The sequence below is a fragment of the Rhinolophus ferrumequinum genome, chromosome 8 (assembly GCF_004115265.2).
Source record: "Rhinolophus ferrumequinum isolate MPI-CBG mRhiFer1 chromosome 8, mRhiFer1_v1.p, whole genome shotgun sequence".
NCBI lineage: Eukaryota > Metazoa > Chordata > Mammalia > Chiroptera > Rhinolophidae > Rhinolophus > Rhinolophus ferrumequinum.
Window position 1 is genome coordinate 89,043,922 of NC_046291.1, and position 144,179 is coordinate 89,188,100.

The 144,179-nt window shown below is 43.9% G+C and overlaps 2 protein-coding genes across 2 annotated transcripts; one reads left to right on the plus strand and one right to left on the minus strand.

Annotated features, from left to right (window-relative positions):
* The first annotated feature begins 19,818 nt into the window (after positions 1-19,818).
* LOC117026009 (5-hydroxytryptamine receptor 5B) lies at positions 19,819-31,836 on the plus strand. Its single transcript, XM_033112410.1, has 2 exons — positions 19,819-20,943; positions 30,692-31,836. Exons 1-2 carry the CDS (start codon positions 20,161-20,163, stop codon positions 31,016-31,018), a joined length of 1,110 nt encoding a protein of 369 aa, XP_032968301.1. The 5' UTR covers positions 19,819-20,160; the 3' UTR covers positions 31,019-31,836.
* Positions 31,837-37,705: 5,869 nt separating this feature from the next.
* On the minus strand, positions 37,706-115,194 carry CCDC93 (coiled-coil domain containing 93). Its single transcript, XM_033112682.1, has 24 exons — positions 115,001-115,194; positions 110,777-110,890; positions 109,219-109,313; positions 102,306-102,417; positions 98,182-98,280; positions 97,336-97,392; positions 87,921-88,021; positions 83,891-83,927; positions 81,086-81,178; positions 80,311-80,361; positions 79,394-79,480; positions 67,051-67,167; positions 61,602-61,664; positions 57,682-57,755; positions 56,439-56,520; positions 55,450-55,521; positions 54,185-54,238; positions 52,537-52,599; positions 51,605-51,713; positions 48,129-48,211; positions 46,033-46,070; positions 44,533-44,617; positions 42,652-42,765; positions 37,706-38,116 (listed from the first exon to the last, which is right to left on the minus strand). Exons 1-24 carry the CDS (start codon positions 115,040-115,042, stop codon positions 38,063-38,065), a joined length of 1,896 nt encoding a protein of 631 aa, XP_032968573.1. The 5' UTR covers positions 115,043-115,194; the 3' UTR covers positions 37,706-38,062.
* Positions 115,195-144,179: the final 28,985 nt, after the last annotated feature.

Consider the following 144,179-nt stretch of genomic DNA (forward strand, 5'->3'; position numbering starts at 1 on the left):
AGTCTGGTAGGAAATTGAACTGGAATATGACATTTTCCTCTTGGTCCTCTTTCACACTCCAAATAACACTTAAGAAGCATTTGTTTCATAAAAGCGTCCCTGAGCATCATAGCATTCTAGTTACATTGGCACCAGAGTCTGGAAGGTTTTCACCTCCATAGGAACCCAGATGAAAAGACCAGGTTCTGGTTAGGACAGGCATACCCACAATATGTTGGGGTGTGCGGCAGGCAGAATAATGATCCCCCAATGATGTTCACATCCTAATCCCCAGAAGCTGAATATATTACCTTACATGACAAAAGGGACTTTGTAGATGTGATTTAGTTGATGATCTTGAGAGAGAGAGGAAAGAAGGTCAGAATCAGAGAGGATGATTCCATAACAGAAGCATAGAGCAGAGAGTCGGAGATTTGAAGATACCTCTCATCTGGCTTTGAAGATGGAAGACGGGGCCATGAGCTAAGGAATGTAGGCAGACTCCAAAAGCTGGAAAAAGCAAGGAAACACATTCTTCCCTTGAGCCTCCAAAAGGCTCTGTGGACACCTTGATTTTAGTTCAGGGAGGCATCAGTTTGGACTTCTGATTACTATAAGATAATAAATTTGTGTTGTTTTACACCACTAAGTTGGTGGTAATTTGTTACAGCAGCAATAGGAAGCTAACATAGCTCTTTCCCCCATTTCCAGTTGAAGGACTTCTTGTACATGTGCACGTTTCTCAGGATTCTTGACAACCATTTGGAAGAAAGAAGCTGTAAAAAGCTGGACTTCTACATTCAGCTTTGGGACATTGTTTCACAGCTATGGAAACTGGGGTTTACATATTAATGGAACCCCACAGGGATTGAAGAAACTTTAAAACAAGCCGTATTTTAACCCCAAATTAGACATTGGACAATCTCATTACAGACTATTTTGCAAATCCCAATGTGACAAAGAATTAAATTTACCACCATTCCCTGCTTTAGAGAATTGGCCTCTGAAAATTCCAGTTGGATTAAACCCTTTCTCATCTGTAATGGACAGCGAGAAGCAACATACCTACACGAGTTTATTTCCCTTTATTCTTTCAAGTGACTTGGGGGAAATACATGGTGACTGAAGGGCTGGAGTGCTCAGTTTTTTAGTCCACCTTCTTTTTCCTCAACTCCAAGTAACTGCTTTACCTGCCAGAATAGGTTACCATAGCAATGGTTTCTGAGCAATAGGTGAACTGAATTGCACTGTATAAGAAGCCCAGAAGAAAATATTAATAAGCACCTGAGAAAGTCCAGTCACTCTACAGAGCCACAAGGCTGTTAAAATGGGAAGAGATTAATTAATTCCTTGCATGACCAGAAAGTGCTGCCACCAGCTCATACGTGACACAGTTTGGGAAGCTACAGGTCAAACCCCTCCCCCAAGCACCCCCACTTCTTCACCTCCAAGTCACCTATCCAATGACAAAAGACACAGGTAAAACTGTGGGAAAATATTTGAAATTCATATTTAAAAGGGGGGCATTTTACAAAGCTCTTCTATAGGAATTCTGGGAAGATAGTGGCAGCAAGACCAGAATGCTTTTTGGATTTTTCTGAATCCCCACATAAAAGTAGAGCAACTAGAGAGCAAAAATGAAAAAGCAATAGACAATTACAACAAAAGCAGGTGACAAAGTATTCCCTTGGATCCCAAAATACAAGTGGGTGGGAAAAAGCACCGAAGAGCCTTGAGACCTGCTTTTTATGTAATGGCAATGAGCAGGAGGAAATAATGGGAAATAACTCAGCAGCTGATGGACCTAGAACAGAACAATCCCCAAAATAACCAAGAGGTTATTTCAGCTGAGAATAGCAGCTGAAACTGGAGGTTTTTCCCACTCTATAGTGAGTGAGGGCAAGGACCCGGCTATAAAATCTGAAGGGCTGGAACAACCTAGTCCTTTGAAGTCTTTTTCTGGTAGTTTTATTGAGATATATGTTACTATATAATTTATCTGTCATACAATTCCCCCATTTAAAGTGTTTTGCACATATTCACAGAGTTGTACAACCATCACCACAATTATTAGAACATTTCCACAGCCTCAAAAAAATCCTGTACCTATTGGCAGTCACTTCCCAATTCCCCCTGCCCCAGCCACTGGCAACTACTATCTACGTTCTATATTTTTAGATTAACCTATTCTGCAAATTTCAAATAAATGGAATCATAGAACATGAGGCCCTTTGTGTCTGGCTTCTTTCACTGAATGTGTTTTCAAGGTTCATTCGTGTTGTAACATGAATCAGTATTTCATTCCTTTCTATGGCCAAATAATAGTCCATTGTATGGATATACCACATTTTATTTACCCATTTGTTCCTTGATGGTCATTTGAATTGCTTCCATATTTTGGTGATTATAACAAATGCTGCTATGACCATTTGTGTACAAATTTGTGTGGACGTATGCTTTCATTACTCTTGGGAATATACCTAGGAGTAGAATTGCTGGGCCAAATACCGTGTTTACCTGAAAATAAGACCAGGTCTTATATTAATTTTTGCTCCAAAAGATGCATTAGGGCTTATGATTCAGGGGATTGTCATCCTGAAAAATCGTGCTAGGGCTTATTTTCCGGTTAGGTCTTATTTTCAGGGAAACATGATAGAAACTCTATGTTTAACTTTTGTGCAGAACTGCGACAGTTTTCCAAACTGGCTGCACCATCTACACTCCCACCATCAGCGTACGGAGGTTCTAATTTCTCCACGTCCTCAGCACTTGTTATCGACTGACTTTTTGATTATAGTCATCCTAGTAGGTGTGGATTGATATCTCACTGTAATTTTGATTTACGTTTCTCTGATGACAAATGATGTTGAGTATCTTTTCATGTCGTACTGGCCATTTTCACATAATATAATTACATATAGGAACTGACTCACCTGATTATGAATGCTGAGAAAGTCCTATGATATGCCATCTGCAAATTGGAAAACCAGAAAAGCCCGTGATGTAACTCAGTTCAATTCTGAAGCCTGAGAACCAGGATGGAGCTGGTAACATATGTCCCAGTCCAAATTCAAAGCCAGAGAACCAAGGGCATCAATGTTCTATGTTGCATCTCAAACAGAGAGAGGGCAGTTCACTCTTCCTCTGCCTTGTTGTTCTATTTGAGCCCTCACTGGATTAGATAATGACCATTCATCTTGGGGAGGAACATCTGCTTCACCAATTCAACTCAGTTCACCAATTCAAAGGCTAATCTCCTCTGGAAACACCCTCAGAGACACACCGGAAATAATGTTTTACCAGCTATCTGGTATCCCTTAGCCTAGGCAAGTTGACCATCACAACTACCAACACCAAGAAATACTGTAGTAAAATTACCAGACCGTGAAGAAAGTAAAATATCCTTTAGCCATCCAGGTAAAAAGAGCAAGTGACTTCATAAGGTAAAGAAAATTAGAGCACTATCAGACTTTGGTATCAATGCATCATGTCAGAATAAAATGGAGTAACATATTTAAGATCCAGTTGTTCCCCCTTACCTGCAGTTTTGCTTTCCTCGGTTTCAGTTTCACACGTCTTCAGTTACCTGTTGTCAACTGTGGTCTGAAAATATGAAAAGGCAAATTCCAGAAATAAACAATTCGTAAGTTTTAGATTGTACTGTGTTCTGAATATAAAGATAAAATCTTGTGCCACTCCTCTCTGTCCTGCCTGAGATGTGAATCATCCCTTTGTCCAGTGTATCCAACACTGTTAGGTGCCCGGCCCCTTAGTCATTTAGGAGCCCTCTTGGTCATCAGAACATGTATCGGAGAGAGAGACAGACCACATTCACATCACTCCTTACAGTATATTGTCATGATTGTTCTATTTTATCATTAGTTATTGTTAATCTCTTAATTTAAGTTTAATTTGTAAATTAAACTTTATCATAGGTATGTATGTATATGTAGGAAAAAACATTATGTATATATATCTATGGTTTGGTACCCTTCACAGTTTCAGGTATCCACTGGGGGTCTTGGAATGTAACACCTAGTGACAACATAGCCATGAAAACATCAGAGCACAATGCATTACTCGTGGGTTTGTGGTCATGCTGGTGCAAACAAGCCTACCGCACTGCCAGTTGGACACATGGATAGCACATGCAGTTACATACAGTACATAATACTTTACAGTGCTAATAAACTGCTGTTACTGGTTTACGGATTTACTAAACCGTACTTTTCATCATTATTTTAGAATGTATTCTTTCTACTTTTTTTTCAGTTTCCTGTAAAATAGTACGCCATGTTATGCCAACAGCCGCCTCACATATCTCATATATCCCGTGTATCTCGATTGCATCATTATTTCTTGTGCTTGATTTAATTCGTGTTTTTGAAATTATAGCTATCTAGTGTGTTTAAAATGATATCTCGTGACTTTGATTTGCATTTCCCTAGTGACTAATGTCATTTAGCATCTTTTCATGTGCTTGTCAGCCATTTATATATCTTCTTTGAAAAGATGTCTATTCAAACTGTTTATGGTTTTGAAAAGTGTGTTATTTTGTTGTTGTTTTGAGTTGAAAGGATCCTTTATTTTGGATACTAGACCTATATCAAATATATGACTTGCAAATATTTTCTTGCATTCTGTGGGCTGTCTTTGCACTCTCTTATTAGTGATTTTTGATGCACAAAAGTTTTAAATTTTGATCAAGTCTAGTTTACCTAGTTATATTTTTCTTTTGTTGCTTGTACTTTTGGTGTCCTGTTTAAGGAACCATTGTCAAAGCCAAAGTCATGAAGATTTTCCTCTATGTTGTTTTCTAAGAGTTTTATAGTTTCAGCTCTTACATTTTGGGCTTTGATCCATTTGAGTTAATTTTTGCATATGGTGTGAGTTAAGGATCCAATATTCTTTTACATGTGGATATCTAGTTATCCTAGCACCATTTGTTGAAGAGGATGTTCTTTTCCCAATTGAATAGTCCTGGCATTTTTGTCAAAAATCAATCGGCTATAGATATATGGGTTTATTTCTGGACTCTCTATTCCAGTGGTCCATTGTGCCTATCCTTATGCTGGTGCCACACTAATTTGATTGCTGTGACTTTATAGTAACTATTGAACTTGAATTTTTGAGTCCTCCACCTTCGTCCTTTTTTTTCAAACTTGTTTTGGCTGTCTGGGGTCCCTTCAGATTCTGTATGAATTTTAGGCACAGGTTTTCCATTTCGGCAACACCTCCTCCCCCCACAAAAAAAAAAAAAAAAAAAAGCTAATGTGATTTTGATATGGATTGCCTTGAAACAGTAGCTCATGTTAGGGAGTATGCTGTCTTAACAATATTGTCTTCCGATGCATGGACACAGGATGTCTTTCCATTTATTTAGGTCTCTTAAGATTTCTGTCAGTGACGTTTTATAGCTTTCATTTACAGGTCTCATACCTTTTTGGTTAACTTTATTTCTAAGTATTTTCTTCTTTTTGATGCTGTTATAAATGGAATTATTCTTTAATTTCCTTTTTTCGATTACTCATTGCTTGTGTATAGAAGTATAACTCAACTTGCATGTTGATCTTATAAGCTGCAACTTTGATGAATATTTTTATAAATTTTATTGGGGAATATTGGGGAACAGTGTGTTTTTCCAGGGCCCATCAGCTCCAAGTCGTTGTCCTTCAATCTAGTTGTGGAGGACGCAGCTCAGCTCCAAGTCCAGTTGCAGTCCTCAGTCTTTAGTTGCAGGGGTCGCAGCCCACCATCCCATGCGGGAATTGAACCGGCAACCTTATTGTTGAGAGCTCATGTTCTAACCAACTGAGCCATCCGGCTGCCCCTCTGGAAGCTCAACGGCAACTCGTTGTCTTCAATCTAGTTGTGGAGGGCGCAGCTCACTGGCCCATGTGGGAATCGAACCAGCAACTCTGTTATTCAGAGCTCGTGCTCTAACCAACTGAGCCATCCGGACACCCCATGGATTTTTTTAGCTCTAACAGTTTTTTGTGGATATTTCTAAATATAAGATCATGTCATCTGTGACATGTCTTAAGCTCTTTCCTTTCCAATTTTGCTGCCTTTTATTTCTTTTTTTTCTGAATTGATGTGACTATACCTGTGGTGAACAGAAGTGGTGAAAATGGGCATCTTTGTCTTGTTCTGATCTAGGGGAAAAGGTTTCAGGCTTTTACCATTGAACATGGTGTTAGCTAGCTGCTAGACGAGATTAGCAGCTCTTTTGACTAGATGAGTTCTACTGTCAAATTGTTGAGGAAACAGAAGAATCTCCACTGGACCGTACTGGCATAGCACAAGAGACTTAAGAGAGAAAAACAGAGAAAACAAGAAAATTTTCCATGACAAGATCATCTAAGAAGTGAAAAGCAATTTGAATGGGTTTTTCATTATGTGTGAGAGACTTTTATTGTGTTGAGGAAGTTCTCTTCTAATCCTAGTTTATTGAGTGCTTTATCTTGAAACGGTGTTAGATTTGTCAAATCTGTTTTTTCTTTTTTTTTTTTTACAGGCAGGCCTAATTTTTAAAAAATATTTAGAAACAACACCCAAAAGTCATCTTGTACTTTCCTCCCAATTTCATGTTTAAAACATGCAAGAAAGAGAAAGAAAAGAAAGAGTAATTTTTCCACTGTGATCAACTACCGTTAGCCTTCTTAAAATCATTAACAGAAATAATGGTGAGTATTTGACTGGGGAAGTTTTTAAAGGAAAACAGTCCAAGAATTTCCAGAATTTGTTATGGAGTCAGTCACGGCAGAGTAAGGGGTGGGCTGGTTGTAGTGACTTCCGCAGCCCTGTATCACTTCACCCTCAATTAAGAACACTATAATTCTGAGACTTCGAATCTTGCCAACAGAATATAAATGTTACTCAAAAAAGACGAGACTAGCAGCTTTTTTGACTAGATGAGTTCTACTGTCAAATTGTTGAGGAAACAGAAGAATCTCCGCTGGACCGTACTGGCATAACACAAGAGACTTAAAAGAGAAAAACAGAGAAAACAAGAAAATTTTCCATGACGAGATCATCTAAGAAGTGAAAAGCAATTTGAATGGAGAGCTCATAACACAAAATGTGAGCTTCTTTAAAGCAACTTAAATCTAGTTAAGTCTTTTTATTATTTTTTACTTTGTTCCTTTGTGCATAATTTAAATTTTATTTCCCCAAAGATTTACAATTAAAAAAAACCAATAAGACCATAAACAAAAGAAATAGGCTAGTTTATTAAAATTATTGCAAAGGAAGGGAAGAAAAATATGCAGAAATAATTTCTACAATTAAGAATTAAATATGAACCACAGTAATACATCACTGCACACCTATTAGGATGTCTACAGTTTTAAAAATGGAAAATAACAAGCATTGGTGAAAATGTAGAGAAAGTGTAACTCTCGTACATTGCTGATGGAATGTAAATGGTGCAGCTGCTGTGGAAAACAGTTTGGTTGCTCCATAATAAGTTAAACATAGAATTGCCCTGTGACCCAGCAATTCCACTCCTAGGTATATACCCAAAGGAATTGAAAACAGGGACTTCAACAGTCACTTACATGCCTGTGTTCATTGCAGCATATTCACAACAGCCAAAAGATGGAAACAACCCAAGGGTCCATCGAGAGATAAATGGCTAAACAAAATGTGGTGTATACATTTCAGCTGAATATTATTCAGCCATGAAAAGGAATGCGATTTTGATACACGCTACAGCCTTGTTCCCACCTGAGTACAAGCAGCCTTCGCTCCATATTTGCCTCAGTGGAGTTGTCCCCCAACCGGTGTCTTTCCTCCAAATTAGTCCCAATGCTAACCTATCATATAAACTGCTCATCAAATAATATTCTGAAACACACCAACCCAGGAGGGGGACAGGATGGTGGCACATGCCCTGGTTCTCTCTCTCAAGCTGTCATCTCAACGTGCCAACACCCCAGGAGGGAGAAAGTGTAACTCTAGTGGAACAGTCAAAACTTCATAAAACAGCTAGGTACATAGTAGAACTTCCGTCTTTGTTTTATTTTACAACAAAGGTAAAAATCGTGGATTTTTGTTAAAATAAGGAAAATCAGTAGTGATTTTTCAACTACTGACGTCAAGTATTATGAAATCTCTGCTCAACTGGCCCCAATGAATCGATGTCACCAATACTGATGTTCGCTTCATCGTGTCCCTCTTCTGCTCCAATACGCCTAATTGTCACTCACTGCTTGTGAGTATTAGATGTCTCAGCATGGCTGTCAAAGTTTTTCCAAATCTATCATCTAACCACAATCTAGCTCATTGAAACCATATAACCAGCTCCCTCCCAACCTCTAACAGTGTCGGCTTCGCCCACATCAAACTCCTGTTTTACAAACTAGGGATGTTCATTCTCAAATGTCTTGAGCAATTCCCTCTACCTAAAATGTCCCATGCTGTTTCTCCTCCTTTTCCGCAAGTCCCATCTCTTACCCAGACTCCTCCAGGAAGACTCCCCTCACTACTCCTGCCCTATGGATGTTTTCCTATGAATGTGTATTTGAATGGTAACTTGTGACTCTTCTTAAGTCATCATCTTGTATTGCTATCAACCTAGTTAATGTGCATTTCTTTTGTCCATCAATTTGTGTCTTCTTCATCCCACCTCCTCACGGCTGTTGCAGGTGGGGTTCCCTAGGACAGATGCTGGGATGGAGACTAGTGTGCAGGAAGTTTATTGAGGTATGATTTAGGGGGAAACATTACCTTCGGGCGTAAAGAAGGAAGGTTTAGGCTGAGTAAGAAGCTGAGTCATGATGTATTCTCAATAAAAGTGGCAGCTAAGCCTGTTGAGGGGTTCTGAAGCTGAGATGAGAGGTCTGAGTCTCAAGTTGGGAAAAGGGGGCCGAGACCGTACTCTGTGTTGATCATGGCTGAGCGTTGCTCCTAGAACAGACTGTGAGCAAGGGACTCTCTTCAATGGAGGCAGTTCCAGAAGGAGTTGGGAGTGGCAGACTCCCTGTGGCAGCCTCTCCAGCAGCCAGGGAACAAGTCCTTCAGTCTTAAAGGTGGATCTGGGTGTCAACTCTGATGGCTTAAAAAGGAAGTGAAGAAAGAAAGAGAAGAATGGAGGGAGAAGACAAAAATGGGGAAAGAGTCCATTATGTTCACTTGTCTGGTCCCATTTGGAGCAGAATGTATCTAGGTGGTTACTCCCTTATTAGGGAGGCCAGATGCAAAAAGGTAAGGACCACTGTGCAGAGCAACATAGCACCTGACTGAGGACACCCTGCGGCCACAGGCTGGCTGTCATCTGTACACAAGCTCCACAGCTGCCCTTTGTTCTCCACTCAGTTGGCAATCCAATTTGGGGTCATTGTTCAGGAAGGATCTGGAGATGCTGAAGGAAAAATAGGCGCCCAACAAAGACAGAGAAACTTGCATGGTCTCTGCTTTCTCTGTAACCCTTAGAGACCGGAGGAAAAATTTCATAGAAGGGAAATAATCCAGCACGCAAAGCATAATTTTAAATGGAAGAGTTAAGTTTGCCTAAAGTGAGAGTATCCAGAGGCCAAACATTCTGTAAGGGCCAGAAAAAGGCTCAGACTTTGCGAGATAAAAGAGTGTGCCTGGAATGCATTGGAATCAGAAATTATAAACATCAAGGAAAGTCTATGGAGGAGGCATAGTAATGGCGCTTTTACCCCCTGCAGGGAATGAAATTTCAGGGAAGAGAAAGATCAAAATGTTAGAGGCAGGAGGGAAAAGCAGGAGGCAGAGATGAGCCCAGTCTGGCACTTGAAACTATTATTTCTGGCTTCCAACTTCTTAAGTTCATTTAGTGGCCAGTTGTCACACCAAGGAAATAGAAACACCCAGGCTTGTCCTGAAGCTCAAGAATTTGAATTCATCTCAGGCTACCCCACACCCCAGGAATGGAAGTCTAGGGCTCTCAGAAATCATAATACCTTCTGCCCTCAAGGATCTTGGGCAGAATTAGGGTTTTCTTCCCAGAGCGTAAAGTAAGACAGTGAGCGAGGGATTTTTCTTAGAATTTATACTTAAATATTTTTCAAAGTATTTCATGTTTTTCTCTAAAATGTAACATCTAAAATTCACCAACAAGCAACAAATTGGTAGGATATTTCTTTATGGCTTTCTATATTCATCCTATAAATCTATACATTAAACTTAACAAGTGTCATCTTGCCTTGACCTATTTTTCTAACCTATACTTCTCTCAGTGAGGCATTTCCTAATTGATCTTTCCAAATTAAGAGCCTTGGAGCTCTCAGAGATTTTTGTTTTGTTTTTGTTTGTTTGTTAGCACTTTTCTCTTTTGCTCTTCTGGGGTTAGAAATTACAGTTCTTTGTCATTCTACGGCTGATGGTTTAGTCACAGGATCTGTGGCTAAAATCACCCAGTCTTTGCAGCTCAGAGCAGAGTGCAAGATACAAATCCCTGCAGGGGGAATATAGGTAAGTCTGGACCTCACGGCAGCCCTCATTCCCAATTTTGCCTTCCTATGACAGGTTTACAACTTAGAAAAAGTTACACAGAGACACACACTCTTCGATGTGCTCTCTTTCCCCTACATTATGCTTTTATCCCCTCCACCGATGGGGGACTGGACAAGTGGCAAGATGAGCTAGAGAGAATGACTGGGGTTGAAACAGGCCAATGAGCCTGGAGGAGAACTTTGAACTAGGAAGAGTGACCTGGGATGCGAACTGTTTGTGCAGCGTCCTGGCAGTGATTTCACGTTCCTGATTATCATCATTGATGGGAGAACTTTCAGCTCCAGACCAAGAGTCATTGCTAGAGGTCTTTGCTTTAGTGAGAAAGGGATTTTTAAGGGTTGAGGTTTGAATGCATGGGGAAAAAAACACAAAACAAGACTACCTTTGGTCATGTGAAGGAAAGCGGCTGGGGTGGCAGGGAAAAGGGAGCCCATCTGCTAATGAAAACTCCAAGAGTCGTAGGAGGAACAATTACTCTAAGGCACTCTCTCCTCCACATTCCTGCAAACAAATTAACTTCCACACCCACATGGGGGAGAACAAACGCCAATTATGCCTAGATGTTTCCTCCAACACGTTTTCTCTTCCCCGTCACCATCTGATCATTAACATTACTTTGGTAGTGGGTTGGAGATAAGCCCATTACTTATCTGGAGAAATTATTTCCACCCACTGTCACTCTAAAGCGAAGCCAAAGCAGTGGCGAGGCTGCAACCAACACGAAACCCAGATCAGTTTCCTCGTGTGAGCAGGTGGAGAAAGACCACCATCTTCAACCCCAGATAGAACTCACTCACTGGATGGCTGACCACCAGTAACAGTAGTTTGTGGCATAGGAAGGGAATATGCTCTGAATTGTGCAATTTCAATGTGAAACAATTGAAGAAATGTGGTTAAAATGGTTTTATAAACGGCCGATGACATTAGGGCATGTGTTAATGTATAGCGATGCATATCTGGATTTATCCCCAACTATAGGTATAACGGGGTGCCTGGCTGAGACTAGCCCACATGCTTTCTAAAACCTTGACAAAGGCAAGCAGTGTATAGGAGGAGGAGGGACAGCTGGTTTAGAGTTGTAGGCAGCTTTTTGTTTTCTCTGAAGGGGGAGGCCTGAATTTCACCTTTGGTGGCAGGCAGTTCCTGTGAGCGATTTGATGATGATGAGGCAAAGCAGCAATTCTCTCTGGAACAGAGAGGTTCAGGGACCACAAGGAGAGAAACTGGTCCCCGTGGTCCCATAAGAGTATTTTCACTGTGTGGGGACAGAGCCCCAAAAAGCAGTTTCCAGGCTCTCGGCCTCACATAGAAAGGTGCTGGCTCAGGTAGTAAATGGCCGTTGACTGTGATCAAATGGCCATCAGCTGTGGCTAGTTGGCCGTCAGCTGTAACCAGTGAGCCATTGGCCACTAATATAACTGCTGTGGCTAGGCTAGCAAAAAAAGGGGGCTAGCAAGAAGATGGGGGCTGAGCCTGCAAGCGGCGCAGTGAGGGTTGAGAATTGTGTGGCTCCTGGTTCCTGTGTCTCCAACCCAGCCGCCAGCGAGAGTATAGTGGTGTGACTCCCCTACCTATGGCTCCGTGGGTGTTCCTTTTTGGCCTCACTGTGTCCTGCGTTCTTGTGGGGGGAGCGGGACCAGAGACCCCGCCGGACGCCCCGCACGACACACTGTGTGTGGAATGATGCTCTGCTGATGGTGTTCCTATAGAGGGAAGAAAATCCTCTAAATGTGGGTTTAGGTTATACTGTCCTTAAAAATATTTTTTCACTTGTTCTTCAGGGGTGTGGCTGTGTACACGCACAAGCATTCTTGTTCAAAAATTTATCTGTGGTTAAGAGCAAAATGGAACTGGGACGGCAGCAGAAAGGATGCAATGACATGTCTTTATTTCATACTTGCTTTCTAAAGCTTCATACCAGGCATCATTGCAGACTGAATAGCTCTGACTTCAAGGAATATATGTACCTCTTTTGGGGTTTTGTTTAGGTGAGGGCAGGGACTAAGATAAGGCCTTATCAGGAACATTTGTTTCTGAAGGGAGTAGATATTATGAGGGCTAACCATCCCCACCCCGGAAATGGGCTGGGAGATGAGAAATCCCCAAGAAACAAACCCTCGAGGTGGTTAACCTTGCAGTATGGAATAGCCATATCCAGCACCCAGTGGTTTCCTCTGTGTGACTCCTTGTAAAGAATACTGGTTGTCACATGGGGAACTAAGCCAGGGGACCATGCTAATATTGAGGAACTTTCTCTGGGAAACTGCAGGAGGGGAATCTGGTAGAGCTAGGACTTCCTGAGGTCAAGCAGGACATTTGAGAGGGGGCATGGCAGCTAGAGAAATTACTTAGGTCAGCGGTTCTCAACCGCAGCGATTTTGTTCCCCAGGGGACATTTGACAATGTCTGGAGACATTTTTGGTTGTCATACCTGGAGGGTTGCTACTGGCATCTCATGAGTGGAGGTCAAAAACGCTACTAAACATCCTGTGATGCACAAAACAGCTCCCATGACAAAGAATTATGTAGTTCACGTCAGTAGTGCTTAAGTTGAGAAACTCTGACCTAGACGGCGCTAGTAAATACATTTAGATGTTCATATGCAAATATAAGAGCTGAATCTCTAAAACATTAATAATGGTGATTTTAAAAGAAAAGCCTGTCTGACAAATATCAACACAGCAAGATGTATTTATTGAGGGCGTAGTGTGTGTTAGGTTTTGTTCTTGGTTCTGGGGTCCCAGCAACCAATAGGACACATGTCTTGTCTTCGTGGAATTTATGTTCTGGTTGCAAGGGCAGACCCTTAAGAATCATGTATATTCATCCAGATCATAATTATGATCTTGTCGTGCGGGGCGGCCTGCAGGGTCTTAGCTCCCACTCCCCACATAAGAATGCAGGACATGGTGAGGCCAAAAAGGAACACCCACGGAGCCATACGTAGGGGAGCCACACCACTATACTCTCGCTGGCGGCTGGGTTGGAGACACAGGAAACAGGAGCCACACAATTCTCAACCCTCACTGCCCCGCTTGCGGGCTCAGCCACCATCTTCTTGCTAGCTCCCCCTTTTTTTGCTAGCCTAGCCACGGCAGTTATATTCATGGCTAATGGCTCACTGGTTATAGCTGACGGCCAACTAGCCACAGCTGCTGGCCATTTGATCACAGTCGATAGCCATTTACTACCTGAGCCAGCACCTTTCTATGTGAGGCCAAGAGCCTGGAAACTGCTTTTTGGGGTTCTGTCCCCACAGATCTGCATTCACTTCCCTTAATCCTCCCAGCAACTCTATGAGGTATGTGCTACTATACTCTCCACTTTATAAGACACTGAGGCACGTTGAGGTAAACAGCCTGACCAAGGTCCCACCGCTGACAGATCGAGTCTGACTGTCATTCTTTATAGTATTTAAAATCACTCTCATATGCTTTAGAGCTCACCTAACTATGTGATTTTAGCAGCATAATTTCATTTCTCTTGCTTCTTCCTTCATGTGTAGAATGGCAGTAATAAAAGTATCTCGTAAGTTTGTGAAACAAAATATGTTAATTTATATAAAGGGCTTAGAACAGTGCTTGGTATAGAGTGAGGGTTAATAAGTTACGTAAGAGAAATGGGAAGTGGATAGAGAATGTCTGGGAACCTACTTCAGACCAGTGGTTCTCAAAGTGTGGTCCCTGGGCCGGCAGCATCAGCATCACCTGGAGTCTGTTAGAAACGCAAACTCTTGGCCTTAGCTCCGACCTAACTCTGGGAACGAAGCCCAGCAATCTTTGTTTTACCAAGCTCTCCAGGTGATAATGGACGTTGAAGTTTGAGAATTCATGAATTAGATCATTCTGAGGAGGTGACATTTGGGCTGTGACACAGGAGATCTTCTAGTTCTTCTCAACACTGTCCTGACTTCCTCCCTGGCTACAAACATGGTTTTTTTTTTTCCTTTTTCAGTTTTTTGGAAACTCTTTATATTTTCTTCCCTTTTGCTGTTTCTTGATTTCTATTTGGTGTCACGCTTAACAGATCCTTCTACTCACCTTCTGTGATCAGATGTCTTCTCTTACATCCTTAAACACTCTCAACTGTTCTCCATCTTCAGCAAGTTGGTTCTTGGTTCTCTTCATAGCTTCATTAATTCATTCATTCATGCATGCAGTTTGACTGAGCCACACCAGGCACCGTGCTGATGCTGGGAGGGAGAGCAGGGGAGAAGCCCAGCCCTATCCTCAGGGACCTTGCCATCTAGTAGAGAGACAGAAATGTACCCGTGTCCCAGGACTGTTCTCAGGAGCCAGCCCGAGCAAGGGTACCAGCTGAGTCTGGGGGTGGGGCAGAGGTGGGAATCAGGACCAGCTTCTCAAAGGAGGTAACACTTGCTTTGAGACTTGAGGAACCAGTGAGAAAAGAGCCTGATAAAATGCTTTGAAAAACCATCTGTAAGAACACAAGGAAAATAATATCAAAGAATGAACACTTTTTAATAACAACAAAGATAATCATGGAAGATAGATGAAGCACTAAAGAGAAATAGAAGGATCAGCTGACTAAAAACGATAGACATGTTCTATGTATGTTTTCTTTAAAACGCAAAAACTGACACACCAGAAGTGAAGTGCCGATGTCCGGCAGTTCCTGGTCATTTTCTGCTGGTGTCTTTGTTTTCTTGTTCTGCTTTTGCCTCCAAGTGTTTGCTCACTCACTTCCTCCTGCCGGGTATGCCTCCCTCCTCCTCTTTCTCCACCTCTATTGGTAAAAATCCTCCCATCTTTTATTGTCCCCGTCAAAATCTGCTTCCCTTGAGAGGCCTTCTCTGCTCCTTCTCACTAGAGGTGATTTCTCTCCCCCAGCATGACCAGAAACCTTTGTTTATATAAGACTTCAGCTGTTGGCACATTTGCTGCATTCTGGTTATCCGACAGATAGATTTTGCCCTCTGATAGAGGAAAGGTCCTCTGGGATCAGGACGATGTCTTATCTGCCTTTATGCTGCCATGGCTGTTGCTCAGTAATCAGGGCTGGGCCTCACTGGACAGGACTACACATAGCACGGGGATGAGAGGTCCAGCCAGCACCTCCTGCGATGTCACACACCATGACTCCAGCAGAATCCGAGTTACAATATTAACTCTATTCATAAACTTTAAGAACAGAAATAAAGGGCATGAAGCAACTTATAATTACTACATAAATTGTGGACATTGGTGGGAACAAGATCAATGTATTCTAGGACATAAAACAATTTATTCAACAAAATGTAATAGAATAAATGCAAAAAGAGGACTGTCAGAGAAAAAGTATGTGACAACAATATTGATGAAAATCTTCTCTCCAATTATACTAAAATTGATCAATATTCATAACATCAGTACCAGATTCTTCTATAAAGTAGTTAAAAGGGGATGAAAAGCTTCTACACAAAGCTATATAGATAATAAATCACCATGTGGAAAAATGAAGCCTTTTTAGCTATTGAAAAAAATGCAAATTAAAACAATTAAAATACATCATTATACACCAATTAAACTTTTTTGTAAAAATAAAAAATTGATTTTGGCAAAGCTGTCAGTCTTATGTTTCTCCAAAGCCAGGGCCTAGAGAACAGTGAATCCATCAAATCTCTCTGAGGTACAATTTGGAAATATGTAAAAAGAACAATCACACTGTTCCTACATTTTAACTCAGTTATTGAGTTTGGGAGAATATGTATCAAGGAAATCATCCCAAAGGGGAAAAAGAATCCTGCTAATTTTAATGTTAAAAATCAGCAAACCAACTGCCTGTCAAATATCATGCAGGATCTGGGATTTTACCCTCTGTGCAAGCTAACAAGCTTCCCTGTTATGTTTCATAGATGCTGTCACAGGACATGAGACTCCGTCAGAGACAAAGGGCATTATTCCCCTGGGCAAAAGCTGCAGCCAGAGCTCCATATTTGTTTATGTTGGTTGGTTCCCCTCATTTCCCAAGTCCCATGGGGATGACAGCAAGGGCCCGTGATGGACGCCTGCACAGGCCGAGGGCTGTGTTACAGAACACTGCGCTGGGGAGATTCACCCCCTGTATAGTAAGTGCAAGCAAGCCTGCCCTTTGCCCGGGGAGGGGAGAGATTACCTCACCCTTTAAGGTCACTTGCTGCAAACACAACTTTGAGAAACTGCCTGGGTGTTGAGCAGTCAGGGCTTTGGGTTCTCGGCACGCCCTACATGAACGTGCAGGGGGTTCAGGGCCCATGCCTCACCTCTCCCGATAATGCCTCATTGATTCATTCAATAAATCCATTCAACTTTATTGAGTCACCTTCTATGTGCCTGGCACAGAACTAGTTATAAGGATATAGACACAAGTGAATAAATCTCCTGCCTAAGAAGAACTTACACTTGAGTGTGGAAGGTAGTAACAAAAAGGAATTAAATAACATAATATCACTTCTGTGAAGTGTTGTGAAGAAAAATACAGCAGAATGATGGGATAGAGAATGCCTTTAAATTGAGTAACCAACTGTAGATCCCATGTCCATTGGAAGGCCTGACTGAGACAGATGCCAGCATGAGGTAAGTGAAGGAGCCATGCCTCTCTGAGGGGAGGAGAAACTGCACACGCCAAAGCCCTGAGAATGGACTGCGGTTGTCCTGCTAAAGGAACTACAAGGCCCGGGTGGCTGGAGAGCTGTGTACTCGGGGACAGAGTTTGAATGAGTGTACAAGACTTACAGTTGGGAGGATATAGTTTTCTAAAGTGACACACATACTTTTTATGTAAAACAAGTTCTATAAAAGAGTTAAATGAAAATAATCCGACTGAACCCCCAGTCTAGTATGTGGAGGGCAGCTTGGTGTCATGAAGAAATAGGGGACAGGAGGCCAGAAAAGCTGAGTCCCAGCTCTCAGTCACAATGCGAGTCAACAAACCTCATTGTTTCTGCATCTGCAAATGGGAATGGTGCCTCAAAAGAGTGTGGGTGAGATCAAGTGAATAAAATGTGTGAAAGTGTTTTCTTGTTACAAATATTTTGGAGATTAAAACTGCAAATATATGATCTACATCAAAAAAAAGTCACATGAGAACTAAATCTAAGGTTTAAACCAGAAGTTCAAAATAGTAGCAATAGTCATTATTTATTCAACACTTACTCAACTCCGTGCGATCAGCTTTATCTGACTATAATTTTATAATAATCTCCTGCTAGGTATAATTATCCTCATTTTTTAAAATGAGGAAACTGAGTCTCAGAAAGCCTAAGTTGTTCAAAGTTTTTCACTTAATAAACAGTCCAGTATAAAAAGTGTACTATGATGAGAATATATAGCAACATGAAAAGTGTTGAGAAATCTGCAAAATAAAAAAAATTGATTTCAGGCATAAAAAATGTATATGGTTAGGAGCAAAAACAGGAGAATAAAAGCATGCCATGCATCTGATTGGTGTTAACGTGAATGCTTTTGCATTTTTTGATATTATTCCCTCCTGATATAATGTTTGTCCAATCAAATTTGGGGAAAATTATTGCGACGCTAATTCAAGCCCACTCATCATTTCCCTCTAAAGGATTGTCTTCGTCATGTCAATTTGCTCAAAATTGTCCAAATTCCAGCTTTCTTCATGATCAAGTTCAAACCCTGCTCCTTGGCATCTTCACACTGCACGTTCCATCTCCTGCTGGCTCCACCCCAGCCATTCACACACCCGGCAGGTCCAACCCTCCATTAATTTTGTCCAGTATCTGTAAGTGTAAGAGCTTCTGTGACCACAACTTCCTCCATCTCTGTGATCCGTGAATAGCTCACTATTTCTGATTTTTTTCTCCATTACTTGACATTTAATGCCTGTAAGTATTTCTCTTTAATACCTGTAAGTATTTGACTTCTTTGCATGTTGCTTCTTATGCCCCATGAGTGTGCTATCAAGTCTGTGTGTGTAAGAACTGCCAGACACAGTATGCAGAAAGCAGAAAGTACTTACTTCGTGAATGGATGAGGGAGGGCGAGGAAAGGAGAAGGACGTTCTTGGAGTGTCCATCCCGCAGGGTCCAGATCCCCAAAGGCTGCCCCAAGTGCCAGAGGTAGGGCTGCTCAGGGGAAGAAAACCCCTCCATTTGCTGCAGCCCAAGGGCCTTTCCAGAAAAATGTCTCTCTGTCTCTGGGGGGCGGGCTCTCACAGTGCAGGGCCCACTGAGCTCTCCTGAGCAGTGCTTAGCTTGAGGATGTTCCCAGAGCATTAGGAAGAAGCCAGTGGACGACTGCAGGTCTGCTGCGCTAACAAGAGAAGGGGCAGTTTGCGCTCTGTGTTTTTTATGTTTCTATTCTACTGCCAGGAACAGAAGTCATGCAGCTTTAGGTTAATTTAATTATAATTGAGCTATTTTTTTTTTTAAGTGTAAGAGACTGAAGATGGGGGCCCAAGTGGAAGATTAGGGGAATTTCACCTTTTAAAAAAAAATTGTATTGGGGAATATTGAGGAACAATGTGTTTTTCCAGGACCCATCAGCTCCATGTCAAGTCATTTTCAATCTAGTTGTGGAGCCTGCTGCTCACTGGCCCATGTGGGAATTGAACCAGCGACCTTGGTGTTATGAGCACTGAGCTCTAACCACTGACCCAACCGGCCACCTGGAATTTCACCTTCCTAATTGGCTTCTACTTTTGCCCAAGGGTCAACCAAAAAATAACTCCAGACTTAACCTGAAGGTGAAGATCTGGAAGACATAGTCAGGAATGTCAGCCTTCGCAAAGGGGTGCGGGGTTGGAAGTTCGGGCGGGGACATGATGGGGCAGGGGCAGGGATGGCGAAGAGGCTGTAAACGCTCCCCGTCCCAGGCCTCTGCTCAGCGGCTCAGAAGCTTCATTCTTCCTGCATGGAGCCAGAGAGTGAACTTCTCAAGACACCAAGAAGCCCTTGCCAAGCGGAAGTGCTGCTAGTGAAGCGGCCAGAGGGAGCCAGGATTAGGAGCTTCCCGTTTTATATACTCCAATACCTGAGTCTCCTATTTCAGGTTTACAGTAGGACCCAGATTCGAGGAAAGCAAAATCCCCTCGGTCCAGGATGGGGGCGGGCCCCTCAGCTCTGTTTCCCGAGCTCAAACCGTGCGTGCCACCTAGCCCGTCCGAGGGGGTCCACGAAGGTGGCGGCTATGAAATTCTTACGCGACTCTGAACTTCCTCTGGAGACTCTCGCAGTTAGGGTGTCCTCCGCACGGCGGAGGCGGGCAGTCCCGCGGGACAGCCTCAAGGCCTGCATTCTGTTGGCAGCTTCTGCAGACCACCTGCGCCCCCGCCATCCTGGTGCAGCCCCGCTCCACGCGCCGCCTGGGTGGAGCTGGGAGCATCTCTCCAAGCCCGCTCTGCGCACCGACCCTCGGCTGCGCTCCGAAATCCCCAGCCCTAGGGCAGCTGGTTGCCCCGGGAACGCCTAGGAGAGGTGGGAGGGACTGGCACGCTGAGAGGAGCTGGGCTCCTGAGGGCCCCACTCTCAGTTTCCTCCACTGAAAAAGAGGTCCACGAGGGCTCCAGGCAGGGGCGCCAAAGGGGGAGCTGCGGCACAAGGAGGGACCAGGGTAGAGCGACCTGGACCGCTCCTTGCCTTTCCCCGGTACGCAGCGGCCCTTTCCACGCCCCCGCCCGCCCAGTCCGCGCCGAGCGCCCCGGGCCGCGCGTGAGTCCCCCGCGGGGGTGCCGGAATACCGTGCGCAGCGCGCTATGGAAGCCGCTAACCTCTCGGTAGCCGCCGCCGGCGTCGCCCTTACTCTGGGACCGGAGGCCTGTAGCAGCAGCCCAAGCCCTGGCAAGGTTGTCGGGTCGACCCCAGGCGGCGCCGCTCTGCCCCGCCGAGAACCGCCCGTCTCCGTCTTCTTGGTGCTGGTGGTGACGCTGCTGGTGCTGCTGATTGCGGCCACTTTCCTGTGGAACCTGTTGGTTTTGGTCACCATCCTGCGCGTCCGCGCCTTCCATCGTGTGCCGCATAACTTGGTGGCCTCGACGGCCGTGTCGGACGTGCTAGTGGCAGCGCTGGTGATGCCGCTGAGCCTAGTGAGCGAGCTGTCGGACGCGCGGCGTTGGCGGCTGGGCCGGAGCCTGTGCCACGTGTGGACCTCCTTCGACGTGCTGTGCTGCACCGCCAGCATCTGGAACGTGGCAGCGGTAGCCCTGGACCGCTACTGGACCATCACGCGCCACCTGCAGTACACGCCGCGCACCCGCAGCCGCGCCTCTGCGCTCATGATCGCACTCACCTGGGCGCTCTCTGCGCTCATCGCCCTGGCTCCCCTGCTCTTTGGCTGGGGAGAGGCCTATGACGCTGAGCTCCAGCGCTGCCAGGTAAGCCAGGAACCCTCCTACGCCGTCTTCTCCACCTGCGGAGCCTTCTACCTGCCGCTTGGCGTGGTGCTGTTTGTCTACTGGAAGATCTACAAGGCAGCCAAGTTTCGCTTCGGCCGCGGTCGCAGGGCTGTGCTGCCGTTGCCCGCCACGGTGCAGGTGAGGGTCACGTTGAGGAGTGGGGGTTTGGAGAAAGGAGTCGCTGGGGAAGCAGGAAGCTTGGTGAAAGGGCGAGTTGGCGGCGGAAGCTTTTGCACTTGGTACGCGCGCGGGAAGGTTGGCCAGCGGCGCACGCGGAGTTTGCCGTCTGCTCACCTGAAGTGCACACCCAGGGGTTCATCACTTGCATTCCGCGCTCACGCGAAGGGTTCGCCACTGCGTACCTGGAGCGTGCTGGGGAAAGGGTTTCAGCACCTGCACAACAGGGCTGGAGCTGGCACCCCCGAACCGTGAGGCTGAATGGGACTTGCAGGGGTGGCGTTGCTGGGTAGTGGTGAGGGCACGTCTGATCAGCTGCGCCCTCTGATGCTTTTCCCCGGAGTGATGTGTTCCTGTGAGTCCTGCAGCCGCCCACTTCCTGGTCCCGTCTAGACCAAGCGGCACTTCGGTGGGCTGGGAATTCTTCGCGCAGATGAACAAATTCCTGTGACCATTCATCCCTTATTTTCTGCCCCCAGAGCATCCTAGTCCATCGTCTGCATTCCAGAGACTATAATTCTGGCCAGCTCCCTGCCAAGATTGAAGGAGGGAGGATAAAATATAATCCAAGTGTCACTTTCCTTTCACCATCCTAAGCTCAGAGCCCTCCTCTAGTTCCTTTGGAGGGAGATAGGACCCTGCCTTCAAATCCCAGCCCAGGACACTGGGGCATTTGCTTCATCTCTGTGGGCCTGTTCCCCATCTTTGAACAAGTTGATTGCTGCTCACAGGGCTCTTGCTGAGGATTACATGAGATCAAGAAGGTGAAGCACAGTGTCTGGGACACGGTGGGGGCAGAGCTGACTGCAGTCAGGTGACCCACAGGGCTGTGCCGGGCGTTCTGTAACAGGCCTGGTGATAACCTTGGAAATGAATGAGGTGGAGGAGACTGAACTTGGCAGAACTTCTCTCCATTGTATTTAAAATGGAGGCTTTCTGCCTTTTGGCCAGGCCCTAAAAGATGTCAGCTTCCTCCTCTCCGTAGAAGCCCCAAATTTCCCTTTTGGTGGCACTGGTGGTAGGGGGTGTCTTAGGCTCACAGTCCAGGGTAATAACAGGACTTATTGCTCCTTTCCAATATATGGACCAGGGAGGTGGAGCATGGGGGGGAAGAAAAAGGGTAAGTTTCTTGTTAGTTTTGTTTTAATTTTGGAAAGGTAACTCAGATAGGCTATTCAAATACATGTTTTAAAAAGCAGGCTTTTTTCCCCCTTTATTAAGTGACAGAGGAATTTTGTAGCATAAAATAGGAATGTCAAGACTATAATTGGAAAGTGTTGTTAGGAGAGAGATTTATTCAAAATTGATGTTCTTTGAAAGGTCCCTTGGAAATACTTGGGGTGACGATAGCTTTTCTGTCTGATTGCCGAGGTTGGACTCACTGACTTTTCATAGCCACATCAATTCAATGTGCACCCCGAAAATCATGGTGAAACGGACATCAGAAAGTCTTGCCAAGCCTGAATTTAGTGTTCATTTTTACAGACCCCATTCAGGCAGGTGATACAAAGAAGAGGTGACTGGACAGGAACCTGGCCAATCCAGGGTAGTCATTTGCAGGGAGAAAGAGCTCTGGGAGGCAGGGACAGTGTTGTCATTTAGCTATTCACTGGCAGTGGACCGGGGACTTTGGGCTGCGAGTGCTCTTCTCTAACATGTAGTATTGGCCTAAGTCATGGCTGAGAGTCTTGGATCATATATTGCTGAGATTGTGGATGAGACGGTGTTGGAGAGCATCCTCTTCTTTAGGCTTCGTCAAGCTTTCACTCAAATTCTTGGGTAATGTTGCTGAGTTTATTTCACTCTTACTCAGAGTTTAGCGTGGTCTGATGGCCCTCCTGCGTAGCTCTCTTCCAGGAAGAAACTCATGGGTCTGGGCCCCTTGTCATTTTTTAGCTCTGCTGTTTTGAACATGTGGTTTCAAAGGTTGCTGTGGAGATACAGTAGCTCCCCCCATTATCTGCAGTTCTGCTTTCCATGGTTTCAGTTACCAGAGTCAACTGCAGTCTGAAAATATTCAATGGAAAGTTCCAGAAATAAACAATTCATAAGTTTGAAATCGCATGCCATTCTTAGGAGCATGATGAAATCTCATGCCGCCCCACTCCATCCTGCCCGGGACATGCATCGTCCCTTGTCCCGCACATCCCCACTGGACGCTCCCCACCCATTACTCACTTAGCCATCTCTGCTATCAGATCAACTGTCATGGTATCGCCCTTATTTTACTTAACAATGGCCCCAAAGCACAAGAGTAGTGATGCTGGCAATTCAGTATGCCAAAGAGAAGTTATAAAGTGCTTCCTGTAAGTGAAAAGGTATGTATGTACAATAAGTCTTCACTTCAGCTCATCAATAGGTTCTTCAACTTTAAGTGAAATGCAGTATAAGGAAACCACAGTTTTACCACAGGCTAATGGATATAAAGAAGAGTTAGATTCCTACCACATCTCCTCAACATTATAACGAAATCACGCTGAATGAAATGATGTTATTCAAGGACCGGCTGTATAGGAACAAACATAATATGTATGGGGTTTGGTACTAATATGACATTTAGATAATGTCATATTACATATCCACTGAGGGTCTTGGAACGTATCCCCCTCTGATAAGGGAGACTACTGTATAGCAGCCCTGAAGTGGACATATGTCACTTCCATTCACAGTCCATTGGCCAGCCACTGGCTGTGAAATCTAGGGGAATGCTGCCTTTGCCACACAGCCCTCATTTTACAGACGATAAAACTAAGGTGCCATGAAGTTAGTTCATCCAAGACCATCTACAGTTGTTGGGTCTGAAGAAGCTGAAGTTTGTACCAGATCTAAAGTCAATGCCTTTTTCATTATGTTTTCACGACTCCACGCTGTCTCCAGAAACTGAACTTCTGAGCACTGTCCCACTGCTCACAGGATCTCACCTTCACAGGACTGAGGCAGTCAAATCCCAGCCGTGATGGGGCATGGGGAGCAGGATCTCAAAACCACACACCCTTGGTGAACTTCCGTTTCCAGGAGAGCTGAACACAGCTGAGCACAGGCACTGCCCACTTCTCTCAGGAGACAGGGTTCATTTCTATCCCACCATCCTTTGTTTCCACCTCCTAGGCTGAGCATCACATTCAGTATATTCTGCCCCCAAAGTAACCTCCGTGGGGTTAGAAGAAAAAACAAAGCAAAGTCAATAGAGATGATTTATTTGGCTTTTAAAATAGGACATCAACATTTTTTTCTTTTCAATTGTTTGATTGCCATTGATACCAGAACCTACTTAGGCACAGTAGGCCCACTACTGAGAGCCATGGTACTTTCAGGGGTCCATGGAAATGGCTTAATTTCTTTTAAAATTAGAAGAAAAATGAATATAACAGTAATGAGTATACGAGACCTGGATTTCATTTCTTTTTGTGCTACTTGTTAGCACTTTAGCCAAGTGATTTAATCTAAGTCTGCATATCCCTGTAGGTAAAGTGGAAATATTACCACCTGCCTCGTAATATTCTTGTGAAGAGTACATGAGATAATAGTGTATATGGAGTATTTAAAATACAAACCATAAATGATAGCTGCTATATTATTTTCATTAGTTTTAAAAATTCTTCTTACAAATTTTACGTAATAAATTATTATTGTATTCCTCTTACTGCTGTTACCATCATAGGTGGATTAGCTATTTATTGCTTGTGTAACAAATTACCCCAATGTTTAGTGGCTTAAAACAACAAACATGTCTGTGGGTCAGGCATTGGGAATTGAGAATGTAGCTGGGGGGTCCTGCCTGAGGCCTTGTGAGGACAGAGCCAGGAGAGCAGTTTCCAGGCTCTCGGCCTCACGTGGAGGGGTGCTGGCTCGGGTAGTAGTTGGCCATCAGCTGTAACCATTGAGCCATTGGCCACTGATATAACTGCTGCGGCTACACTGGGGAGGGTAGTTGGTCGGTTGGCATCAAGGCAGACAGCAGGTCGCACGTCGTGTGAATCCAGCCTCCAGTGAGACCATAGTGGTGTGACTCCCCTACCTATGGCTCCGTGGGTGTTCCTTTTTGGCCTAGCCACATCCTGCGTTGTTATGTGGGGAGTGGGACCAGAGACCCCGCAGGCCACCCTGTACGACAGGCCTCTTATGGTTGCAGCCAAAATGGTGCATGGGGCAGCAGTCATTCCAAGGTTTGACTGGGGCTGGAGACTCTGCTTCCAAGATGGCTCACTCCCATGGCTGTTGGCATAGGGCTGCCCGAGTGTCATCGCCACATGGCAGCTGGCTCCCCCTTATCCAAGAATGAGGCAGGACACTATAGTGCCTCTTTGGCCTAGTCTCAGAAGTTACGTAAGATCACTTCCCTTAGTCTACTCATTACAGTGCATCGCTACCTCCTGCCCACACTCAGGGGTAGGGGAAGTAGGCTGCACCTTGGGAAGAAGTGTCAGTGACCTTGTAGACAGATTTTTCACACCACAATAAGATATGCAGATGGTGTTCAAAAGACTTCACTGATTTTTACTGACCTACGCATCGGGCAATGTGGTAGCCTCAGGTTTTCAAAGAACGAGCAAGCAAGGTTTCTGCTCTCCAGGGATTAATTTTAGTAGACCATAATTATAGAGTTATAAATGCAGTAAAGTTTTATAGGTGCTCTGCTAGAAGCCTGTCCAGAGTACAGTGGTGCTGAAAGACTGAATAGTGAATAGGAAAGCATTTTATAAACTGTAAAGGGCAGGATAGATGTGCAGTATTGAGCTATAGGGTTTGCGACGACTTTGATCTAAGTTTTAGATAATGTCATATTACAAAATATTTGGCTTTCTAAGCCAACCATTTATATTAACATTAGCCAGTGCCATAAGCTTGCAGTATATCAGCCCCGAGCAACCTGAAATAAGTACAGAGCCCTTTATGTTTTTGTCACTTGTCCAATGTTTGGTTGTCATCTGGACCATCCCAAAGACTAAGCAGCTAATGGTCTTGTGGATGGAACTGCATGTGGGACCACAGTTCATTCAGTCAGAACTCAGATATGGGAAGAGGGTGGCAGAAAATCACCATTCTCGTTCTGATTCTATTCAAAGAACTGAGGGCTCAAACACATTCCCATGCCAGACTGCAAGGTTCTTTTAGCTTTAGGAAATGAAATTTAGTGAAATAAATTATATCAGTGGTAACAAAACATTCTGGTTTCACGGTTTGATTCTTTTAAGATTGGCACCTCATTGTCTGAGAGTGTACAGAAATTTTTGGGTGCACCAAGGAGCATTTTCACTACATCTTCAGAAACATCCCTGGTCTTCCCTCTCTATAAACTTCACCCTTGTTCCCCTTACGTTATTACGTTCATCCTGCCTCTTTAGCTCTCTTCTCTCTGATTGGATTGCCAGGGAAGAGTGGAGGGGGCAGAAATGAAGGCAGATGTGGACAAATGTGCAGGTACTGTGTGTTTTCACTGATGACCTTGCAATAAGCTACTTCTGAAATCCGTGTAGTTCTTGGACCAGGCTGAGCTTCTCAGTGGAAGAATGAGACCCAAACTCCATGGTTCTTAACTTTTTAGCAGGTCACAGAATTCCTCGAATACTGAAAAAAGCCTTGGACTTGCTACCCAGAAACTTATGAAGGAGTTGCTCGCCCAGTTTGCACTCCCTGAAGCCCATCGCTGGAGACTGAGGTTGAGCCTTTTTCCCCACTGGCTCTGCCAAGGATGCAGCCATTGCATCCAGTCCTGGGACTCTCAGAGGTAGGGCCCTGGTCCTGGGGCACGTCAGAACACTGAGGCTGCACAACGTGTGTACAGAAGGCAAAACCTCCCGTCTCTCCATTACACCCTCCACTTGTGCCAAGAATCTCTGGCCTGGCAGTCCAGGGACCTGAGGCTAAGAACTCTTGCCTCAGCACAGGACCTTTTATTGGCATCCATACATAAAGGGGGAATGACTGTAGCTCAGATGATATTAGAGCTGAAAACACAAATGTAGTCTAACTTTAATTAACACACTTGATTACATTACCACTTCTCAGCATTAACTCCCGTAGGTCCTTAGCCATCCCATGGTGACTAAACTCCCAATAAAAATCCATGTTTTCCAAATACAAGAATGATAGCAATTATACTTTATGTATGATCATACCCAAGAGCTTAGCAAAGTTATAATCTGTTGTGTATATAATTACACTGAAGAGAAAATTAATTTTCTTCAAGCCTAGCCTGGCAGCACTCTACTTTTATTTTTTACAAGAAAACATCTTTAATTTATTTTCTTGGTTTATTTTGTACAAGAGCAGCAGCTGAGAAATGCTCCTGCTCTAGTTTGTCAGATTAGCTAGCCAGCTTCTGTTTACTTTGAGGGACCATTTTGATTAGTTATCTCTTTAAAGTGTCTTAGAGAAATGAGACTTGCAGCTTAGTTATCTCAGTGAATCTTGGGCAGAGAGAATGGACCCGGTTATTCCAAGTCCTGACCTGCTGAGCTCTGGTTAGAAACAGGGAATTCAGTTATAAGCCAGAGCACCTTCAACCAGAATCAGAAGTCTCTCAATGTCTGCAGATGTTGTAAGGTGCCATTAGCCACTAGGATTAAGTGGTTGCCCCGACACCAGCCTTGTGGAGAGTCTTGCCATACAGGATGCCTGAGCTGTGTGCTCAGAGTGCAAACTGGTGGTTCCACAGTGACGGGGAACCATTCTTCTTTTGGCTCTCCCTGTCTATTTCATATTAGGATGTTTACCTGACAACTTCAGAGGATTCTAAATGTCTGTAGGTTCCTTCTGTGGCAGCTGGAGTTTTTCTTAGAAGAGAGGGAAGGGAAAGGTGGACATGAACCAGACATTTATGAGGTCCTACTATATACTACTGTCTCCCTGTAACCCTCACAGTAAGTCTACGATACAGAAAAGGTTCATGGTTAGAGATGGAGAATTGGGGCTCAGAATCGTATCCCATCTAATCACTAACTTGACCTGAGCCTTGGTTTCCTCATTCCTTCCTTACACGGTTGCTATTATAACTAAGATGGGGTGTGGAACCACCTAGCCAAGTACTAGACACATGTCAAAGACCACAGAGGAAAGATGGAGAAACTCAGGGATGGCCCCAGAGCCGGTTGCTGCTTGCTGGATGGATGTCTGTTCTGAAAGCATCCCAAGCGTACATAGGACCCTTAAAACAGGTTCTGTGGGTTCTGTGGGAACCCATTCAGATCGATTACTTTTACTTAAGGTGCAGCATAACAAGTAGGGGTTAAGAATGTGGTGGAGGCTTCCAATTACTCATGTTTGGCATCAGATCTAACAATAAGTAAACACCTCTGTGACCTTGGACAAGGTATTTAACCTCTCAGAGTGTTTCTTCAACAGTAAAATAGTGATAATAATGGTAATAATAATACCACCTTAAAGGTTTGGTGTGGGGATGATGAGTCATCCACGACCAGCACTTAGCATAGTGTCTGTTTCACAGTAGCTTCTTGGGTGTTGTTCTTCGTCAGGTCTTTTGGTATTCTACTAGATGATGCATTTCCAATGAGAAAAGCCAAACGAGTCAGTCTTCCAGCAAACCAGAATCATCCCTGATTGACTCATTTTCTTTGAGTCTGTTTCTGGAAGCATTGTTTTCTAGCGTCACCTTGCACAGGGCATAGCAGGCTCAGGTGAAAAGCTGTCAAAACAGACTTCTAAGCAAACAGACACCCTGGTGGAGTAAAGGTAGACTCTGCTGAATGCTGCTGCAGTGGTTTAACCTGTTTAATCAGTGCATTTGCCTTGTTTCTCTTCCCCAAAGATTCTTTGAACCGAATTCACCCCCATTTCTTCACTTCAATAGCGTAACAAGGATTTGGGATTTGCATTACCCAGTAGAGGAAGTCAAGTGCCTGCGAGATCATGTAGGTCAGCAGAGAAATGGCTGGAAAAGTGACTATCAGTGTCCTTAGTGGGAAGAAAACAAAGTACCTTCCACTTCCTCTTGTGCTCTGATAATACTTTTCCCTCCCAACAATAGACGGCTAAAGATTCACGGGGTGATTTCAGGAAGCCAGGTCTGATCCTTGGACTTCCTTTCGTGACATGATGACAGTCTGCTCCGAGGGAACTGGTTGGTATTATTTGCAAATGGGGGAAGGTGACATGCAGTTCCCCCCTGCCTGTGGGAGGACTGGGGAAGCTTGGCGGGCTTATTCAAGAGGGGGCTCTAGATGCCCCCCTCCCCGGGGGGTGCGGTCTGCCATGCCAGGCCTTAGGAGGGGGCAGGGGGTGTGAGAGAAGGGACTGCAGTTTGTTCCCTTGCTGGAGTCACTTGCCTTTCCAGTTCTCTCTCTCTAAGTAGCTGGCACAGGATGCTGTGAGCACTTGCAAAGAAAAGGACTCTTTTTTGTCCACACCTTCATGATCTGTTTTCAGGCCAAGTCAGTGGCCTGTACTAACAGAACCCAGGGTGGTGGGGGAAGTAGAAGACCCTGGATTTGAAGGCAGTACTGAGTGCGGAGTCCTGGGTTTGCCTAAGTCAGGCCACCTGGGAACTCCTCCACCTGCTTGGCTTTGGCCACGGTGACCCACGTGAGAGAAGACAAGTGAATGTGCATAACCACTGTCAAGTCCGCGCGGTCGGTCGTGTGGCTGTCCTGATAGCGGCGTCCGGTCGTGTCTAACCAGACACAGCCCTTGCTTGGGAGCCTCTTGCCTGTGTGTGTTCGGTGGCATTTATGGCCATGCCTGGCAGCATTCCGAAAAGGAGGAGACATACAGTTGTAGACCACTCTGTTGTAAAATCCATCATTAATTCAGCAGCTATTTCCTGGGCACCTACCTGGTGCCAGGTGCTGCTGCCAGACAGACAGTGTACAAGGGAGAGGCAGTCTCTGCCCTCCTACAGCTTGGACCAGACATCACACCCAACATCACACAAAAGGCTGCAAGAGGAGAACAGGGCACCAAACAGGGAGATACGGTTGGGAGCATCAGGAAGGCCACTCAGCGTTGGTAGCCTTAGGCTGAGACTTCGGAGGTGAAGAGTTATTAACCACAGGGTGGCAGTGAGGGGTGGAGCCTGTGCTGGGGCTCCTTAAATGGCAGCTAATTATTACCACAAAAGCATTTACAGTTTGTTTTTTGCAGCTAGGCAATACAGAATTGTCCCATAACTTACACGGAATTCATGTAACACAGTAGTTAAATAATTTCTTGCAATATTAGTGTTTACAGGCTGCCTTTCCAGCTGTGAACTTTGTGAGGGGCAGGCCTGCATCTGTTCTATCTGGGGGTCCTAGTCCCAGCCCCAGGCCCACTCCACGAGCGTTGAATGGGTGAGTGCATGGGCCAGGGTTTGTGCTGGGCACCCAACACACATTCCCAATTCATCTTCATGACACCTTATGGCAGGCGGAGGGGACTCTGGTCACCTAGCTTCATAGAGGGGGACATAGTCTATGGAGATGGGACTCAAGCCTGGGTCTGACGCCCAGGCGCCCAGGCTCTTAACTGCCTCCCTCCCTTTTTATATCAGATTAGTTGACACTGTGGGGATTGCTACTCTCCCTGAAGAACCTTCAGACCTTATTTTAACCTACAGTTCCAGGAGCCTTTTCACCTAATATTTTTTAATGGATTATGGTATAAATGCATCTTGAGTAAGGCTGCGGGGAAGGTGGTGGCCGAGACCGGAGTAGCCTCATGTCACGACTCATCCAGTGTTGTTTTGTTTTTTAATACCACGTTCCCTTTGTTCCAGGAGGAGGCACCTCATGAGGCTGAGATGGTGTTCACCGTGCGGCGTCCAACGGTGGCCTTTCAGGTGGGTGGGGACTCGTGGCGGGAGCAGAAGGAGAAGCGGGCGGCCCTGATGGTGGGCATTCTCATCGGCGTGTTTGTGCTGTGCTGGATCCCCTTCTTCCTGACGGAGCTCATCAGCCCCCTCTGTGCGTGCAGCCTACCCCCCATCTGGAAAAGCGTATTCCTGTGGCTCGGCTACTCCAATTCTTTCTTCAACCCCCTGATTTACACAGCGTTTAACAAGAACTACAACAATGCCTTCAAAAACCTCTTTACCAAGCAGAGATAAACACAGGGCGTGGAGAGACGTGCACGGAGAGTTGTGGGGAGGGAACTTGGGTCTCTCCCCTAACCAGTCCTCCTGGAGACTTCCTTCCCCCACCACTGAGCATCAGTGATGCTGAGAGCCACAGCACTGGGCCTGGACTGGAGAACAGCAGTGCCAAAGGCAGCCCACGTGTGACTTCCATTCCTGTACGTGTGGCAGACACTGCTAGTCAATCACGGCGCATTTCCTCACCGAGCGGGAACTCGGCTTCCGAATCTGTTCCAGACAGCACTTTAGGCCGTGACTGCTACTGGGTTGGAATTGACAGAGTCAAAGCTGATTTGCCTTCCCTTTGTCTAATACCATATTCCTCAGAGATCTGTGGCCCACGGAGGAGACTGTCTCCTTTGTGGAACAGTCCTTCCGTGACTCTTTATCAACCCAATTCAACCCGTTTCCCCAAAAGTATATCTCAGTTTGTGGGATCTATCTCAAGTTTTGTTTTAAAAAAGTGTTCAGTGAAACCCACATCTACTGAATCGGGTTTTCAAAGAAAGAGGTTTGGTAACATATATAAAGTTCTCTGGAGACTTTTTTTTTTGGTCAGTCACAGACTGCTGGATGCTTAGGTTGTTTTTTAGGTCAATTAAATGGGCATTTCTGGGGAGTGAGACCCAGGCAGCAGTGCTTTTTAAAGTTCCCCAGGTGATTTCAGTGTGCAGCCACCATCGAGAACCCCTGGAGAGGTCTTTTCTCCGCTTCTGGACCACACAGAGAGCAGCTGTGAGGAGTTTCCCCACTACTTCACCATACTGACTTGTATATGTCTAATAAAAATACTTCTGAAGCATCATTCAGGTATGTGTGTATACATGCATATCTGTTTACTGTCTATCATCTATCTATATCTATCAACCTATCTAATCTCACACACACACACACACACACACACACACACACGCGTCACTGAGGATGGGAAAATGGCTGTTGTGGAATGCGAAAACAAACACCTCCACCAAAACCCCTCCTCAAACTGCCATGGTGAGTCTTGGCCTTCCTGTTATTATTAAATGTATGTATGAATCCAAGGGCCTGGACGAGGGGGACACCTGGACTAAATCGTCTCGGCTACAGTCTACCTGATTTTTTGAGGTGGGCTGGCTGCCCACTGATTAGACTTTAATTTACACAAAACAGTGCTCTCTACCATTGGTTCACCTGATGTCTGAGGGATGGAGACGTTCTTTAAGCTGGAGGAAGTGGGGCGGGTAGGTATGTAATTCTCAAATGGCCTTCTTGGTTATCCATCATTGTTGTGTTTTAAGGGCTATAGCTTAAGCTCAGGGCTATTATTGGGGATTTTCCCCTTTAGGCTGAAAGACACCAGGCAGTGTTAATGACCTTCTTCCCTATCTCGTCCTTCATAAAATGCACAATCAGGAACAAATTTTAGGAGGACTATTTATTGACCAGCCACCATGTGCAGCTGTTGTACGAGGTACTGGTTGTTAGTGGGTTAGATACCCATGTGTAAACCAGTTCTTGGCAGAGAAATAGGATTCCTATGACTGTCTTAGAACAGCTGTCATGAATCCTCTCCTGGGGCTAGACCATCGCCGCCCGAAGTGGACAAAATCAGAGTTCTGCTGGTAAGGAAAGGGCGGTGGAAAGGATCACCCACGGCAGTTTCCACGCAGGACAGGAATGGCATGCAGAGGATGTTAACAGCTCCCCTTGGACCATGGCTCAGAGGTACCATCTCCATTTTTGAACTGCAAAGGCCCGAAGAACAGGGGTTGTGCTATGATCCTCCCGAGACAGAGGCAACCCTGCAGCAGCCCGAGTCTGTTCCCAGGGCGTAGCCACCTCAGTCGGGTCCCATCACCCCCACGCGCTCACACAATTGGAGCAGAACCATCTTCACCGCTTGTCTCCCCAAAGCTGTTCCTTTTTTCACTTCCCTAGTTTCCCTATGACTCAAGAAAAGGAGAATTTAACTGTGGCTCTAGGGCTTTAAATTCTTAAGGAAAGCCAATTTATTACATGACAATCTTCTGCCTAGTTTCTATTTTTTTTAAAAAGTAAACCAATTTAAAATTTAAAAACTTTTATTTTTTGAATAGGTAATACATGTACATGGTACAAAATTCAAAAGGTACAAAAGGTATACAGTGAAAAGTAATTCCCACCCCTCTTCCCAGAGGCAACCAAGGCTGCCAGGTTGCTGTGTATTCTCCCAGAGATAACCTAGGCACGTGAGCACAGACGTGTTTGATACACATTTGTGTGTATGTGTGTGTGTGTACAGATACAGACACACACACACACACATTTTCTTCATCCCCTTCCTCTTTTTAAAAATAAACACTAGTGTACTAAACACTAGTGAACCTTTCCCCCCCTTAACCATGCATGCTGGGGACCATTCCATGGCAGTATGTACACAGTGGCTCTGTTCTTTTAATATTTCATTGTATGGATTCCCCATCATTTATTTAACCATCATCCTATGTTGGTGTAGATCCCAACGTTTTGCTGTCACACACAATGCTGCAATGAACATCCTTGTACACAGGGAACATTATGAGAAGTAGCAGTATTTGCAGTTTTGAGTGATACGGCCCCGCTGCCGTCCCAGGAGGCTGTGCAATTCACACGCCACTGTATGCGAGTGCTGCTTTCCTCTTCCTGGTTTCATGCGGCTGTCATTTCAACCAGTCAAGTTACCTTTAGATTCATGACATACTCTGAGCCAAAGCATAATTGTGATCTAATCTCTGCACCAGTGTGGCCCCTCTCCTCCTCCCCATGTGGGGAAAACAAAACATCAGTAAAAGGTAATTCCTTTGAAAGGTTTGAAACCTCTGACACCTTTTTCATCTCAACCTTCAAGATTAAAGTGGAACAAATACATTCTGAGATTCTCTAGAGCTGCTGAATGAAATTGTCTACCCGTTCACAAATTAAGCATAAATTAGATGAAAGGTTGCATCTAAACTTTGCTGACACAGGGATGCAGAGTTGCAACTGAAAGAAGCTATTTTACCCAAGCAGAATTTCCTGATTCTTCGGGCTAGCCAGACGCTGGGGAAGCTGTGGTGAGTAACGCAGACCAGGCCCTGCTTGTGTTGCTCTTACACTCCAGAGGGGAGGCAGGACTCACAAAGGACTACGATTCAAACAGTGCCACCAAGTGCCATCAAGACGGACAGCAGGGCAAGGGCAAAGTGTGACCAGGCCTGCAGGCTGACACTGAATGGGTTTGTACCAGTATCAGATGGTCAGGGAAAACCACTGCCCACGACCTCGGAGGGAGAGCGGTCCAGGCGTGGCAACAGGCCAGGGCAATGGCCACGGGCGGGTGTGAACTTGGCTGGTTTGAGCCGCTGACATGAGGCGGGGCTGGCATGGTGAACTGAGTATCCCCACGTTGTCCAGCTGGCTGCAGTCCAGCTACCAAACCCCTCCTAATGTTTTCACATGTTTATTGTGAGGAGAGGAGACCACGGTAAATTACTTTCCATGCAGCCCATCACCATGTGCTGTAAGGAGGAGTGAGGGGCACTGAAGACGAATCGCAAGGCACGTCAGCCGGTGAGTGCCCAGCCACACAGCCAGAGCCGGGGCTCCTCTTCCTACTGCGCCCCTCACTGCGCTCTCTGCAGTGAGGTGGAGGCCAGCACTAAGGCATACAGCGCTTCCCGAAAGTGTTCTTCCTCAAGCGTGTTTCAGGCCGATTCGCTACATCTCAGGCTCAGCCAGTCACTGTTAAAACATATTGCTACAAAGCCTGCTTCCCTCTTACACCGATCATCAGCCCCCCGCACAGTGGGCACGACAAAGCCATGCTGGGCTGAAGCGACAGAAATCAGGGAGGCACAGGTTTACAGACCCAAGTGCCCTTTCAGGCAGGTTTGCTCTTGTCACTAGAGGTGACTGGGGCCATTGATGTCACAGGGATGGCGCTTTGTGAGGGAGTAAGAGGGCTGCCTGAGGCCTTCCCCATCTTCTGCCCCTGGTTTCAGAAGGTCCTGAGAGCCACGGTGTTTGTCAGGGAGCTTCTTCAGCCCGGGAAAGGCCTCCTATCTGGACCAGCCCCCTGCCTTCTGTTCTGCTCTCAAACTCAGTGGACAATGGCAGGACCTGGTTATCCACAGAACATGGGCTATGAACCGAAACCCAGTTAAAACCACGCACTCCAGACTCTAAGAAGAGCTCAGGCCCAACAGACTTGGAATCTGCCCTCTCTGTAAACAAAGAAGAAAACCCCTCACGTGTAACCGTGGCAGCTGTTCTCTAACACTCGGCACCTCCTTCGAGTGCTATTTCCCGACCCCAGTGACCCACGAGACTGAACCCAGGCCAAGGACAACAGGAAATATGTCCCAAGTGTCTCCCCACATGCCTCAAGATCTTCTGGTTTGTCCTGCTCAGAGCAGTGCCGATTTTGGTTTAAACCAAAGCAGCCCCATGTACTGCATGTGGGAGGGAGGGGAGCTCCCATCCGAGGCTGCCCGAGAACTCCAGAGCCCGGCGTCCAGCCGCGGGACGTCTGCCGTTAGTGAAGTGCACTGCTGTGGCCACGCAGGGACAACTGCATGCTTCCTGGGGACGTCACTCCTCCTGACACAATTTCATTAAAGTAACTGAGGGATGCCCTCTCCTCCGCTTTTGGCAGAACACACAGCCACACTGTCTGCGCCCAGAGGAGGACATGGCCCTGGACCCCCTGCTGGCTTCTGAGGGGCTTCGGGGCATCGCCTCAGCCTGGGCGGCCCGACTATAAAATATAAATCACATGTCATATCCTAATTACTCTCAAAGGCACCACCTACTCTGTGGGTTATCTGCAGGCAAACGTGGCATTCTCCAGGCTGGCTTCTGCTATCTGATTCAAAACGTGTTAAAGGAACAGAAACTCATTTATTATTTGTATTAGGCCTTGAGGATGAAGGAAAAGATATCTCCTGATACCTCCCTGCACCAAAACCAAACCAAATGAAACTCTTTAGAAACACAGCTCAACATGAATGCCCCCCTTTAAAAAAAAAAATGTTGGTTGTTTTGGATTCGTCCTGCCATACTTTCCCCAACAACACACGGAGGTGGCCTATGGTAACCCCAGAATGTCACTCACTCTTACCACCATCTTTGAACAAAAATCTGAATAATCTCCTAACTCCTCCAAAAGTTGTTAGTTAGGGAGGTCTGTGAGCTTCTCAACAAGAGAACGGACTTTTCCTGAACCTGAAGTAATTCAGTCAAACTGCTGTCTTCTCTCTGCCATCCAAGTGCCACTTGCTCTTTGGCAATTTCTTACTCTCACTTCACTGAGCCCCTTCAAAATCCACAATGAGCACGGGGCAGGGACCAGCCTACGTGGAGGTGTCCACGGCTCAGCACGGGAAGGCCGCTTCAAATGCCGCTGCTTCCACCCAGCACTGGCGGCAGCCACCCGCAGCCCCGTCAGGCAGACCTCACCAGCCCTGGCCCGCCAACCAATGGCTGCTGTTAGTCCAGTATGAGATTTTCTTTTAAGTCTGTACACATCAGCTCTGCTTAATCACATCCATCAGGGAACTAAAACTGAACATGATATTCCTGTAGCTGCTCTGAACGGCCCATGTGCCTGCCATGTTTAAGCTTTTATGTTTTATGGCCCAAACCTGTTGACTGGTATGTTTGCAAGGGTTATGCGGAAGGAATCACAAACCTCAAGCTGGGGCTTCCTGAATGTGACTGAGTTGCCAGGTCGCTGGCGGCCGGGGCTGGAGGTCCGTGTTTGGTTTGGGCTGCTCATTTCCAGGGGATGAAGTCAGCCCTTCAGCCTTCCCTGCAAGGCCCTCCAAAGGCTGGTCCCAGGCCACCTTTCCGGACTGGTCTCTAAAGCCTCCTGCACAGAGGCTGGCCCTGCCTGTCCACTCCTCTTCCCACAAGCACGCCCTGTGCTCTCCCGCACACTCTCACATTTTCACCCACAGTTGTACTTTATCTCAAATGGCCCCCCCGCCTATCTGTGCCCCCTTCAGATCAGGCCCCATCGTGCCCCCTCCATGAGGTCTCCTGGATCTCTGCACCACTCACTCACTGCTCTTCCTCCTGATACGGCCTGCGACCTGCTCAGGGTCCGGTGCTGAGATGTGTCACACACTGCCCTGAACCGCAGAGAACCGTGTGTCGCATCTCCCTCTCCGTGCTCAGACCATGGCCTCCGGAAGGCAGGGCACACGGAGTGCGCTCTTAACGAGGGGAAAGCACCAGACCATCCACAGTCTGGCTGTGACTCAGACGAGAGCTAGGCCATCCAGTAGTAAGGTGTGATTTTTATCTATCTAAGTCCTCAATGTGAGGCCCGTGTTTTCAGTTCTGGTGAAATGAACTTGAGTGGTGCGGAAGGATTAAGCCAATGGCAGACACTGAGTTTTCATCCTAGTTACTACACCATTAAGCTTGCTGGCCGGCGCCTCAAGGAGCCAGGAACAAAAGGCACTACAGGCAAGTGAAGGGCCCAGGTGAGTAGTGCTCACCTGGGATGGTCGTTCAGCTATGAAGGCCTCTGTTTTCTAAAAAATCTCCTAGCTGGCCAAGCTCTGGGGTCAAGTGGGCTGTATCTGCTCCCTGGGCCACGTGCTGGGTGCCCAGCATGCAGGACTGTTTTATATTTCCATCTCCCTCAATGCCTACTTCTCAGTGGTTGCTCAATTCATATTTGCTGAACAAAGGAATTCCTCTTTATTCAGAGAGTCCATACAGATATAGGTACCGTCCTATGTGCAATGTTACTGCAGAAATAAAAGTTCATCGACACAGAGAACAAATACTGCCCACACTTCTTCAGAGGATGATGGGTGTTATCCAGGCCACAATGTTTACACTGTCTGAATCCATCAACGACGACCAACAGAGATGGAATGGAAGCCAGCAGGAGACAGAAAATATCCAGGGTGCTGAAAATCATTACACCCTCATCTCTCTACCATAGTGTTCAGAACCATTTCATGATCTTGTAGCTGATACATGGCATTTAAACAAAAATCAGTGACGTACGATGATGGCTGGGGAATTTCAGGAGGCCTTGGCTTTCACCTTGGACAGCAGCACCTCGTTCTTGCGGCCCTCCTGCAGGGGAAGCAGAGAGAGTGTGTGCAGGCAGGTGGCGTGACGTTAGCACCCATGTGAGGCCCACGTGACCTTGCTGTCCTTCCCCCAGGTCCACAGGAGACCTCTTCTGACCAACTGAAGTCTTCCTAGCGTGCTGCCACCAGCACGGTGAGAGTGCCTGGTAACGTGCTTCCTTTCACAGCCAAAACAGCTCTAACGACGCCCGCTTTCCGCACTGTCAGACTGAGAACAGGATGACAGGACTAGGCACTGTCACTCCAAAAGACTTCTTGAAGCCTCTGAAACCTTCAGTGGGACAGAAGCAGAAGGCAGACACTCACGTGCCAGCCTTGGATTACTACGGTGAGGAGGGAGGGAGAGAGGGGGAAGGTCCGCGGAGACAGACTAAGGAGCACCGCGGGCAGAGCAGAGAAGTTCTTACTCTGGTACCAGTGAAGGTTAGGAATATCGACTTTAAGAAAGAAAGAAAGCTCACAGAAGACATGAGAGACATGCATGAAGGGACAGCTCCCGCTTAAGAAAGAGCCGTGCGAGGCCTATGACTGTGTGTGCTGAGCGGTATTAGGAGGGAGGGCCCCGGCCCCAGCCCCTGCCTCTGGCACCAACGCCCGGCGGTGCAAAGCCACCTGTGCACCATTTTGTACTCCCTTCTTCACACATCCTGAGGCTTGTCTGTGTGTCCTCTTGCCTTGTTTCCACTGGCCTTGACAGCTCAGGAGAGCTCCCCCTGCTAGCAAAAATCACCACCATTCCCTGGGCCACGTCACAAGGAGCCTTGCTTTAAACTGAGAGGCAAACGTGGTAATGGGAAGAGCCCGGGAGGCTGAGCTCAAAGCCCCGCCTGGCAGTGCAGCCAGCTCCAGTAGCCACACTTCCCTGGAGAGCCACTTACTGTGGAAGAAAAACTTAGTTTTACCCTTGAACCCACTGCATCCAAGCCCCCAAAGTCACTGTTTCCATCTACTTGGGCCTGGCTAAGTGCTCCCAGCTTTCTGGAGGCCCTTCGCACGTCAGGCAGCGTCAGGCTCATACACGCAACGACCCTGGCTTTATCGAGACAAATGCAGGCTCACGTGCAGGGCTTACATTATCTTCCCCTCGGAGCTGGGAAGAGACAGGATCCAGGGCTGGGGGTAAGGCTAAATTCTTCTGTCAGAGCAAGGTGCTCTGACACTTTTTGAGCACATGTTTTGGGAGGGAGAGGCAGTTAACTTTTTCCTGAGGGTGGGAAGAGAAAAATGGTGAAGCTGAGTAACATTCTTCTGTTAGAAAAGTTAAGAAGAAAGGTGTCCTTTTAAAAGCGAGTTATTGAAGTTTGCTTGGGAGAAATAATCTTAAGCCAAAAAAAAAAAAAAAAGTGGGGAGAGGTACAGCGGAACAAGATCAGGCAGTTATAGTACTTTATAGTACTATAGTACTTGTTATAGTACTTTCTTGATTTCTAAGTACTTTTTAAAATTCCCACAAAAAGATAAAACTATAAAATAATAAGTAAATTAGCTTTAATTGTCACCTATGTCACCTTTTTAAATGAGGCAAAAACCACTCTGAAGCATCCAAACCCTCCTGGGGTAAGGAGTCCCCAGCAGAGAGAATTCTGTGTATCCTATCACACTGAGGTGATGTTTGCATCTTTCAGTAAAGATATCCTAGGCTGTCACCTGGTATGTGGAGACTGATTCAATTCCATGCAATCTACTAGCAGCCTTTTGGGAGACTACAGAATGACGCTGTCTGTTCAAAGCAAACACAGAGAGGGTCCTTTAGGCATTTCTGTCTAGAAGAAAAGGGAAAATGTCTCCTTGCCTCTTTCTTTCCTGCCGAAGACCTTAAGAGCCAGACACAGCACTTACTTCAGTTCACTCAAGATTATGTATGCAAAGGCAGCTTCATAAAAACGCACGGTTTGCATTCATCAGTGCTAGGCCAGAACTGAAATCTTGGTTTGGTGACCTTGTGAGAGATTGTGGTTTAGGGACACAATTACTTAATTGAGTAATACTGTGATTAAGTTGATTTTAGAATACGAGTACGTATTGTTTCCTGGAAGACTTGTTATTAACAAACTCTCCAGGGCCGGCCAGCCAGTGGATTTTTAGAAATAACCCAAAGTCTCTACAAAAAGGTCCAGAGGAGGCGGGGAGTCAGGATGAGGGCGTGACCTGGTGTCTACTCGGAGCCCGGGGGCATCACTGGGATTCAGCTGTGTGGAGCAAACCGCAGGCAAGAGGGCGGCCAAGACCACGTCTGGACAACTACACTACTCCGCACGAAGAGGAATCACTGTCCAGCCAAGAGCTAGGGACCAGCACGTAGGGGGGATTCAGAACTGGGAGCAGACTGAGCGGGTGGGAAGAGGCAGGTGAAGCGACCAAGACAGAGCAGGTTCTGTGAGAAGCTGCACCCTGGGATCCAAGCCCAACTTTCAAGCTGCTTTTCTACCACCGAGATCTTACTCGGAATTGCAACATGTAAAACAGGAGAATTACTCTGGCTGGAGGTGTGGGGTGAGAGTGGGGAGCGGCAAGCAAGCCGCCATCACCTCCTCTTCAACACGTGTGCTGACCCCCAATTACCCCGGAGGAGCTTGTGGGGAAAAATTTAAGGCTTTGGGACATTAACTCATGGTTGTTAATTAAAAATTTCTGCCAAGTAAAATGTTACCAAGAATAAAGGATTATGCACTGTCACCGTCGTTTCATAAAAGGCAATTTTAACATCAAGAAACAAGAGGACATGCTATTATTTTTCAAAGGTGAGTCCTTTAAATGAAATATATTTAGCTGTCCGAAGAACAGAACACACTTCCCTCCCTGTTTTTCCAACTTGCTTTGGACGGAAGACCACTGAGCACAGGCCAGCGCCTGGTCTCGGGGTGCTCCCCTGGTGTGACAGGGACACAGAAATCTTGATACTTCATGTATTTGAAGGAACCGGTTCCTTTAGAGGGCATCCCACGCCTGCATCCCTGAGAGCCTGCAGCGCAAGAATGAGCTTTTCCATGTTGCTTATTTGCTTTGATTTTGACAGCTTACACTTATCCTCCCAACTTAACTTGTTTTTTTGTTTCTGCTGTCAAAAGGGCAGTGCTGGCGAGTCCATGCAACATTTGAAATGTAATCCTTCTCCTCTGGGCCTTCTCTCTTTGTGAGTTATTTGAATTAAAGGGAAGAAAGAGCGCCAGTGGGGAGCAGCGGCCCGTCTGTTCCCTGCCAGCCCACTCACTGGCCCTTCGGAAACGTCAGCCCCAGTTCCCAGGCCTCACACACCTCATCGGCTCACTCTCCCACGACGTTCAGGCTTAAGGCTGTTAGCCAGCTGCTCCCTGGCTGAAGGACTCTTGCTCTGCCCACGGCCACCTTCTTCCGAACTGAGAGCCTTCCCTGATCACACATGTACATCAGTCCCTCCAGGGCAAAGACTGACATTACTTCTTACTTGTTATTACTAGTTTACTAGGGTTTCTGTGTGATTGTTTCCCTGTTTGTTAGCTGTCTCCCCCACCACAATGTAAGCTCCTTGACAGAGGCACTGGGTCTGTTTACAACCCAACGTATCCCCAGGGGCATGGCAGGAGGTACAAGGACATTCACTGAAAGGGTGAGAGATTTTGAAATGCCCATGGGTTGTGGCTCCTAAGTTAAAGTTACAAAAAGGGGAAGGAGAAGCAGAGAAGGAAAAGATGGGGAAGGAAGGAAGGCAGGCAGGCAGGCTTAAGAAATATACAGGAACAAAATGATTGGTACAGAACGGTTATGTTTCTTACTCTGTGGACCCAACACCGGGATGCAACCTACCTGTAGTGCTTCTGTATTCTCAGCCATCTCTAAACTCAGTAAACCCACATGGATTTAGGTTACAATAAGGAACCTGGAAATAAAGCGGCTGAGAGCCTGGCAAGCCACAAAATAATCTCTTTTCTGAAAGATCTCTTAAGAAAAGGGCAAACACTTTTCTTTCTGGAACAATGGAGAGTAACCCTTCCCAAATGCATGGAGAAAAGACAAGGACAAATGAAATTGGGCAAGTGTTGGGTGTTACATGTGCCCGACACAGAACTAGATGCTTTCATCTCTCATCTGACCCAGCAGAACCCACCAACGAGGAACCCGAGGCTTGGAGCCATCAGGGCACTGCCCACGCACAGCAGGTAAGTGGTAAAGGCGGGACTGCAAGCCAGGCCTGGCACACTCTTCCTAGGCGGCTTCTTAAGGCCCCTCTCGGTTTCTAGGTGGCCCTTGATGGGGGATGACGATACCATTTTATGAGTTTAATGCGCTTACTAAGTGTCAGGAAAATGAAAATAAAGATGTGATGTCTCTTAGGACATTTCAGTTAGAACCTCAAGATGGCCTCAGAATAACACAATCTTGAGCTCCCTGGATGCCACACTTTACTGTCCAATCACACTGCTAACTGGCTATTTAGACCAGCGGGAAACCAAAGCATCGCTCTGGTTTTTAAAGCCTCATCTAGAGGTGAACATAAATCTCACCTTAGCCTTACAGGCCCGGGCCAACCACTCCTCTTACCTCTTTGAACTCTTTCACAGTCTTAAAGTACAGCCTCTGTTTTTCTAACAGTTCCAAGTACTGGTCATTCAACTGGTCTCTTCTCATTTTGTTCTCTTGCTTCTTCTTTTCCATCTGTGGAAACATTTTGTGAAATGGTAATGAAAAGGCACGTTTTGATCAAGGGCTGCTGACAACATCCAAAAGGCAACTATTACTAGTATTTTCCTTCTTTATATCATTTTTGAGGTTGGTCTATTATTTGCATGATGTTGCACAGAGGTTCTATAATTTATTCAACATTTCTCCTATCATTGGGCATTAACTGTTCCTTTCTTTTTTTGGTGATTACAAACAATTTGAAAATCAGCGGGTTGGTGGTTCCTAACCAAGGGCTATTTTGCCCCCCGAGGACACTCGGCAATGTGTAGAGACAGTTTAGACTGCCCCAGTTGTGAGGATGGGGTCCTCCTGGTCCTATCTTACTGGTAGGAGCCAGGGACGCTGCTGAACAGCAAACAACGCACAGGTCAGCCCCACACAAGAAGGAATGACCCAGCACTGAGGTACCAACAGCATGCAGCCTGGGGAAGGATGGAGAGAATGAGGGCTCCGGCCACTTTCTTCCCCAGGAAGCCAGCTCCTAGTAAAGAGGAAGGGGAAGCAGCCAAAGGGAAAAACCCAGTAGGTTCCTGTTGCTCCCCGAGGAGGAGAACGGCAGGGAGGAAAGGTCCGCCACACTGAGACTGGGTTGTCACAGGCTCCCGGTGAGCCAGGTTCTCTGTCCCCCACCTGCCGCACAGCCCCCATCCTGAAGGGGCTCCATTCACTCTCTGCAAGAGCCTGTCCTACTTGGGGCAAGTGTCCAGCCCAAGGTGAGTGCTGCCTCACCTCTGCTTTCATTTTGTGGATGAAAAGTCTTGCCAGTAGTGACATTTGTTGTTCTCCTTTGACATCATTTTACTGAAGTAGTTAATGGGGAGATGAATATTTTTCTACAGGGACAGAGATATGGAGAGCTTCTGCCCTCAGTTCATCTCTTGTGAGATGAGATTCCAGGCAGCCTGAAGGTCTGTCTTTTGTGAATGAGTTTTTATGATGACAGGCCCACAGACAACCCTTTCTTTCATTCCAGCATCACTCACTGGACCAGTCTGCCCCAGATCACAAGAGGAGATGCCCTCAGTCCCCAGCAGGTCTTACTGCTGCGCCTGAGGACCACTCTGGTGTGTTCCATTTCTTACACAGGACTAAGCAAGATGTTTGGAAGCAGTGAGGGTTCCCCTGGTTCTGGAGGTCGGGAACTGCAGCTGGCTCTGGCTTTCAGACAGTGAGTCTGCTCCACTACTGACCACACGGCCCACGTGCAGAGCCACAAAACGAGGGAAACCCCATGCAGCCCCAGACTGGATGATTCTCTGCAAAGCTACCTCTGGAGCTCCCGCACCCCTTTTCAGTTCCTCTATTTTCTCTTCTGATTTCTGAGGCATTCAACAGCCTTTCACTTTAGTAGAACTGAGTTCAGCAGTGATTTGCATTTTTATACAGGAAGTTCCTGAACATTACAATGCTCTCAGGATCCCAAGGAATGAATGTCAGGAAGCAAAGACCCAGGAGGAAGCGATTCTGGGCAAGAGAGGAAGGCTGCTGGGGAAAGCCGGTTTCCTCCTCTGTAAGGTGGGTATGACAGCACTCACTAAAGAGGGCTTTAAGCGGATTGGCACACAGTAGGTGTTCAATCATGAAGCTACTGCTAAGAGCTGCCTTTGAACCAGCAGTGTAGGCAGCCCCCGGAGCTGGCTCCACCCACTGCCAGAACAACCAGAAGAAGCTGTTCTTCCAGCGCCTTCTCCATCACCACTATGAAACACGGACCACGTTACAGAAAAGAAGACATCTGACCTTCATTCTACTTTGCTTAATTCCTTCTACGATCTGTTCCATCTGACGTAAAAACTGGTCCCGGGCAGCAGGAGAAGCCATGGCTCTGAAAGAAAAACCAGTGGAGGCGTGACCAGCACATAGGACTCTGAGAAAGGAGGAGGCGCTGAGGAGACAGCCCTGTGACCACATGATGCCCCAAGAAGTAACTAGGCTTTTGCAAGGCAGGGTGGACTCATGGGGCCCCGGGTCCCAGGCAGTTAACATTTCTAAACTCTGAGGAAGGCATAACAATTCGCCTGGTTTTAATAACTGAATATTAATCCTTTTCACACGTTACCTACAATTTTCTTAAGTAATACATTTTCTTAAAATAAAATGTCACTAAAATTAACAAAAACATTTTTTACTCTGAATGATAGCAGGTACTGCTTAAGAAATGAATTCCATTTAGTTTTTAAAAATCTGAGGCTTTGGAGACACGGCTCAAGATTAGTAGGCATATTCTGAGATTTTTCTTAGTACCAGGGCTGGCAAACCTGCGGTTTCTACAAGCAGCAGCTAAAGGAGCAGATTCCCCGATGTCCTAAAACATTCCCGTTCACCTCCAGTTCTACAGAGGGAGTGAAACCAGAAGGATCACAGCACAAGGATCCAAGGACTGAGAATTCTTCCAAAGAACGGCTGAAAGCAGAACTCGTCACAAAAACACTCAAACTACAACTCTCTCAGTCATCAGGGAATAAAGATGAAGCCACCATTTTTAGACATGTCACGAGGTTGTAAGTCACTAACTGACTCTTACCAGGGAGCTCTGGGTGTATTGTTTGTTTTTAACTAGAAATGAAGTTTAAAATCTAAAGCTTGCAATCCATTAAAATCTTAGTCACTGGTCACCTGGCAGGGGACAGTAGAGATTTGCACCAGAAGGAAAGGAAGCCTGCTACACAGAGACCAGGCCCTGGAGCTGCCTGGATGGGCCAGGGGACAACGGGCATGCTTGAGGGCTGCTAGGGTCTGGGTACAGGTGGGCCTTGCCATCTAATTTTTGGAGAAAAAAATTCTTATTTGAATAAAGTAGTTTAGAGGATGCACATTAACTTGAAAATAAAATGTCCTGTAAGATTTTTAAGAATCTTTAAAAAATTTCTATAGATTATTTCATTATGTAAATTTCAAAGCATCTGCGTCCTCAAGAACAAATGGTATTAATCTAATCTTAACAAGACAAAAAAGTAATACACAATGAGATTATACTAGTTGAGCATAGTCAACTTATTTGAAAGTTAACTTTTTCCTAAGACATTCCTTGGTGTTTTTAAAATATCACTGTTTCTGCAAGAACTCAAGGACTGTGTGAAGCGAGACACATGTGCTCTTGGCAGCGGCGGGCAAGGTGTCAGAAGCACACAGCTGGCATCGGTTTGCTCACTCACACCAGCAAGAGGAAGGCGAGGGGACACAGTGCAGGGCACACCGTGGTGCTGCCAGGCAGGACGACTGGCTCCTGACGGTACTTACTGTGAGAAGTTCTCGTGAATTGAGTTGAGCAGGCTAATCTGAGGAGCAACAACAAAACAAACTGTAAGCAAAAGGCAGAAAGACCCCTGTGCTGCCTCCACCACGAAAGCCTGTCCTGTCTCTGGATAGCGCTTTTGGTGGAGATGAACGAAACATAGAAAAAAGAGCAACTCGTTCTCAGTCGCGTCATTTTTCCCAGAGAATCTACCTTGGCACCCATGGCCACAGGAATGTGGGAAGAGGGCTCCCTGAAGGAAGCTGAACACCGCAGAGAAGACACTAAGCTGACATCAGAGCTCTGGGGAAGCTGCCACCACAGCACTTTTGATCTTGCAAACACTGCACTTTATTTCAAGGCTATCAGCTTAGCAGAGGGTCAACTGGGGTGAGCAGTGAGAACACTGCCCGTCCTATTCCTGCCCATAAAATCTTCTGCCAATGTGGCCAGCTGCTGGGTGGCTCTGAGCCTCTGTGAATGCATCATTCACAGCCTCCATTCCCATGGAAACTGCCTCAGCCTGCATAGTAGGGCCCTCTATCTGCCCCAGTCATACAGTCCAAAGTGGGGCTCTGAGACAGAGAAACTAGAAACCTAGTTCCTCTTTCTGGCTGCGTTGCTAACTCAACTTGTGAGCTCAGGACTGAGCACTTACTATACTTGGACTTCTGGTTCCTAGTCTGTAACATGGACATGATATTCTTGTCCTTATGACTCCACTGGGAGGTTTGAAAGCTAAAATACCACAGGCATAAATAGATTTGGAATAAATGCACAATTTATTCAAATGTGAAGTAACTAAGTGTAACATGGCTTAGAATTAAACAGTCCCACTCCCCTGCATACTATTTGGTTTTAAACGAATGCAACAACTCCAGACACTGCTGATGAAGGAAGGTCAGTGGCTTCAAGGCTTTTTCAGAAGGGGCTGGCCTGTCCCTAAGTTAGAGTTGGCAAGTCTTTCCCACCCCAGGTAGGAAGACTCCAAGGTCAGGACACATAGCAAAGCTACCCCTAGGTCTGACCTACATCCCAGCAAATCCACTCAACTTATCTATTCAAACATTTTATATGTGCCCATCACTGGGGAAGGCCCTGGAAACAGAGAAAAACATAACTCAACCCATCCTCAAGGAGTGCCCTCTAGGAGAGAGATTTACCGAGTTTGATGAACAGGCAATAAAGGTGCCAACAATTAGAGATGCCTCCATGTGGGTTCGGTAAAAGAGACATCTGTAATATTGCTCTTATTAAAGTGGTAATTAGTGCAGGTTTCAAGGAGAGAAAATGAAAACAAATTCTGTCAACCCCAAGGTGAGGGGGCAGGCAGGAGCTATGTGTATTGAGAACCACCACGTACAAAGGACTTCACATTTTTCTCCTTCTGTCTCCATCATAATCACATAAAGCAGGTGTATCCCCATTTTCCTAGTGAGGAAAATCAGGCCAGGCTCGAACCCAAATCTGTGTTGACTCCAAAGCTCATGCTCTCTCCACCACTCTGTGCTGCTACTCTGAAGACCGGTACTGTTCTTTTTCTAAACGCCTCAGTCATTTGTCATCCAACTTGGGGGATCCCTGAATCATGAACGGATTTAAGCCGGAGCCAGAGTAATATGGGGGGGCTATCAGTGCCATGTTAACCCCTTTACACCCTTGCTTTGAATTTTGCAATCCTTTTAGGTCATGCCTCTGTCGGCCACTGATGATTACATACATTTCCCCGTGTAAACTATGACAAGCCTACCACCCCCATTTCATTTGGCTGCTTCCTGCCTCTGAAACTCAAACTAGAGTCTCACCCACTCCAGGACCCCTCCTTATGCACCCCCCAGGCTCCCACTGCTTCTCTGAAGGATGGCATTTCCCACAGGGCACCAGGAGGCCCCTGTGCACCAGGCTCACGTCACCCTGCCCCAAGTGAGCTCGGTGGCATGTCGCCCTTTGTGACTCCACCCCAGCACTGGGCATACAACAGGCACTCCTTCCACTTAAACTGGATGCACCCCAGACACCAAGTTCATTTCAACTTCCCGGGGTCAACAGCACTGGTAGCTGTGCATTTTATTAAGCATTTTCTTTTTATAAAGCTTCTTACCTCTTTTTCCAAATAAACCTTTTTATCGTCCAGCGTATTATATAAAGTGAAGAACTGTTTCGTTTCTTTGTGCACCGCTGAAACTGTAAATGCAATGAAATCAGCACATGAATAAAATGTGTCAAAATGACCCTAAGCACCTGCCCTCCCTCCCTCCTGCCTCCTCTCCATTCCTTCTCCCCCCACACTGAGGCATCCCCAACCCCCTACAGGACAAGGACCTCTCAGGGCTGGCACTCTGGCTTGCTGTCTGGGCGGAAGCCGTGCAGGGCACAAAAGCCTGTGCAGAGCTACTGCAGGCTGATGGCCAGGAACCAGTCCCTACTGGTCAGGCCAAGGGAGGGGTTACAGGCCCCTCCCTGTCAGGTGTGGGACAGGTGAGTCCTTCAGGTGAGGAGTCGGGGGGAAGGTGGCAAGGATGAGGAAGCTGCCTCGCTGCCTCTTCCTGTTTGTGTGGCTTCCTCCCTTCCCACACCCCCAAGGGGCGGGAGCCGCAGCCTGTTCACTTTTCTAACTCCCACGCTAGGGACAGGCCTAATCAGTAGACCTTCCCAAACGCCTCCTGATGAATGACACGCCTATCCAAGGGCAGAATACAAGCCCAATGAATGTATTCTCTTCCTACCCCTGTGCATACGACTAAGGGGCACGTATTACCAGGGCTCCTAACATCTTCACCTGCAAAATTACTCAGCATCTTGGCCCACCTCCCCTTCGTCACTCTTCCCGACAGAAGAGAGATTTAGGAGCAAGTGGTCAAAATCCAGGACTGTGAGTGTACCGTATTCACCAGAGAACGAGGTTACTGCGGTGAAGGGTTCCTCTCCAAACTCTCCCCTTCTGCTCTGTGGCTGGGTAGCCCCACGTAGCTCGGAGCCTAAGAGCGTATGCGACTTCCTCCTGCTCTAATTTCCATAATACACAGCCACCCAGAGAGAGAAAATCCCCAGACCTGGGTTCACAGTCAGGCTTTGAGCCTAAGCTCCAACGCTGCAGGTAAGATCCTCATACCTAAGGGTTATCAGGCACCGGCCAAGACTACAGTGGAGGCTGGTTTTCCATAGGCTCCGGCTCCCTGAAAACAGACTCCTTCTGGAGCAGCACAGTGGGGAAGGCACAGCAGGCCTGAGCAATGTTGGTTTCCTTGGGCAACTCCCATTCACACTTAAATCTGATTCTTTAAACCAATCACTGAACTTTTAACTTTAATGCCCAGTAACAGCTGTGTCTCTCTCCAGCAGAGCAGCTCAAAGATGAATGAAGGTCAGGGAGATTTGCTGAACATATTTGGTAACAGAAGTTAATAACCTGATACAAGTATTTTGATGCAACAGTTAAAAATGTTCCCAACATCAAAATATGTGTTCCCAACATCTAATTTGTATGAAAATCACCTCATGAACTACTCTACATAAAGTATTATTATTGCTAAAAGCTTTAGAACAGTGATACTCCATCCTGGCTGAAAAAGGGAATCACCTGGGGAGCTTTGAAAGTCCCATGACCAATTAAAGGGAGATTTTCTGAGGGCGGGACCGGGTGATTATAATGGGTGGCCAAAGCTGATAATCACCACCACTAAGTAAGCCAGTCAACTTTTAGCTTTAATGCTCAGGAACACAGCTGCCACCCTTACTCCATCCAGCTCAAGAACTGTGTGGGGGATTGGATGATAATTTTTAAAAAATGATGTAGATATTTTGGGGCAACTGATTGAAAATGTCTTTGGTATAAAATGTCCTATCACAAAATGACTTTAACATGTGAAGTTTACTCTGTGAAATATACAGACGCAAGGTATTATTACTTACTATTATTATTATTATTATTAAAAGCTTTAAGGTAGGCAGGGTAGAAAATTCAGCAGAAGGATTTCACTTAAGGCAGAAACGATTTTCTGCTGAGAAACTGCCACTGTTGATGGCTGCCCCAACCATCTGCATCAAATATGAGCCCTGTAAAAACCCTGAGCGGGTGGGCTGTGGCACGTGAACGGAAGCATGACTCCAGCCTCGCGTGAGGACAGTGCCCTAGAGTGAACCAGGAAGGACGCCTGAGCGGCCAAGACCTCAAGGCAAAATCTGAGGTGGGTGTTAAAGAAGAGCCGAAGTTTGCCGAGTGGGACTGGCAGGGCAATGGCAGCTGGACTTGGGGACCAGGTCCCAGGCCAAGATGCAGACGCCCTCCTGCGAGGGGTGAGGCGCTGAGGGACTGCAGGGGAAAGCAGTGGTGCGGCCCAGAGGACGCAGGACTCGATCAGGGCACTCAGGGTTCGAAGATTATCCAACCAGTTACGGGGAGTTATTAAATATCAGAGCTCTTAAGCAAGAGTGTAAATGATTAAATGTATGTTTGAGAATGATGTCTCAGGCAAGAGAGTAGAGAAGGGGATAGACTCTGGGCAGTGGTGAGAAGGCGGCTACAGAAGTAGTCCAGAAGAAATGGACTTGACCATTCTCAGAAACAGCTGGCAGAGCAACACGAGTCTGAGTGGACTACAGAGGGCCCAGCTGGGCGAGACAGTGATCCCAGGGACGGAGCGGAAGAGCAGGCTAGGGAGGCTGCGTTCAGTTCTGCACCTTAGAGTCTGCGGTGTCCAGGGGCCATGCGAGAATGGGAGCCTGGAGGAAGGATCTGTTTAGAGAGGGTATCTGAGCTGGGTCTTGAAGGATTCTGTCATAGAGAGGAGAGAGGGTCCCAGACACAGGTAACAGGAGGGGTCGAGGCCTCAGAGCAGGAGAGGGGCCCCCAGGCAGCCAGTGCGACCGGTGAGGGTCGGGGCAGAGTAAGGAGAGAGGCTTTATTCAGCAGGCCCTGGGGAGCTGCTGAAGATCTGCCAGCAGAGGAAGAAGTGACAGTCACATGTGTGGATGAGAGACTTGTAGAAGGGGCTGCAGACCAGCTAATGGTCATTCAGCTAAGTTATGATGGAAGTAAGAACAGATATGGTAGGAGCAGTGGAAACAGAAAGGCAATGACAGCTCTGAGGGCCACGCTGAGCCTGACGAGATGTGGCCGCTGGTTCAGGCTGAGGGAGCTCCAGTCCCGGTTGCTGGGTGAACACGATGCTGCCAACGGCAAGGATCATGTCAGCCAGCAAGTCTGAGAGGACAGTGAGCGAGGACTGACCCAGAGATGCTGGGATTCCGATGCCCTGTGTAACACTGAGAAGTGCCTGGGGCGCTCAGGGAGTCCAATGGCTAACTGGGATGAGGGCTGGTTCGAGACATTACTCAAGGAGCTCAACTAGCACATGTCCACACAGAGGGCAGTAGGGGCACCCCAGTGCTGCTCCAGGGATTATGGGTCACCCACCAGCAGGCTACATGGACTGAGTGTCGTGTGGGCCTAATGACAAAACAGCCCTTTCCGGTGGTGGCTTTCCCGGACTGCGCTGAGGCACGCCCCACCACGCCAAAGTGGGACAAAGCCCCTCGCCTCGCGTCCCTCCTGGGACCAGTAGTTGATGCACCTACTTTGGCGGTAGAGTTCAATAAATCTCTTCTGATACTGTATTAGCTCGGCTCGGCTGGGCACTTCATCAATCTTGCGATGCAAAATTGCTATTTCTCGATTCCTTCGAGCCTAAGTGCAAAAGGGAGAGGAAACAACACCATTTGGTAGATGGCCTTCCATGTTCTCTAGGAGCCGAGACACTGCCCCCCACTGCTGCCAGAACACAACCACATTTCCCCGAATGCAAGCCCCAAATCCTGCTATTGGCTGGAGGGCCCCATCGCAGATGATGACTGACTCTCCACCATGCAATAAATGGAGACGGTGTGGCTGGGAACTGGAACACAGAACGCATCCACTCCGGTTCGGGGTAAAGATGTGTTTCTCCTTTTGGCCAAGGCTACACCCCAAACTCCCCAAGGGTACTCAGGCTCTGACTCCTCTGTTCTTTGTTTTTTATCCCCCAGGAATCTAAAGATACAATTATTTGTTCCTTTTACGGTACCTTTAAGCTCTCCCTTTCCACTGGCTCCTTCTCATCAGCCTTTAAATACGCTCAAGTCCCCACTCCTTGAAAAAGCCCTTCCTTACACCCAACCTGCAGTGCTGACACCCAATCTCCAGCCCAAAAATTATGTTAATTTTTGCTCCAAAAGACACATTAGAGCTGAGGGTCCGGCTAGGTCTGATTCTTGGGGAAACACGGTATCTACTCTCCACCTGAGGTGAGGATCAAATCAAATGAGACCATATCATGAAAGTAACTCACCAACATGAGGCGTTATCATTATCATCTTCGACCACCAAGTTACCCTCCAAATAGAAGACTGCAAACAGCAGCCTTAGTACAGAGTCTCCAGTTCTCAGAGGCCGAGACATTCTAGTTCTGCGACAGGACACTCATACGCCGCCAGATGCAGTTGTATATTTCTGTGCTCTTGTTTTCACTCACCTGTAGTAAGCGGATCTTGTAAAGTTTCTCTTTCTCCATATTATACCGTCTGTCTAGGTCTTCCTAAAAGTTGGAAAAAGACACAATTATCTGGGAATAGGAAACGTTCATTCTTTGATGAAGAATTCTTTTGAAGTAGAATGTTTTTAAACCCTATCCCCCTCATCCTCAGGCCCCACACTTCTTTTCTGAAATGGGCAGGGTTAGGGTCTGGCTCCTCCGTCATGTGAGACCCTTGACACACTTTCACATCCCTTTATAACAACTCTTCCTTTTTCTGGGATCCAGGCGGAATCCATGTTTTTAAGTGAAGTATCCCCCAAATCCACATGTCCTCCCCCTGCCACAACTAAAAGCAAACTATGAGGAGGAGGAAACAAGCATGACTTAAAGAACCTCTTGTCCTGCGCCTCTGTGTTTCGAGATGACGCTGGTTTGCTTTTTGTTTCTCTTTGGCGCTACCCTGTCCAATGTGACAGCCACCAGCCACATGTGACTATTTACATTTCTATTAACTGAAATTAAAAAAAAAAATCAGTTTCTCAATTGCAATAGTCACATTTCAAGTGCTCATAGCCACATGTAATGGCTACCATATTGGACAGGGCACATACAGAACATTTCCAGCACTGTAGAAGGTTCTTTTGGACAGAGCTGAATTAAAAGAGAGAAACTAGCTCCTCCCTGAACCCAGTGAGATAAGAGACATGGTTTGCTGAGTTAGAGAGAGCTACAATGAAATCAGAGGTGCCTCCATCCCCAGCACGCGCACACACACACACACACACACACACACACAGAGAGAGAGAGAGAGAGAGAGAGAGAGAGAGAGAGAGAGAGAGAGAGAGAGAGAGAGAGAGAGAGAGAATATGAGAATACACAGTCTCCTCTACAGGGCTGAGCTGCAGGCAAACCCCACAGACCTCACCATAGGAGTCCTGTTCTCTAGGAGCTTCTGAGGGCACAAAGGGAACAGAAACCCTAAAGGAGGCAAACTTTAGAGATGTTCCCGCTTCTCTTCCTGCTGCTCTCCCTTCCCTCTTTCTCCTGGAGGTTTGCTGGAGTGCTGGAGAGCTGGAAGCACTAGTTTAACTCATGACAGAGGTCAGCAAACTATAGCCCAAGAGCCAAATCCTACAGCCCTTGGGCCTATTTTTGTAAGTAAAATTTTATTGGAACATAGCCACGTCCTTTTATTTACAATCAACTCTGACTAGAATAGTAAAGCTGGCCCACAAAGCTGAAAACACGTACTATCTGGCCCTTTACAGTTTGCTGATCCTGGAATGTAGCACCGTAAAGAGAGGAGCTTTTCCTTCTGCACCACCTCCATCCCTCAGGAGCCCATGGGGTGTGACCCGCACGACAGCCAATGCAGGCCTTGCCCCTTCTCAGTAGAGATGCCACAGTCAAGACAGAACGCCTGCACAAAGTGCTGGGAGAAAACCCCCCAGAAAGGTGGCCTGCAGGGTGGTCCCTGGTGAGATCTTGCCTTCATCTGAGGGGCCAGATGTGTCACCGAGAGCCCGCAGAGAAGGAGGCAGCCATAGAGAAAACTGAAGCAGGCACCAGAAACTCTTGAGAGTATCAAGCTGGCCGCCGCACCCGAAGAGGACACTGGCAGTCCAGAAAACGGGCAGGTACTTACATTATGAGTCATCACAGGGGAGAGGGCATCGTTCGGCTCTCCACTGGAGAGGGTCTGAAAAGATAAATCGTAAGAAACACCTTCTGAGTAAGATGAAGGGGATAGAAGCTGAGGGTCTAAATGTAGGAAGAGTGGGGGTGGAGGACCAAGTCTGATCAGAGAACAGAAAGGGAACAGCCCCTGTGTGAGCCCCCAGATTTTAAATTGTTCTTAAACGCCTGTCAGTTACACACAAACAAGCTAAACTTGACTTTGAATGTGAGTAATCACCCCTCTAACAAGATGTGATTGCTGAGAAGAGAAATGGGATCCTAAACGTCTGTGATTTGTGCAAACTCAGAAGCTGACTGAGCTGATGATTTGGGCGTCAACGGTTCCAAGTTTTAGAAACTACTGGAAGGACAGGCTGTGTGCTGATGCTCCCAGGACACCACGGTACTGCACGGAACTCTGCTGTTCCTCACAGGTGGGCAGAGCTGTGCGGCCTGGCTCAAATGACACAACTGCAGCACAGCAGGGAGAAGGCCCTGCACGGTCCCTCACTAAGTGTGTGCACGAGTGTGAGTGTGTGTGCGCGTGTGCTGTGGACTTGGGCAATTCTCCCCCGCACCCCTCACCCCCCAGTTCTCCATTTCCACAAGGGAGCAGGTGCAATCACAGATCTGAGGCTACGTCCAGCTCTCACATCCCAAGCACAGCGGTGCTCAGGAAATACACTTTGAATCAAGTGTGAGGAGGGAGATCAACACAGCGAACAACACAGCGAACCTTACAATCTCACTTGGTGAGAAACAGACTTGTTCCCCATCCGTGCATTATAATTTAACGCTTGATGGAAATTCACACCAGCTCCTTGGGAGATCAAGTCTTTGTTCAGAGAGCCAAATGTGCTCCTTCAGCTCAAAAGCTCCCGCACTGCTGGGGCTCCGATACTAATCCAACACTGCTCTGTGGTGTTTGCTGGAAACACCCCTGCCCTAAATGGGGGGAAAGGGAAGACTTGAAATCTGGTAATTCCTGTCTGGGGCGGCTGCCGTCCACACACACTGCTGCTGTTTACGCTCCAGAAGGAAGAGAAAGGAGAGGGATGGAAATCTAAGAAAATCATGTGATAACTCTTGTTGAGAAACGTGCATTCAGAGGACCAGGTTGAGGACACTAGTCTTTTATAGTATCCGACTTTTGCTGGTTAGTCATCTAGAAATCTTTTCACCACATAACTCACAACAGCACCTCAGTCACGAGGACACCTTCAGGGCCTTTACCTTTTCTTCTCCACCTGGTGCTCTCTCAGCTTTCAGATTTTCAATTTCCTGCTGTAGCCGCGTCATCTCCTCCTTTAAAAGGGACATAAATATTCATAAACCTTGGAGAAGCTAGTAACTGCATACAATTATTTAACTTGACTCAGAGTCTTATTTTCACATTCTGTGAATTTATGCTAGGACAAAAAGTCCATTAGGAACTCGCTGGCCTGATCTCCAATTCTCAGCCTGGGACAGTTTTTTTCGGGAGGCTACAGGCAGCTGTGTCAGTGAGAAGGGCCCTATCTTTCTAGAGGGCTGGTGAGGCACGCAGTCATCACCAGGACAGGAAAGGCATGGGTAGCCCGGAGCCCACTTCCAATCGGCCTTCTCTCTTCCTCTTCCCCACAGGCCTGGCCACCTTTCTGCTACCCTCTGGCCTGGAGCCCTGCCTCACCAAGCCCCTCCTTCACTCGCCAGCCTCACCTGCCCTTAAGAGCCAGCTCCACAGAACTCCTGTGCCAGAGTGGCCTCTCTTCCTCTGGCACGCACACAGACCTCACGGGTCTCATCTCCTATCTCCTGCTGTGGTTGTCATGGCCAGCTGTGCATGCATCACCTCCACTACTAGGCACCGAGTTCCCAGATGGCAGGACCTAGGGCTTATGCCATGACGAGACATTACAGGTTTTCAGGACAGCCCTGGTTTTATATGATGTTATTGCTTTATACTTCATAAGACTTTTCTTTTAAATGCATTTGTAAATTAGAAAAATCTCTAAGACTGTGCTCTCAAATTTGGGGTTTGGCACACACGGTTACTTCTGGTGTCCTTGGAGCGTACCTCCCATATTGCTCTATCTATCTCACACAACTGACAAGTAACTGCTTGATGAGTCTCCCTTTTCAACTGCACCTGGACAGGATTCCACAACACGACAAAGGGAGGGAGAGCAAGAGATTATACAAGAGTCCTGGTTTAATGTCTGCAGACACCAAGCCACACTTACTCGACAATGGGCTTTAAACTCCTGTTCCTGGCTTTTCAGATTTTCATTCATGGCTACAAGTGCTCTCAAGTTCTGTAGGATACTGAAGAGAAAAGACCAAAAAACGACACATGGCAAGCCATTATGATTTTATGAATCACAGCTAAAACCAAGTCCCCAGCTAAAAAGGGACTCCCTTGTTAATTTCCTTTTGTTGCTCTCAAGTATCTAATGGGTTCTCCACAAATGATAAAGTCTACCATTTAACTGACATTATTATTCACTTATATGCCAGAGCCTATTAGCCTACATGCAAACAAACCAGAATCCAGAATTAAAATGTCACCTGCAGAAACATCAATGAGTTTCAAGAGTACTGGGTGTGCTTAATGATACCAATTACTGGACAGTAGTCAGAGCACAAACAGTATGGAAAAGCACTTTTAATATCCATTCTGAACAGAAAACAAGTTGCTAAAGGTCATTAAACACACTCATTTGAAGATAAAAACATCAAGTATGTAGCAGTACTTTGCGCTGTATCGTGACAGAAGGGTTTCTAATTATAAAGCCCAGGAAGCTGTGGGTACTTCTTGGCTAAAAATGTCTATCAACCCCAAAACTGCAGTCTGTGCCGGACTGATTTACAATTTCATTCAAATGAGTGACACTTAAGAGATTTTACCACCCAAATGGTGTGGTGACAAAAGCATCAAATGTAAGTGCTGCTTATACGTAAACTGTCTAATGACAGTTAATTTAAATGGAACAAAAACAAAACAAAACCAGAAGCTTTTTTTTTTTTTTTTTTTTTTGGCAGAAAAGACCACCTTTACTCCTATGGAGACATGGCTAAAGCGAATGCTGTTAAGAAAACTGGTAACAATGGTTGATTCCAGGGAGAAGTGGGGGGGTGGGGGGCCGGGGTGGGAGGGAGACTCTTCACCGTATGCCCTTTTGTACCGTGAATGTATGCTTTAGTTTTTAAAACCAGGAAAATGAAAACACAAGCCCCCAGAACACATTGCTTCCAATCCCCAGAGAACTGGGAGAAAGGGCTACCTCTGTGCCAAGCAAGCACATCTCAGCACGTGCCCGAGTGACGGGCGCAGTCGGAGTCGGCAGGGGAGGTAACTGACCTGTACAGACGAGCCAGAAGCATGACCCCCGGCTCCTTCGTCTTGTGCGCCAACCAGTGAAGCCACCAGGTACTGGCCAAGTCACTTGCTTCAAAGAGAAAATACACACATGCTGAAACCCTTACCCTGGATCAGCTTTGGACTCTATCTTCTCGAGGGCTGCCTGTTCCTTGTCCAGTTTCTCACTCTGACTCTTCAACTGCAAGAAAGAAGGAGGCATTGTCGCTAGAGTTTGAGTGTGGAGGAGTGAGCGCTCCTTTTCTCCCCCGGTCCTACCTGTACACCACTTCTGGCAGCTGGCCAAGCCCACAGGATTGAGCTGGACACTCAATCCTGAAATAGGTGAACAAGAAGAGCAGGATGGGGGTGGAGGGACAAAACCTGACGCTTCCTGACACGTCCTGCTGGTTAAAGAAACCTTGGCAACGGCTTACAATCACAGCCACAAAGCGTGAAAAGTCAAAAGTAATGTTGACAGCAGGTGCCTTTTTCAGCAGGAAGAGGGAAATGAAAGGAGAGACTGTGAGAAAGACCTGGGTTGACATTTCGGAATGCCATTATTATGGCTATTAACAGGGACAGGGTAAATCTCCTACCTTCCTAAATAATGTCACCTCTATTTTCTGAGTCAGACAGTGAGGTTTTTAAATAATAAATTTTAAAGAAAATTTACAAATAAAGTAAAAATTATAAAGTGTACAGTTGTATCATACAATAGAATACTAACCTGCTATTACAAAAAAGTAAGAAAAATGCAGCTGTTTTATGATGATCTCTAATGTCGACTCTTAGATGAAGAAAACCAGGTAGAAAACCACAAGTATAATATGCTTCTAATAAGTATAAAAGAAGGTATACATCGCATGTATACATGTATAGAGGAAAATACATGTTACTTGTAATATGCATAAGGTATTTTTGAAAAGATTCAAAAACACTATTTTGAAAAGATTCAAGAAAACTAGTTGCACTGGTTACCTCTGGAGAGGGTAACTGTGTGGAAGGGAATACACCCTTTGTATTTTTTGAATTTTGAACCACGTGAATGTGTTACCTATTCAAAAAAAACCAAAAAACAACAAGTTAAAAAAGAGTTCCAAGGGTTCTAGTTGAAAATGAAAGACCAGGCACAAGTTGCAGCAACTCCTTCTTGCCTCAAGTCCTAAAAATCCAGACTGTTATGATGAACCCCAGGAGGGGGTACCTCAGGGACAGAAAGATGGCCACAGCCAGGAATGGACTGAGGAGGCCTGCTGTGTGGCATGAGCAGATGCAGGCAGGACTGGTCTGCAGGGCTGGCGTCTGCGGCAGGAACAGCCAGCTGCACTACGCAAGCCCTCCTGGCTCCTTGCTAACCCAAGAGCTGGTGCTCGAGTTGCAGGGGCATAGCAGGGCCCCAGAGTCGGCAATACCCAGGAGACACGGAGAGTTCCATGTCTCGAATATCAGTTACCACTGGCTGATCCCACCAGAGTAGGACCCACTTTTCCAGAATAATCACATGGAGCAGGCTGCACAAAATGGATACAGAATCCACACAGTTGCTAACAGGAAATTTCAGAATCAAATACAGGCATACCCCCAAGAATTATCACACACCTGACGCCAAGATAAAACCATACGAAAGGTGTGTCAACGCAACATGAATTTTGATCTGAAGAAACAGTTTGTAGATCGAGAAAAACTTTAGACAATCAACACCCTTAGAGAAACAGGACAGGATACTGCATATAGTAAAAAGAATCAGCCTCACACACAGGAAATTAAAGCTGTGACTTCTCAAACTGAGAAGTGGACAGGCCAGCACCTTGTGGCCCCTGTGGCCGCCCCACAGTGTCACGCACTGTCATCTGTCCTCTACCTCCCTAACTCCTGCTTTCCTTTTCCTAAATTTATTGGAAAGACAGGTCTCCCATTTTTTTAGTGCCCCCAGGTTATCCTGGAAGGGCAGGTGTTGTTGAAACGGTAAAACCTGGGAACACTGGTGTGAAAGGATTCGGAGTACTCACTCTGCCCAGTGTTTGCCGTGACTAGATAAGGAGACTGAGGTGCAAAGACAAAGTTCATTACTTCTTCAGGGGCCTGGTCTTCAGTATTCTAACCAAATCAGGCTTCTTCCTATGTTTTTCAGAACTAGGTTTCATACAGCTTGCAAGTTTTGCAGATGGGAGTTGGTGTGGCTTCCCTATGAGACAGTAAGCTCTCTGAGAGGTCTTCGGTGCCCGACCGCCAGCATGGCGGCTCTGCCTCAGTGTCTCCACCCATAGGACAGGGATGATAACAGTGTGTTGTCAGGGCTGCTGGAAAGAGTCAAGGACTAACACAAGTGACGTGCCCGGAGCACACTCCACATACAGTAACGTGGGCGACCATGATTATTTCAGGACAGAAAGTCTAGCGCTCATTGCTGACTTAAATCACACCTCTACCTTTCTAGCACATAAATTAATTTGATGTAGTGTTCAGTACAAAAAGCCACTTCGTAGCCTCTTAGGGCTTATATCCTAAGGCATTTAAGTGTCTTAGGAAATTGATACCAAGATATTTCACTTTTAACCTCTTCCAGACTGTTATACAAAGACTGACCTATGACTGGGCAAATGTTATGCTACGGGGTCCACAGCAGTAAAAGTAGGACCACAGCAGGAATCCCACCCCAGGAGTTTGCTATCTAAGCAATCCATAGGAATGCGGTCACAGAACAGCACAAAGACAGCTGATCTGTCCAAACGCAACACGCGTATCTTTAGACAGAATTTGAAAAAGTTTAGTCAGATTCCTGTGCCTGCCCTTTTTAAATATTCTAACAATTAGCAAAGAGACTAGTCCAGGTCAGGATTAAAAAGCTTTGTCAGGCTTAAAAGTACTGCATATTGCTATAGATATAAGAATTTTAAATGGGCAACTTTCATGTGAAATTAAAAAAAAAAACACAGGGACTGCTTTGGGTTCAGAGATGTCTTTGAGGATCAGTCATTCCCACAGGTCCAGAAAGTACTACCCTGTTTCCCCGAAAATAAGACCCAGCCGGACAATCAGCTCTAATGCGTCTTTTGGAGCAAAAATCAATCTAAGACTTGGTATTATTTTATATAATATTATATTTATTACATTTTATTTATCATGTATCATATCATATCATATATTATAATGACCCAGTCTTATATTATAGTAAAATAAGACGGGATCTTATATTAATTTTTGCTCCAAAAGACGCATTAGAGCTGATTGTCCGGCAAGGTCTTACGTTCAGGGAAACACGGCAGATGCGGGCCCTCGCAGTGAGGCCTTTGTGTGGGGAACAGCTATAGCCCAAGCACCAAAACCACAGTGAGAGCTTTTCCGATCCAGAGGAGAACCGTGCCATGGAAATGCAAGAGACAGAAATATCTCCACTCCCCTCAGGACAGAGCTGGCATCAGAGGCGCTTGTTTTCTCTGCCTGGTTTCCCAGGAAATCAGAAGTGGGAGGTAAGCAACACTCTGATGCCGACGTGAGATGACACACTTGCAACCCGGACTGGAAAATGGATCGCGCGGTTCAAAATATACCAGCAACCCCCTCCCCACCCCGAGAGCCCCTGGCCCATCCCACCTAAGCTTCACCGGCAATTTTGAACAGCAAATTATGTCACTCCTGGTTCTCTCGTCTTCCAAATAGAAACCATCTCTCTCAAGGAGTGCAGTACCCTGGAGCGGTCCTACAATCTGCTTGAGGAGCAGGGTCTTTGTACCGTGAAGGCTCCTTTATGTCCTTCTATGCGGCCCGCCGCCACCTAAGGCCTGCCTTCTTCAGGCAACCTGTCCTGACCCTTACAGCCCCAGTGACCTCTCCCACCTAGATAGATGGTGATGGTTTAGAACACATCAGCATGGAAAACTCATGGCCTGGGTCAGGCACTGTCATGTGACTGTCAAAATGGACCTGATCCCTGAGAAGGGGATTATAATGGCTCCACACAGACCGCCGACACATGGCACTCCATGAACAGTGCAGGTCAAAGTGATTCTTAATGAGGCCCAGGGAGGAAGGAAAACCTGCTCACCTCTGTCAGCGCTTTCTTGGTTTCGTCATATCTGGCTTGTAGGTTGGTATGATTTGCCTGCAGCTGTAAAGGAAAGACAGAAGACATCTGCTGTCATTTGATCCTTACAACAACACAGATACGGGTGACACCCCCATTTCACAGATGAGAAAACAGAAGCTCGGAAAGATTTAAAGGTGGGAATTTTAGAAAGGTTTCCAACAACAAATGAAGAAATAAACTCATATGATTAGATCAACTACATGTCAGGTGATGTGCTAGGTATTCTGCATAAATCCTATCACTGAATCCTTACATTCACTGGAAGAAGACATTATCCTCATTTTATAGATGAGGAAAGAAAGACTCAGAGGGATTAAGGTACTTGACTAAAGCTTCAAAGCTGATAACTGATAAAGCCTGGATTCAAATTCAGGTCTGATTTTTCTGTATGGCTACAAAGATTCAGTTAACCAATTTGCCCATTCACAGAATACAAACTGCATCTCAGTACTCAGGATTCTAGCATAGAGTAAGACTGGTTGGCCAACCATGCAAGACAGAAGAAAAGATTCAGGACTTCAATAGTAAGAGATAGAAAATGAATTACCTTTACTGTCAAAGTTACATAATTGCTACCTTACGTCTCAAAATGTCATTTCCCTTTTCCTTACTATAAAGGTGTAGCCTTGTATGTCTATGAACTTTAGAAATCTGAAAACATTCCATTAAGAAAGCTCAAAGGGTTTGTACATTTCTACTTTTGAAAAGGGGAAGTGGCCAAAAACCACTGTCAGACTATTTGTTACCTGTGTACAAATTACGATGAAAAATTTTATCCCATATCTCAACGAATATTTCAAAATAACTTGCCCCACTGACCCCTGAACCTGCAAGCAACCTGTTGAGAATTATGTCATCTTCAGAAATCATTACTCCTTAATCATGCTTCTTGTTAGCAGTCTTCAGACTGAGTGGTCAGACGTCCAACAAGGCCTATCAGAAAACCAACTCAAGCAGAGAGCAGAAGTGATTAAGGAGAGACGCAGGAGGGCTGTGGCTTCTCCCTTTTCAGACAAGATCGGGCGCATCCAGGGTGATATGGCCATAGACGCTTCTCCGTTTTCAAAGGGAGCCATCCGTGCAATGAGAACTTTTATTCACCTGTTTGTGTCACTGGTAAATGAGAGTTTTTCTGGAGAAAGCTTTTTTCCCCCTTCTTTGAAATCCTAGTGATTTAACTCGAAGCTTTTTGGGACTCCAGGAAGGAGTCCCGGGCCTTTCCCACCTGCTCCCCCCAGCTTCCTCCCTACCGCTCAGCCCTGCGTCTGTCCACCCACCTGACCTTTACCCGTGCTCTGCTGAAATGAGGTGTGTGGGAGGAGACTAGCAGCATGACGCAGTCCTTGCCCTTAAGGAGCTGGACTAGTAAACTGGGGATTAAAGGACGAGAAAAGCAGGAGCAGAGCGAGGCTCAGGAAGGACTCACCTTACTCATCAGGGAATTCAAGGCAGGCTTCACCAGCAAAGGCTCACAAACTGAATCTTGGCAGGGAAGTAGTGTGCTAAGAAGGGAAGACTAATCTCTTCTCTAATTAATTTAATAAGAGTTTTCTTCATCTCATCTGACTATACTTTCCTAAACAGGAAATGTCCCAATGGCTAGGCTTAGTTTTCATTTTGCTAGAGTCCTCCATGATTCTACCTCCTTTTTCTCCTTCATCATTGACCTCTAGACTTAGCGCACGATTCAGCTGCTGGTTAATACTTTCTTTCTGGATTCCTTCCTTTCCTCAATCCAGGTTTCTTGTCAGCCATCTCCCAGCGGCACTCTGGGCCATCGCAGCATATCCCCTTGTCCGACCATCACGTGTTCTGCACTCCTTCTCCTGACCCCTCCCCCATTTCTCTACTGGGCGAAGACCGTCTCCAGGGTTCTTATCTCCAGGCCTTGGTTACTTTCCACCTGCATTACCTTGTGGGAGAGGTTCTTGGATTTAAAGTTTAGATTCTCTCATATACTATTGGTAGAAGTATACATTGGTAAGATAATTGATGAATAATTTGACAGTTTCTAGCAAAACTGAAAATGCATATATTTTTTGATCCAGCAATTCTACTTCCTAAAATCTATCTTAAAGAAATATTTACGTATTTGCACAAAGATGACTGAATGAAGATATTCATGGCAGCATAAATCTGCAATTGGGAAAAAAAATTCCTGGAAAAACCTACATACCCACAAATAGGGGACACAATAAATCAATTACAGGACATATATACTGTACCACACTATACAGTCATTAGAAAGAATGAGATAGATCTCTATGTTCAAATCTTGGTTCCACTGTGTGACCAAAGGCAAAACTACTTCACTTCTCTGTGTCTCAGTTTCCTTATTTGTAAAATGAGGATAGTAACAATACCTCCTTCATAAGGACACTGTGTGAACCACATGAATTAATTTTAAAAAGCACTTAGTAAAAAAAAGGTCTTTATTAGCCATTATTATTACTAATTGAAAGATATCTGTGATAGGGTAAGTAAAAAACAGTTTTGTAACCAGACAACCTACTGTCCCCAAATATTTGCAAAGGCCGAGAAAATAGAGGCTACCTCTAAGAAGTGTAGCATTTTTATCTTTATATAGCTTTATACTATTTGATTTATTTACAGTAAGCTTGTATAATCCCTATAATTAAAAAATGTGGCTGAAGCATTTAAAAATTGATAGGGACAGGAAAAAAATGTGTTGTAGTGCATGCACTACATGCACGCACGCACACACTCACACATACTCTCATTATGACTCATATTCCGTGCCCACAGGAAGTGTGAGGTGGACACACAGGGCAGGACGGGGCGGCGAGGGAGGCAGTCGAGGAAACCCAGAGTGGAAGGAGTTAGGACCGAAGTTCCAGAGACCTGGATTCTTACACAAAGGGCGAGTTGTTGGCTGCCCCTGTGGCTTCCAGCAGACAGAATCAGAGACTAGCAGAAGATGAAAAGATGCTGTAGACGAGCTGACCTGGAGGTGAGCAACCTTTTGTGGCAGGGAGAATATAGGGACAGTAACAAAGTTTAGAGGCTTCAGATTTTTTTGATAGCACATTCCAAATTAAAATGGGTGTTAGCAATGGTTTTCTGGGAAAAAAATGCATATTCTTATAGCTCAAATCATTTTTTTAGAAAAAATGCTTATAAAAATGTTGATGTTGGTTTTTAATCTTTACAAAATTATCTCGGCCTTTTTGAGGAACATGCTCATCTTTTGTTTCTTACATTTGCATAAAGCTTTGGCTCATAAAAAGTGCATTCCTGCTTGTATTTTCATTTCATCCTTGAAGCAATCTCTCTCGGCACTTTTCATCGTCATCTGAGACCCCTAACTCAAATATGGGATGTGACCCTGGGCGAATCCTTCCCTCCCGACCTCATTTGCTCACACAGCTGACCAAGTTCCACAGCCAGGTGTGACAGCACATGCTGGTCGTCTTTACTAACACCAAGCACAGCGATAAGGACCAGTGTCCTTTACGGACAGCTTTTGCCTTTTGGGCAGCATGCCTGAGAAATAACAGGCTTTTGGTAAACACAGGTTCTGAACCAATGGCAAACGGACCGAGAGCCAGAGAGGCTTCCCCCTCAGCTGGGCTTAGGATGGGCCAGGGCTGCCACTGAAACGTTCTCTGCACGTTTAGACAGCAGCTGAAAGCAAACTTCCACCCATGCTGAGACGCTGGCTCATGGGACGTGATATCCTCAGAATTGCGCTTCCTCAGAGCATAAAGACATTACGGTGGATGAGCCTCGTCCTTCATTCACGTGCACCTTGATTCTGTGATGAGTTCTTTTTGGACCAACCACTTCTAGGTTCTTTTTGCTAGCAAGGGGCAGGAGTCAGGATGATATTCTCTGCACTGAGTATTAAAATGTCTAAACCAACTATCAAATGGAAAGCAAAGCACAGTCAACCTTTGCATCGTTGTTTGCTTATGATCCAGAGCACTTGGTAAAGCCAACCTCCTGTTTGTTCGCTGTGGTAGAACAAGTCCTAATAGAACAAATTCAGTTGAAGAAATGACTGGGTAAGACCGTTTGATAAATATCTTTTTACTATGTGGGACCTGAAAAGACGAAAAATATACAACTTCAAAATGCCAACTGGCATCCATTTTTGGAAAATCAATTATTATAGGAACTACTGGTGAACTGTTCTTTAGAAAGCCATATTCAGTCTCATAATCTTTTGCTACAAGTACTTCTCTGTTAAATCTTATTGCCAATGCAACTGAAGCAAATGACAACTTTTTATCTTCTAATGACTGCTCCGGAATCGAACTCCCTAGCTTCCTCTTTACTTTCCAGGGCAAATATATGAAGGTCTTTCTAAAACAGGCCCATCCATCATCAAGTAGTACAGAATGCTATCTCCTAAAGCTGTCTTAAAAGTGATCTGCTCTCCATTTCCCCCACTGCCACTGGTCAGAGCCATCCACAGCTCATGTCCAGACCACTGCATCAGCCTCCTAATGGTTCTTCCTGAACCCCTTCTCACCCAGGTGCAATTCATTGATGCTCCCACAGCAAACAGAACGGTCTTTGAAACATGCAAATCTGATCACGCCACTCTCCTACTGAAAGCCTCCAATGGCTTCCGTTGTCCTGAACATGAACTGGGAGACTCCGCTGACCGGCTGCCTCACTCATGACTCTGGAGCCGCAAAGCAGGAACTGGCCAAGACCCTTCCTGTTCCAGGTCTTAGTTCCCGTTGCTGCCCAAGTCCTCACCCAAGCCCCTCCCCTCCCATGCAGACCTCCTGCCCAGCAGCCTCACTCATCTTTCCAGCTACAGTCCTCTGACCTTGGGGAAGCTTAAGTCCGGTCTCCCTATCAGTCACGCTCTCGGCAACCTGACTTCTCCTTCCAGCACTATCACAGCTGTAACGAATGACGATGGATGGGATTTGTTTAGTGTATGTCTCCCATTATCACCGTAGGTCCCCGAGAGCAGGGATAACCTGTTCTTCATGCGTCCCCACAGCCTAGTTTAGTGCCTGGCACATACAAGTGCTTAGTAAAGAGTTGTGGATTAATAAATGCTATTCTTGCCCTGTCATCTTCTTCTACAATAGAAGTTGGCAAACTTTTTCTGTAAAGGGCCAGAAGGTAAATGTTTTAGGCTTTGAAGACCATGTGACCTCGGCTGTACCTGCTCAACTCCGCCACTGCAGCTTGAAAGCAGCCACAGAAAATACATAAACATATGGGTGTATGTGTATTACAATAAAACTTTATTTACAAAAACAAGTGGAGGCTGGGTTCTTGCAAGGGCCATAGTATGTTTGCCCTGTTCTGGAACCTCCTTTGACCATTCTCCCATGAAGATCTTAACTCGTTCCCCAGTTTCCCCCTTCTTGAAGAATGCTTTCATTTTACTTGAATAAAATTATAAAAAGAAAACACTAACCTCTTCCAGATGTTTGGTCTTTTGCAGAATCTGCTTGTTCAAGGAAATGATTTTCCGACGATGTAGCTGGGAAGTTCCTAACTTTTCGGGACTTTCTTCAGCTGCTAGCTCAGACTGCTGTAGAAAACATGGAGGCAAAGCCAAAGGATTTAATTAGTCCACCTTGGTTCATGTAAGACAGCCCCATCCCTGCTGGGTCTGGGCAGAGCACCGCAGGCTCCTGTGCAAAACCCTGGTCCCGAGAAGAAGATTCTAGCAGAATGATCAACTTCCTCAACAGCACCTGCATTGCTGGCAGAAGGAACAGCATGTGCAGAAGCACAGGGGTTGATAACTATGCTTATGTTGACATCTCATAGGCAATAGGATATCATCAAAGGGTCTTAAGTAGAGGAATAACATGGTCACATTAACATCTGCTTAAGAACATTCTGGAGTTATCAAGAATCATGAATTGATTCACTTTCATCAAAGTATCATAAGCATCTGGTTAAAAAGTTTAACCATTCGGAAAAACTCCCAATGAAAAGCAACAGTCTCTCAACTTATTTCTCCCATCCATGGGCTCTTTTAACCATTTCTTATTTCTCTTCTTCTGGTGTTCACAGAGCATCGATTTGAGAGGGATAAAAGTTGCTGAGAGAGGCCAGTCAGAAACTCCTGGAATTATATAGGTGAGGAAGGGATGGAGAAGCAAGGTTGGACAGGACATAGAGACTGTCAGGACTGGAAGTAAGGGAGAGATCTCTGGATTGGGTGATGAAGTGAACATGCAACATTACTGAGAAACCACGCAAAGAAGGAAGCGGCTTGGTGTGTAGGCACTGAATACAAACACAGGCCTCAGGACCCCAGTGAGAAGCCCCAGGAAAGGCAGGAAGAAGGATGACTGACTGTTGCAACAGGTGTCTTTAGAACACTTCTTGGATGATCATAGTTTTATTTAGCAGTTAAATGCCCATTATAACCACGTTTCCTTTTTTACTAGGAGTATCCCAATTCCAAGTGAATCACGGATTTTTCAGTCCAAGTGCAACAAAACGATTTGGGTATTTGACTTTTCCTGTATGTTGTAACAGTGATCATAGACTGGAAAGTTTGGAAGGTTTACCCGTGGGGAAAAGAGATGAGAAAGTGAGGAGGAGGGGAAATCAGATGGTACAGTCACCATTCATTCTGGCTAACGAGTTATCTGAATAATTCAGCCGCATCATTAACAGATGAGTTTTTGCTGCTTAACAACTGTGGAGGTGGGCAAGAACCAGTAGGATATGGCAGCATAAACCAGTAAGGAATATCATTTTCTGTCTTGTGGGATGGTAGGCCATAAAGGAAACAGACAAACTAAGCCTTTGGTTTTATAACATTATCTAGCCTTGAAATGTGGGATTTTGGAAAATGTCAACTAACATACTCCAGCTTATCTGGATTTCTGGGAATTGAAGTTAACTTTTAAAGATGCAATTGGACACATCAAGATATTCACAACCTGTAGTCTGGGGAAGAAGAATTGTTCCTGAAAATTATTTGAGAGTACACAAAAGGGAGCGGGGGAGAGGAAAGACCAGCCCCTCTCAATTTCCAAATCACTTATGAGAAACAGAATTATAATTAACTAATTATATCTCCTCTACTTTGAGTGCATCACCCTGAACGGGGTTATTAATTTGGCCACTTTTGTCTCCTACGTGTTTAACGGCTTTTCTCTTACAGATAATTTCAGATTTGGGTTTTAACATCTAACTTGGATTCCTTGACACTGACTTCCAAAGTGTCACTGTCATATCCTCAGAGCATTTTACTTTACTAGCAGAATCACATAAGCCTTCTATCTCATAAGTTGTTGATATCTGAAATGAATGAGTTCCCCATTCACAGGAACTATCCCACATGGTATGTCTCTGATGTTAGGATTACCTCGAGTACCCTGATCTCCAGCTGCCCGTCTGGCTTTGCACCAGGCCAAGCAGTGGGCAGGCAGGCCCAGGGGATCGGTGTCTCGCTCACCTCCCCGACTTCCTCCAGTCTGATGGGTAAGCACACACTCATTTCGTGCAATTCTGCGCCTTGGGCCTGGGATGATGTCTCCAACTCTCAGCAGGGTCTCCTGCTCCGTAACTGCTTTTATGGCCAAGGTTCTAAGAGAATGAAAACTACATTTCCCATCCAGCTTTCACAACCTCCTATCAGTGTACCTGGTACACCACAGCTTTGTTTTAAAACTATGACCTTCGACTTCACTTCCAAGCACTCTTCCTGCAGGAACACCACTAGCTATCTTGATATCCAGAAACAAGGTTTCCAGGCTGGCTGGCTAGCTGGCTCTCTCTCTCCCTCTCTCGATTTAAATTTTTAACCACATGGTTCCTCAAGACCCTTTCAGAGGGTCTTCAAGGTCAAAATCCTTTTCATAAAAATACTAAGATACCTTTCCTTCCCATTCTCATGATTATAAAGTGAAAAGTTCCAGATATTACATGACATGTGATAATACCATTGTTTTGATGTTACTATGTAATTAATGTATTTATTATTGTTATTTGTGGATGAATTAACACATAAGCTATTGGGACCTCAGTAATTTTTAAGAGTTCTTAAAGGGTCCTGAAACTAAAAATTTTGAGAACCAGTACTTTAATCTAAGGGTCTGACTCACTTGGGACTAAGCATGTATTGGTCCCAATCATTATTAGTGTTGAATGAACTCCAATCAATGGAGTGGGCCCACCCCTCATTTACATAGCACTGAGAGGGGAAAGCTCTTTCTGATTCCACTCTTTTACTAGACAGGTGATTCAGAGAACCATACTGACAAAAGATACTTGCAGTGCACAGAAAGAATCTTGAAATCTCTGTACAAATGGACGATTATATCTCCCTTACGACAGTGTATGTTCTCAGCAAACGTAGGCTTTCAAACTCCTTTCCCTAATTGCTAGACAGCAATTAGCATTGCTCTGTGGAGCCCCTGAAATTTACATCTGCAAAGTGTTAGTGTGCAATGATAGCAGGATAATCAGTACCGTTCCGTATCTGACACCCCCAACCCGATTAAAATGAACAAAGTGCACAGGCACACGCCCAGTACATATAAATGGGAGTTCCTCCATGTGCCTTGGAGTCTAGAGATGGCGCTATGCAAACTGCTTTGTTTAGTGGGAAGTTATTTCTGTACAGATAAAATCTTTTTATTCCAGAGCTGAACTGAAGAGAGTTCTTAGCCTAGTCAATGGAAAGCTGATGGCTCTATTTTTCACACATACTTTTAATTAAGCCATCTAAGATTTGCATTTCTTTCAAATACCCTCCTCAAAGCCAAAAGAGTGAGACTGATGAAGGCAGAAAGTGGTTTTTAAAGCAGTATGTCTCATCGGACACTGTTCACCAGCAGCCACAGTGGGAAGAACACTGAAGGTGACCGAGTTGGATCTTCCAGGATGACACAAAGCTGTCCAGGTGGAGAACAGGAAAAGGGGCTTTACTGTAAATCCTTGACAGAACAAATTAAAACCCTGACTTCTACTTGAAAAGTGCAACAGCTCTCAAAGAATACCAACCATCTACAAATATTCCACTTCTGTTTACACTGGAGCAAGGGCTATAGTACCAATCTACTTTTGTTCAACAATTTCAGATTAAGAACGTGCTTTCAAATCCACAGCATAGATTAGATGACTTCTAGTGCAGATTCAATGTTTTCTAATAACTCACACATTCACAATTTCCATTCTTAAGGGAACCAGATTTAAATGTCATTCAATATTAGTCTAGTACAAAATAGTAAATCCCTCAGAGAAACAAAAAATGATTACTTCAACTAAAACTATACACTTTTATAATGAAAGAGACCCAAAAGGTTATCTACATATCAATCTTCTTAATATAGGAATCTCTCCTATACCACCCTCCTCCCTCACAAACTATGGTCACTAACCTGTCAGTAACAAAGATCCCTATCTCACGAGGGTGCCAGAAATTCTCTACACTGAACAGATGAACTTCAGTTTCTGGCACCTTGATGTTTCTGGCACCCTCCTATTGAAAACAAGTAAACAAACAATATAAAATACTTATTTTTAAAATCTTTTCAAAAATCTATAAGCTAGCAAGTAGGTAAGAAATCCTGGAAGGCCAAATGGCTAGTAAAAGTGGGAGTCCAGGAAGGTAATGTGTACCCACTGAAGTTGGCTTTTTTCTTGAGGATATTTGCCAAAACCAGGTGATCTCAAGCTTTGATTTTTTTTTGCAATTCAACACCTGCTTTGCATAAACCTTGACACAAGTGTTAAGAGGAAAAAATATCTGCAATGAGATTTTATAACAATAGATTGGAACTGAATTCACACATTACCAGGATGGTCTAAAAACCTACAAGTCAAGACTATGTATACAACAGACTTGGTCTGGGGTGTCCCCTGTGCTTGCCAGAAGCAAAAGCAAATACCCTCGGGAAGAACACTGCTTCAACTCTAGGCCTCAAAGAATTTCTACAGATGTACTTCCAGGGAATATGAATTCACAGTCAAAAATCAAATGCACACACAAAGTCAAAGTATCATGAGCAAAAGCCAGCAGAAACAGACGGCAGAATCAGACCTGCAAAGACTCAAACAAGTGCCCGTCCATTCCTCCCTGAAGCAACAGAGATCAAATGTAATCACTCCCTCACAGAACAGTTCAACTTATCTTATCTAGAAGTGCCCACAGCTCTATCCTCTCTCCTTTCTGTAAGAAGTATCATCAGTACCTTTCACCACCTTGGCTGCTATCCTCTGGACATATTAAGCTCCACAGTGACCTTTCCAAGCACTCCAGATGGAGTCTGAGTACTGCAGAAAAAATGGGATCATCACCCACTTTCTACACTTTGCTTCCGTTAATGAAACCGGATACACAAATGTTCTTTTCAATATTCTTGACTCCCACTAATGCAACAACATGAATTTCAAAGACCCACATTTATGTAAAAGGTGTGATCAAGAAATACGGTGAATGTTTAAATAAAAAAAAATATTATAGTAAAAGACACATTGCCATTAATCCCCCTCAAAATACTCCCCTTTGCTTTGAACAAACTTGTCCCATCGTTCTTGCCACTTTCTGAAGCAGTTCTGGAAGTCCTTTTTTGTGAGTGTCTTTAGTTGCACTGTCATGGCTGCCTCGATGTCCTGAACCGATTCAAAATGTTTACCTTTCGTGGTCATTGTGACTTTGGGGAAGAGTCAGAAGTCACACAGTACCAGATCCAGTGAATAAAGTGGATGAAGACACACTAAGATGTTTTTATTTGACAGAAATTGCTGTACCAGAAGCAATGTGTGACATGGAGCCTTTCCATTGTGATCAACAAATATGGTGACTGCTGCTGCTGAGTGCCATCCAACAGTAAGGCAGGATCTTCAATATGGGAAGATCCCTAAGGCACGTCAAACCTTAGTAACAGTGTGTGACAAGTTTCAACTTGTTTGGTGCAGTCAGTCGGGTTTGAGCTACGGTTGAGAAAAGGTGTGTTTTAAAGTGTGCCATAAATCATCCTCCATCATGACAATGCTCTGTGTCACACATCACTTCTGGTAAAGCAATTTCTGTCAAATAAAAACATGACAGTGTGTCCTCATCCACCTTATTCACTGTGCGACATCTGGCTCTTCCCCAAAGAGAAAATGATTCAGGACATGGAGGCAGCCACGGCAGCAGAACTAAAGACACTCACGAAAGAGGACTTCCAGAACTGCTTCAGAAAGTCGCAAGAACTATGGAATAAGTGTGTTCAAAGCGAGGCGAGTATTTTGAGGGGGATTAATGGCAATGTGTCTTTTACTGTAATAATCTTTTTTTAAATTTAACCATTCACTGTATTGTTTGATCACATCTTGTAACATTTCTGAGTCTAAGGCACAGCCATAGGTCCCAAGGTTAGCAATACAGCCTCCCTGCCCAGAATGTACTTAATATTTAGGAATTGTGAACAAAATCCACAACCTCTCACTTGTATCCCTATGAACTACTGTCCGGCCAGATGGAATCCTCACCAAATCCTGAATCTGTACGACTGATTTTTCTGAAATTAAATAAAATAGTTCACATTTACCTTCTTTAAAAAAATGAATATATTTGTTTGGGTTCATAATTTCAGTCTAAGACATTTTTGAACGTTGATTCTATTCTCCAGTGTACTGGCCACCTTTTCTTTTCTAGCTTTAAATGATGTTCAAATCTGACAAAACTAATTCCTATGTCTTTATCCAAATTGATAAAGAGCCTGAAAGGTGTAGGTTGTGCTGTGTGGCTTGAGACAATCCCACTAGATTGACAGTTCATTAGCCAATAGTATTCTCTTTCCTGTTGTCACTCAGAATTTAGGAACTCTTGAAGCAGTTAGGAAACACAAATATATTTAGCATTATTATTTCCAGATTTACCAGTTCCTTAATCTCTAAATTTTGATTACAGTTTTCAACAATCCCGACCTTCTAATCAACTGCCAGTTTTCTCTGCTGGTTGCATTATAAAGTGGGATAAAAATGATCATGGTAGAGGGGAACAAAATACACTCTTATCAAATGCGTCCGTCTGAATTCCCTTGAGACTTTCTTTCCTTTGTGTTTTTATATGTATATCCCTGACCGTACCCTGGCCATTACCTCTCTGTGGCTACACCCAGCTCTAATTACCTGAGATTCCCCAGGTATTCTTGAAAGGTCTCATTTAAAGACAGAATATTGGCTTCCAATTAACTGCCAGAGAGAGAACGGTCTTGTTGAATTGGTATGACTGACTCTTCTGCCCTTCTAGGAACCCTGCACCTTCCCTGGCCCAGCCTTTCCTGGCTCAGCTTCCTTCCCTTTCTTCTGGCTCAAGTTAGTGGGGGACAGTTAGAGTAGAAGTGTTTTTGGACAGTCAGGTTTTCTACTTTTCTGCAAATCACATTAATGGACTCTCCTTCCCTATAAAACTGAATGTTAAGACGCAGTGGGCACATTAGCCATCAACACCAAAGAGCACAGTGGTGCCTCATCTAGCACATGAGGGGAGGGAAGGGTATTACCCTTTGGAAACAAAGGGAGACGGTGCTCCTTGGCTGAGAGCCTCCCGTCACTCATGAATTATATATCTGCAAGTTTCTTCACATTCCTCTTCCCTGCTGCTTTACAGGAACCATATTAAGTTGAGTTACCTATCTCAGACAACTGTTTTGAAACACATAGATTATTGATCATGTTATACTGTTATAAGAACTTATGAACTTTACAAGTGATAAAGAAGCCTGCACCCATTTTCTACCTCATTTTGATATCCCAATGCTGAATTTCCAAACACTTGTACCAGGCAGGCTGTTTGTTTCATTCCTTGGTCACAAAATAATTTCTACACTTTCATCCTCCCAAAACTATCTTGTTCCTTTTCTTCACTAAGCAAAAACCCATCCTGATATGAGCCGAATTTGGGTTTCTTTCAAGTATCACCAATGGTTTCCCTCCTGGTCATTCCTTAATCCCATCTCTACTTCCAAAGATTTCATTACTGAATCCCTGAAGGCAGGAGCAGGGACTTTAGATGAATCGCTAGTGCCTGGTTTCAGCCCAATGTATGGAAGTAAGATTAAAGAGAAAAACACGTTGTGGTGGACAGCCCTAAGATGGCCCCATGGTCTCCACCCCCTGGTGTTCAGGCCTTTGTGTAATATCTCCCTGTGAATGTGGGTGGGACCTGTGACTTGCTTCTGAACAGCAGAATACAACAAAGGTGATGGGATATATGTGACTGAATGTATATACTTATGTTACATGAAACTGTAATGTCTGCTTTGTGAGGTGGCATTCTCCCTTGATGGCTTTGATGAAACAAGTGAGCATGCTGGATAGGCCTGCCTGGCAAGGAAATGAGGATAGCCTCCACATGACAGCCAGCAAGAACTGCTGACCTCAGCTAACCGGTAGCAAGGAGCTGAAGGCTGCCAACCACTATGAGCTCAGAGGCAGATCTTCCCCACTTGAGCCTCAGATGAGACTGCAGCCCTAGCAGCATCTTCACTGCAACCTGGAGAGTCGGAAACAAAGAACCCTGCTAAGCTGTACCCAACTGCTGACCCATACAAACTGTGCGACAATAAATGTGTGTTGTTTTATACCACATTTGTGGTAATATTGCCATGCAGCAATAGATAACTAAATAGACAAACAGAGAAAGAGAAAAGCAGCCCTGACACCTGATGGCTAACCTGGTGCTCTCAGCAAGGCCTTGATGTGGCTGCAGCTGGCCTGCCCTCACGTTAGGCCTTGGTGTTAAACATAAACAATTCCGAAGAGCATCAACATCAGACAAGGTCATGAAGACAGAGGCAAAAACATGACCATTCTCCAATCATGTCTGAACATGGACTAAAACCTAAACAAATTCCCCAGATGACCAAACACCCCCCTTGATTGCCTAATACAAGTACACAGATTTAACCTTGATTCATTCCCATGATACAGATGAGATTGATTTAGATGCCCATGCATTGAAGTGACCCTCCTTAAAGCATCCAACACAGAGCAAAGCCCCACTCTTTTGAACTTTCCCTCAAATAACCTAAAATAAGCCTGAATCCTATATGTGCTTTCCAATGCCTCCTTATTGAGATGCCGCATCGTTCCCCACTGGTGTGTGGTCTCCCCCACTACAACGAGCAACAAACCCAATTTGTTCAACTACAGGTGTGTTCCCAGTGGTCTGTGGCTGGGGAGCATTGATGAAACAATAGCCAATAAATACACAAAGAAAATTAAAAAAATAAACATGATTATCATGAAACTTGCACAAAACTAGAAGCATAAACCAATAAATCCTAACAGTCCATATACTGTTTAAGTTAAATATAAAACACAAAAGTATAATCAACTATCTCCAAGTGAGCATAAAGAAATTATTGATAAATGCTAGTAAGTGGGTAGGAATAGGAAAACTAGGATGGATCTCCATTTTAGACTAAAGAAAAGTGAACTCAACAGAGGTTAAAGAATTAAACACGATTAAAAGATGTGCTGAAATGCAATGGATTATTTCTCCAGACCCATAGAAAAACTAGGACCCTGTCATTTGGAAACAATAACAAAGAAAAAGGTTGACCTGATTTAGGTACGAATGCCTACATGATGCCAATCAAGGGGGATGTTTGGTCATCTGGGGAATTTGTTTAGGTTTTAGTCCATGTTCAGACATGATTGGAGAATGGTCACGTTTTTGCCTCTGTCTTCATGACCTTGTCTGATGTTGATGCTCTTCGGAATTGTTTATGTTTAACACCAAGGCCTAACGTGAGGGCAGGCCAGCTGCAGCCACATCAGGGCCTTGCTGAGAGCACCAGGTTAGCCATCAGGTGTCAGGGCTGCTTTTCTCTTTCACCTGTGCAAATGCATGGATGAAAAGCAATACAAAAACAGAACAGCCTGAGAAATACTTGCATCACAGTGACAAAATATTTAAATCCGAATACTGTGTTCAAATTTCCAAGAAAAATACCACATATTCAAAAGATAAATAAGCAAAGGCTATAATAGACAATTCACACAGCAGAAAACAGAGCAAACAAAAACATGAAATCATATTCAAGTTCTCAGTGGTCCAGAGGTGTCATTGTATAGCTAATAGAGTAGCCAGGGAGGCAAATGAACAATCAAGGCTGGAAACGTCGGGGCCACGTTGCGAGGCCTCATCATCACTGATAGTATTTATGTTGTTACAACTTATTTGAAAAGCAACACAGAGGAGTCATAAACCAACCATCGACTCCTAGGAAATCTTTTCACAGAAACTATCTTCTCAGTTTTATCTATAATGGCAACAAGAAAGAACTTAAAAGTCTAACAACAGGGAAATGTTGAATGAATTGTGCTGTATTAACACATGGATTATCTAGTATTCAAATAATTGTGTAAACATAGAAAAGGTTTAGGATTTGATGTGACCTAGAAAATGCAGACTATAAAAATGCAAATAAAGGCTACCATTAGTTGAATAGTTATAATGTGCCAGGCACTATTTTAGGCATTTTGGTTACATTTCATTTAATCTTCACAACACCCTGACAGGAAAGCACTCATTCCCATTTTACAGACGAAGATACTAAAGCAAGGAGAGGTAACAAATTGGCTGAAGTCACATACCATGTTTCCTTGAAAATAAGACCTAGCTGGACCATCAGCTCTAATGTGTCTTCTGGAGCAAAAATTAACATAAGACCTGGTATTATATTATACCCAATATTATATTATATTGTACCCGGTATTATATTATATATTACATTACATTATATTATATAAGACCGGGTCTTATATTAATTTTTGCTCTAAAAGCCACATTAGAGCTGATGGTCCAGCTAGGTCTTATTTTCGGGGAAACACCATAGCTGGGAAGTAGAGAAGACAGATATGAACCAAGATATGACTCTAGATGCTGTGTTTTTAACTGTACTGTTCCATCTCTTTTAGACATACATGATGATTGGAACTAGGTAAATAAACTATGGCAACCGGCAACAAACACTGGAAGAGAATAGGCAACTAGGATATAACTGTGATGTGGGGTTAGGATTAAAGGCAATTTAATTTTAGAATTCACCATCTGTAATGCTGTATGATCCACTTAATGCAAACAACACAGATAATCAAGCAATGAACTCCTGACTGCCACTTCTCCCGGGGAAGTTTAGTTATATATATCTCGGGAAGACCTGTTCAAAACTACTTCTAATTTCACTCTTTTCTGGCCTTCTGAGCAACATAGTGAGTATGCTGGTTTCAAAAGTCTGGGGGTGGGGTTCTCTTGTTTCCTCTACCCCGCAAGTCATTGCTTCTTAACATGGGTTTCCTAATCTAACTGTCATAGACTCCAGAGTGTCCTCTACTTAAATTTACCACCTAGGAAAGCTGATAGTGGTTAAAGTGGCATCTGAGGATTGCCCAGAATAGGCCTTTAGGTTATCCTAAAAGTACATAACTGCGTCTTCCAGTGTTTTGAGTTTATTTGCCCCACTTGTTGGGACAAGACGACCTGCTGTTTCCTTTCCCAATTACATCTTCTTGTTACTTTAGGCAGAAGAGAATGGGGGAGGAAGGGAAGCAGGAAGTAAGGGAAGCAGGAAGTAAGGGAAACAAAGGAAAGAGGAGCTGAGATCATTCTTAAGAAAAGGTGCAGCTACAGCTAATTGTAATAGATTATAATACTATTAGCATTGTGGGCAGGGAAAAATCTCCATGCAGTGTCCCCAGGACAGTTCCGACAAGGGCCAAGTGAGAACGAGGAATCCCACCTTCTGATGGGAAGGAGTGGTCAGTGGGGACAGCAAAGACCTGCCTGGGAACGCCTTTAACACCACCTCCAAAACGTGAATATTCATTTTGTGCCCCCATTTGAATAAAATCCTTAACTTCTTTGTTCTTCGGTGCAGTTGCCCTCCTCCTGGCCTGTCCACTCTCAGTATTTTGGGAGTGTACTCTTTTCCTTTCCTTTAATAAATCCACTGCCTATTTGGCAGTTTGCGGGGCTTAATTCAGGGCGTCCTTAAATTCCCTCCTGTGACATTTACCAAGAACCCGTTCTCCGGTAACAATCTGTGTAGTCACTTCAGAAGACTATTGGACAGGGGTCGGAGCAAAGCTAATTTGTTGTCAAGGCTTCTGCGGCAGGGAAAGCAAAGCTAGATGCTTCAACAGATGTGAACGTTTTAGGGGGGCAGACTGAGTATGGTGGGGACGAAAGGAATGAAACAATGCCCTGTAAATCTGATTTTACTGATACAAAATCTCAGCCAGACCAGAATCAGTTATGTGCAGAATGATTAATCACTGTCTCCATGAAATATTCAAGGTCCTGCTGCCTATGCTTACAATGAAAAAAAATCTAACACTGAAATATGACTTGCAGGATTTTGTTCATCCTGTACCCCTTTAATAAAGTAGAACAAAAAATTTTGCCTTGGGCTTGGCTGAATTATGGGGTTTATCTCCTAAGTGGCAAAGCTTCCTTCTTCAGCCCAATCACCAAACTGAGCCTGTTATAAGAAGCCTGGTAGAGGAGGAAAAATGCCTGTGCTGTACCTCAGGCATCGATTTATCAGATGCGATAATTGCTCCGAGAGACAGGTTTTCTCTTTATATTTATAGAAAAATAGGCACTACAGAGGAAAATTAATTTAGCTATTGGGCAAATGCTGATGGCTTTGTGCGGTGTGTGTGTTTTTGACAAATGTGGCTGATGAATTGCACCCTGACTCTGTCACTCCTGGGGGAGGGCGTAGGGAAGGAGAGCAAATCCTTGGGGCATTCCCTGAGGCAAAGACTCCACCTGCACCTCCACGTACCTTCTCAGCGTACTCAGACACAATCTGCTTGATCTCAGCGGAGCAGAGTCCCACAATCTGGCCCACGGAGCTTGCGGTGAGACGGCTCTGCAATCACAGGGAGGGCGTGTTCTCAAGGCCATGCCTTGTCTTTCACAGAACTGGAAAACCTGAATTCTCTGAGTATCATAGAAAACTAGGTAATAATATTCCCCTGGGAAGAAATTATGTATTTGTCAACAAGGAAGGGAGAAAACAAGCCTTGGGGCAAATATGAAGCCACCTCTCTATCTCCTGAGTCGCTTGGCTGACTGTGCCAGATTCTCTTAAGGTCCTGGGTACATCTGGAAAACCATTCTTCACCCTTTATACCCCATCCCAAGTCTCTCTTCCTGAGGGTCACTACAGGGGCCTGCAGGGAACTTGGCAAGCTTAGGACCTAGGGAAAGAAGTACAAATGGGAGAGAAAGGAATCTCAGAACTCCTAATATATCTCTTTACTGCCACAGGCCTTTCCTGCCCTAAAAAGGCATGATCCTTTCAGAGCCCTTGGACAGGCCTTGAGCTCCGAGAATTCGGTATTTTAGTCTTTACCCAGATGGTGAAGGGAGGAAACAGAAGATATGGGCTACTTGGCACGGGGCGTAACGCATGGTTACGGAGAGGCAGGGCTGACCCCACGTGGTGCTGTCCCAGCAGGATGTCCCTTCACAATGGCCCCTCAAGTCTCCCTCCTAGAGGCTCCCATGGATGGAAACACTATTCAAAGCTTCCCAAAAGGAAGATCCCTACAAAACAGGAAGCACCGAGTGCTTAAAAGGCAGGGCTCTGAAGAAGGTCGTCCCTCTGGGAAGAGGTCCCCACAAAGCAGAGCCGGGAGTACCGAGCCCCCATTTCCTCCCTCCCCCCACCTCCCCGCCACGACCCCGCCACCTCACCTCCTCATTTGCCATGGCGGTCATCTTGGTCATCAGTGACTGAATACGCTGCTAAAAGGCAACGGGAGAAGTAGCTGTGAGCGGCTCTGACTACACGCCTTCGGCAGTATGTCTAATAGGTCTTTGGAGGGAACCCGTGTGGGGACAGAGCAGTTTCCAGGCTCTTTGCCTCACACGAAAAGATGCTGGCTCAATTATTAGATGGCCATCAGCTGTAATCAGATGGCCGTCCGCTGTGGCTGGGTGGCCATCAGCTGTTGCCGGTTAGCCATTAGCCACTAATAAAACTGCCGTGGCTACACTAGGGGCTGGGTTGGTTGGCAGAGAAGTGGATTGTGGCTAGCAAGTGGATTACATTGCGGATCATGTTGATCCCACTTCCTGTGTCTTGCCCGGCCACCAGCGAGACTGGGGTGCAAGAAGGCCCCTTGTTGGGGTACAGGCGGATGTTTGCTTTTGTGTCTTGACCAGCCGCCATTGAGAATGTAATGGTATGACTCCCCTCTCTATGGCTCCGTGGGTGTTCCTTTTTGGACTCACCACGTCCTGCGTTCTTGTGTGGGGAGCGGGACCAGAGACCCTGCATGACACCAAAGGTCGTTTTACCTGATCTCATTTTATGGTAAGCCTCATGAGAGGTGATGAAAGGAAAGTGGAAAAGGTACGAAAGGCCAACTGACAGCAGTTGGCCATTGTGGAAAGCTGGGGATGGAAGTGAGATTTCTCCCCCAACGATTTAAAGAAAACCCTCCGGGGGCCCACACTGGCCACACACCTCTTCGGCAGCTTGCAGCTCGTCCTCCTCATGGGCATCAGCTTTCTCTGTAGCCGAGAGCCCTGTGGGAAGTGCCATTTTCTTGTCCTCAGCCTGGAAGGAAAGATGGAAAACAGCTGAGCACTGGAGTTGTAGACTCAATAGAGAGAGGACACCATTGCAAAGAGGCATGAGTCTGTGAAAGAAACAGATTCGGAGAGCTGAAGCTTTCCCGGAGAAAGTGGAAGCTCCAGAGACCCGAGCTTCCATTCCCACTGCAGGTGGAGTAGGCAGAGCTTCAGGCCCTGGCCAGCGCTTGCTGATTACGTTCCTATCAGGTTATACATTTGCCAGACTTAGCCTTACATTCCAAATGGGCCTTCCCCCTACTTGAACGCCTTCAAAGGCAGACCACGACCTAAAGGAATGTTTTTTTCAAACTGCCAATTGAGACCCATTAGTGGGACATGACAGTAGTAATTTAGCAGATGTGACAAGCATCTGATTACCAGAGCAGAACATACCAGAGTGCTCTGCAGGTAGTCAAGGGTCAAGTACTGCTCTGTGAAACTTTTGGTTTTGATGTGCGTGCGTGTGCTGAGTCATGATGAAAAACAATTTGTACTGCCAATGGAAGTCATCAAAGTTTGAGGACCACCGGTCTGAAGGATAAAAACCCAAACTGTTTCACCTGGTGATCAAGACCCATGGAGTCTCAAGCTCTAAAGAACCACACTCAAGACTCCTGGGTTAACTTCTGCTCCTCAAGCAAGGGCTGGAAGTCTAGAGTTCTCGGTTTTAATTCCATCTCTGCCATCACCAGCTAGCTGGCCTTCTCTGGATATTGGGGTCTTTTGGGGTTCAAAGAAGGAATTGGGCTCCAATCCCCTTCTCAGATCATCCCAGGCCTAGTATGCTTTTCTGTAACAAGTCTATGATTGACCTGGGAGAACACCTGGAGCTTCTACCTGCTAGGTATGTCTACAGGGGACAGACTTCCAGTTCGTGTGCCATCTGACATAAGAATGACAAGACAAGCCCAATATTAATACTATTTAATGGGCATCTTATGATTTTTCCAGTCATAATCAATTACCTTATTTTAGAATATAGTCATATGCATAGATATTCTTTTCAGATTTAAATTACACATCAAATTAAATGTACACATCAAATTCTTATATATCAAATGCTACACGACACACTCAAATCCAGAAAACACCTTGGTTTGGAGGAAATGACTGTTTAGTTGAGTGAAAACACAAATGTGGAAAAAATAAAGGCGAATACCAAAACATATCATAATCAATGCATGGCTTATTGCTAATAAACTAATAATAATAATAATAATGATAATAATAAATAATAATGATAGTTAAAACTTATTAGATGTTTACTATGTATTGGATCATTCTATGTCCTTTACATGTATTTTAATCTTTACAACAATGCTATGAGGTAGTACAATTATTGCCCCCATTTCACAGATACTATGGACTAAGGCATAACGATTAAGCCGACTGCCCAGTCACACAGTGAAGGGATGAAGTCAGGATTTGAAACCAGCCAGTGTGGCTTTAGAACATCTGCTCCTAGTCGCTGCCATGGCCCTCTAAGGACGGAAACAACCATTACTACAGGCAGCAGAAAGAGGCTGGGGGCAGGGAGGTTGCCTAGAAGAACTGAAGGATGGGGGATTGGGACAGAGGGAGGGCTGGCAGAAGAACAGCGGGAGGAGTGCTGTCCTATGTATTTAAGAAAATCTGGGGGGCAGGTGAGGAATGAAAACAAAGGTTAACAGATCTCAGTAGGGTGGCCGGATGGCTCAGAAGCTCTTAACAACAAGGTTGCTGGTTCAATTCCCTCATACGATGGTGGGCTGCGCCCCCTGCAACTAAAGATTGAAAAAGGCAACTGGACTGGGAGCTGAGCTGCGCCCTCCACAACTAGATTGAAGGACAACGACTTGGAGCTGATGGACCGTGAAAAAATACACTGTTCCTTAATATTCCCCAATTAAAAAAAAAATAGATCTCAAGCTGTACAGCTCTACTTTTTAAGAGGTCCCTGAACACTTTAGTGAGCATTTTATTATTTAAAAGGCAGGGGTTGAGAGCACAGCCTTTGATGTCACACAGACCTGGGTTCAGATTATTATTACAAATCACTGAGCCTCTCTGAGCCTCTGATTTCTGACCTGAAAAATAGGAATAAGTACCTTCCTCATAGAACTGTTGAGAGCAGTTAAGTGAAAAAATACACGGGGAGCCCTGAATGAAGGGCCTGGAACACAGTAAAGGTCTGGCACAGTAAGATTTACAGCAGCTGTGCTGCTGACATGCGGTCGCCAGTAAATACATAGACGAAGAACGTCTCTGAGGCTCCTCTGTGCACAGAGCAGCCCAGGCTGGCTCACTGATTTCTCCACACGCGCTGTCCTCGTAAGGGGCAGGCCTGGCGTTTATGGCTGTGTGCTACCCACTGCCGGCATCCTGCTCACACCTGCCGAGGGCCTCTCTCACCACGAGGCGTGCTCAGGCCCGGGACAGGGCTCCACCGACAGACTTTCAGAGTTTGTAGAGCCCACAGATTGACCCTGGGGCCATGGCTTTCAATGACCACCCTTCATTTCCACTTCCAGCCCCTCCAGCCTGCAGAGGAGGCAGGCCCATCCTGGCTGCCCTGGTGGCCCAAGGACCAGAGCCTGGGTGGCAGCAGCCCTCCCTTCCCACACCTGCGGGGTAGCCTGTCAAGTCAGACAGAGGCAAGGAGGAGGGTCACTTCCCTCTCCCAGATATTCTCTCCCATTATCTATGCTTTTCTTACCTTCTCTGTTTTGCTTGGGCGGCTAAATCCGTATCTCCTGCAGGCCATAAAAAAGGGGAGTTCAATTACTATTCAAACACCATACAATCGGTCAAACGCACTTTGGTTGGATTTTTATATCAAAAGCACCAAAGAAAACTGAGGCTGTTTGTTGATTGGAGAAAATGTTTTAAGTGCCTAATCTACAAACATAGTCCACTGGTTTTGAATAAAGGGCCCACAACTCTATTTGCCGTATAAACACTACAAATGGGAACTCTCAGGTTGTGCAGAGTGCAACACTCTTTAAATGCAGTCGTTAAATACTCTTTCAATCAGGAACTGCATTTCCGATCCATAGTTTGGCTAAAAGCCTTCAAAATCTCTCTATAAACCAAGTGAATGTGTTTGCTCAAGCTAAACATACTCTCTAATGTCGACTTACGCAATCTCCAGGCCAGCCCATTTCTTTATTCTCAAACATAGCCCAAGCCAATAACGTTGTATTTTCACTTCACTCAACAGTAAATTCAAAGAAACTCACAAATACACTTCAGTTTAGATTAGTTTATTTTCAGGCTTTTATTTATATATATATATATATATATATATATATATATACACACACACATGCATATGTAAATGTATATATTTTTAAAGCAAGTATAACAATGCAAAAACCATTCAACCCAAAACAAAAAGCACAATGCAAAACACCCAACCTCACTTACCTTTAAATTGTTTGTAAGGAAATACAGTTACTGGCAACTGTTTAAGAAAAACGAATCCAGGGCTCCTGACCTGCCCTCATTCGTGCCTCGCGTCCCTTGCTGGGTCAGTTGCACCTCTGCCTGCCTGCTCTCGGCCTCCAGCCGCACCCCACTCCACTCTTCCTCTCCCGTCCTTAATGACCTTCCTCTGGGCCAGATGCACACTGATCAATGGCAGGTCTTTCCTCAGGACAAAACGGGCCTCCTGGGCACTCTCACCAGGTTTCCCTCCTACAGCCCCACCCCAACACCCTCTCGCTCACCTCCTGCAGCTCCCGTACGTGCTCCGGTGCATCCACGGCCTGAACAGAGCTCTGCACACACTGCACTGGCCCCTTCTCTCCTACTTCCCTGTTCACTCCTCACACCTCAGCTCTCCAGCCGCCTCTTCTCCAAAGCACCCACGGACACTGGCCTGTCTGACCCGTCTCTGTGTCTGTACATGTTTGCCCCACTTCCCAGACGGCAATCATGTCCAACTACATATTTGCCTGCATCCTTCTCCTGGAGTGCACTGATACTATGTTCACATTTTGCATTTCCAATGCGTGTTGAATAAATAAACTGAAACAAGTGAAACAAAACGCAGAACTCAAGAAGCCCAAAGCATCACCCGTACATGCAACAGTGTGTCACACACTGGAGACACCACAGTGGCTGCCGGGCACGATGTGCCCATCCGTTAGGCATAAATCCACTGGCCCGAAGTGCAGCACACCGAGGTTAAACTCTGAGGATCCACATACAAGCTGTGAAAGACCTTACGGCAAATCCTGGGAATTCGCTTAGTCAATACCCATTGCATCGTCCTATAGTGGAGAGGCTCGTAAACATTTTGAATCTAACATAACCTTTTGAATCTAAAGCTTACATTTAAGGGGATCTGAGAACTGAAAACTGCTGCTGCTGCTGAGGATGAGGATGATGATGGGACCTAATAGTTGACATTCACAGTATTCTATACAGGACAAACTGTTCAAAGTTCTCCATATACTATCTGTACATACGGTTATGCAATCCTCATTGAATGGTAAAGATTCCATGCAGTGGAGAGTACTGAATAGAACCCTGAGCAAAGAGTCTAATAGCCAGAAAAGAGGCGGGGGGGGGGGGCTTCCCCAGGATGGGAAATAAAACACACACTTCACACACTTGTTGGGGCTTTAAATTTTATCCAGTTTGCTCTGTCAGTTTAATAACACTCTCTTCTTGTTCAGTCTCAGACCAAACAACAAAGTGTGGGCCTGTCTCTCTAAGACCAAGAGCCAAACTTTCACTGGAGGCTCAAACAATATTTGTAGCTAATGATAAGACATACTTTTGGAGCCCTAGAAACTGGAGTTCAAGTTGTAGTTTGAGGTTCTTAAGAATCCTTAATAGTTGACCTCGGGCAAATTATTTTTTAACTTTTCTGAATGCTGTCTTTATCCTTCTCAAAAAGGAGAATGAGCTTAAATAAACTATCGGAATGTCTTAAGTACCCACTTCCCCACCTCTCAAAAACTCACTACTCCTCCCCAGCAAAGCTAAAATGAAAGCAAAATAATCTCTCTTCTAAAAACAGAACCAAAAAATCTTTCATCAAACACTTAGAAATCAGCAGAAGTCGGCATAACCCCACCAACAGGAACGAAGATTGGTCTTGAGTTGCTTTGCTTTTTCTTATACTCCAAATTTGTGAGGGTCACAAAACCTGTCGCTTGATCCTTCCCGAATGAAAGCCAGAGCAGACTCTGGCCTCAAACTGCCCCCACGCCCCTGAGGACGGGCAGGGGTGTCCTGCGTTTACCTAGCTATCACATGGTGATCTCGGCTATGATCTAGGACACATGCAAAAGATCCAATTTGAAACTGAGAATTTCAAAACAAAACATGAAATATTGTCCACATGGTTTCGGTGAGGTGGACAATTTACTGTATCTCTGACTCCTTTTCATCCCCAGAAACGTTTCCGTATCCATGATAGAGAAAACAATGCGTGTATGAACAATACAAACTAACAAAAGCCACAGCATTCCCCTAAGAACTTTCTGGCTCTGGAACCTGGGACACTCACAGAGGTGGCCTCCCCAGCTCGGGCTTGCCCGGAGCGGTGCAGCCTCACAGCCCCCTGCAGCTGGGGCCTGGCTGGAAAGACCCCATCACAGTGCCAGGCATGCAACCTGTCCAGCCGCAAAGAGCTCCATGCTCAGAAGTGCCCCACACAGGTTGTAAACTTAATTAACCATTATTAATAATTATTAACAAGGGGCCCTAGATTTGCATTGTACACTGGGCCTGTGAAAATTACGTAGCTGGTCTGGTGGTACCTGACTCGGAAGAGTTCACGTCACAGAAGTAACTGGTGAGCTGTGGGGGCAGCCATCACACCTGGCTTAGGGTCAGAACTAGAACTTCCTTTGAATGAAACAGACTAGTTTTCATTCTTAGGAAGGAAGAACCTGACCCCACACAACCCTAACAAAAAAGTAGCAAAAGCAATTCCATTTGAAAGATGGAATACTTAAGCCAATTAAGCCTAATTTGCTTCTGGTTCTCTCCAGTACCCTAGAGGGGGAAGCCATCAGATGCTCACTCAGGGAGATGCGAGCGGCAGGGCCATTAATTAGATCCAACAAGGGTTGGGTTATAAAACAGGACAGCACACAGCAACCACTCTCAGCATAAAGGAAAGAAGCCCAAGGACACATACTCACATCAAAGAGTCAGTTACCCTAAGTAGAAAATGCAGGACATAAATGAAGGTTAATACCCAGGTTAAAAATCCAATGAGAAGTACTCCTTTACATCTGTGTGTTTTAACTAAAAACTGAGGATATAAAATAGGAATTGTTTTTGAAAAACTAGAGATGTTTTTAAGAAGTGGCAAAACTACTTCTAAATTCTTCATTTTCCTAGTCAGACAATTCTTCACAGGAAACCAAAACTATTATTCTAACACTTAAAGGAAAACTGTTGAAAATTCTTTAGTTTACCTGAAGATTTTATCAAATGGCAGGGACACGAAGGGCAGCCCACCCCCAGCCTCCACAAATGCCTGAAACTCCCAACTCCCCAGGGTGGGAGGGTTAGAGCACACCCATTTGCAGAGAAGAATTTCAAAGACAAGACCCCTACCCCCAACCAGGGAGAAAAGTCCCGGATGCTGAAAATCTCTGGCAAAAACAGTAAACTTAATCAAGTAAAACCCAATCACATTAATCCCAATGAAGCAATTCAAACTAGCTTTTTTCTTCAATGGTTTTATAAAGAGACATGTTAGACTGCGTCGCATTCATTACCTGCCATATTCCAAAAGTGTGGCATGGATTCGAGATTCTTCATCAAGCAGCTCCTCTGCTCCCTGCTGGCGTTTGTATTTCCGACGGGGCTTGTATACATCCTAAGAAGTGGACGAGAAGGAGGAGTTACCGAGTGTGAGAAGGTTGTCCCCCTGAGCTGGCTGCTGGACGCGTCCAGCCAGGCAGGGGAGTGAGGCTTCCCACCATGGCCAGTGTGCGTCTCCCACAGAACAGCAGGCCTCGGGCTGGCTCTGTTCATGGCATCCGCTCCTTTGACTTTCATAGAGGGAGCAAATATTTCCACCCAATCTACTGCTTGTCAACTTTGTTGTACCTTGGTGTCTTTTGTCCTATGACATTTTCATATTTTATGTAGTCAAACTTAGCGATCATCTTATACCTTACTTTCTATCCCAGGGATTGTGAAGAAAAAGTTTTTGTATGTTACTTTTATAGTTTATAGATAGCCTTTTAATTTATTCGGATTTTGTTTTTGTTTTTTTGTATAGGCAAAGGTAGGGATCTAGCTATTTTTTTTCTGAATGGAAAATTAAAAATCCCAACATCATCAGTTTAATTCCTTCCCGGTCTGAAGTGATATATGCATCTCCTAAACAAAGTACGTGGCATACAGTCATGTGGGTCTTCACCGCCAGGTGACCTGGTTTGTCATTCTACCCCATAGGACTGCCAGGCTGGCACTCAAACACCTTAGTGATCCTTGCTCAGGAGTCAGGGTGCAAGCAGGCAAGTTGTTTATACGAGCGAGGTATGCTGGTTGTGTGGTTGTGTGTCCCTGCACCTCTTCCTCTCATCCGGAGCTCACCCCACCTGATCTCTACCTGGACATCTCCAGGGCAAGCACTTCCATCAGGCTTCTCCACATGGGGCATTTTCACTCTAATTAGGATTGTCCCCCCTTGACAATTCGGGGTACACTGATTACTACTTTACTTTTTATTATGAAGCATTTCAAACGTACAGAAAAAAGTATCTCCGTAACAGATATTACATAATTTCCACAATTTTGTGGAAAAGGAATGGAACAGGGTCAGGGATGATGCAAGAGGGTTCTTAACAGCTCGCCACCACAAATATTCCCTGCTTTGCTGCTGGTGTCTACACGTCTACACGAACAGGAAGCTATAAATAACATAAACAGATTTAGGGGCACATGAAAAATATAATGAACCTGTAGGACGTCAGTTACTGCGTACGCTTTCATTTCCACTGGCCTCTACTATTACGGCTGCACTATATAATGGACCTTAACTGCTTGCTTCCTTAGTTACCAGATAGAGTCAATGACTCAAGACAGGAAATTGGATTCTTCTAAAAAAAGGACTGACACCAAAACAACAGCATACTGAAACCAACGGCTGCAAGGACCTTTTATTCTGCCAAAAGTACCTCATAAACATTTCACATTTTGCAATTTATAACCACATGTTAGGTAGAGGCAAGGCAGATGCCATTACCTCCACCTTACTTCTGAAGAAAGAGAGATTAAATAATTTGTCCAGAATGGCTAGGATAGCATTAGGCCTGGCCCAAGGTACCTGACTGCCAGCCCCAAGATTTTCCCACCACACTGACTTGTGTCTGGTGGGCATTCTAAGTTACCCACCAAGCATTTCAGCTGAGTCCTGTCATGAGACTCACCATACAATCTGAGGCTGCCACAGGAATCATTCCAATGATTTGGATCTAGTAAGGACCTAACAGTAATAGTAATAAGGATCTATAAGTCAGATGTTTCCAGACCAACCACAGAGAGCTATTGCTGAGTCACGCTTTAAAACAACAGCAATCAGCAACACTGATGTCCAGTCACGTCTCTGCCACTAACTCGCTGTATGACCTGGGAAAGGCAGTTCCTTCAATGGGCCCGTTTCCTTATCTGTAAAATGAGGACTAGACTAACAGACCCAGTCTCTCATTCTTTGTGTTTTTTAAATCTTGCAAAGATACTGACTTGGTAACATAATTCCATCAGTAATTTAAAATCTGAGATTAATTAAAAAAAAAAAAGACCGATGCTTTACACATGACGGCACTCTCACAAAGGTACTCGTCTGCAAAAGCAACTTACCCTTGGCCGTTAGCAGTGGCAGCACCAGTAACGGCTGTCATTTACTGAGAGCTAGGGACGTGCCAGGCATATGCTGCTTCGTACGTGCTGCCTGTTTGACCCTCACACCTATGAAGGTAGTTATCCTTATGTTCCATGTACAGACAATGAAACTGGCACAGGGTTAAATAAGCTGCCCGCAGACACCGAGGGAATAAATGTGACAGACAGGATGACTCCAGAACTGAGACTCCTAAGCTCTCTGCAAGATATTTTATACCTCAGCTCTGATCGCCTCTCATGGTGGGTTCCGATCATTTGTCTCAGCAGAGGCTGAAGGACACGTGAGCGGGCTTAAAAAATTAAGGTGACCCTCTAGTAAAGCAGAGAACTCGTGCACTGTGAGCGGCACAGGTCTCTACCTCAGGGGTCTGGTGACAAGTCAGGTTCACCAGTTGGAGCAATCCCTGTGAGTCACATCCAGAATGGCAGGGAAGGGAACAGTACCTTGGCAGTGTACACAACAAAGCCCTGATTGCCGGCCCCCAGCCCCCCAACTCCTTTGTGAACTAATGGAGCGGGCAGCAAAACAGCAGCTACCAAGTGGGCATTCTGCACTCAAAAGCTCCAGGGACCCAGACCACAGCCGACTCAGCAGGAAGCTATGTTCCCCAGGTGCCTCCACTGGCCGTACCAGCTCATTCTCAGCCCAAACCCAACTCACACACACACCTCAGCCCATGGGGCGTGGGCACAAACTGTTTCCACCTACAGGGGCTCCACAGATGTTCCCACCAGCAGCAGCAATGTCCTGAGAGGTCCCATAAGCAAGTTACAGAACTGGGATAAAGTTTTTTGTTTTTCATTCTTACAATGATAAAACAGCAACAACAAACAAAACAAATCCCAAGTACTGAGTGCAGGAAATGACGAGAGACCGGTGGATGGTGATCATTTCTGCACTAAGGAACATGTGTATAGGTTTGAAAGCTGGGGAGGACGAGACACCCCCAAACCTTGTTCCTTTTCTACTCTCTTTCACACGAGCTCTGCTCTACAGAGGTGTCTTCTGCTCTTTGAGTTCCAGCACAAGAGCCACCTCAGGTCTCGAGTCGGCACCAAACAGTGGAACTTGGTGGGTGATAATACGGTCGCTGTGTCACAGAAATGAGCCAAAGATGGCTTCTGTGTGCCAGCTCCTAGGCTTAGTCCTTCAAAGCAGTCTGACACCTGTTGGCGCAAAAGCCTGTGAGTAGCAAACTCATGGGCTTTTCCACATCCAATTGTTTTAAACATGACCCCCCGACCCCCAGGGCAGATTTTTAGTCATTTATAGCCGGTCTACACTGCATACTCTGCTAAACTGCTTCCAGCATTTGCTAATAACTAACGAGCCAGGATGAGGTGTGGGGCTATAAAGACTCAAGCTGCTGCAGCCCTTTAAGGTCTGGGTCCCAGAGCTTCCCTGGTGCAGCTGAGCAGCGTCCCCCAGGGGTTCCCTAGTTCTCCTGCCTTCTGGATGGTAGCCCCTGCACCTAAACCTCTGGATGGTTGCATGCTGTGAGGGACTCCCCACCCTGCACGCAAACCTGTCAAAGCATCGCCAAATAAAGCCTGCGTGTGCTACTGCCATCTTGTGGTCAGATCTTTTTCCTTGGTGAGCCCCTGACCCCTTGAATCTCTGACAGCTGGAATGTCACAGCTTTCACCTCAGCTCCCATAATGCAGTCTGGCACTCAGTGACTGCTCAGTTAATATTACTGAATGAAGTCATGGAGTCACACAGACAGGGTTTTAGTCCTGACCCCGTGATTTACCACTTGTCTGATTTGGGGCAAGTTAACTTTAACTTCTGCGGCTTTCCATCTGTAAAATAGCTACCAGTAGAGTTGTGAGGATTAATTAATTGTTTAACAGTATCTGACACACAGTAAGGGCTAAGATATATATTTTTTACATATAGATGTATATTTATTATTATTAACAAAATTTACTAATACAACAAAACAGAATATATAGTATAATGCCTTTTTTTGGGGCAATTTCTAATTCTCTATATTGATACCCATAACTTTATTTCCTACGTGGTATATCAGTCATTATCCCTGGCTGGTGCTATCATGAGTGATTTAGTCTTTGTACTTTTTCATCATTTCCTAGTATTTCATTGTTATAATTTTATACTAATACTACAGTACTAGTATAAAAGAAAAATAAACTTTTTTAAAACAAAAAATCATGCACCAAAAAAAGATGGGCTATGTAGCCAAGGACAAATGCGAAAGACTAGAACAGTCCTATTAGAAAGGTTAAAGACAAGGATAAATTACATGGTTTGAAAAATATTAAAATGTTTTTTATGTTTTAAAATGAGGTTATTTCTAAGCAAGAACAAGTAAGAACCTGCTGGGTGAGGCACAATGGTGTCACGTTAACTAATGAAGAAAGAATGAAGACAAGATGACAATCTCCACTTGGCCAACATTCTCCCGATGGACAAAGGTCTTCAAATGGGAAAAGTCACAGTGAATATCCCCAGAAGTGACTGCAGAGGTGGTAGGGGACGCATCTGGGTCTCTGTGACTAAGATGAATAATAGCCCAGAATCCTGAAGTAAGTCGGAAACAGTACTGCAGGATTGGTGCCAGGATATAAGGGAAATCAGAGAGCAGGTGAAGAGGGAGAAAACTGGAGAAGCACCAACACCTGTTGTGTTTGAGGAATCAGATGTAACATCAAAATCTAGCTGCCTCTTCCTAGCTCTGCAACTACCTGTGTAGGGAATTTATTAGCCTTTCTGAGCTTCAACTTCATGAAGCAGAACTTATGAAATGGAAATACTATATAACTCCCTGAGTGTTGGTGAGGAGTTAATGAGGTGATGCTTGTAAAATACCTAATTAGGTGCCGAGCATATATAAAGTATGATAAAAAAAAATACAGTGAATATTAAAATAAAATTATTACAGTAAAAGACCCACTAACATTAATCCCCCTCAAAATATTCCCCCTCGCTTCGAACACACTTATCCCATCGTTCTTGCCACTTTCTGAAGCAGTTCTGGAAGTCCTCTTTTGTGACTGTCTTCAGTTGCACTGTCGTGGCTGCCTCGATGTCCTGAATCGATTCAAAATGTTTACCTTACATGGTCATTGTGACTTTGGGGAAGAGCCAGAAGTCGCACGGTGCCAGATCCAGTGAATAAAATGGATGAGGACACACCGTAATGTTTTTATTTGATAGAAACTGCCATATACCAGAAGCAATGTGTGACATGGAGACTGTCCTGTTGTGATCACAAAATACAGTGAATGCTGCTGCTAAGTGCCATCCAACAGAAAGGCAGGGATCTTCACTATGGGAAGCGGCGTGTTGAACCTTAGTACTAGTGTGTGACAAGTTTCAACTTGTTTGGTGCAGTCAGTCGGGTGTGAGCTACGGTTCAGAGAAGCTGTGTTTTAAAGTGTGCCGTAAATCATCCTCCATCATCACAACGCTCCGTGTCACACATAGCTTCTGGTATATGGCAATTTCTGTCACATAAAAACATTACGGTGTGTCCTCATCCACCTTATTCACTGTGCGACAGCTGGCTCTTCCCCAAAATCAAAATGATTCAGGACATCGAAGCAGCTGCGACAGAGCAACTGCAAGAGTAAGGACAATCACGAAAGAGGACTTCCAGAACTGCTTCAGAAAGTGGCAAGAATAATGGGATAAGTGGGTTCAAAGGAGAGGGAGTATTCTGAGGAGAATTAATGGCAATGTGTCTTTTACTGTAATATATTTTTTTTTATTTAAACATTCACCGTATTGTTTGATCACACCTCATAGGAGGCACTCCATCAGTCCATGGGTGCTGCACACATTTTATATAAAAGGCTGGGTCCGGGAACTAGGCACCTGTATGTTACCTTATTTTAATCCTTGATTTACCACTCACAATTTAAATTTGGGATTCTAGACTTGTCAATAAGAAGCAGGTAAGAAATACTGCTGAGGCATCAGATGGGCAGAACTGGGAAAAGACTGAAGGAGAAGAAAACCCCCTTCAGGACCTGAGGCTTCCAAAGAGCCATAACCGGTCCTCTAGGAAAGATTTCATTCCCTTTCCTGAGGGAGGGCTTCTCCTTAGGGAGAGTGACAACAAACCAATAGCAAGCTGTTCCGTTTCTTACAGACTCAACAGTGAGCCAAGGCCGTGCACTGCAGCCCTAGCATCTCCTGTGACCTTCTGGGACTCACTCCAAAGCTGCAAAGAAGCCCGTGCAGAAGTGGTGGGTGGAAGGGATGGATGGCAGTTAATGGCACTGGGGTTCAGCTAAAAAATCTACGACAGCTTCTGGAAGTGAGGACTATTTTCAGTAGACAGGGAGAGAAGAAAATCAAACGAAACCCAAGGCCCAGCTTTAGCCATCCACAGAAATTCTTTACCATTCTTGCTAAAAATGTATTCGCAGTCACTGATGACTAGGTTCACATATAAAAAAAGGAAATGAACTAAGCATTATGAGCTTATTATCATCAGTGGGTAGTCGATTGGGGGAAGGGGGTTATCACTTTGTGAGGGTATAAATGTCTAACTATTACATTGTTTTGTACACCTGAAACTAATAATAAAAAATAAAAATAAATAAATATTGAATTTGTAAATTAGAAAAAAAAATTTTTAAAGAAAGACATAGTTGTGCACTGGCACTCTTTGGAACTGCATAATTTCAAAGGAGATGGCCTCTTAAAACTATGACAATAAAGCTCTCTTAAAACTATGACAATAATAACATAATATTTTTAATATCTGCAGCAAGAGTAACTCTAAGAAATAAACTTTTTAGGTTTACCCTTTCAAAAAAACAAAACAAAAAAAAGACTTGCAACTTTTCCCCCCGTTTGCCTTTATCTTGATATTATTTTCTAATCAGCTGCAGACATCGTTTTACTTAGAGGCTCACAGAATAGTGGTTACAAGACTGGGTTTGCATCCTGGCTCCATCATCACCAATGTGACCTCAGGCAATTACATAATCTATCTGTGCCTTAGTTTCCTCACCTGTAAAAAAGAAATATTACTACTTCTTCCTAGGGTTGTTGTGAGGACTAGATGAGTTACATGTAAATACTTAGGACAGTGTCTGGGCACTGTGTATTTGTCATTATCATTATCTCCTTAAATTCTATGCAGTCAAACTACCAAGCAGATGAGGATTAAAAAACAAACAAACAAAAAAAACTCCATTACAAATGAAAAGAAGAAATCGTATGTCTCTATAGGCCTGAAATAGTTAATGGGTATAGACATGCCAGGCCCCAATGATCGACAGCTACAACGGCCTTTTATTCTGGGTGATATGGTTGAAAAATGTAATGTTTTCTGACTCTCTACCCAGGGCTCAAAGTGAGATTTACATGTAAACATGTATTCAATAAAGCATTATAAAACTTTTACTTGTATTTATTGTTTTTGAATAGGTAATATACAAACTTAATATAAAATTCGAAGAGAATTTCCCTTTTTCTCCTGCCCCTGGCTCCCCAGCTCCCTGTATCAGAGGTAATGCTGTTACCTGGTTCTCCTATCTTTCCAGAAAAAAAGGTATCACTTATAATAAGGGAAAGCAACAGCATACTCAGCCAATTGGTTGTTATTTGTTATGACAAATGATGAGTCAGTAAAAGGGTTAATAAGAATAAGTCTGGGAGCAAACACAAATAAGCCTAAAGAATAGGTTTAGAGATCAACCATTTAGCTCTGAGTCTCCTGGCTAGCATTCCACTTGCAGGCTGACAAACACCAGGACAATTTTCGGAGGAAGCCAATGCAACAACAGTTCTCAGAAGGGGCCAGCAGCAACAGTAAACAACTGCAAGATGACTAGCCCCTGCATCTGGCATAGAAAAATATAAAACTCCAGCTAAACAGCAACCTGCTACTCTGAGACTCTGTCCCCGGCAACCCCCACTGCCGGAGGTAGTAAGGTGTTTCTCTCTTTACTACCCACAGCATCCATCTTCTTTAGACACTGCACGGGCATTCTCTCTCTGCCCAACCTTCAATAAAACTTTCCTACTTTTCTGAGTCTTGTGAATTCTTTCACATTCTGCTAACGACCAAGGGTTAATTCTATGCCAATACAACAAATGCTGTTAGGAGGAATCTTTAATAGCACACAAGAGTCTATATTGGTACGTGAAAAAAACCTGCAAAATTATATTTAAAGTATAATTCCAATTCAGTATAAAAATGCACATTAAACATGGAAGAAATATGTCCAAACATCACAAGTGGCTGCTTCTGTGTTGCGAGATTAAGGCTGATTTTCTTCCCCTGTATATAGCAAACTTACAACAAAAACAAAAACAAAAAAAAGCCCCTGAACTTTAAAGAAGTTCTAAACTGAACATCTATGTCATAACCAGGAAAAAAAATTTACTGTGCAGTCATATCATGTGCTCTTTTTCTTCTTACTATTTAATATCGTCACCAAATCCGAAAACAGTATCTGGCTTCAGAGTGTAACTATCTTAAAAGTTTTCCACTCCTCCCATTTCCAAAATGGAATTGAGGAAAAGATACAAATTACAACTACAAAATGAGAAATACTTTTTTCGTTTTAAATAAGCACTTCATGTCTTCCATCATCAAACGACTGTTACTTGTTTCAGAGTAATCACTTTGGGAGACCACAACACTTATTCTTCAAATAAAAAACACGTGAACTAACACTAACATTATTTCCGGAAGAGAATTTACACCCAGGCATTGAGGCTTCAGGCTCAGGAGGAAGCGTGGGGGGAGAGGAGGTGTGGGAGGGCCACCAGGGTTCTGCTGGGGTCCAGCCCAAAGTGTGTTGAAAAGGCTCAAGGCTCTCCTCCGCCCCTTGCACTGGGAAAGGGGGCACACGCGTGTAGATCCCATGGTTAAGATACATTGTGTATGGTGACAAAGGCCATCCCACACAAAGCTCAGAAGCCACTCTGCCTCACCATGTAGATGGTGACCTCAATTTACCATCTCCACTTTATCATCTGCTTTTTTGGAGCTATTCCAAGTTTACACCTGCCACTGGCACAAATGAGGAAGGGCTTTGGGTTTGGAAAATTTCACTCTTAAAACTGCAACAAAGTAAAAGACAAGGCAGTGCTACCCATGAATGGCGGTGCCCTGATATGGGGCAAGTGAGACAGGCGGGGCTTCCCTCACACCCACCTGAAGTCAGCTCCCGGGTAATCCCTGCAGGCAGAAACCTCAGGAAGCACGGTTTCGAGATTTAAATCAAAGCGTTATTTGGAGGCTGTGACCCTATGTTGTTCTTTTGCGGTAGAACAGGGGCAGGGGAACTTACTGAGAGATCAACAACTGTCTTGATGGCCTTTTCTTTTCTCTTTATGAAGTCATCATCCTACAAGACAAAACACAGGGATTAATTCCTGTGTGAAGGCTGAAACTAACTGGACTGCTCAGAAATCAGTCTATAAATTGACTTTTCGTCACGACGTTGCCTGAAGAAGTCTCAGTTTTCTAAGAAATTGGAATATATTCTGCATGGGGAAAGCTACAGCATCTGCAGATGACTCCAAAACAGATCCCAGTAAAAAAAAAAAGGGGAACCACAGAGTGTGGTGGTGGAGACAAGTGTTCTCATTTCTAATCCTTATGAGCTTTGAAGCCTCGGGCAAGTTACCCAGCCTCTAAGCCTCAGTTTCTCCATCTGTAAAATGGAACACCACCACTTATCTCAGGGAGCAGTCGAGAGGATTAAAGAGCAGAAGGCATGTGATATGCTGGGACTGGAATGCAGTAAGAATCCAACAGCGATCAGCTATTTCTGTGATTGTGAGTATTATCAAACTACTACACAGGAATGTCCAAGGCGGTGGTCTCTTGAAAAGCTGTATATGACTATACAAAAATATACTCATGCTCTTGTAACTTAATAAAAGTTCTGGATGAAGTACCAACATTGAGAGAAAAGGACAAAATTGTCAGGCTTTACACTCAGTGCCCATTTCAAAAGGCAGTTCTAATGAACCAGGAGGTCCCATTTCAGTGCTGACCAGGTAGATAGAGGCAGAGACGCCAGCAAAGGGAAGGGTGTGGAGGGGAGCCTGAAATTTCTGCATTCCTTCTTGGGGAGTCTCTGTGTAGTCGTGTTCTTATCTGGAGAAGAAAAGCAATGCAGAAAACTGACCTCAGGGAGACTGTAGGTTTTCTGGAATTGGGATATAGAGTAGGAGCGGATGTAGTCACCCATTTCTTCTTTTGTTTCTATAGCTCGCTTCACCAGCCACTGGGGAAGAAAGTTAGGAAACATGAGTAGGAATGAAATAAACACTCGGTAAAGGCCAACTCAGAGATGGCATAACTCATGAACCCAAATCACCACACCAGAATTGACCAAGTGATGAGAAACTATCAACATGTCCTGTTCTACAAGCAAAGCCACTGGCTGGGTGTCTGAAATGCTAAGATCCAGTGGGACCTAGAGCTGAGTAGCTGTGCAGGAGCTTTAAAGCGTCACTTCAGATCCTCAGGCCTCAGTTTCCCTCTATGTGTAAACTAGAGGTGAGAATATCTGTTCCTTTCACCTCACAGAGGTGCTGTGTGAGCAAATGAAACCACAAGTACCAGAGTGCTTTGTAAGTACCTGAAGCACCACACGGATAGAGCTATTCCCCCAACCACCTGGTTCTAGGTAGATCTTAATGTAACTCTTTGAAAGGGGAAGAACCACAGAGAATATCTAGTATAACCCTTCATTTAACAGATTGAAAAAAACCCCAAATATTCAGGTTTGAGACTAGTGTGTACTGAGTACACAGCCCCAGGCTTCAGGTTAGTTTGGCACGCACAGCATTCTCTCACTTAATCCACACAGTGTCATAAGGCAGTTAGTACTGGCTGTGTTTCACAGAACCTCAAGGTCAGAGAGACTACAGAATTTGCCCATTGATCCATAGCTAACAAGCCACAAAGCTGCAAGTCACAACTGGGAGCCTCTTCCACACCAGAAGACTGGACATATGGGTTTTATTAAATGCTTCCCAGTTCCACCTGGCTGATATACAGAAATGGCTGCTCTTCATTTCTCCCTACTTAAAACACACACATACACACATGCACACGCCATAACCTGTGGAAGCTCCAGGTGCTCTGAAAGTGAGGATGCAAAGAGCAAAAACAATAAAAAATAAAAAATGAGAGAGCCTTGGTTTCTCCTCCCTGGCTCTTCATTTATTCCCTTTACTACTGAAGAACATTATGGAGGGGAATGCCATCTGCCAGGGCTGCCATTCTCTCTCCAGAGAGAGCTATGACATCTCAAAAGCAGTTTTTGGACAGTAGCTGTTTCCCCGAGAGCACAGCCGCAACTGGCAAGGTTTAGCTACCTAGGAAAGTAGACACATGGCACAAAACATGGCGATCCCAGGGGACAGAAAGAATGCTCGTTCATGGAGAGAATCAGTCCAGTAAAGGACACATTTAGGAAGTAAACGATGAGGAAGTTGCCCAGGATGGGGTAGCAGCAAATAGCTCCATCAGGAATATTCTTCTGTTGTTAGCATCTTCCATTTATTTCCATCACCCCACTCCACGCCACCTCCAGTCACCTCTGGCACTGACTAAAAGCCAGAGGCAGGGGCAGAAGGTCAGACAGCATTCAGAACTACTCTAGCCCCTACCGGCACCCCCACACAACAGCACAACCCAGGACAACAAAGGAGGATAACTCCCGCTCAACCCAACTTCGCCGTGCTTCCCTTTGGACAGGGAGATCCAGTTTCCAGCCTTTCGTGCTGGTTTCCTGTTCAGATCTGCCTGTTAATCAGATCTACACTAAGTTATTACTTGGCTGGACCCTGCAGAGTGTGACTAGATAAGGAAAGGAAAGCCTGTTGAGCCACAGAATTCCCTTACAGAGTTGATCGTTCTCTTTTGGAGTTCCCAGCACAAAGGGCTGTAGAGGGGACTTCTTGAACCGCCAAGGTTGGCCACAGATCCTTAGCATGCAAAAAAAATACCAGCCCTCACAGGATTCACATGTTCGACAAGGAAGAAAAAGACGTGCCCTAGAACTACCAGTGGAGAAGTTAGAATGATTTTCTCTGGCTGGCATGCAGAGAGTGATACTACAGCTTTGCTAATGGTGTGAATATGGGCGGTGAGCCTCTAGAATCACATAAGACAACTAGTTCAATGTTTCCCAATCGCTGGTCCATGACTGTCCTTTCACTGGTCTCCAGGAAAACAGGAAACCACTACAGGCACGTAGTCTTAAGTTTCTCATAATGCTAAAGGTATTAAATTTGAAGGACTGTTCTTTATTCTGAGATTGGGGATTAAATGGCCTTTCTTTTGGGAAATAACGAAGAAAGCAAGATGGCTGTTACTTTTAAAAATGTCCTTGCCTGGCAAAATACAGGTGGTGATTGTCAGTCAATCTCCGTTTTTGCTTTAAAATTTTATAGATATATGACGTTAAGAAATCTGGTAACCACTAGCCTAGGCTCCCACATCCAGACAGGTAGCCCTTCACCATTTTTCTCACAATGCAGAAAAATCAGACACTCAAAATGACCAAATTAGAGACGATCATTTCCCTTACATTCCTTTTTCATATCTAAACTAGACTTTTTGCCCTTAAAATTCTAGCAAAGAGTTGAGTAAGGTCTAATCACTAGAGATCCAGGCTTTCAGGGAAAAGGCAACAACTTCACAGTGAGATGATGATGGAGGTTTCAGTAAAAAGCAAAGAGGGTCCCTACTTCTGTTTTCACTAAAAGGATTAGGTACCATCATTTCCCTGAATCAGAGAGACAGAAAGTCTAACAAAGATACAAGTCAAATTCTGAGTAAAAGTCAGCCTCAAATTTACAAATTTCATTTACAAATTTACAAACTTTGTGGTATTTGATTTGAAGTCTAATGCAGGGAAGATTCCCAACAATTGTAACAACAGAAACAACTATATAACACTTACAAAGCACTTACTAAAATGTGCCACTCCTTCAGGTGAGTGCTTTACACAAACTAAGTGCTTTACACAAACTAACTTAATTCTCATCCTATCGGGTAAGTACTATTATTATTTCTGGTTAACAGGTGAGTAAGCCATTTGCCCAAGGCCACACAGCAGAGCCAAGATTTGAACCCAGGAAGTCTCCAGAGCCCATGGTCTTAACCCCTACACTATGTAATCTTGACACAGAATTAAAAGATTCTGACAAGGGCTGCACAGCTTTCTCCTTGGTGGCTGCATGAATGGTGGAGTGGGAAAAGGACAGGACTGGGCGAAAGGGAGTTTAGACTGAAATCTCTGCTTCTCCACTCACTAGTTCCCTGCCTTTAAGCAAATCAATGACTCTGAGTCTCATTTTCCTCAGATGTTAAGACTGGGATTATAACAGATGCTTCAAAGACTCTATTGGGATTAGATGCAACGTATTCCACTATTCACACAGCAGGTAACAAAGGGGAGTCCCTCTGTTCCTCCTCTTTTCGGGGTGCCTGGAGTGGAGGCACACAAGAACTGCACAGAATACAGGGAGCTGTACGGCACGAGGCCCTTCATCATGGAGCCTTGGGGAAAAGCCGGGGTGGAGAGGAGTCTCCCATCGGACATAGTCATCCAGTAAGGACTAAATGCCTACAAAGGGCCAGACATCTTATAAGCTGTTTGGGGACACAAGAGTGAGCAAGACAGCCCTGGTGCCTGCCCTCAGGACGCTTAGTCTCATGGGAGAGACAGAGGAAGAACCACACACTCGAATATACATGGTACAAACTGCAGTAAGGAGCATTCCTGTGAAGAAAGGCAAGGCGGCCGAATGCATGGATACAAGCAAAGGAAGCTGTTCTAGATTAGGCGGGCAGGGGACGCTTTCCCGAGGAGTCTTAGTGGAACGGAGGCCTGAAGAACGAACGTGAATTAAGCAGGAGGAGCTTCCCAGCTGAGGAAAAGGCCCTGTGACAGGAGGAAGAGTAATAATACAATAAGTAAATCTGAAAGTCAGGTAAACTAGAACAACAGAAAGAACAAAGAAAAGGAGCGAAGCTGGATAGGTGGGAGGGACCAGAGCACGAGGGGCTGTGGAGTTCTAGCTTTACTAAAAAGGCAAAGAAAAGCAACTAATGGGAACATTCAAAGGCCAGGCGACAGTGTGAAACTCAGGGAGGTGAAGTACCGGTGACCTTTTGGGGACGACACGAGAAAACATGTTCTGCTGCCAGCAAACCCACAGCACACCCGTTAGATCCAGGGTGCAGGCCAGACCTGGTACAGAAATTCGATCTTTGCCACACAGAGGCTCTCACCTGAACAACGGGAAATATGTGAATAAAATCCATGCCCTGGATCTGGTGAGGCTCCAACTGGTGTGGACACTTCATCCTCGGCAGGACTGAGACGATTTTTTCTGATAGAGCTCTGTTTGGAAAAAAAAAAATCAGCAAAGAGTGAGAACCCAGTAAGTGGCCCGTAAGTCACCTCTCAAGTCTGGGCAGCATCCCAGAGAAATCCGGGGCTTCTTAGAGCCAGACCCTGACCACGTTTCTCACAGCTGACTACAGAATTAGAAAAATAAGCACGATTTAGACATGCACGTACGTGTGTGTAAGGCCACAAAACTGCCTTCATCCTTTATGCTAAGGCTGTGTTCTTCCTAATTTTTTACATTGAAATACTGTTTCTTTACGAAATTATGGTGATGTTTGACATAGTAGTTATTTTTGAACATATTAACATAGTAAAATACAAAGTTATTAGTGCCCCATATTCTTACAGTCCATTACACTGACCTACTGTTTCCAAAAGTCTGGGAACCATTAGGCTACATATTAAAAAGTTGTTCTAAATATCATTCAGGCAAAAAATAATTACCAGACCTTGTGCCAAGTTCCCAGAATATTAAGACAAAACTTGGGGTCTCAAGCCCCCCAAAAACTTGAGGGAGTTCTCTACTCTGGTAGAAAAGTATTTTTAAAATAAAAAATAGCCTTTACTTTTTTGATACTCTAAAGTCAATCCTAGATTTGGGGGAACCATGTGTCTTCATTCTTTTTTCCAGAGAGGAGAAACTTTGTGTCTCTCAGGAGGGACACTGATCTCACTCCGATACCTTGTCTCACTCTTCTCCCTAAATGGCTGGGAGCAGGAGGGGGGAATCAGGCTCCCCGGGGTCCCAGAGCATTATTCTATCTCAGTCAGGAGGTAAGCATCCCTCACCCTCCCCGCAGGAGATGCTTTTCGGCTCACCCTGGACCTGGTGGGACAGTTTTATGGCAGAAGTGATAGGACTTGTGTGCAAGTCCATTTTACCACAGATTTAAGCCTCCTTCTCTAATTAGCTGATATTTGATCTCCAATAGTCTGGTTCCTGTTTCTTGTATCTTAATGGGATCAGATTCAAGAGGAGAGAATAGAGGTAGGTTATTTAGTGGTTCTGCTAAACCCCAAAGCCATGGCACACAGACCGGGAACCTTGAGAAATGGTAATAAGGCATGGCCTTTGGGGCCATATGCATATTGGGGTCTTCTGTCCCGGCCTGCATGGGTAGTTTAGGTTATATCCCCTCTAAGGCCCTTAAAAACATCTTAGGCAGTTACAACAGCTACCGTGGCCTTGTTTACAAGTGTAGGACTATATGCTAATAGATGAAGGCCCTGGTGAATGAGGTCACCAGGTCTTACTAGACGCTGCAAATTCAGTAAGTTTTGGGTCTACCCAAAGTGTTCCTTGTTCAAAGAAATGTCGTACATCTTTATCTTTCGGCAGTTCCGTTAATCCTTCCAGGAGACAGACACCCTTAAGACCAACATCTAACTCGGGACTGGGACCTGTGTCCCCTTAGTAGGTTTCAGCCCCTCAGTCTTGGTAGGAACTAAGTAACCCAGGGACAAAAGCTAACTGGCTCCCCAGTGAATGTTCCCTGGAGGACACACGATGAAAACGTATTTACGTACAGAAAGCAGCTATCCGCGATGGGGCAGAGTCACACCCCAGCTCCACTGATCATAATGTCAATGTCAGGTCCAATATATTAACAGAAAAAAATATGAAGGGGGAAGACTGATACCCTACTGCACACATTCACAGATGGCAGGAATATCCACCTCCCAGGAGGGAAGCACATGGGAGAACATTTTCAGCCCCACAAGAAGCAGAGGTGTGATTTATCGAAAAGGTCTGAGGGAAGAAAACTGTCATGTGGCTCTCAGCCACTCCGGCACTCCCTCCGTTCCAAGCAGCCTGTGAATAGGTCACCTGCGTATTTTCTGCCATGCGATGTGTGCCCTGACCCAGTGGGGAAGCCTGTGGTTGTCCAGCTCTTCCTGGGGCCCAAACGGAACAGTCTGGAAGGGAAGTATTAGCAAACCCATTTGGCAACATATCTAAAACTCGCTCTCTCACTCTCTGATAAACTTTCCTTTTTATTTTCATCTCCGTCAGACTCCTGTGCCTTGTTTCTTAATTTCTGTGAAATTTGTGCGAGGAAGAGACGGGCGCCTAACTGGCCCAAACTCTAAGCTTAGCAAATGGAGACGATTAATTACCAAACCCGACTGTGGCCTTGCTCAGCGTAGGTCTTATTAACAATCACTTACGTGCAGGGCCACCTTTCCTCGGTTACGCTTTGATTCAGTAGGAGGAAGGCCTCCTCTAGTGGCTACAGATCTAGGGGTTTGCAAAGGGGTACTCATTGCCTACAACCACCACCACTCAGTAGCTTTTTAAAAACGAGGTTTGGCATTCAATATTATTTTATGTTAATGTCAGGTGTACAGCATAGTGGTTAGACATTTATATAATTTCAGAAATGTTGAATAACTATTCAACATTTAGTTAGGTATACAAATGTTGAATCACTATTGTGTACATCTAAAATTAATATAATATTTTATGTTAGCTGCATTTTAATACCTATCTTTAAAAAAGTCTTGGAACAAAAATTGAGGTTTGGCCCCCCAACACCAACCAGACTCTCTTCAGACGAGGCTCTCCCTGGCCGCTCCCTAGAGACTGCCTACAGGAAGGATGGCCCAAGGGAAGGAAGCTACGGGTCATCTCAGGGTGCACAACTCTCTTAAACCCAGAAATGCCTGCCAAGTCAGGAGAGTCTCAGCAGCACGTGGAAGCCACTGAAGGCACTAACAGTGCTGGGGGGTGGGGGGGTGAAGACATGGGAGAAACGCAGGCAAGCAGGCGGCAGCTGCAAAAGTCAGGAAGACTTCTCACAGAAACCCACCAGTCCCCACGTGGCTTCTCCCTGGCGCTCAGGGTGCATCCTCTGACTCGGAAAATGACAACTTGCAGAAGTCACCAGGCAGGTATTCCAGTCTAAGATTTTAACATGCCCACTTATCATTATACTGATTCCTTAGTTTTTAAGCATGTTCAGTGCACTCCTTCCTCCTCCACTGTCAAATAGTTTGAAAGAGAGTGAATTAAACCTGGGTCTAAATTCCCGTTCTATCACCTACTCTAGGATGTTGGCAAGTCACCTGGTCCCTCTGGTCCAATACTTCATCATATAATGAGGGATAACCCGTCCTGCCTACTCAAAGGCTGTTGTGAAGTGAAATAATACAAAGCATGTGCAAGTACTCTACACACAGGTCCCCAGCAGATGTGTGTTGTTGAAATGAACTCAATTAAAAGCCTAAAATCTCATTTACGGATCTCTGAGCATAGGATTCTGTGGTAACAGAGCTTTAAGACACGCTGGGATGGAGGGCAGAAGCTCATGGAGCCCTCTGAAAAGAAGGGTCAAGAAGGAAAACAAAGCCCCAACTGGGCACACACAGAAGACAGCCTGAGAGATAATCACGCCCTCTGCAGACACGCGCGCTCTGCAGACAATGCGCCGGCCACCATCACATCCGCTGAGATACACTGCGGCACGGCAAACACGAGGCACTGTTAGGCTGAACTGTACCCCTAACCAGAAATTTTCTGGGGAGAAACCAACACAGAACACATTCCACACCAAACAGAAAAGAGGTTTGGGTAATTCAGTGCCCTGCAGCTAAGACATTTCTCCTCCATATAATAAAGATCCAACTGCCTGATGTTCTGCTAGGAGTCTGGTGGGTCTTAAGTGATGCAAACCCGTGGCCCCAGCTTTGCCCACAATTACAGTTCACAGCTCTGCATTTAAAAGCTTCTCAAGTACTTACCAGAGAATGTAATACATCTTCAACCCCTTATCCACAAACCCTTCAGGGCCTATAACTACAGTCAGCCCTCTGTATCCACGGATTCCAAACTGCCAATTGAAAATATGTAGTGTACCTGATTTTTAGTGACTCGCAGGGGCCATGTCTATTTGCTCAGGCCAAATATCTCACCATCATCCTTGACTTCCTTCTTACTCACATCCCTAATCCAATCTGTCATGAAATCCTTAATGTATCCAAAGTACCCGGAACAATGCCTGACCCATAGTAGGGGTTTAGTAAATACTTGCTAACTCAATGAATAAGTGAAAAGAGATTCCTTTTGGCTACGATATTGTGATATTCTCCTTTAAACAGCACCATTATGGTCCATGAGACTACATTTCCTTTTCTCTGACCCCATCATAATGAGTTATTATAAACAGTATTTAGATCTACTTTTAGATAAGGCACAACCTAATTGCTATTACAGAATAGACTATGCATATTATGCCCTGAACACTCTAAAAGTATAATGGCAGATGGAAGCTGAAAGGTAGAAGGAAACACAGATACTAAAACATTCACCCTATGTACTCAGGAACCAGGAGAAACTATCTTATCTTAACGGGTCAAGAAATAGAGACTTAAGTAGATTAAAATTATACAAGTGATCACAGAAAAACAGATAATAATGAAAAGACTGGAAGATGGAAGATGAAAGCGATGTAGTGAGTAGAATAGGTCAGCTCATGTCTTCCTCTCATTGGACGTGACTGAAACAGAATGTATACATAGTTGGAAATGGAGAAGTGACCACTCTGAAGAAACTAAAACCTAAACAGTCGAAGACGATTCTTCCCAGGGAATAAAACTGGGGTGTGGAATGGGGAGGAGAGATATGAGCTGTATATTTTGTTCCCTTTGGTAACATGTGAACCTTTTCTTTAACTTCATGGATATAACACCAACATAATAAAAACAAACAAAAAATTAAGAATAGAAATCTCCCTCTGGATTTAGCTCTACTGGCAGAGAGCAGAGCCACACACCTGGGCTCCACTGCAGAGCCTGCCATGGAGGACTTTTCACGACAGGTCGCAGGACATGAGGCCACAGCCCGAGAACAACAGGTGTTCAGATGTGGCTCCGCTATCCATGGCTGGCCACTGATGAGCATGTCATTGTGTTAAACAATACACCCTCTTCAGTGAGGAGCGCAGAGATGTCCTTTGGTCTTAGTATTCAAAATTTTGGTGATTTGGAGGGACTGATTTTTCTTCTAACGTATAGAAACTGTGAATTGGGTCATTTATCACGTTTTTCTCTTTTTGTGGCTGCCAGAAAGCTCAGAGCCAAATGTGTGGCCCATCCTTAGGAATACGAAGCATTTTGTGGGCCATCACAAGTATGGGAGCATTATCCCCAACTTTGCCTTTTGTCTCTATTGCTTTTTCCTTTTGCTTTGCTTTGCCTTTGAGTCACCTTTCTGTGGTTACTGCTTCATACACATGCGTATTTATAAACCATCTTTAAGCCATTTAGAAGTGTTTTTTCTTGATAGAGAGTAAGGCTTCAAAAAAATAAGTCAGTCACAGAATCATACAGGTCTGAGATCACAAATCCTTCTTACAGATAAAGGAACCGAGGCTTGCCCAAGGTTACACAGCTGCCCAGTGGCAGGCTGGGAGCAGGACTTGGGATCCCAAATGGTGTAATAAAAACCCCATGCCCCTGGTAAAAGCTATGGAAGGCTGGGCAGGGTGCCCTCAGGTAAAAATCTCTAGCAAGGAGCCCATGCTGCCTTCTCTCGATGGCAAGCACAGTGGGGCTCTGTCTTACACAGAGGCAACAGGGAGGAAAAGATTCTCCTTTCCTCCCCCTAGTCTACTTCCATTCACATTTGGGGCCCTTAGAAACAGATACACTAAGCAGTCACTTTGAGAAAAAACATTTGAGGTGCTCATCAGGAAATGCAAATCAAAACCACAATGAGTTATCACCTCACACCCATTAGGATGGCTGTCATCAACAAGACAAGAAATAACAAGTGTTGGCGAGGAAATGGAGAAAGGGGGACCCCTGTGCACTGTTGGTGGGAATGTAAATTATTGCAGCCAATATGGAAAACGGTATGGAGTTTCCTCAAAAAATTAAAAAATAGAACTACCATATGATTCAAGAATCCCACTTCTGGGAATACAGAAGAAAACAGAATCACTACCTTAAAGAGACACCTGCACCCCCATATTCATTGCAGCATCATTTACAATAGCCAAGATATGGAAACAACCACCTAAGTGTCCACCAACAGATGAACAGAGAAAGAAAACATAACATACATACAGTATATGATGGAATATTATTAAAAAGAAGGAAATCCTGCTATTTGCAACAACATGGATGGACCTTGAGGGCATGTGCTAAGTGACATTAGTCAGAGAAAGACAAATACTGTATGATTTCATTTAACTAAACTCATAGAAATAGAAAACAGATTGGTGGCTGCTGGGGGCGGGGAGGGGTGGGAGTGGGAGGGGTGGACAAAATGGGTAAAGGTGGTACAAAGGTACAAACTTCCAGGTATAATCTGAATAAGTCCTAGGGATATAATGTGACTGTAACAATACTGTATTGTATATTTGAAAGTTAGTAAGAGAGCAGATCTTAAAAGTTCTTGTAAGAAAAAAAAATTTGGACCCGTGAGGTGATGGATGTTAACTAAACTTACTGTGGTAATCATTTCGTAACACATACATATACCAAATCATTATGTTGTACACCTTAAACTAATACATAGTTATATATTAATTTTATCTCAATAAAACTAGAAAAAAAATTTTTAAAAAGAAGTGTTAGAAATAGCCTGAACATTAAATGACTCTTACATCAAAGCTACCAGTGTGGCTTTGGCTTCTTTCAGCCTCAGTTTTATAATCTATAAAATTGTGATAATACCTGTTGTAATGAAAATTAAAATAAATTATGTAAAGTGTCTAACACAACCTCTGGCACAAAAGTTACACCCTTCTCCCCTTTTAGGCTCTTCCATGGCAAACCCTACCAACTTACATTTTTTGACCTATTGTAGAGTTTTCTTGAAAGAGCAAATCAACATCTACATCAAAGTTGCAGGTGGTAATGCACCACGTCATTCCTCCTACCACCTGCAAGACACAAAGACAATAAGTTTCCTTTTTCTAGTCTGCAGAGAGGGGAAGAAGTGGAAGGTAGGAAAAACAGAAATACTTTTTACAGACCCGGTGAACATACTAGAGTCTACCTTTACAGAGTTTATTTGTCCTGAGTTCATCAACTGCAGATCATCCAAGTAGCACTGCTGAATAAAACTGCCTGCAGTGATGGATAAGCTCTGAAACTGCACTGACCAATACAGTAGGTGCCAGCCGCGTGTGGTTACTGAGCACTTGAAATCTGGCTAGTGTAACTGAGAAACTGACTTTTATTACTAAGTGGACACATCATGCAGATTCTCTTTATACTGAAAGGGACAGACATTCATTCTCAGCCAAGAGAAGTCTTAACCCAGTTTCAGGCAATGCCAGATTCCAGAGGAATTATGTGTTTTATAGACCAGACATGTGAGTAGCAAGGCTGACGTTTTGTGGCTCATTACTTACTTTCCATAAATCTTATTTTTTTTCATCTACCTAAGGAGATGGGAATCCCTGCTCTACTTTCCTCACAGGATTTCTCTGAGATGCAAATGAGACTAAGGCTAAAAATCCATTTTTAAAACAAGATCCTTTTCAGATACAGCTGGATGGTTAAAAAAACCCAAACAACTGTGAATCCTACTTCTGGCTGGGCCTAATAACATCCAAATTCCAGGCCCCAGCCCCGACCTAACTGACCAGAATTTCAGTGGGCAAGGCTTAGACATCTGTATTCTAAAACAAACCAGTGATTCTGTTATGTGCAGCCTGGGCTGTGGCCCACTGGGGCACTCCACACTTTCACCCACCAGGAAGCTTTCCCGGCCTGCACTTTCTGATCTGGACGCTTCATTTCTGCGCACAGTTCACTGCAGTACTTACCGCATCACGCCATTTATTCTATGAGTTTTGGTTTACTTGTCTCTCTTCCCTCTGCTACAGAGGTCGGGATCTTTGAGTACAGGGCTTTTGTCTTATCTCTGTGCCCTCAACACCTACTATTATGCCTTGTGCATAATGATTGTTCAAGGTTCTGCTGAATTAAACTTCAACCCGTAGTGACTTCTCCCTCCTCCAAACTAAGCATTTACCATCCACAGAAGTCTGGCAATTGTCTGTGAGCACACTCCTTACGGACTCAGATTATTTTATCTTACATATACTTTATCTCACCAACCAAATTTAAGTTCCTCAAAAGGTAGAAAGATTTCTTTTGCTTATTTGCATCTCCCAAAGCTTCGTGCACAGAAAAGGAATTCAAGGTGTATCTACTGCTATATTATTATCTTCACTTAATGGGAAATTTGAAATTTGAACACTTCCATAATGAATCTGAATCAGGTAGAAATAGAAATATAGACATGGAGAAAGTAAAAACACAATCTCTCCTTTGCACGGTTAACCATGACATCCTGACAAAAAATAGCTTAATGGTTAGAAAGATTTCCTCTTACCTTATCAAAAGGCGATAAGCCTTTAATTCTTGCCCTGAAATACCCAGCTGCAACCAAGAGTTCCAGAATTTCAGTCAACTTGACATTTTGTTCTTCATCCTCTCTTGTTTCTACCTAAAACAAAAGGTAAAAGGCTGGTAAAAGCTACTTTGAATAAAGGAACACCAGGTGTATCTCCTGATGCCACCACACTGCCAGGTGACGTTGGTTGTATCACTGCAGTCACGCAGGAGCAGGAGAACACAGCGCTGCCAGATTGTACAGAACAGACTTCCCAGTCTCAGCAAGCTGTTAATTGTCACAGGTCGGGGGAGAAGACACGCACAGCTAGTACAGGCGATTTACCAGATGCTGAAGGAATCCAGGGAAAGGAAGACTATGGCACATTACCTCCCTGTTCTTTAAAGACATGGTTTACTTGACAGGCTTCTCGACTTGATTATAAATTCCTTACAGATAGGAACACAGTGGATTTTTAAAAAAACTTTATACTTATTTTGGTCCAAGTTATTTTTCAAGAGGGGCATGAACAAAGAATTCAAATATATATACCTCTCTATACTTCTCATTTTTATGTTTAGAGCAAATATAAGGAAGGCTTTCAACTCAGAAATGTTAAAGGGTAATTATTGCCATGTAACAGGATTGCCTTAAAAAATAACAAATTCACCTAATACATTTAAATAGGGATTTGACTTAAAATTTTAAATTTATGTCCTACTTTCACTCTCAGGTGTTTGTTTACAAGTCAAATACATCTAAATATTCTACTACTTTTGCCTTCATTTACTTTCATGAATTGTGCCTTTCCTCTCTTGCATCATTGCAGAAAATAAAAAAACCACCTCTTTCTAGAAAACACCACCAAGGAATCCTGGTTCAAAGCTTCGTATCCACTTCTGACTAGTCCCTACTCAACAATGCCTGTTAAATCTTCCTTTACTAAGCATCTCACATTTATCATCCCTTCCCTTTATTTATACTGCACGCCTGGATTATTGCAACTGCCTCTCAATCTTTCTACTCTGTTAATTTGTCTTGCTCATTCCTTCCTAAATCACAGCTTTCATATCATTACCTCTTTAGCTTATCTCCTGGCACTCATCATTAATGCAGCCCACACTGTCTATAAAATAAACTCCAAATGTCTTAGTTTGGCATCTAGATCTTTCTTTGGCTACAACCTATCTTTTCAGCTTCATCTTTCACCTCCCCCCCAAAACAATCCAGACATGGCTATGGCCAACCTAGAAAACACTGTTCACACCACCCCTCTTCTCCTGATATTCTCTGACCACCGAGAACCATCTTCAAATTCTAGCTGTTTGATGCCAAACCTGACAAATACAGCCTGAAACAGTCATTCCTCTGCATTTCTATTTTATTTATGGTCCATGTCATCCATACAATAAGTAACAACCGCTTCTGAGTGACATGTCTGGTGTTAATGCACATTTCTGTCTTTCCAAATGGACTATTATATTAGCTGGTTCAGGAGAGGACCCATATATTATTCACCTATGTTTACTTCCCTGTTCTGGAACAGCATTAGTCTTCGAGGACACACTTATTAAATAGGGAATGACATGCTCAATCATTACATAAAGTGCATGAGCTAAGCCAGTCATGTGTTAACAAAATGTTTTCATAGTCATGAGACCGATAATCGAAATTCCAGTTTATTTTGAAGTACAAACTGCCAGTACATATTCACATGTAGTTGAACAAGGAATTATTAAAGTTACTGTTAATCCCTTGCAATGGGGGAGTGGGGGGGTGGAGGTGACAACCAGGCTCCGACTCACTTAACTTCTCTCTCAAATGACCCTGGTCCAGGCTATCAACGATTCTGAAGGGTAGCATTCACCAGTTATTAGTGGACATGCAAAACAAGGTAGTATTAATTATTCGCACCTTTTCTTCCTTGGCAAAAGATCTGCGAGAGGTGAAAAATATGTACAAGTGGAGAAACAAAAGAGAAGGTAAAGAGCCGTTAATGGTTCACGAAGATAGAGTAGGAAAAAAAAGTGACGATAGAAGTATTTTCTTAAAACTCCTGCCATGTAAAACAGGAAGACTTCATTTGTTCAATCATCATTTATCATGGAAACACTTCTAAAAAGAGGACAAGACATCACGGAAGGATCAACCCTGCCTCAGCTTCCACCAAAGGAGCACCCACGGCACATGCTTCTCAACCACTCACCCTCAGAATGGAGAAGTGTACTTTTGCAATGTAACTTGTGAAATAACTTTTTGGCGCAAGACACTGAATGGATAATATTAATAAGACTCCAAATTCACTTCACAGATTAACACTGAAAAAAATGGAAAAGAGCATGAAAGAAAGAATGCCTCTCTTCAAGCCATAAAGCTGGTTAACATATTAATTGTTAAAAAAACAAAAACTAAACTAAAGCTCTGATAAAGATGAATAATTGTGAGCTCCTAGACCAGGCACACTACATTTCAAATTGCATTGTACTGTAGTTCATATAACCTGTAAGGCAGAGCCAAGTTGAGATACCTTTCTGTCTTTCACATGCATACCATAAGGGTTTAAAAAAATGAAGTTAATGAATGAACAAGCCTAGTAACAGCTTAATGACACAGACTATATGTACTGGTCTTTGAACTAAGTAATAATAATTTGATTATACATTCACCCTGTTTGCCTCCTAACTGCCAAGAACTGTTTTAGGCTCTTGGAAAAATGACAAACAAGAAGACCCAGCTTCCTAACAGTCAGCGAAGGGTTAAACAAAGGACACACAGGAGCAGGTTGCTTTTCATTTTAAAAAGATCCCTATTGGTAGTGGGACATTGAATTGGAGGAATTTAAGGTATCATAGAACCAGGGAGACTAGACAGGAGTCTATAGCAAAAGACCAGGCAAAAACTTGATGAGGGCATTAGAATAAAGAAGTAGCAGAAAGAATTATCAAATCAAATATCCCGTCTTCATAATTCCTGGTCCCATCAAAGCAACTTGTACGTAACGTTTTACTTAATACAAGAGTTCTGACAACATTACACCGTTAGGTTTTTTTAAGATAACAATAAAACTGACTTGTATTCTGGGAGCATAGACTGACAGGTAAGTCTGTCCTTCCACCACTATATCTCCAGCTTTTATGCATAGAACAATGATCTCTCAATCCGTGGGTACTTGTGGGATGCAAGAATTGGGGGCGGGAAGTGGGGAGGAAGGGCAGAGAAGCAAGATTGGCCACAGGCAGTTCAGTGTAAAGTGGCCACTCGCCATGTCCAGAAATCAGTACCCCTGTCAAATACCTGCTTCAGAACCTTGGGAGGGGGATGGAGGTGCAGTGTGCATTTCATTTCTTTCAAGAATCTAGTAAACTAAACTAGCTTTTGAGTAAATCACCTGGAAGAGAAGGCAGATGCAAACCACCCAGCTAAGGGATATTGCAGTCAAAAGGAAATGCACTTTCCTTTTATCCCAGCCAATGTGGAAATCCGAAACCACTGATTATCCAATTCCTCACGATCCAGTGAGTACTTAATAACAAACACCTCTGCAAGGAAAAGCACCCGCTACGCTCTGGAGAAGCAGCAACGTGTCCGCGCGGCGCTGGGTCCCCGCCACACAGCACCAGTAGACAACGCGGGGCGCTGACCCAGCAGGACACAACCTAGTGGCGGTACGGCCCCCAAGCGTCTTCCTGCCGCCCAGGTCGGGCGTGGGGGGAACTGTAGAGGGGCGTTCCCTTCAGACACTTAGGTCTGTGGGGCTGGACGTCGCGACCACCAGGGCCCCGCTAGGCGGCGGCAGGCGCCACAGGGTCACCGCCCTTTGCACAACCCGAGTCCGGACCTTCCCAGCGCCAGTCTCATGACTCATGGGCGCAGCAGACCCGGCCCTCCGGGCGAGCTCCCCGGCGCCCGGACCCGGGAAAACTGCCCAGGAGAGCGGGAGAGGTGAGATCCCGGATCCCGGAGCCTGGGGCTGCGCTGGGGGCACTTATTGGGCTGAGAAGGCCACCTCAGTCCCAAGAGACCCGGGAGCAGCTCAAGTTAGTCCCCGCCCACGACCTTGCAGGGGACCTGCTCAGCCCGGGCGGACAGGGTCTGTGCTCCCCGCGATGCACACACCTGAGGAAGGGGGCGGGGCGCCCAAGCGTGCCCGCCGCCCCACGGGCTCGGCCCTTTCTCAGGACCCCGACGTGTGTGTGTGTGGCGGGGGGGGGGGGGGGTCCTTACCTCGGGGAGACCCTGGCTCTCCGGCCCCTTTGGCAACCCCATGATCCGGTTGGATTGACGTGCGGCGGCAGCGAACTGCCCGGAGCGCCGGGAGGAAGCTGCCGGGGCTGCGAAGCTGCTACCGGGGTGGAGTGCAAAGAGGCAACTTCCTCCGCCGCCGCCGCCGCCGCCGCCGCAGCCACCGGCCCGGAGCGCCACCGACCCGCGGAGCATGCGCGCTGGGGCGGGGACGCGGCGCCACTGCGCCTGCGCAAGGGCTGCCAGGGCTGAGTGGGGACTGGCTGGGGCCGCGGAGCTGCAGTCCCGCCGCGCGCTGGAGGCTGACATTGTGCGTGAGCCTCACGCCGGAGCTCTGCGCTTTCCTCCGAGGTGCTTCCTAAAAGACTTTCTGTATCTTGGGGAAATTTTGTATTCTGGGTCTCCTCTTTGCTTCTCACGGGCTTCCGAGGTCCCAGGTGGGTTCAGTCCCAATGGGTGCAGAAGCGAGCCGGACTTCGGAAGCCTCCTCGCTCCCGGGTCAGATTCCGAGCACTGATGAGTTTGGGGATTCCAGAGCTGGGCCCGGTTCTACCTCGGAATCGAGGTGTCCCCTGATTAACGCGCACTTGGGAAAACTCAATACACCGACCAGGGAAGCGAGAGCCCGCGAAAAAGGATTCTTCACGCCTTCTGCCTCCCTCCTGGCTGAGGCAGTGCATCTTGTTCCCCCAGGAAAACTTCTCTGAGACGACGTTCATCTACCCATCTCCAGCATCCCCGTTCTGATCTTAAGGAGAGATCTTCTCTGAGAATGCGACGCCAGTGTTGAGGTCAGTTTAGCTGCCACCGCACTTAACATGATGAACCCTTTGTCCCAGACGATGGCAGCTATATAAAAGAGTTGTTTCCTGGACCACAAGCCACCGCACCGGTTCCATAATGGCTTCTCCAGCATTTCTTTTTTTTTTAAGTGATGAAGAAAGAAATTACAGGAAAACTTTTGCTGTAGAAGAGATCCTTCCCTCTCTCGTGTGTGTGTTTGGGGACGGGAAGGAGTGTGAGGCCATGAGCTCCCTGAGATCAAAGAGATTGTGTGTGTGTGTGCATCCTCTCTGCATCCCTAGCGTCTTAAAAAGTGGGCATTCAGTAAATGTTTGTCGTTGAAGAAATTCTTCATGCCTTTTGTACTCCTGGAGTTTATTTCTGGAACCAGAATACACAAGTGGTTAGAAGAGCCTTATGAAAGGCCATTTCCTTCTTAAATGTAGGTAGCAAATACTGCTAACAAAACTGTGCACTACCCCCAGTCTCCAATAATTTGAAACATTTGAATATGCAAATTAAGGTATGGAGATGGGAACTCTTAGTTTTATGTGTGTTAAAAACTGATGAAGTAGAAGTTGTGACGTCTTGCTCTCACCCAATGTGAAGCCAATGAGACTCCATTTCTAAGGTGTCCACTGTCATAACTCCCCAAATGTGTTATGTTTGTATTCTTAAAATTGTCTTCCCACGAGAGGGTATGGGATGAGGGGGATGGAAGATGATAATGTGTAGCCACTGTTGGGTAACCGGACAGCTATTGATGCTTAGGGACAGGTGGCAAAATCTCACATAGCAGGCAAGCCTAAATAGCTGTATATAAAGTAGCCCAGGGAATAGGGCCTGGAGAATTATAGGACTCAGGTAGGCTACACAGGAGTCCCCTGTTGTAAATGCCTTTGCAATGTTTTAAATAAACATGAGCCTCTATCTCTCCCAGTAAGAGATTGTCCTATTTTAACTGTCTGTGTACGGTGACAGCAGAGTTGAGTTGACAACATGCTTTTCTTGTTTTAAAGATCCCAGCAAAACAGCCACGGCAGCAGTCAAAAATGCTTGAGCAGCCCATGTTTGAGAGAGGAAGACTGCACAGCCTTGGAGAAGACCTTGAAGAGACAATGTCAGAGAAGGAAGTTTGTGAGGACTCTCAGGTAAATGCATCTCTCTCCTTCTCCCCTCGCTCAGGGTATCCGTACACACATTTTGTCTCCCTAGTATGATATTTGGAGATTAGGGATCATTCTGCCCCTCCTCTGCACATCCAGTACAGAGGTATGTGATGTTCTTCTAAGTGCAAGATTCTCAGGAACCTCACAGACACTTTCTTGGCCAAAAGGGTGCCATAGTAAAGAGCTTCCTGTTAGGATCACCTTTGTCCTGGATGAGGTTTCTTATAAAACTTCAATCATTCTCCTCGTGTTTCTCCCAGCCCTTCCACTCTGGGTTCTTGCTGTGACTAAGAAGAGGAATTGTGAAGTCTTGAAGCAGGAAGCGACATTAGAAGGCACCTAATGCAACTATGGGTGTTAAGAAAAGTAGAGTGACATGGTTTAGGTCACATATCATGTTAGTGGCAGTGCTGGGAGCAGAGCCCCAAATTTCTTATTTACAGTGTCCTTTTTATTCATCCATCATCCATCCATCCATTCATCTATCCATCCATCCATCCATCCAACAAATATTCTGAGCTCCTTCTATGTCATTGGCTTCAAACTTGGCTGCATGTTGGAATCACCTGGGGAGTTTTAAAAGCTACCAATGCCTGACTGAGTTCCACCCCCAGAAATTCTGATTTTATTGGTTTGGGGGAAAACAAAAATATTGATTTTACCTTTGGAGTATAGTATTTTATACATAAAACAATATATATTGTTTATATATAAACCAATACAGGGATATGTACCCTGGGCAACACAGGAATTAACAGTGACCTCATTGTGTTTCTTTATAGATCACCATGGCACACAAAATTTAAGATCCATAAACAAACTAAGAATTCTTAAGTTAAATGCATTCTTCCTGAAAATTCTTACTTGTATGCCAACATATTTTCAAACGGTAGAATTTTATAGCACACCATCCTATATTTAGCATGTCACATTTCTATGGTAAAAAATGGAGGCACAGGTGTAAGCAAACATATACCCCCCTCTGCTTCTGGACACAACCCAGCATGCACGCGCACACACACACACACACACACACACACACACACACATTTGAATGGGTTCTTCTAGTGCATTTTCCCAGACAAATGGTAGTTTTGTTAAAGAATTCCAACAATTTCCATAATTTTCACAACCACACTTTATTAGCTACATTAGAAAGGATTTGACAAAGACCCAACTACACAGCAATGAATAAACATGCTTGAGAATATCTGGCTATATTCTGTATTTCCTATAGAAAAGGGTATCTAAAATTTTCTTGATAAAGTGATTTAATGATTAAACCGTTCTTACTGGTGGGGGGAGTGAATTTTTAAAACGTCACAGGTGATTCCAGTGATCACCCAGTTTGAGAACCACTCTTCTTTGTGCCAGAGATACTGCGATCAGCAAACCAGACAAGATAATTACTGACAGAAATGAAACATGTGAAGTAAAAGGTAATATTGAGTAGAAATAAGTGTTCTTCAGGAAAACAAACCAAGCCAATATAATGTGATAGGGAATAGCAGGTGTCAGAGGCTCTTTTAGATGAAGGGCTCTCGGGTGCCATTTAGGGGGAAACCTAAATCCCAAGAAGATGCCGTGGGAAGATCTCAGGGAAGAGCACTCCAGAGCATCTGGGGTGCTCTGGACAGTTTTCCTCTGCCTTTCCAGACCCACCCTGACCTCTCTCACCTTGCTAGCTGCTATACAGTGTTAGCTAGTAAGGGCTTCAGCAGCTGGACTGCAGTGTGAATGCCGAGGATGTGAGGATGTGTGGTGTGGATCCCGGGGTGGGGGAATCTGGGTTGTGGGGCCTGGAGAGTACAATCTCAATAGTGATTTGGTAAAACGTATCAGAACTTAAAAAAATATCCTTGGATATGATAATTCCAATTTTAGCACTTCAGATCTTCATCACAATGTTATTTATGAGAGAAAAACCTGGAAACCATGTAAATCGCCCACAAAAAGGGAATGCTTTAATATATTATAGTATGTCCATTTGGTACAATACTATGTAGCCAGTAAAAATACTCACTGCAGCAGACCATTAAAGAAAAGGATGAGAGGCAAGGCTACCCAAATATTAGCAATGTCTGTCTGTCAAGAAAATCATTAAAACATTTAAAAAGCAAACTGGAAAAAATTATTCATTACCTGTGACAAGAGTTATTACAGATGAGGAAGAAAATTTTAATAGAAATATGAGCAAAAGACTTGACTAGAGAATTCCTAAAATAAATTGTCACTAAATATAAAAAAATAGATATTCTTGTATTTAAAAGCTAAAATTAGATACCTTTTTTTTGCATTGAAGATGTAAAGTTTTAAGAACATTAAACTAATGCCACAGCACTCCCTGGTTACTGAGTAAGTTTTTACAAGGGTTCTGGAGGGTAATATGGCAAAGTTAATTTTTCAGCAAATATCTATTGAGTGCCCACTGTGCCAGGCACTGAGAAGGGTTCTCATTGCGGGTTGGGGGAGTGATTCAGCCCCTGAGGAGCATCTGGAGTTTTCACAGTGACTGAGAGGTATGACCAACATTTAGTGCCCTGCTATTATGAATGTCAAGTATCCTGCATTGACTGAGTCACGAGAATTGCTTTGGCCAGAGGAATGTGGGAAGATTGGGAGATTGTGCCAGTTCTGGATGGAGGTGTTAAGAACCTGTCCTTCTCTTTTTTTTTTTCACTCTCTTATGCTCCTTCTATCCTTCCCAAGAACACACCAAGGCACCCAAGGGCATCCCCTGGGCCCTTGAATGAGAATCAGACGTGGGAGAAAAAGGAGCAGATGGAAGACCCGAGCCCAACCAAACCCAGTCAAGCCAGACCTACGAGTGGGATATTAGTGTTTGTTGTGAGCACTCAGATTTTGAGGTTGTCTGCTAAGCATTGACATCATGGCATAACCTGACTAATATACCACACAGGAAAGAATTGTCTCTCGAAATACCTTAAGCACTCCCAATCCTCTGCCCAAAAATCACTGGATAAAGAAAAGGAACAAAATGGAGATGTGGCATGAATGTGCACAATCAACAAATAATCACATCAAAAACTGTATGATTGTGTGTTGAAATAAGTGCCATTAATGGCAAAGTGAAAGGTTGTATGAGAAAGAAGAGAGGAAGAACGATTTTGAGTGGGAAGTCAGTGAGAGTTTCTCCAAGGATATAACATTTCAGACCTGGGGTTGAGTAAGCAGGAGACACAGAGTAGGGAGAAGCGGTTCAGGCTGAGGGACCTGTGTAGGCAGAGCAAGAGGAGCTGCGTGGGCCTGGAGACTGGAGGGCAGAGAGCACCACGCTGTGGGGCCGGGCGCAGGCAAGACCTTGGAGACCACCAGAAAGGATCTGGATTTTATCTAAGCGCAGTGAGAGCGATCAGACAGCTTAAAGAAAAATTATTTGGTAAATATGTTAGTCCTGTCACTGGAGTCATTTCAGCCCCTTGGTCTGTAGAAATGGACTTTGAGGTTCAAATGTCTGCAGTGACAAGATAGCTCATGTAAAAGTCCTACTGCCACTCATGTGATGGGAACTTGGTAAATAGCAAAACCAGAATCCAAGCCTTACATTGTCTGGAAACAGAAGGAAAGGAAACAATGGCTCAGGAAATGCATTTCAAAATAACCTACATTTATATAACATTATTCTAGGACTTACAGTTTCAGCAAGTGTCCACATGGAACTAAGTGAGAGAAAATCCAAAAATTAATGTGGAAGAGACACTGAAAAAATGATGTTTTTCTGGATCAATAGGAGAGACTTCTTGGGGCCGGCCTGGTGCTCAGGTGGTTGGAGCACCGTGCTCCTAATGCTAAGTTTGCTGGTTCAATTCCTACATGGGCCAGTGAGCTGCGCCCTCTACGGCTAAGATTGTGAACGACAGCTCTCCCTGGAGCTGGGCTGCCACGAACAGCCAGTAGTTGGCATGAGCTGCCGTGTGCTGCCGTGAGGGGCCAGAAGCCACCGTGAGCGGCTGGCAGCGATCATGAGCAGCTGCCAGCAAGAGCTGCCGACCAACAACTGGCGACCGACTGCCTCCGCCCTGGGGAGCTCAAGGCTCGTAACACCAGCGTGGACCAGGGAGCTGTGTCCTACACAACTAGACTGAGAAACAACGGCTTGAACTGGAGAAGGGGGGGAGGCAGGAGAAAGCGGGGGGGAGAAATAGGAGAGACTTCTTAAATAAAGACACATTGTACCTTCATTATCTTGAAATCAAGTAAGATGACAATAATTTACTAATAAAATTCGCACACATATTGTAGATTTCTAAAATGTCATCCTAAGACCCTTCACATTTCTTGGTCACATTTCTTGGTAAAGAGAAAAATAACTACCGTGTTTCTGGATTATTTTATGGGACATGTTAACAACAACAAAAATACTCTAATTAACCAAAAATACTCTAATTACTCTAGCTACAAAAGAATAACATGGAAGTCATTAATTTATAAGATTAACATCTAAATAATCTAAAATTATAAAACATCATAAAAATTATAATACTAAGAGCTTCTATTTGAACCATCGTATCATCCCTTAAGAACACTAAAAGTAAGAGAAAAATAAATCATTAGTAGAGAGAAAAAATCATCTTGCTGCAGTTCAGGATCTTCAGAAGTAGATTCATTACAATGTGGGATCAACTTGGAAGGTGACTCACTTGTTTTCAGGTTGTATGGGCAGAGGACTGAATCCAGTGCTTGGTGTAGCAACATGTCTTGTTGCCAGTGGAGGACGTGATGGGCCAGCAAAAACCTCAGTTGAGAGAACTGCTGGGAGGTTATTCCTCACTTTCCAGAATGGGAGGAAGGACAGAGGGTCCCTTCTCAAGAAGTACACATGTGGACAAGGAGGTGTGCATGAGACTTTGCAGGGTAAGCATTGTTTGAGAGAGAAAAATACTAAATAGGACCTAAATATTCATCAAAAAATAAATATAGAATTTCTGATATCTTCATACAGTGGATTGGTACACAGTGGTGAATGTGAACAACAGTTACATGTTTAAATATGGATAAATATGAAAAATATAAAGTTGAATTTTTATTTTAGTTACACTGTGACATTTTATTTACGTTTGAATGAATTTTTTTACACTTTATTTATTTTGACATTCATTATTATTTTATATTGATTTCAGGTGTACAGCATAGTGGTTAGACATTTATATAATTTAAGAAGTGATCCCCCGACTAGTCTAGTACTCACCTGGCATTACACATAGTTATTACCATATTGTTGACTATTTTCCCTGTGATTTACTTTACATCCCCATGACTATTTTGTAACTACCAATTTGTACTTCTGAATCCACCTTTTTCATCCTGTTTCCCAACCACCTCCAATCTATCACCCTAATAAATCTAGTACCCATGTGACACCAGACATAGTATTACAATATTATTGACTATATTCCTTATGCTATACCCTACATCTCCATGACTACTGTGTAACAACCAATTTGTACTTCTTAATTCCTTCCCCTTTTCTACTCACTTTCAACCCTGCTCCCATCTGGCAACCATCAAAATCTTCTCTATATCTATGAATTTATTTCTGTTTATTTGTTTATTTTATTCTTTAGAGTCCACATATAAGTGAACTCACATTGTATCTGTCTTTCTCTGTCTGACATACTCCACTCAGCACAATACCCTCCAAGTCCATCTATGCCACTGCAGATGGCAAGAACCCATTCCCTTTCATGGCCAAGCAATATTCCATTTTATCTATGTACCACCTCCTCCTTATCCATTCTGCCATCAATGGAACCCACACTGCCTCCAGATCTTGGCCACTGTAAACAATGCTGCAATGAACATATGGATATACGCATACCCTCAAAGTAGCATTTTGGGTTTCTTGGGATAAATACCCAGAAGTGGGATTACTGGGTCCTTCTTTGTCTCTTCTTATAGCCTTTGTTTTAAAGTCTATTTTGTCTGGCATAAGGATTGTTAACCCCAACTTTTTTTTTAATGTTTCCATTTTCATGAAATAGCTTTTTCCCATCCCTTTACTTTCAGTCTGTGTGTGCCTTTTAATCTGAAGTGAGTCTCTTGTAGGCAGCATATGTAGGGTCTTGTTTTCTTATCCATCAGCAACCTTATCTTTTGATTGGAGCATTTAATCCATTTGCATTTAAAGTAATTTTTGCTAGATAGTAGTTATTGCCATGTTATTATTCATATTTTTGATCTTCTCCTCCCCTTTCCCCCTCCCCCCTCCTCCTCCTCTTCCTCCTCCTCCTTCTCCTTCTCTTTCTCCTCCTCCTTCTTCTTGAAGTCCCTCTGAGATCCCTTGTAATACTGGTTTGGTGATGATGAACTCCTTTAGCCTTTTGTCTGGGAAGCTCTTTATCTGTCCTTTGATTCCAAATGATAGCTTTGGTGGGTAAAGTAATCTTGGTTGTAGGTTCTTGCTTTTCATCACATTGAATATTTCCTGCCAGTCCCTTCTGGCCTGCAAAGTTTCTGTCGAGAAATTCTGTTAGTTTCTGTTAGCTAACAGTCTTATAGAAGCTCTCTTGTAGGTAAATAACTGCTTTTTTCTTGCTGCTTTTAAGATTGTTTGTCTTTAACCTTTGACATTTTAATTATGATATGTTCTGGTTTGGGCCTCTTTGGATTCATCTTGTTTGGGACTTTCTGCACTTCCTGGACTTGTATATGTATTTCCTTCACCAGGTTAGGGAAGTTTTCAGTCATTGTATCTTCAAATAGCTTTTCAATTTCTTGCTCTCTCTCTTCTTCTGGTACCCCTATGATGCGAATGTTGGTATACTTGATGTTGTCCCAGAGGCTCCTTAAACTCTCCTAATTTTTTTGGTTTCTATTTTCTTTTTTTGCTGTTCTGATTAGTGTTTTCTGCTACCTCATGTTCTAAATCACTGATTCAATCCTCTGCTTTATCTAATCTACTGTTGATTCCCTCTAATGTATTCTTAATTTCAGTTATTGTATTCTTTACATCTGACTGGTTCTTTTTTATGTTTTCTGTCTCCATTTTTATGTTTCCTGTCTCTTTGTTGAAGTTCTCCATGAGATCATTGAGCATCTTTCTAACTAGTGTTTAGAACTCTGCATCTGGTAAATTGTTTGTCTCCATTTTGTTCTTTTTCTGAAGCTTTGTTCTGTTCTTTTGTTTGGGATATGTTTCTTCATCTCCCCATTTTGGCTGCCTCCCTATGTTTGTTTTTATGTATTAGGTAGGGCTGCTATGTCTCTGGTCTTAGTAGAGAGGCCTTATGTAGTAGGTGTCCTGTGGGAACTGGTGGTACAGTCTCTCTGGTCACCAGAGCTGGGTGCTCCAGGTGTATCCTTTGTGTGGGTTGTGTGTGCCCTCCTGTTAGAATTGAGCGTTGGTTGCTGTTTGTACTTCAATGGGCATTGACCCTCAGGATGATTGATTGTGGGGACTGGCCGTGACTACAGTGGAGGAGCTGTGGTGCAAGGGCTGACCCTACAGAGTAGGGTTCACTTAAGTGAGGCTCTGGTGTCTGCCCAGTCTGCTCTTTGGGTGTGTCATCCTTGAAAGTGGCTGGGTGGTGCTCCAACTTGGTCCGACGCTGGTCACCAGGTGTGCCAGGCCTGGGGCCTTCTGGGAGGAGACCTGCTGCAGGCCAAGTTTAGCTGCAGCCTGTGCCCTGCTTGGGGCCACCTGGTATGAGCCATAAAGCAATCTGCAAATGGCTTCCACCTGCATTGGGCTTGGAGGTACCTTGAGAAGCCAATTTGCAAACTGAGGCGGGCTGTTGCTAGTGCCAGACTTAGGGCTGCTCAGCCAGAGGTATGGGACACACCAAAGCTAGATGCAGTGTGTTTGGGTTTTGTCAACTTTTCGAGAGATTTTATGAAAGTCCACCCCATGAGCTAAGATAAGTTATATGAAAGCAGCTTGAAAGCAGCTTGAGTGTGTCTGAAAGTTGGATGGGGTGAGGTCTCAGGGAATCACTAGGGCAGGGCAAAGAAAAGATGATAGCCAGTTTGATGAAGACTCACGTAAAGCATCTGTCTGCATCTGCACAGAGGGAGTGGGAGGGCTCAACAAAGAATAGTAGCTTCCACTAGCTCCTCTCTCTGAGAGAAAGCTCCTCCAGCCCTCCCCCTGAAACTAGACAATTCTGTTTCTCCCCATATGTCCCTGGCACCTTTCAGCTGTTGCCCCAGCTCTGGAGCTCAGAGTGAGTGAGTCCATCAGCGAGTAAATCCATGCACAGGCCCTTTAAGGGGAGCGCCTAGGATTGCAGCTACCCTCTGGCTCACTCAGCCACAATCTCTGCTGATTTTCACAGCCAGAAATTATGGGGATTTCTCAGCCCTGGAGCCCTGGGCTGAGGAGCCTGGTGTGGGACTGGGACCCCTTTCTCCTCCTGGAGGACATCCACAGCCAAAATATCCCTCCTCGTTTTTAATGGTCTCATGCAGGTGTAGGACTAGCCCATTCCATAACTCTACCCCTCTTACTAGTCTCCAGATAGCTTACTCTGTATGTCCGTAGTTGTAGGGCTTTGGTTCAGCTAGACTTCAGGCGATTCTCAATGATGGTTGTTCTGTAGTTTAGTTGTAATTGATGTGGTCTTGAGAGAAGGTGAGCACAGCATTTACCTACTCTGCCATTTCGATTGGAAATCTAATGTTGAATTTTTAAGAAAAGCAACATTCATAATGATTTACTAAGTTTACATTCAAAATCATATTTAATGCTTATGAATACATAAATGTGTAGTAAAAGTATGAAAACATGCATGGGAATTATGCTCATGATTGTGGTTTTCTTTGGGGAGGGAGCAATAAGGAGGACCTGAGAGCATAAACTATCTGTAATGAAATAAATTCTTGGGGAAAGAAAATCTAATGCAATTCTGATGTCATGTCAATATTTGATAGGGTGGTGATATATAGATGAGTAATTATACTACTCTTATTTCCTGCATATTTTAATTATTTTATAATAAAAATATGTTGAAAATGAAATAAAGAAAAATAACTACTAAAATGAATTAGAGGCAAGAAAGAAGGGACAGAAGGTATAGACTCTTCTTTGAAAGAAAGAAGATGGTTAGGGCAGAATGATTAATGGAGAGTTTGTTTCTTTGGCTTTGTCTTTTTTTTGTTTTTGTTTTGTTTTTCTAAGATGGTAAAGACTTAAGTATCTTTTATTAAATTACAGGGAAGAAACCAGTTGAAGGGGGAAAACAAGGTTGAAAACACAGACTTGAACCTTAGAACATTAGCTCCTACAAATCTCCCTCAAAAAGCAAAACAAAACAAAACAAAACATGTTTTTCTCCCCAAAGGTTGTCAGCTTTTCAAGGAAGAACAAAGGCTCTGTGTGTGTACTGTTTGTCTGCACGCTCAGAGCCTGCCTCGAACAAGTACACCATGGATGGATGGGTGGATGGATGGATGAATGGGTAGATCAATGGGTGAAGAGGGGTAAAATGTGGTAATATTAGCAAAATGTGTGCATCTGAGTGACCACACAGTGGTAGATGTGATGATCAATGATTATCCTTTTAGAGAAGTACAAATGGTAGCTTCAGGTTATAATTTTTCTCTTAAGTAAGCTTATGTAAGTGGAATATGCTCAATATTTAAGTGGAAATTATGACTATCCTGTCATCTATTGATTTCTCATTTTCAATATCAATAGGTCTACTTAGTCTTTCCTGGAAAAGGGAGCTCTTGGTACAAAAAAGTACAATTGCATTGACTTGTGGTTAAAATAGGGACTAAACATGTGTGTCCATCTTGAAATCCAAATAAAAAGTATGGTTCTACAAGGACAAAGAATGGAAGAAGAAACAAAAATGTTATTATCACCAGTTTATTAAATTGGTTATTCTTAATAAGGTACAACCAGGAAGCCACCTGGTTTTCCTCCCAGACATCTTCTTTAAAGTTGCTCTGTTAGATTTTCTTTCCCCCATACCTGGATGATATCTTGTACAGATTCTAAGACTCTTCTAGGTACTTTTTCAGATTAGAATAGTCGCCTTTTCAGAAAAGTCCAGTCTAATCTAGTCTATAATCTTTCATCCGGTTCATACCTTCTCCCCCTTCCTAGATTGGATCTGACCTTGAATTTTTCAAAATGGAATTGGGGGTTCATGGTTTGTTTCTCTTTCTCTCTCACCTCATTTCTTACCCATTCACTAACTGGTGCTTCTGCTCTACCCCCAGTGTCATGCCCAAGGCAAACTGGAATTAGAAGAGAAGAGGAAAATTGTATTTGATTGGGCTGTTGGACCTAGCATTGATGCCTCTGTGTGGCAGGTACCCCAAAACTGACCCTTTCTGGTGGAGGTGCTTTTGAAGGATTTTTTTTTCCTACTGTCTTGGGGGACTTTTGCTCTTGCACTGTTTTCTCCATACTTCCCTGGAGGAAGCATCATGCAGGATGTCTCTGATGTTCCCTTCATTCTCTTTCCATCTACTTCTGATACAGGACCATTGTGCTAGTGCAGAACTCTTGGGTGGGATCCTTACAGGCTCACTCTTACTTTGCTGGTTTCCCACTTAGTTCTTGGGAAGACTCATGACTCTCTCTCCAATCTAACCATGGAAGTTTAGACCATTCCCACTCTAGTCCCTTCTTTGTTCTACACAGGCATCTCCAAGAAGCCTCAGATGATTAGAAGATACCAATCTCTTTGCTCCTCCACACTTGGCCATAAAGCAGGCCCAGAGGCTTCTGCAGCTCGGCAGAATCTGGCTTGGGGATGCGATGTTGGTTTCCACCCATGGCAGTGAATCCTGGGGTCTTGAGTGTGTGTCACGAAGCCTCCCCTTGCTTGGCCCAAAGGGTGGAGAGAAGCATCCACTTTAAATATTCACACTCTCACATATAATGCTTCAAAAAAAAAAAAAGTGCAGACTCTGAAGAGTCTCTAGGCTTTTTTAAAAATTTAATTAATTAAAATGTCTTTATATACGGGCTAGAGATGGGAAGTGATCTAAGGGCATAGGACTTGTCTTATTGTCTCGTAGTAAGTCCTGTTTGAATGGTCTCGTAGTAAGTCCTAGTTTGAATTGTCCTGCATTACATTCTGGGCTTTGAACTTTAGCCAGAAGTCCAAATTTGTTTCTAAAAACCTCACTTAACAGCCTTCTATACTATAATTACATCATTATAATTATAGATAATTACTAATTATAATTAATAATAATTAGAATATTAAAAATGGAGTTCTTAGAAATTTTAAAAAATGGTAGCTAAAATAAAAAACTCAATAGAATTGGAAAATAGAGCCAAGGAAACGTCCAGAAGGTCAGACATCCAACAGAAGACAACAGGGGAGGAGATTTTCAAAGAAATAGTAAAGGAGTGTTCAAATTGAAAAGACCCTTCATATGCCATGCATAATAAATGGAAAAAATGATTCATCAAAACACATAAGAACATTTTAGAACACTAGAGACAAAGAGAAGATTCTAAGATTTTACAGAGAGAGACCAAGTCCCACAACAGAGAAATGAAAATCAGAATGGCATTTCTCAAGAGTAATACCAGAAGCTAGAACATCAGTGCATTCAAAATTCTAAAGAAAAAGTATTTTTAATCTAGAATTCTCTGCTCTAGTAAGATTTTAATCAACCAGGAAGATAGAATAAAAATATATTTCAATATGCAAAATGTAGTTGTCTATACAACATCCAGTCTTCCTTGCTTCCTTTCAAGCAGAACCCGTTTGGCATAAAAATGTGCGCAGTTACATGCATGTTTCCCAGCTTGCCGTGCAGATTACTGGTAGACATGACCCACTTTTGAGAATAAAATGCACGAGTAAGAGGATGTTTTCTAGGAAATATCCTTCAAAATAGGTAAGACACAGCATACACATGGCTTGCCCTTTTCTGTTCTTGTCTTCCTGACTGGAAAAGTGACACGAAACGAGTTGTAGCAGCATTTTTTACTCCATTTCTTTACACGTTCTTTTTGACATATGCACATTAGTCTGAAGTCCATAACTTCTCACTTTCTAGTTCTGTTAACTAACTCTGAAACCTCCTGCTGCCCGAGGACAGTAAGTTTCCCCTTTGATCAAAGCTGCTGATTTAATGTGTCTTATTGGTGTCCGTTATCCTAGTGCCCAGTGGAGTAGGTTTTGAATAAATGAACCAGAGTGAAGAAACATCCTCCTCCGCTATGTCCTTCTAAGACACTCCCACCTTATTCAAAACGTTAGCACTTAATTCAGACTTTATTTTCCTCACTATCTTTTGGTCACAACCTCTGCAGCAGCATCTCCCATAGATCTTTCCATCCTTTCATCTCAATGCGTCTTGACTTCGCAGGAGATGAGCTAAATGATTCACAAGTCCTGTTCCTTCTTGCATCCTTCTTTTCCGCTCCCACAATGTTTTATTGCCTCTCACCAGAACACTTACAATACCTTCCAGTTCTCCTTGATCCCATGGCAGTACTACCAGATTTATCATCTGAACAATGCACACCCCTTATTGAAAAACCAACTTATTAAAGATTGTCTGTGGACTTTAAATTTCTCCTTCACAATCTAGTCCCAACACATCATCCTCTCCTAACCTCTCACAGTCACCCTCGAGTTCTCACCTCTTCTCAAACCCAGCTGGACTTTACCTCCTTCTTTGCAATTGTTTATACTATTCTCCTTGCCTGGAAATGTGCTTCCATTCCCTCCAGCCCACAGCCCTCCATCTCAGCCAATTGAAAATGTGCCCATTGTCCTAAGACCAGTTCCAATGCCACTGTGTTCAATGAAGCATTCCCCAATGGTTCAAGCAGAAATAATCCCTGGAGCCACTATGATTTCTAAAACACTTTGCTATTATGTCTACTGTAGCATTTACTAGGATAGCTAATAGTTACCTACCCATGTGCACTCTCTGAGGATGCTTCATTTCTGTAATACTCACAGACTTAGCACACAGTGCCTGGAATGTAGTACATACTAAAAAGTTGTTAAACGAACTGAATTGAGATTCAATGAGCTTTTCCTGACTGTGATTTAAGTCTAGTGACATGTGCAAATAGGCAAAGGCAATGCATATCTACTCCCTTAGGAACACTGCCTCATAATTATTTTAAAAGATTTCTATTTTATCAAAGAGCCTTAGAAACTGCTCCTTTTCAAAGTTCTACCAAAGTATTATTTTCCTAATTAATTATTGCACAGGGATAACTATTGCATAAATCAATTCTCAACTTAGTTTGATCGTGATCACTAATGAAATAGATTGAAGATCTGTAGCCCGAAAGAGAATGTTTTCAGATGAATAATATATTTTATTTGTCAGCAGTCCTCAGGCTCAATTTATAGTGAAATTAACTGAAAGTGAATTGAAAATAATTGTCAGCTCATTGTCAGTCTGCATTTCCAAGGCCCTGAATAGATAGAATGACGAAAAGTAATTTCGTTTTTCTTCGTAATTGCTTCTGAATAATACCAGAGCTTTTGAAAGAGGGCATGAGGCTGTGCATTTTGAAAATTGCAAAGAAAATTCAAAGCTTGAGTTGAATACCAAAAATTCTCAGTACGTCAGATGTAACAGAATTAACATTTCTAGGGTTCTTTGCAGTCTGTTCCACTAAAATTGTCTACAACAGATAACATGATTTCAGACTTGAGATATGAAAAACACTATTTTATGTGTCAACAGTGATAGTTAGGATGGGGATCTGAGTCCAATTAGTTTTATGGTAATTTCTGAAAGGCGTTAAAAAGCAATAAAGTTCCTTTCTTTTTCGAAATTAAATTTTTTTTTTTCAATTACAGTTGACATTCAATATTATATTAGTTTCAGGTGTACAGCATAGTGGTTAGACATTTATTTAACTTACAAGGTGATCCCAGATAAGTCTACTACCCACTGGCACTATACATAGTTATTACAATATTATTGACAATATTCCCTATGCTGTACTTTGTATCCCTGGGACTATTTGTAACTGCCAATTTGTACTTCTTACTCCCTTCATCTTTTCACAACCCCAAAACTCCCCTCCCATCTGGAAACCATCAGTTTATTTTCTGTATCTATGAGTCTGTTTCTGTTTTGTTTGTTTGTTAATTTTGTTATTTAGGTTCCATATATAAGTGAAATCATATGGTATTTTTCTTTCTCTGTCTGACTTATTTCACTTAGCATAATACCCTCTAGGTCCATCCATGTTGTTGCAAGTGGTAAAATTTCATTCTTTTTTTACGGCTGAGTAATATTTTATTGTATATATGTATCACCTCTTCTTTATCCAATCATCTGTTGATGTGTATTTGGGTTGCTTCCATATCTTGGCTACTGGAAATAATGCTGCAATGAACATGAGGTTCATATATCTTTTCGAATTGGTATTTTGGATTCCTTGGATAAATACCCAGAAGAGGAATTGCTATGTGATCAGGTAGTCCTAGTTTTAATTGAGGAACCTCCAAACTGTTTTCCATAGTGGCTGCACCAATTTGCAATCCCACCAACAGTGCCCAAGGGCTCCCTTTTCTCCACATCCTCTCCAACACTTGTTTGTTGATTTATTGATGACAGCCATTCTGACAGGTGTGAGGCGACATCTTATTGTTTTAATTTGCATTTCTCTGTTGATTAGTGATGTTGAGCATCTTTTCATGTCCGTTGGCCATCTGTATGTCCTTTTAGGAGAAAGTCTATTCAGGTTCTCTGCCCATTTGTTAATTGGATTGTTTGTTTTTTTGGTGTTGAGTTGTATGAGTTCTATATAAATTTTGGATATTAACCCCTTACCGATGTATCATTGGCAAATATCTTCTCCCATTCAGTAGGATGTCTTTGTTTTGTTGATGGTTTCCATTGCTATGCAAATACTTTATTTGATGTAGTCCCATTTATTTATTTTGTTTTCTTTTGTTTCCCTTGCCCAAGTAGTTATATCAGAAAAAAATTACTAAGAGCAATGTCAGAAAGTTTACTGCCTATGTTTTCTTCTAGGAGTTTTATGGTTTCAGGGCTTATATTTAAGTCTGTGATCCATTTTGAGTTTATTCTTGTGTATGGTGTAAGGAAGTGGTCTAGTTTTGGGGTTTTTGAATGTATCTGTCCAGTTTTCCCAACACAATTTATTGAATAGACTATCTTTACTCCATTCTATCTTTTTGCCTCCTTTATAGACTAATTGAAAATATAGGCGTGACTTTATTTCTGAGCTTTCTATTCTACTCCACTGATCTATGTGTCTATTTTTATGTCAGTACCATGCTGTTTTGAGTACTATAGCCTTTTAGTATAGTTTGATGTTATGTAGCATGATACCTCCAACTTTGTTTTCTTTTTCAAGATGTTTTTGGCTACCCAGGGTCTTGTGTGGGTCCATATAAATTTTAGTACTATTTTTCTAGTTCTGTGAACAATGCCATTGGTATTTTGATAGGGATTGCCTTGAACCTATAAATTGTTTGGGGGAGTATGGACATTTTAATGATGTTTATTCTTCTTATCCATGAACATGGTGTATGTTTCCATTTATTTGTGTCTTCTTCAATTTCTGTCTTCAGTGTCTTATAATTTTCTGAGAACAGGTCTTTTACCTCTTGGTTAAATTTATTCCTAGGTATTTTATTTTATTTTTTGATGCAATTGTAATGGAATTGTTTTCTAATTTCTCTTCTTTTTTAAAAAAGTTTTTTTTGTGGGGGGATATTGGGGAACAGTGTGTTTTTCCAGGACCCATCAGCTCCAAGTCAAGTTGTTGTTTTCAATCTCATTGTGGAAGGCACAGCTCCCTGGCCCATGTGGGAATCGAACCAGTGACCTTGGTGTTATGAGCACTGTGCTCTAACCATCTGAACCAACGAGCCGCCCTAATTTCTCTTTCTGATAGTTTGTTATTGGTGTCTAAAAATGCAACTGATTTCTGAATATTAACTTTGTACTCTGCTACTTTACTAAGTTCATTTATCGGATCTAATGGTTTTTTTGGAATTTTTTGGGTTCTCTTTATATAGTATCATGTCATCTGCAAATAATGACAGTTTTACTTCTTCCTTTCCCATTTAGAAGTCTTTTATTTCTTCTGCTTGTCTGATTGCTGTGGCTAGGACTTTCAATACTATGTTGAATAAAAGTAGTAAAAATGGTATTGTTTTTGATCTTAAGGAAAATGCTTTTAGCTGTCCCTGTTGAGTAGGACTTTAGCTGTGAGTTTGTCATATGGCCTTTATTATGTTGAGGTATGTTCCCTCTATTCCCACTTGGCTGAGAGTTTTTATCAAATGAAAGCTGGATTTTGTCATGCTTTTTCTGCACCTACTAATATGACTACGTGATTTTTATCTTTTATTTTGTTTATGTTGTGCATGACATTAATTGATTTGTGGATATTGAACCAAGCTTGCATCCCAGGAATCAATTCCACTTAATCATGGTATATGATTTTTTAAAATGTATTGCTGAATTCGGTTTGCTAATATTTTGTTGAGGATTTTTGCATCTATGTTCATTCGGGATATTGGCCTATATTTTTCTTTTTTTGTGATGTGTTTATCTGATTTTGGAATCAGTGTAGTGGTGGCATTGTAAAATGAGTTTGGGAGTCTTTCCTCCTTTTCAATTTTTTGGAATAGTGTGAGAAGGACGGGTATTAATTCTTCTTTGAATGTTTGGTAAAATTTACCTGTGAAGCCATCTGGTCCAGGACTTCTGTGTTTTGGGAGTTTCTTGATCAGTGATTCCGTTTCGTTAATATTAGGTTGGTGCACAAGTAATTGCTGTTTGTCAGTAACCACAAGATGGCCACGGGATTTTGAAAATTAATCTGGGGAACGTAATCAATAATGTTGTAAAGATTTTGTAGGGTATCCGATGGACACGTGTCCCATTTGGGAGACCACCTCAGGGAAGATGTAGATGCCTGATCACTGCACTGTACACCTGAAGCTGAACAATAATGAATGCCAATTATAATATTATATATATATATATATATATATATACACACACTTACAAGAGGCGGAGTACAGCATTGGGAGTGGAGACAGTGGAAATGGGATGGCTCGGTGCGATGTCAGAGAGATAGTGGATAGGGTGAAGGGGGTCCACAGTGTGAGGGATATAAATGATAAACGTCTAAGTATTACTTTGTCTTGTGCACCTAAAACTAATTTAAAAAAAATTTAAAAAAAAGTAATTGCTGTTTTTGCAATTTTTTTTTTAACCTTTTAAACTGAAATTACTTTTGCACCAACCTATAGTTATCAGTATGTTCAGACTTTCTGTTTCTTCTTGATTCAGTCTTGGAAGATTCTATGTCTCTAGGAATTTATCCATTTCTTCCAGGTTGTACAGTTTGTTAGCATATAATTGTTCACAGTGTTTTCTTATAATTCTTTGTATTTCTGTGGTGTCAGTTGTCACTTCTCTTTCATTTTAGATTTTATTTTTTTGTTTCATATTTTTCTTAATGAGTCTGGTTAAAAATTTATCACTTTTGTTTATCTTTTCAAAGAACCAGCTCTTGATTTCATTGACCTTTTGTGTTTCATTTTTAGACTCTATTTCATTTATTTCCGCTTTGATCTTTATTATTTCCTTCTTTTGACTCCCTTTGGGTTTTACTTGCTCTTTTTTGTTTCTAGTTCCTTTCGGTGTAAGGTTGGATTGTTTATTTGAGATTTTTCTTGTTTCTTCAGGTAGACCAGTATTGCTATGAATTTCCCTTTTAGGACTAATTTGGCTGTGTCCCATAGAGTTTTGGGTCATTGTGTTTTCATTTTCATTTGTCTCAAGGTATCTTTTGATTTTTTCCTTAATCTCTTTGTTAACCCATTCATTGGTTAGTAGCATGCTATTAAGCCTCAATGTGTTTATGTGTTTTCCAGTTTTCTTCTTGTAATTGATTTCTAGTTTCATACAATTGTGGTCAGAAAAGATGCTTGATATAATTTCAGTCTTCTTAAACTTATGAAGACTTGTTTTGTCACCTAACATGTGGTCTATCCTGGAAAATGTTCAATGTGTGCTTAAAAAGAATGTATATTCTGCTGCTTTGAGGTGAAATGTCCTAAAAAATATCAGTTGAATCCATCTGGTCTAGTTTGTCATTTAAGGCCTCTATTTCCTTGTTGATTTTCTATCAGGATGATCTATCCATTGATGTCAAGGGGGTGTTAAATTCTCCTACTATTACTGTATTATTTTCAATCTCTCTCTTTATGTCTGTTAATATTTGCTTTATATATTTAGGTGTACCTGTGTTAGGTGCATAAATATTTATAAGGGTTATATCCTTTTATTAGATTGATCCCTTTATCACTATGAAATGTCCTCTTTGTGTCTTGTTATGAGGTTTATTTTGTGTGATGTAAGTATTGCTATGCCAGCTTTCTTTCATTTGCATTTGCATGAAATATCTTTTTTCATCTCTTTAGTTTCAGTCTATTTGTGTCTTTCGATCTGAAGTGGATCTCTGGTAGGCGGCATATGTATGGATCTTATCTTCTTATCCAGTTAGCTACCCTATATCTTTTGATTGGAGCATTTAATCTATTTACATTTAAAATAATTAGTGATAGGTATGTAGTTATTGTCATTTTATTGTTTGCTAATTGTTTTGGTAGTTCTTCTCTGTTCTTTTGTATTCTCATGCGCTCTTCTCTTGTATATTGATGATTTTCTATGATCTTGTGTTTGGATTCCTTTCTTTTTATTTCTTGTATATCTCTCATAGATTTTTGGTTTGTGGTTACCATATGCTTCATGTATAACAAGCTATGTTTATAGCAGTCTATTTTAAGGTTGCTTAAGTTCAAACATATCCTAATATCACTACCATTTTTACTAACCCCTTCCATATTTATGTCTTTATTTTACTTCTTTTCAGTGTGTGTTTATGTTTATCCTTTAATTTAGTATCATAATTACACATGATCTTCCTACTTTTGCCTTTTAACTTTTGTACTAGCTTTAGTGTTGGTTGATCCACTACTTTTATTGTGTGTTTGCCTTTGTTAGTGAGATTTTTTCTTTGCCATATTTTCATATATTTATATATATATGTATATGTATATATATATACACATATATATACACACGTATACATACGTATACATACATAATATATATGTATGTATGTATATATATGTGTGTGTATATATATATATATATAATCTTATTGTTTCTTGCAATACTGGTTTGGTGGTGATGGACTTAGTTAGTTTTTACTTGCTTGGGAAGCTCTTTATCTGTCCTTCAATTTTAAGTGATAGCTTTGTTGGGTACAGTAATCTTGGTTGTAGGTCCTTGCTTTTTATCTCTGAATATTTCATGCCAGTCCCTTTATGCCTGCAAAGTTTCAGTTGAGAAATCAACTGACACTCTTATGGGAGCTCCCTCTTAGGTAAGTAACTGCTTTTCTCTTGCTGCTTTTAAGATTGTCTCTTTGTCTTTAACCTTTGGCGTTTTAATTATGCTGTGTTCTAGTTTGGGCCTTGTTGGGTTCATGTTGTTTGGGACTCTCTGCAGGCATGTATGTCTATTTCCTTTGCCAGGTTAAGGAAGTTTTCAGTCATTATTTCTTCAAATAGGTTTTCAATCCCTTGAATTGATGTGACTGTTTTTACGTTTGATATTTTCCCAGAGGTTTCTTAAACTATCCTCGTTTTTTAAAATTCTTTTTTTCCTTTTTGCTATTCTGATTTGGTGTTTTCCACTATCTTGTCTTCAAAATCACTGATTTGATCCTCTGCTTCATCTGATCTACTATTAATTCCATCTGATGTATTCTTCTTTCAGTTATTTTGTTTTTTATTTCGGACTTTTTTTTATGGTTTCTATATCTTTGTGTAAGTTCTCACTGAGTTTATCTATTCTTCTCCTATATTCATTTAGCATCCTTATAACCAGTATTTTGAATTCTGTATTTGGTAGATTGCTTGCCTCCATTTTGTTTAGTTCTTTTTCTGCAGTTTTGTCCCATTCTTTCATTTAGGACATGTTTGTCTCCCCATTTTGGCTGCCTCCCTGTGTTTGTTTCAATGTATTAGGTAGATCTGCTGCATCTCTCTGTCTTGGCAGGGTGGCTTTATGTAGTAGATGTCTTGTGGGGCCTAGTGATGCAGACTCCCTGGTCACCTGAACTGGGTGCTCCAGGTGTGTCCCTTGTGTAGGTTATGTGTTCCCTCCTGTTGTAGTTGAGCCTTGATTGCTGTTGGCATGTCAGTGGGTGGGATTAACCTTCAGGGCGACTAGCTGTGAGGATTGCCGTGACTATAGTGGACAATTTGTTGTATGTGGGCTGATCCCCATAGAGCAGGATTTGCTTTATTGGTGCTTTGGTGCCTGCTGTGTCTACCCTTTCGATGTGTCATTTTTGGAGCTAATTGGGTGGTGTTCTGGTGTTGTCTCAAGTCAGCCACTGCGTGTGTTGGTCCTGGTGCCTCTTGGGAGGGGTTCCAGTACAGGCCAATGTCAAACACTGCCTATACCTGCCCCAGGGCCACCTGGGAGGTGCTACAAAATGATCTTCAGGTGGTAGCTGCCTGTACTGGACTTGGAGGCTCCTTGGAGAGGCTATGCTGCAAACTGAGGCCAGCTGCCACTGGTACTGGGCTTGGGACTGTTTAGCAAGAGGTAAGAGGCTCAGCAAGGCTAGTTGCTGCTTGTTGGGGTTTAGGGACCTTTGAGAGATTTTATGTAAGTCTGTAGCACTGGCTGAGGTCAGTTGCTTATATGGAACAGTCATTGAAAGAGTTTTGGGCCTGGTATGTGATTTGGATAGGGTGGGGTCTCAGGGAATCACCAGGGTAGGGCAAGGAGTGTTAGCCAGGATAATGAAAACTTGATTTGACACCTGCCTGAGCCTACACGCTGGGTGGTAGGGAGGGCTCACCAAAGGAACAGTGTTGCCTGCCAGCATTTCTGCTTGTGACTGCAGCCTGTGTGTGTTTGTGGAAGAACTCAACAAAGGAACAGTGGCACCTGCCAGCACTTCTGTCCCAGATATAGCTGTCCCTTCTGCCCTTGCCCTGAAGTCAGGCAATTCAGTTCCTCCCTATATGTCCCTGGAGAGTCTGTGCTCGTGCCCTTTAAGAGGATGCCTGGGTCTATAGCAGCCACCATCTGCCCTGGATGGAATCCCTGCTGATTTTCACAACCAAACGTTGTGGTGACTTCTCTTCCTTGTACTGGTGCTCTGGGCTGGGGAGTTCAGTGTGGAACTGGGACTCCTCGGTTCTCATGGGGCACCTCCATAGCTGAGATTTCCCTCCTGATTCTTTACTGCCACACATTAGTGTGGGACCAGACCGTTTTACATATCAACCACTTCTATCAGTCTTGACGTGCCTTCTTCTTTATATCCTTAGTTATAAAGGAGTTCTTCAGTTCAGCTAGTCTTCAGGTGGTTCTCAAAGTGGTTCTATATTTTAGCAGTAATTTTGATGTGGTAATGGGAGGAGGCAAGCACAGCATTTATCTACTCTGCCATCGTGACTGGAAGTAGGAGTTCTGCAATAAAGTTCCTTTCAAATGATACGGAGTTAGTGGAAGTTTTTAAGACAAATTACCAAAGAAGAGAATAATCTATAGCCAATGAAGATGAATGAGCTTCCAGAGAACAAATGCTGAAGATGAGTAGAAAATGGTAAAGAAGGAAAACTTGATGAAAGACAAAAATAAAACAACAGGCTCAGCTTTCTATCATTTATTTACAATTATTTTGAAAGCAAATTATGATGAAAGAAGTTATTGCTTGTCATATTGCTATAAATCGCTAACTACCATGTTTCCCTGAAAATAAGACCTAGCTAGACCATCAGCTCTAATGCGTCTTTTGGAGCAAAAATTAATATAAGACCTGGGTCTTATATAGTATAATATAATATAATATGATATAATACCGGGAATACAACATAATATAACATAACATAACATAACATAACATAACATAACATAACATAACATAATATCGGGTCTATAATATAATATAGTATAATATAATATAATATAATATAATATAATATAATACTGGGTCTTATATTAATTTTTGCTCCAAAAGACGGCTTAGCACTGATGGTCTGGCTAGGTCTTATTTTTGAGGAAACACGGTAGAAAAAATTCCATAAGCATCATGCTGTCAGATTTCAGATCACTATTTCCCACAGTGTTTTTCATAGAATATTATCTCGATGTGCTAATATTGTTCACCCCACAAAAGGGCTCCGTGGTTGAAATAAGTCTGGAGATGTTTCACATTGTTTCCCCCTCTTAGAGAATCATAATGCACATTAACATGAGAAACACCTCAAGATGTCCTGCAATAGAAAAAACTGTAACTTTGACCAAATATCTCACAAAGGTAATTGACTACAGATGCCAATTGATGCCTCATGGAACACTGGTAGTCTCAAGGAAGCCTGTCTGAGCAGTGGTGCACTAGATGACCATGATGGCTGCTTATACAAAAGGGTCTTGGTCTGTACACTTAGATGTAGTCCATCCCTAGGGGTTATATGTGGGAGAGGAGTACACGCACAATCTGTGTATGTTAGAGACTGACACAGCAGCCACGCTGTCTGGTGCAGAATGGGCAGGGAAAGTGAGGAGAGAAGTCACGGTCTATGTTAAATGAGTGGATCCTCTAAATGCAAGTGGGAAAATAAAGTACTGCTGCAGAGAGACCCTCAGTTGTCAACTCAGCCCACAGAAAACATACTTGAACTGAATATCCACTCTTTTGTAAGGAGTCTATGACGTGTCTCTTCCTTGAAAGCCTCCACCCCATAGGTCCCAGAGCTGAGTGCGGTGTCCTTAACATGATCTATAACTGGCTGCCCGCTCTGGCCCAATTCCCCCTTCTTATGCTTGTCTCGCACTGCTCCCCCTCTTGCTCCTTGTGCCCCAACCTTTCTGACATTCTTTCAGATCTTCCAGAGGTCAGGGTGTTCTTGTCTCAGCACCTCCTGCAGGCTTATCTCTGTGAATCCCTCTTTGCCCCTTCTGACTTCTTTGGGAAAGTTGTCCTGGACTCCCCGGATCAGATCAGGTCCTCTGTGCAGCACTGTAATTTTCCTTGGTAGCACGTATTGCAGATGATTAATTGTGTGTGGGGATATTTGTTAACATTGTGTTGGGGGGTGTAACACACTCTCAGTAACATACCTGATCTTGAAGAATGTTTACATGTGTATAAATCCAAGGAACAGCTACCCAGATCAAGCTATAGAATATTTCCAACATCCCAGAAGGCTATGCTCTTTCCCCATAAATTATTCTCTTTTCTAACTTTTATCACCATAGGCTAGTTTTCATGTTCTTGACCTACTTACAGATGCTCGCCATTTGTGGCTATGGGATGGACCTTGTTCTCAGACAGTCCCTCTCTACATGGTGACAAGTTTGCTACTTGATGCTCCATGATTTCATGGTCCCCAGTGTGTCAAGATTCTAGAGGAAGAGGGTGTCTCTTTCCCCACAGCTGAAGTGAGGTCCTTGTGGAGCATGTGGCATTGCCAGGCCTGCTTCGGGGCCCTGGTGGAGGGGGAGAAGTTTACCTCACCTGAATCACAGAGTCTGAACAGGATTGCTGTGACATAGGAAAGGAGAAGTGAGTTGCCCAAGGACTGTTGGGCTGGGGAAGGGTTAGTGAGGGAAAGGAGATCCTGCATTCCTTTTGACAATTTGATTGAGGAGGTCTGGATGCAGGACACCAGGGCTGTCATCTTGGCTCTTCAGGCTTCTTATCCCTTGTCTGTAAAGTGAGAAGCCTAGGCTCATAAGGCCCTCCAGCTGCCATAACCTTTCTTTTAATTCTATAAATAATGGACATATAAAGGAGAACCTTTTGAAGGTGCCTCTGTGCACAGTCTGAGGGACAGGAGAACACGGTGGTTAAGAGCATGAGCTCTGGTTTCAGATTACCCGGGTTCTGTGTCTGTCCATCATGTCAGGGACGGCTTCATGGATATGTGACCTTGCAGTTTCAAGGGACTCCATGCACAGAGAGCTTCACACTTGACTTAATGCTCTGCTCTCACTGTCTTGAAATTCTTGATGGTTTTATCTTTGAATTTAGGTTTTGTAAGTGAAGCCCAACAAGACACTAGAGCACGCTTGTGAATGGAGAAGATGAGCATAGCATGGATGTCCACTATTCCTTGTCACCTCATTCCTTAAAGAGTTATTAATGCCTCATGAGCACAGAGTTTTGGTGGACCCACGATACGTGGGAGTTCAGTGAGACTTAAAGTGCATGCAAGGTGAGCGTGTTATGTGTATGATTGACTTTCCATTTGAACCAGAACTTGTTCTGAATGCAGAAAGAGGGCAGTGGCATACTAAGAAACACGAATGACAGGGAACCGTACCACTTTCTTACATTATTTCTCTGTATTAGCTAACCACTTATGCTGCCAATGATGACATAGAAAATATGAGAATTATAATTCCTTTTCCTTTCAGTCCTTCTTTACTCATCAGCAAGCCAAAGGTAGAGAGTGTTGCTAACATGTGCAAATATATATATTAAGTGAAATAAAAACAGTTGAGTTAGTTTTGTGCAGCATTTCCACTGTACTGCTAAGAGCAAAATACATATGTATGCAGGTGTAAGCTACAAAACAATGTGTAATTTCAGCTATTTTGCATATGAGTTAAGTGCTCTTAAATTCTATGTAAAACTGAGATTGCAAATATGAAAATGAATGGTAAAATTCATATTAATAACTTAAAATTATGATTATTTTGCTTGGAACTACATCAAATAGCGAATTAAAAATTATAACAAGTTCAGAGTGAGATGAGGAAGAAAGGAAAAAGCTTTGCATTTTAGAACATTCAACGGCACTTTTTTCTGCTTTTGGAACAAGAGAGCCCATGTTTTCATTTTGCATTGGACCCTGCAAATTATGTAGCCAACGCTGCATCAGCAAATTATTCTCAGGGCCTTGGTGTCCTTATTTGTAAATGGGCACAATAACAATGTCTCCATCATTGGATTATTGCAAGAATGAGTAATAATTGGCACTCAGCACTCGACAAATGTAAGCTTTCATTATGCAGATGAATTAGCACTTATAGAGCAAATCTGTAGGTGACTTGGTGATCAATCTTAAATTTCCCTCAATTATGACTTATGTAAATGAAGTTAGTTAGCTGATTCCCTCTTATACTGTTCCTATGTTGGTCTACTTTGAATATTTCACTGTATAATTTACCACTTAGATGATGCCATTGAAATTAGCAGAAGAGTTTAGTCAGTGGCAGCACAAATGAAGTCAAGAAAAATATTTCGGGAAGAGAACATTGTGAATCAAACTTTTTCAATTTCAAGTAAAAGCTAAGAGGTAAGGATTAAGCTATTGTTCATGTGAGAAAACAGAAAAGGACGTTTTCCACTTCCCAACAACAGATGGCGATGTCGCTAAGCAAATGGAGGACATTGTTTCTTGTTAGAAAAATTCTCTGATCAAGTGTGAGCAAGCAAAGCTATAAACAACATACGGAAAACAATGAATATTTTAATTAGGTGTTAATAACTGAATATTGAATCCTTGTCTTCTACCTAATTCACAACAGTGTTATGACAGCTAATTAATAAGTGATTCTAAAAGAAATGAGTAATTATTTACAGTAATAATTAGGATAGCTTACATGCTTGTAATCATAAAATGGTTTTCGAAAGTAGATACATGCAAAGCAAGTTATTGTTCCGTTGTTGCATGAATATTTTGGCACTTTCTTTTGGGAAGGTTTCTATTACCATTCCACACTGTCAGGATTTATTAAACAGGTACCATTATGCATTTGTTCCATCAAGTTTCATTCCAGCCATGGAACGTAAAATCATGTATGTGTATTTTTTTAAAGGATCCTCTGCCTTACTTATTTGAAATTATGTACATAGGGTAAACATGAAAGCTTCCTCAGATGGGGGAACTCTTTGGAAAGATATCAACCGTAAGAACAAACCCAAACAAAATCCTGGACCAGAGGAATAAAGCCTTCCCCTCGAGTCTTGGTGTCTAGCGTCAGATTCTCATATATAAAAACAAAACTGAAAAGCAAGTGTATAAGCCCAAATTTCTCCTCCTCCTCTTTCTCATTCCATATTTTAAATCTCTTTGAACTGTCTCATGTCTTCAGGTTATAATGAAATCCGTTGCTCTGGAAGGAAGCCACGAAAGATAGATTTCAAGACCTTTTCCTCTCCTCTCTGCTAGTAGCCGAGCTAATGCAGTTTACTTATTAGATGAGTCACCATGGATACTGATGCACTCAAGCCAAGTCTACCCAAGTGAGGGGAATTGGAGAATTGAGGCAATTATCCTCATAATTTAAATAAACAAAGTCCCCTTCGTTTTTGTTTCGGTTACCTGATTTTTTTTCAGGCGAATGTGTAATTTTAGTTTTGAATTACTAGAAGTGGTGCTTGCCTCAACTCTTATTATTTGCTAGCACAGCTGTAGACTTCTTGGCTGTAAAGCACTTTCAGGGCATGTACCCCAGACAAATGTATTCCTGCGCTCTCTGTTTTATCATCACAAGCTTTTCTACCTGCCATTTGGGTAAACAATGGGAACAACTCAGGTCTAGGGTGCAACATTTCTGAAGGAAAGACAACATTCAGATCTGGAAACGGTTGCTTAGAGAGAGCAGATATTTTCAGTCAGACAAAGGCATGCGTAACACCGCGTCCTTCCTCACAATATGGCCGCCAACATGTGCTACATGGACCACGTGTTTCTCCCCTGGCCCCAGTCCACGCCACAACCTGTACTGGCACTTCCAACTGGGATTTTACAGCTGGTCTTGGCTGCCTCTCCCAATCCCCAATGTCTTCCTAGGCCATGTCCCAACTTTGACAATGTGAATTCCTCCATCTTATTATCCCACACTTAATGCTGATGAACATTCTAGGGAGATGGAGAAGCTTTTTAAGCATAAGGCATGACTGTTATTTCCAAGTAACAAGGTGTCACATTATTGTTGTTTAATATCCATGTTCAATGTCTTAATTCTTTGGCATCTGTTGTCTTTAAGCCACTTTTGCTAGGGTTCAAAGAGAACCCTGGTGATTGTAATTGCTGTGGTGTGAGCCCAAAATGACTATGATCTGCATTTCTTTTCATTCAGTGCATATGTGAAGACTGAGTTTGAGCTTTGGCCACTACCTGCCATGCATTTTGTTCTGTGAGTCAGCATTGAGGACTCCTATGGTTACCTCATCTCTAATTTCTCCCCACCCTCACCAGTAGAGATAG

What these genes read in the sequence shown, in the direction of transcription:
- CCDC93 (XM_033112682.1), bottom strand. Translation starts at nt 115,042, where the DNA reads ATGGGGTTGCCAAAGGGGCCGGAGAGCCAGGGTCTCCCCGAG. An exon ending in AAACCTACAGTCTCCCTGAG is followed by an intron (nt 97,393 to 98,181) that starts GTCAGTTTTCTG and finishes TTTGTCTTGTAG; the next exon opens with GATGATGACTTCATAAAGAG. An exon ending in TATTGAACTCTACCGCCAAA is followed by an intron (nt 48,212 to 51,604) that starts GTAGGTGCATCA and finishes TTGCATTTACAG; the next exon opens with TTTCAGCGGTGCACAAAGAA.
- LOC117026009 (XM_033112410.1), top strand. Translation starts at nt 20,161, where the DNA reads ATGGAAGCCGCTAACCTCTCGGTAGCCGCCGCCGGCGTCGCCCTTACT. An exon ending in CCGCCACGGTGCAGGTGAGG is followed by an intron (nt 20,944 to 30,691) that starts GTCACGTTGAGG and finishes TTGTTCCAGGAG; the next exon opens with GAGGCACCTCATGAGGCTGA.